General features: G+C 36.1%; 1 protein-coding gene across 3 annotated transcripts; it reads left to right on the forward strand.

Moving 5' to 3' along the window:
- Positions 1-20,894: 20,894 nt before the first annotated feature.
- Positions 20,895-115,359, forward strand: PLOD2 (procollagen-lysine,2-oxoglutarate 5-dioxygenase 2). Of its 3 annotated transcripts, none has more exons than XM_032143726.2 (20): positions 20,896-21,289; positions 58,519-58,610; positions 61,479-61,615; positions 71,268-71,431; positions 75,380-75,492; positions 82,603-82,666; positions 84,075-84,172; positions 93,056-93,157; positions 96,226-96,351; positions 98,088-98,209; positions 99,724-99,828; positions 102,887-103,012; positions 105,498-105,639; positions 106,829-106,891; positions 107,855-107,968; positions 111,451-111,516; positions 112,140-112,244; positions 113,380-113,526; positions 113,636-113,761; positions 113,931-115,359. In XM_032143726.2, exons 1-20 carry the CDS (start codon positions 21,181-21,183, stop codon positions 114,084-114,086), a joined length of 2,277 nt encoding a protein of 758 aa, XP_031999617.1. In that variant the 5' UTR covers positions 20,896-21,180; the 3' UTR covers positions 114,087-115,359. The 3 variants fall into 3 exon arrangements, with proteins under 3 accessions (XP_031999619.1, XP_031999617.1, XP_058289615.1); XM_058433632.1 differs by lacking the exon at positions 20,896-21,289 and adding an exon at positions 59,413-59,473 and having other exon boundaries at positions 58,527-58,610; positions 113,931-115,313; XM_032143728.2 differs by lacking the exon at positions 106,829-106,891 and having other exon boundaries at positions 20,895-21,289.
- Positions 115,360-144,179: the final 28,820 nt, after the last annotated feature.

The following is a 144,179-nucleotide window of genomic DNA, read 5'->3' on the forward strand; positions in this document are numbered from 1 at the left end:
TATGCCATTAAAGTTTTCATGAAGAATTTTTTAAAAGATCAAACATCATATTTAACCTTCCAAGAAAGAAAAGAAAAGCAATGTGAGTAGCCAAGTTATCTAGCTACAGATAACTCATTTGTTTGGTTTTTAAACACACTACATTGTTCGCAAACCTAACTGCCCTTGTGTGTGTGTGTGTGTGTAACAAAATATTCTTTGTCAGGACTTTAGTTGTGGTGAGAGCCTGGTGAGCATAATTTCCTAAGGTCTCTTTTATTAACACAGTTTTGGAAATAATCTTTTAGAAATGACCCCCTATTCTGCAAACTACAAACCTGAATTTGTGTCATAAACTCTACGCTTCAGTTGAAACACTCACCATATTCACTCACTTATGTTAAACCTATCTTTACCAAATTAAATTACTCCCTTCTGAAACCCATCAGTGGCTTTCCATTTACTCACAAAGCTTTGTTTCCCAGAAGGGTCCTAGATCATTCTTATGTCTTAAGGTAGCCTACCCCTTTTCTTCATGTCACCACCTCAGGAAAACATGCCCAGACCCATCCAAGCCCTCACGTCATTCTCTCTTCTTAGCACGTAACACCATCAGAAATATTACTTGTTCTACTTTTAGTTCTGTAAGGAATTGCCAAACTGTTTTCCACAGTGGCTGTACTAGTTCACATTCCCACCAGCAGTAACGTGTTCCCTGTTCGCCGTCTCCACGCCAGTGTCTACTGTTTTTTATTTTTTGGTTCTGGCCATTCTTGCAAGAGTGAGGTAGCATCACATTGTGGTTTGCTTTGCATTTCCCTGATCATTAGTGAGGTTGAGCATTTTTTCATATGTTTGTTGGCCATTTGTATCTCTTATTTTCAGAATTGTCTATTTAGGTCCTTAGCCAACTTTTTGATGGGATTGTTTGTTTCTTTCTTACTGATTTGTTTGATCCAGCAATCCGACTACTGGGTATCTACCCAGAGGAAAATAAGTCATTATTCAAAAAAGATACTTGCACATGCATGTTTATAGCAGCACAATTCACAATTGCAAAATTGTGGAACCAACCCAAATACCCATCAGTCAATGAGTGGATAAAGAAACCATGGTATGTATATACCATGGAATACTACACAGCCATAAAAAGGAATGAATTAACAGCATTCGTGGTGACCTGGGTGAGACTGGAGACTATTATTCTAAGTGATGTAACTCAGGAATGGGAAGCCAAATATCATATATTCTCACTGATATGTGGGAGCTGAGCTATAAGGACACAAAGGCATAAGAATGATACGATGGACTTTAGGGACTTGGGGGGAAGAGTGGGAGGGGAATGAGGGATAAAAGACTACAAATATGGTACACCGTACACTGCTTGGGTGATGGGTGCACCAAAATCTCACAAATCACAGTGTAGTTCTCCTTGAAGAGGTCCTTCACATCCCTTGTAAGTTGGATTCCTAGGTAAGAGCTTCTGCACAGCAAAAGAAACTACCATCAGAGTGAACAGGCAACCTACAAAATGGGAGAAAATTTTTGCAACCTAAATAAATAATTTACTCATGTAACCAAATGCCACCTGTACCCCAATAACTTACGGAAAAAAAGAAATATAATTTGTTTGCTTGTTTTTAAGTTCTGAAAAGGCAGAGATATTGTGTGTTATGTTTACCTTATATCCTCACTGCCTATAACAGTAACTAACAAGAAGTAGGGACTAAATAAATGTTGAATAAATGCCATTGAGTATAAGCAAAATAATATGATGGTCTCTATAAAGATAACTTCAAATGACACATTGAAAAGGGTGTGGATAAGAATAGCATCATTAGAATTATTGTGTTCCCAGTCATGATAGTTACTTTAAAGCAGACACTAGTTATTTGGAAATATCCATTGGCCAAAAGAAAAAAAAAGGCATTTTTGTTTAAAAATGCAACATGTTCTATATTCAGCTTGACTCTCTCTTCTTATGCTCTTCTAAGCCTTTTAGCAAGAGACATTTAACACCTGGCTAAAGTTTTGTCCTCTGATAAAAATCTAGGAATAATTTTTCTCCTCACTAAATTGCTCTGCAGTTCCTGCTTTCAGAAGGGGTTAGGAGGTTAGGGATGGTGCAAGTGTCTCAGAAGTCAACACAGGAAGCTTGGGAGCTGTTAATTGGCCTCGTTTCTATCTCATAACAACTGGTTGCTGGTAAATGGTACCAGTTGAGGGGATGGGAGTCAATTATATTGTTTTAGGCATTTGTTACAAGGAGAAAACCAGCTAAGACCTTAGGTGGCCAAATATGTAACCTGGGGCCTTCTCAATATTTCTGGGAGCGATGAGCAATGGTTGCAGTAGCAGTTTGGTTTGTGTTTGTTTATTTGTTTGTAATCTTTGCTGTTGCTGTTGCTTCTGCACCAGGAATGGTGCATTGGTGCAAGATGGCGGAGTCTGCTTTATAGGGGCAGAAACTTTGTTATTTGATATATTAGAGGCTTTGACCCTTAGGTTTATGGACAGGAGTAATTAATGACTTTGTTCCTTTCTTGGTTGGAAAGTCTTTTTCAAATTGGTAAATACTTAAAACACCAATAACAAGAAAAACTCAGTGGCAAGTTGTTGGCAATGGACAGAGAAACTTAGGCACACAGGAACTCTATCGAGACTAACTTAGCTGATTTAGCAGAAGTGAACAGAAATGAAATGTAAATCTGTTCAGGGTGGGATGCCAATGAGAAGTAAGCCAATTCTTGAGTTGAAAGATGGGATATAAAATTGTTTATATGGTATGATTGCAATGTTGCTTCACATGCATGTTCTTTCTTGCTTACATACACATACACACAACATAGATCATAAATATACATATATTGCAGACACAACACTAAAAGAAACACATCAGAATGTGAAGACCGGTTACTTCTGGGGAGTTGGATTCTGAGTGATTTTGTTTTCTTTATTCTCTGTTCTCCCATTTTCCTTGCCAAGCTTCCGCATTCAGTCTCTTCATATCCAGCTCTACTATCAAAGAAACTCTGAGGCTTCTCCAGCCCAAGCCAGCCAAGACCTGAAGTATCCAAGTTAACCTCTGACTTCCTGGGCTCAGAAATGTTTTGTTGCTTCTGTTTGTTCTCCGTCCCTGGGTCCACGCTCACAGGATTAAATTGTTCTTCACATTAAACTCCAATTAATAGTTTCCTTGTCTAGCACTCAGGTAGTTTTAAAACATGGCCAAAAATTATTTGACACTACTCCTAGCGAGAGATGGGGTCTTTGTCCCCTACCGTTGAATATGGGTAGTCTTGTGATTGTGAATGTTTCAACCAGGTGAGTGTGGTGGGAATGACACTGTGTGGCTTATGAAGCTGGGACATGAGGGGAAGTGCAGTTTCGAGCTTGTTTCTGGAACACTCACTCTTGGAGGTCTAAGCTACCATATAAAGTCTGACTACCTTGAAGCTGTCTGCTGTGAATTAGCTCAGGCTCCCTGGAGAGACTATGCATAGGCACTGAGCCCAACAGTGAGTGAATGCGCCTTCAGATGATTCCAGCTCTTTCAGTTTTCTCTCAGCCTTTGAATCTTCCTGGCTGACACCACAGACAAGGAGAAGCAGGGTGAAGCTGTTTTTCCTGTGCATTTTCTGAATTTCTGAGGCCAGAATCTGTGAGCTTAATAAAATGGTGATTGTAAGTGGCACTGCCAGATTTTGGGGTGATTTGTTACACAGCAATTGTAACCAGAACAGGAAATTTGAATCCAACTTGAGCCAGACTTCTTACAAAGGACTGAAGTCAGCTATTTTCTTTCTATGGCCCAGGAGCTAAATGCAACTATTCTCCCAGGCTAACATCATGCTCTTCCCAAATGTTCCATTAACTCAAGCAGCCTGAAAGAGAAACTCTGCTTCCTATCACGGATATGTTCAAGGACCCCCTATACATAGTTTGAGATTTCTCTTAATAAGTCATATCCTTCCCTTAGTAAGTCATATCCTTCACCTGTGAAACTTCTGGGTCCTGGGATTAAAGGACTCAATTTGCTTTGCTTTCGACGTTCTAGAATTGTCTCACTTCCTAAAAAGCATGAACGAAGTTGTCTCCTGGTCCAATTTGGATTTAGCTGAAGATTCTAACCTGAACGTTTTCTTCAGTCAGGACCTAAGGACACATTTACCCTGAATGTCAGATCCCAGAAGAGAAGACAAAATAAAGGTAGAGAGAACATGAATATAAATTGAAAGCACAGGGGAAAATCAGAACTAAAAGGACATTTTAAAAAACAAAGCAAACCTGTCATTCTTGGTCATTTACTGTGTGCCATTATGTTACATGTATTATGTCCTCTCAACATAACAACAGTTCTAATGATGTAGATATTTTATTATACCCATGATAAATGGAGGCATGTATCTTTCCTAAGGTGGGCAGAGCTTATAGTTGTATATATTAGTCTGACACCAGATCCTGCTCTCTTAATCACTAGGCCCTACAGTCTAGAAAGAATCAATATTATTTTTATACTAATATTGAAGTGTTATTTGCCTTTTTTCACTTTCATTATCTCATGAGTATGTGGGGGAATTTTCCAATGTATATTTGGAAGCTCTGTATAACTAAGTGAGCCAATATATTGGAAACATTTGATGCACAAAGTTACAAAATCATACATGGGTAAAAGATCCATTCAAATAGCAAGATACATGAATTCATTTTAATTTTTTTTTTTTTTGAGACGGAGTCTTGCTCTGTCGCCCAGGCTGGAGTGCAGTGGCGCGATCTCGGCTCACTGCAAGCTCCGCCTCCCGGGTTCACGCCATTCTCCTGCCTCAGCCTCTCCGAGTAGCTGGGACTACAGGCGCCCGCCACCACGCCCGGCTAATTTTTTGTATTTTTAGTAGAGACGGGGTTTCACCGTGGTCTCGATCTCCTGACCTCGTGATCCGCCCGCCTCGGCCTCCCAAAGTGCTGGGATTACAAGCGTGAGCCACCGCGCCCGGCGATTTTAATTTTTAATATAACAGAATACCAAACAAAGATTTCACATCACAACCAACCTTTCAGAAATTGCCATTTTTCAAATTTGGTAAGTCATCAAAGAAGACTATCCACACTTATCTGAAAAGACTGTTAAGATAATCTTGTCTTTCTTTTTCTTTTACTACATATTTGTATGAGGCTAGATTTCTTCATGTACTTCGAAAACCCCATGAGGAATTAAATGCAGAAGATATGAGTATAGCTGTGTCCTCTTAACCGAAATATTAAAGAAATTTGCCATTCTTTTAACTAAATGTTTTGTTATAAAATAGTTATTTTTGATGTTATTGATGTTATCTAGTTAACATTGTTATTTTAAAATGAGTAAATATTATTTAAATATCTGTTTTAACTTTGAATACAGCACTTTGAATACAGTAACTTTGAATACAGTAAATATCAACGAATATAACCCTTACAAATAAAAGGTGTTTGGGGCCTTTAATAATTTTTAGGGATGGAAAGTATTTCTGAGACCAAAATGTTGGAGAATCTCTGGCCTAGAAATTTGGTAGATGAATATGTAGGGCCAAAGAAATGAGCCTTTTGCTTTTATTATCATAGAGTCTGTATTGTATTTAAGTGCTTCTAAGTGTAAAGAGAGAGAGGTGAGTGTGTAGGAGAGAGGGCCACTGATAAGGTGCAGTGTGTGAGGAAGTTGCAAGTGAGTGGATCCAGAGCAAAATCGGAGAGACTTTCCTGGGAAAGTCAGTGATGACAATAAATGCAAGTCCGTCTGTGGTTGGAGCAACAGAAGTAGGAGGGGAAGTTCAAAACCTTTATACTGATGGCTTCTGCTTTTTCTGTAAAGTAAACAGTAAGAATTATTTTAAGAATGACACTGTGGGTTGGATGTTGAGGAAAGAGGTAGATAGTTGTACAAGCCATTCAATTAACAGAGAAAGCTTCCAAGGATCAGATAGCCCTACGTTGGCAAATGATCGAAAATGAATTCTTGCATTCCTGAAATGTCTCATGGAAAAAGTTAATGTTTTTTTGTTGTTATTTAATATTGTTTATTCAGATGGTACTTAGCTCTTGCAAACAGCAAAAAAATGAGAAAAAGGTTATCTTATACAAAAGATAATAATAACAACTTGGAGTTAGGCATCTTAGGTAAATCTCATTAAATTGAACAGCAAATAAAACAGTTTTTAAAAATTTATTTTAGGAAAGGTGGTTATATTCTTCTTTATGCCCACTACAGAGTAAAAACAATGTGACTATTTCTAATGTAGTATATGGATTTCAAGTACAGAGCAAGAGTTATTTCATTTGTGCCGTTGGAAACTAACACTTGATCAAAAATCATTTGTCAAACTAACTTCCAAAGTTCCCTAAAACAGAATCGCATTGATGTAACTTTAAAAATAAATATTGGGCTTTACCCTGTTTCTGATTCAACCAAAGAAGACATAAGCCTCTCAAGCAATTCGATGAAAATATCAAACAATGCTATATCAACTTAATTCATAATTCAGATTGATAAGAAATGTTTTCCTGGGTGTTCACACTGTGAGGTAGGTAGAAAGCCTTGGTGTACCTCTGGGCCTGCTATCTGTCAGGGGCCCAGGAGGTAAGAGAAGGCACTTTCTGATGAGAACTCATTGGAGAAGCAGAAGATCTCCATGCATAGTGACCTTACACAACATCTTCCTTTTTACAATTACTACATTCCTTTAAGAGAGGCTAAATGTTTTATCTCTGAAATGCACACAGTGATTATTGGCACCGTGAATGATGCCAAATTGTATTAGCAGATCCTTGTGGCAACTCAGGGAAATGTAAAACCTATGCCTCACGTTCTATAGCTACCTCTTCACACTGTCATGAGACCAAGACCAAACTTTCTTCAAATGATGCACTAAAAAAAGTCAATAAAATTCCTTTTGTAGGTGGGCATACGAAAGCCTCAGCAACATTTGATATGAAGGGAACGATATCGATTTAGATTGTCTTGATGGTGACCTTAGTATCTATGAGTACTTGATTCTCAGAGTTATGTTACTCTAGTACTGCAGATCATCCACAGATTTATTTTATAATTTGAATACAATTGGTTTCTTAGGTACATTGAAAAGTGAACTTTGTTCAATTTTTGAATATGTTTTCTCAAATTACTGCAAAGAACAAATTAATGCAAAATAAAATAGCAGATGTTTTGTGGACCTTCTCTCTTGCATTAGTGCTTAAAATCATCACAGGAAAAACACTGGATTGAGTTTAGAAAAATGAAAAACTAATTTGTCTTGGTTGTAAAGATTATATGTTTTGAGAGTTTTTATTAAAACTGATATTGGATTTGAACTACTTTGATAGTTTTACCTTTCATTTAAATTTTTTTGACTTAATGCTAAACTGAATTTATATTTAAAATAATTTAAATATACTACAAAGGTTTCAGAATATACAAATGCAGTTACAAATCATGTGCTGTCTAGAAAGCTTGCTAGGCATATTGTTTTACATGTTTACATATTGTTCATGTTTTACATGAACAATTGGAGGTTCCAGTTTGTTTATGGAAGTTTTTGAAAGGATTTAAATTATTTCATAATCAAGCTTTTAAATTTTACTTTATGCAAAATGTTACTAAAAGCAATCTTTACAGGGCTATAGTTCAATTTAAAATCTTTCTAGTTTTTATGTGTATAATACTTAATTATTTCTTTTTTGTTTTGTTTTTTTGAGACAGAGTATGGCTTTGTCAACCAGGCTAGAGTGAAGTGGCACGATCTCGGCTCACTGCAACCTCCGCCTTCTGGATTCAGGTGATTCTGCTGTCTCAGCCTCCCGAGTAGCTGGGATTACAGGTGCCTGCAATCACGCCCAGCTAATTTTTGTATTTTTAGTAGAGACAGGGTTTTGCCATGTTGGCCAGGCTGGTCTCGAACTCCTGACCTCAGGTGTTATTTTAATTCTATTCACTTTATGGAAAAAAAAAGGATGAAATTGAGCTGTCTTTGGACCATATCCAAAAGGTAGAGTCGCCTCCAATCCATTGTTTACACGGCAGTTGGAAAGATATTTTTCAACAGCAAATCTGATTATATTTCCCTTGCATTTCAAACTCTTCAACGACTTCCAATTGACATTTCCATAAAAGCCAACTCTCTTCCACCAAATGTCCTTCCAACTCCACCCTGCCTCTTTAGTTCCACCTCCTCTCACACACCTTGCTCACTACTGGTGAGCAGTTTGTGTTTGTCTTCATGCTTTATGATTTTCAAATCCCTGGAATACTCTCTCCCTAACTCCTCCTTCATCTAGTGAGTCTTACAATTTCAGTCTTCATTTAAACATTTTCTTATGAAACCCTTCCCTGACTATGTTAACCCTCCATACCAGCCCACATCCACACACTTTGTACTTCTTCCTTTCATCACATTTACAGCACTTTTAATTTTTTTTTTAATCAACTTCCACTATGATAGATTGCAGGTTCCCAAAGGACTGGAAATGCTTCTGTTCCCAACACACTCTATTCTCAGTACACATGATGTACACAGTGCCCAAAGTTCTACAGATGAGTCAATACATTTTTTATTTAATAAAGCATCAAAATATTTTCATCCAGTCCCTGAGAGCTGCATCTATTGATTTAAAGCACCCTTAGCACATTTTATTTCTTCAAACAGAAGCATGAATAAAGCAGAGTAGTTTAGTTGGAATCACAAGTATGTCCTTATCAGCAGATAAAACAAACACAGACTTTTTTTTTTTCATTTTAAAAAATTTTTTTATTATACTTTAACTTCTAGGGTACATGTGCACAACGTGCAGGATTGTTACATATGTATACATGTGCCATGTTGGTGTGCTGCACCCACTAACTCATCATTTGTATTAGGTATATCTCCTAATGCTATCCCTTCCCCCTACCCCCACCCCACGACAGGCCCAAGTGTGTGATGTTCCCCACCCTGTGTCCAAGTGTTCTCGTTGTTCAATTCCTACCTATGAGTGAGAACATGTGGTGTTTGGTTTTCTGTCCTTGCGATAGTTTGCTCAGAATCATGGTTTCCAGCTTCATCCATGTCTCTACAAAGGACATGAACTCATCCTTGTTTATGGCTGCATAGTATTCCATGGTGTATATGTGCCACATTTTCTTTTTTTTTTTATCTTTTATTATTATTATTATTATACTTTAAGTTTTAGGGTACATGTGCACAACGTGCAGGTTTGTTACATATGTATACACATGCCATGTTGGTATGCTGCACCCATTAACTCGTCATTTAGCATTAGGTATATCACCAATGCTATCCCTCCCCCCTTCCCCCACCCCCCAACAGTCCCCGGTGTGTGATGTTCTCCTTCCTGAAAACAAACACAGACTTTCTACGAGGAACCCTTAAAACATTTTCCTCCAGATCACCTCATTCCCACAGGTCAAGTTCAAATTTTATTGAGGTGCAATTATATAGATAAAGTAAAATAAATATATGTTATGGAATGTTGACACCATCAAGCTCACTCTTTAGTGACTAAGTTCATTTTGATGATACCGTTTTTAAAGAATATATGTTTAATATGTTGATCGTTCAGACTTTATATACAAGTTTCAAGAAGCTGAAATTTGTATGCCTGCAGGTGAAAATTTCAGTAAGAAACAAAGCAGTTCTTGCTAGAAAAAGACTCGTAATTTGGAGCTAGTATGTATGTTGGAATGTGAAGTTATGTGATAGGGCCACATGTCAAATATAAAGTCTTTATAGGAAGTCTCTGAGCCTCAGATCTTCTGTCTCTCCTGGCATAGACAGAAAACTATTCCTCCTTTGACTCCAACTCTTCAGTGAAATGGGAAATTATTTTCTGCAGTATGTAGAATAGAGAGAATTGACTAAGGAACTCACCTAAGATGAATATAACATAAAGTAACACACTAAAAATATGGCAGCTAAATGAATCTCTACATTCTGAGTAGTAAGACCCACATGATTATTTTAGCCCACATTATTCAAGAACTAGAATATAACAGCCAAACTTAAAGGCCATACCTCCCCTACATTCAGGAGATCGAAGTTTTCTTCTATAGAGAAGTTGCATCAAGGCCTGGCGCAGTGGCTCATGCCTGTAATCCCAGCACTTTGGGAGGCCAAGGTGGGCAGATCACCTGAGGTCAGGAGTTCAAGACCAGCCTGGCCAACATGGTGTAACCCCCTTCTACTAAAAATGCAAAAATTAGCTGGGTGTGGTGGTGCATGCTTGTAGTCCCAGCTACTAAGGAGGTTGAGACAGCAGGATTGCTTGAACCCAGGAAGCAGAGGTTGCAGTGAGCTGAGATCACGCCACTGCACTCCAGCCTGAGTGACAGAGAGAGACTCTGACTCAGAAAAAAAAAAAAAGTAGCATCAAAAGAAAAGACAGATACTGACATTGGGAGCCTTCCTCAAACAAAATGTTTAGATGTTCTCTTCTCTCATCACCTTACAAAATGTATGCCAGTTGACAAATCCTGTCTTCGCACATAGAGCTGTCATCTTTTAAACACCTTTTCTGACTAGAAAGTCAAGGATAAGCGGACCATATGAGGCAAGCTTTCACATAAATATAGTGGCCAAAACAAAGGAACTGAAGAAAACAGAGCACAGGCATGAAATTGAAGGAAACTATAAAAAACCACTCTATTATATTTGGAGAATTAAAAGACAGTGTATTCATAAAACAATAATGGACTGACATTTAAAGATGAACATTCAGAAAATAAGAAACGGCTTCTAAAATTTAAATTATGAAATAAAAATTTGAAAGTGGCAGATACATTGAAATAATATTCTAAATAGAATAAAAAGGCAAATAAATGAAAAATCAGAGAAGGTAAGGAAATTAGAGGATCAATATAGGAGAGAGAATAGAGAAAAATGGAGTGGAAAATTTTTCAAAAAATGGTTCACTGAATACACAAAACAATGAATGACAGAAGATTTACCCCAAAATGCATCATTATGTCACTGTGAATTTTAGAACACTGTGAATACAAAAGATTATAGAGGGAGGGAGGGAGACAGAGAGAGAGAGAAGAGATATAGGTTGTAAACACAAGCTTGATCAGAAGTCATTGTAACAATGAAACAATCTGAAATACTGAAGGAAAGTGAAAACCAATCTAAAGTTCTATATTCACTGAAACTAGCATTTAACTTCTAAGAGTGGAATGAGTAGATTTTTAGGCATGAAAAGTTTCAAAACATTTACACTTCATGAACGTTTTCTCAGAAAGTTACTGGAGGATGTGTTCCACCAAAACAATGGAATGAATCACAGGAATGAGGATCTAATAAAGGAGAGAGGCTAAGGGATTCCAATGATTACAATGATAAGAAATCCCATGGGAATTTCAGCTCCATCAGTCCAGGTAGGAGAAGGATGAAGGTTTCCTCTAGGAGAGTCATCTCTAAGAAAAAAGAAAAAGAAATTGCTTGATGTGATTGACCACATTGGTTGAAGTTTTACAGCTTATCCCAAAGAATTAAAATGTAGTGATGGCACATAGAAAACTAAGCAACTGAATAAAGAATTTAATGATAGTTTATTACACAGTAAATAAATTTAAAAGGCAATTACTAATTCCAAGAAAAGCAGAAAACATACAAGAAAGGAAACTGAATTATGGTAAATTACTTAGCTTAACAATAAATATTATTTATATAACCACAATTATGCAACCGCTAAATATTAATCTAACTAAAATTGTGACACACATGCAGAGGATTGGCGATGGTATGTGTGTGAGTGTGAATGTGTGTATGTATGTGTGTGTGTGGGCGTGGGGGGGAGGGAGAGACAGAGAGAGAGAGATAGAGAAACAGAAAGAGACAGAGAGAGAAGAGAGACTTCTACCAATCTACCATCTTCCTTGGTAGGCAGTCAACTAATAGGTAATGGACTATATTGGTTACCCAACCATTCATATTTCTTGCTCATGGGTCCTAAATTTTGTTTAAGTTTCCAAATCAAGCTGTCTCCCATGTGATTCAGAGAAAGCTGACATCATCTACAGCTCTAGGGATAGATATGAAGCTAAACATGAATGGCAATCATTTTCCTCTGGCATGATTCGTTTAAAAATGGCCACATGACCTAATTCTGGCCAGTGACACAAGGGCATGTCTTCTGGGCAGTTTCTGGGTAAAGACAGAAATAAAAGCACTTCTTTTTCTTTTTCTGGGTAACTTCCTGTCAACATAATGCCCAGGACTTCTGCAAACATGTTGCTACCAGTACAAGAACCATAGGAGGGCAGGCCAATAACATCAGAGAGAAAGAGAGGCAGAGACCTAATAGACTGTGCCTGGGGACTTCCCTGTCTGTGGACAACTTCATTTGTGCAATAATAAGTTTTATTTAATTTCAGCCAAATCAAGAGGCTAAGAAACAGCCCAGGGTTTCATAGATAATAAGTGGCAAAATCAGGATTGGAACCCAGACTGGCCTGAGTCAAAGACCTGAGGTAAACATAATTTCATACTGTCATTGTTGAGCAGTCTTTAAAGTATCCTCTTAAAAATGGAAATCAAATTTGTGATAGAGAAAGAAATTAGTGCATGTGAAAGTGAGGGGATGTGCCCTATTGTCAACAATAAAGACTACAAATAAACTCTAATAACTTACCTTCTATTGATTTATTCTCACAATAAAAGTGGCATTTTTGGTTTCAGGTGGCTGCAGTATCAAAATTGATTATTTTCTTGACTATGAAATAATTACGGAACTTTAATTACTTAATTATAGACCATTGTCAGATACACCTTAGCAATATCAACAACAAATAACAAAAAACTATTACCTTAAAAAGATAATTCCAATTATTATTTTATCTGGGACACTGTAATATATTCAAAATAATCCAGTTTCCCAAATTCAGAAAATTTATTTTTTCTTTAATATGTTTTAATTTTGATATATTACAGACTAAATCAAGCTATAACAATTTAATTTATTATTTAGCAGAGTGATTTGCTTTTGTATGTAGGTATTCACAGAGAAAGCAGGATCTAATTCATTTTGAAAGCCGAAAGACAAAGAGCAGTGTCTGGAATGTGGTCCCTGCACTAAAACTATTTGTTGAATGAAAAACTGTGCCTCTACTTTAAGAAAATCATGAGTGGAATAAAGATAAAAAGAGGTTTTTGACTTTTGGGGTTGATTTTGGCCAAATTTGCTGTGTGGATACTAGTTGTATCATTTATTTATTTTGATTTAGGCAATAAATTATAATTATTGAAAAACTGAAGAATTCAAAGAAGGCATTAAAGTAGTTGATTTGATAATATTTCTCATTTCTTGAAATTTAAAATGTTTAAGGAAAAAATTTTTGTTTAATAACTTGTTCAAATAAGTATTTGTCTTTTATTATAGCTAAAACCTTTTTTTGGTAAATACTGATAATCCTTTGCACTTAAATAATGTTTTTAGGATAAAATTGGTGTCAATAGTCTCTGAATTCCAATTTTTTAAGAACCATATTAACAGCTGCAAAACAAAAAAGAGGGCCCATAGACATTAACAAAGTAACACTGCAGCAGTAATTAAGAAAAATACTGTGGTTGAAGTAAAAGATAAATTAGAGGGCAGCAACCAAATGATTACCTTTCAGTATCAGAGTGGCGTGATATAATGTTAGAGAACTTTGCAAAATAAGATGTCTGCAGGGAGTTCACCGACCATTTCACATGCATTCAGCAAATGGGCTGCATGATCATTATAGTGATCTTCAAAAAGGATGAAGTGGCTCTGTGCATTGTGATCTGTGCCTATAATACAGAAAATTATACCTGATGTAAACCATCCCTTTTAGAAACCTGTAATGAAAAAATACTCTAAAGAAGACAACACTTATAATTCTAAGGTGCTGCAGTGAGACTGGGCATGGTGTGGCACCCTGGCCAATGCTGTGCTTTTCTCTATTGGTGTATGCTTTAAAGTAAATTCTCCTTACTTTCAGTTCTATTGCAAAAATGTTTCCTATTTTGGAAAAAAAAAAAAAGCTACATAATGCATTACCCAGATTTTAAGAATAGCAGATTAAGAATACCATTTGTACTTTTATGCCATATTTCTGAAGGATACCCACTTCCCTAAGACCAAAGTTTTATAATTTCTATGATTTTATCCTTTCTGTTCTTTATATAACATCTAATATTAGAGTTATTTACGTCTTTAACAAAATAACATCTAATATTAGAGTTTTACAACTGTTTCTATTACATAATAGATCTCAATATTTTCTTAGGTAGACTATACTTCATTTCAAGATAGCATCCTTAGAGATCTCACCAAGTAGAATTATAATACAATTGTTTAACTGAAAGTTTCTGGTTGAATCAAACACTTGTAATCAATGTATGTTAATCTCATGTCTGTCATAAAAAGCTCTGCCAGAATAGGGATGATCAGAACCAGCAGACTAAGAGCCATGGGAAAGACAGGTAAAGAAATACCTAATAGCAGATGGTAAGACAATGCAGGCAGGAGGCCTTGAGGAGGTTCAGAGATTCAATTAAGTGACAGAACTTCATTTTCTGGAAAACTTAGAAGATCAGGAAAGATCTCAGTCTGAGATGAATTAGGCAATCAGACAGGGATCCAAAATAGTGACTAAAATACTTGAACCAAGGTATATAAGGGCATGCTTAATCATAGAGGAATAAAGTTAACAATATCATTATTGGAAATTGAGCATAGCATACAATCAGAACTGACTTAGAAAGATTCAATTGCATGCTGAGCCCAAGAATTATTGATCATAGACTCCTTGCATTCTCAATACTTACGGAAAGGATTGGTTTTAGATTCTAGGGGTAGGACGAGAAGCCAGTCAAAATTTATAGGGGTCTAAAGCATTAGAGATCTTTTTTAAAAAGATTATATGAGTTACAAGTATAAAATAAAATAAAGAAGTGAGTACTTATTTAGAATAAGAAAAGAAAGCCCAATAATTTAGAGAATCCTTGGAGCTCAGGCCCCTTTTTTCTAAGATTTCCGCAGGCAGTTTCTGAGAAGTGTTTTCTTAGTGATTGTTCCTGATTACAACCTGGCTTCCCTTCCTGCCTAGCATATTGTACAACTCCCAGACACTCCTAACACTTACAGCGGCCTTTGCAAGTGAGGGGCATTGACATTTAAGCATTAATAGTTTCAGGGTAAATCTGCCTCTGGGTAGAGCAGATGTCAGAGAATGGAGTTAAATGGTCCCGAGAAGCAGGAGAAGAGAGATTATAAGGGCAGAGAGTCAGTAAAAAAAAAAAAAAAAAAAATCATTAGAAACTACTGTTGAACAAGAAAATGTTGACTATACATGGTGGTTAATCATAATTAATGCTAATGTGGTGTTACCTATGCCAACAAGTATGTCATTGTGTGGAACTTTGGTCAAACATATTTGGAAGACTGAATGTGAATGCCACAATGATTGCTGACCCTGAAGGATGACTCATGGCCAAGACAGTTCTGCCCAATCATTTTGACTAGTCACAAACATCTGCTAGAATCATCCTCAAAATACTTGTGTTTGCTGGCATTCTTTCCTATCCTGGCATGCTCTTCTTACTTTGAACTTGGCTGAGTTTAGTTTTACATCTGACATCATTTTGCTAGGTACAAGGGTTTCACAACTCATATCCACATAAAGAAGATTCCACATAAGCACACTAAGATGGCTAAAACATAGAATTAGTATTATTTAAAAAATATACTTTAAAGTGTCCTTATCTTCTCTTGAAGACAAATAAGAAATGAAAGAAATAAAACACCTCAGAAAATAAACCATGCTCATGTTCCCTGTGATAAATTACTGTTTTTGTCGCACAAGGAAACCTGTTTTACTTATGTGTTAAGCAGGTCATTGTAGTAAGTCTAGCTCCTAGGAAATTCTTCCCTTTACTATTTTTGTTTGGTTCTTTTTATTTTTAACTTCTTAAAATGTAGTTGGTCTCATATAGGCTTTGTTTGAAAGGACGTTCAGCCTTGAAAAAGTCACCTGGTAAATCATTCCTGTCAAATTACAGCTTAAAGAATTAAAAGGGAAAACTGCTGGGGCCCATGGACTATACTGCAAACCTCTCATATATAAAGGGGAGCTTCAGATTTGTGGCAACTTGATCATCCGAAAATTAGAGAGGTCATCCCCTGCCATCTGCAGCAGAGACCTGATTTAGAATGAAGAGTCATAGCACAAAAGTTCTGCTTCGTGGTGTTCTCTAAGCCCTCATCTCCAGTTTCTATCTTATATTCACTGTGGTTTCTACTCCCATCTAAGTTCTGATCTTAAACGTGTGTTTCCCAATGCTATAATCAATTACCTCTCTGAGGCTTCCTCCTATTCCCCAGTCTCTCTTCTGTAACACTTTTCCTATTTATCTGACTTTAACAGTCTCCTTTGCTGATTTCTTTTTTCCCCTTTCCTCAAAAGGGTCCGCCTTCTCTGCGTTTCAGCTCTTGGATGTCTGGTGGTTTTTCTTCGTCCTCTAATTCATTTAACATCCCCCTTCCTCTGTACCTCCAGGGTTATTACACGAATTCCCAAAGCTTTACTTCTTACTCACTCCACAAATATTCATGGAATAAATATTCATTGACTCCTTTTGCTCTCTTACGCCCACATTCAGACATCAAATTTTGTTGACTCTCCATTCAAATCTATCTGGAAATTGACCTTCATTTACTGCTACTGACTTGCTTAAAGCCTCCGTCATCTCGCTCCTGGACCACTGCGTTAGTTTTCAGGTTGGTCTACAGGTCTACGGACTTTGTTTTATTTCTCCACTCACTCTCCCTTATCTTCCTCTAATGTGGCAGCTGTGGACTCTGTGATCCTTTTTAAATCCTACTTCAGATCATGTCACTGCTCTGCTTAGAACCATCCAAATGGCTTTTCAATTCATCCAGGGTAAAGGACAAAGCTGTTACTAGGTTCTAACCTTATCACACTATCTGTTTATCTGCTTGCCTCCGCCCTGCTTTTTACCTCTCAGGCTTCATCTCCTACTGTTCCTATGCACAGTCACTGAACACTCAGTTGCCCTCTTGCCTCCTCACAACACCCCAGGTATTTCTGGTCTCACAGTACTTGCACTTCCTGTTTCTTCTGCCTGGAACACAGATCCCCTGTACATCCTGGCCCCCTCTTTTTCTCACCACTTTCAGATCTTTGCTCAAGAATCGTCTTCTCAGTGGGGCTTTCCCAGGATTCCTTACTAAGGTTTCGGTATACCTCCCCTCCTTATTGGTCCTTCCCAGTTACCTTTCCTGATTTACTTTCTCTCTACCACTTATTACCTTATATGTTTATCTCTGTTTCACCTGAAACTAAAGCACAGTAGATTTTTGTTTTTTCTGTCACTAATAAATTTGTTTTTACCCACATCTATCTAGAACAATGCCTGAGATATAGTAGTCATGGAATATTTTTTGAATGAATCAATGAATAAACAAATATGCTACTATGGTACTTACTCTTCAATGATGAAAAATAATTGAATCCTGACCTTAACAGACACACTGTCTAATAATAATTCTAAGAAAAGACCCTGTCACAAATGAGAGAGGTTTGCTTCAGAAGTTAGAAATCATGGAACAGGGACATCTAAACCCATCCTGAGGTAGGGTAAGGTACCCCAGCTGGGCTTCCTGTAGGAGGTGGCACTTGAGCTTGACAGACATTAGCCCAATGAAGGAAGGAGGACAGGTTTTGTCATCCTTTTTTTTTTTTTTTTTTTTTAGATATAGGGATAACATGAACAGAGGTATGGTTGCTGAGCAAATGCTGCTTCTCTCATTTCTCCTCAAATTTCCTTACCATTTCTGAGCATGTCACCCTTACTTCTTATGATCAAGAGTTACATCATCGGAGTGGCCGCTACCATAGCAGATTGGGAATGCCTGGGAATTAATGAGTGTCCCTCAGCCCTTAAATCAATGACTGATGGGTGTTGGGAATATATATCCCAGTTCTCTGACCCATTGACCAGGATATTTTTGAGTACATCAATTTTGTGGGATTAAGCTCCCATTACCCACTGTGGTTGATTTAATTGGATATTTTCCCTTTCCTGTGTCATTTTAGCCTCACCTATCTTGTTTTCTCAAGACTCTCCACAAATCGCTAGTCACTGAATTTGGGCTCATGCTTGGGCTTTGGAGGAACCCAAATGATTCCTACCTAAACTTTAGAGAATTAAAGTGACAAAGTATTTGGTCTGCTTTAGGAGATAATAAAGCAAACTACGTTGGTTGGGTTTAGTTTGGCATGAAGGAATCTGAATACTAGGTTAGGGAATGTGGATTGTTTCCAAATCTGTTGAAATCTGTTTGAGGATGAAGCAATCAAAAGGATATCTGAGTATGATTATCTAGTTGTGGTATATAGTGGTATTACACTGATGGTAGGGAAAGTCTACAGGAAATGGCATAGCATACACTCAAGAGTGCATTAGTTAGTGGGTAGTAGTGAGAATGGAAAGGAATAGACGAAGAGAAAACATGAAGGGAAAAAATGACAAGATTTGGAGTCCAGCTCTGTGAGTTGGCGGGCAGGGGGATGGGAAGAGAGAAGTAAAAATGTCTGAGGCCATATGAGTTAGAGAGCAGTAGTATCAACAGAGATGAGGGAGCTGAGTGGGATCTGGATTTGATGAGTTAAAAGACATATCGGGCCGGGCTTGGTGGCTCACGCCTGTAATCCCAACACTTTGGGAGGCCGAAGCGAGCGGATCACGAGGTCAGGAGATCGAGACCATCCTGGCTAACACGGTGAAACCCCATTTCTACTAAAAATACAACAACAACAAAAAAATTAGCCGGGCCTGGTGGCGAGCGCCTGTAGTCCCAGCTACTCGGGAGGCTGAGGCAGGAGAATGGCGTGAACCCGGGAGGTGGAGGGAGCTTGCAGTGAGGGGATATCGCACCACTGCACTCCAGCCTGGGCCACAGAGCGAGACTGTCTCACAAAAAAAAAAAAAAAAGACATATCGAGTTTGTGCCAATGGAACATCCAAGTAGAAATGTTCAGCAGATGGCTGGAAATAGAAGAAAGCAGGAAGGATTTGGTTTCAGAGTTGGGGCTCTTTCAGACTGTGTTAGAAATGTCTAGGTATTTGAAACTCCCAAAGAAACACTTGCTTTATACGAGTCTCACAGCACAGACGTTGTGACTCTTAACAGAGAAGGAAGAATGTCAAAACAACCTGAAATTATTAGTGGACTTTTGGAGTTTAAACACACACACACACACACACACACACACACACACACACACACACACGCACACACACACACCTGTGATGCACAGAAGCCGTTAAGCATTCATGAGGGGAACGGGGGCTTGAGAGGGCAGGAAGCCAGGCTGTAGCTCTGCAAGTTCTTAAAGATACTGGAGAACCAAGGAAGCAAGAAGTCAAGTTCAAGGAGTTTGGCAATTGCAGGTTTGGCTTTCTGGAGACAGATCTGGCCAAAACACCAGCCATTCCTAGCAGAGTCCTTGGACTTAGAGGACTGATGCTGTTTGCTTTGTGCCTAGTTTTATGAAGCTGTACTTGCCACACATGAAAGGCTGTTATTAAGGAATCCATCTTTTTTAGCTCTTTTTTCCCCTTCAGACTAAATAAACCTATTTCATTCTTCTCACAGGTCATAGTTTCCATTTCTTTAATTATTTGTTACTCTTCTCAGAACTTTCTCCAGTTTTCCTCTTCTTTTAAAAAACTGAGACCAAACCTTCAAAACAGAGTAATAACTGGCTTAGTTCTGGGCACAGGAAATGATTCTTTTCTAAAATGTCACATCCCAGGCAACATTTCTTTGCAGGGTTTTCCACCTGTTTTTAATGCTATCAAGATACGATGAAAGCATTAAGTTCATGTTATCTTGATATGTTAATTTTAGACAAAACGTGATCATAATGGAACACATTTTTCCATAATTTTCTGTCTTAATTTCAAAGGCCCAGAGTTATAACGGGTGTTGTCTCGATTTTTTTTTTTTTTTCCTAATTTCACGAAAATTTAGGCAGGAGATTCCAGAATGGGAGCAGTTTGGTTCTCCTTCTCCTGTAAGATAGCTTAAGTCATTAAATGTATGAGGCAAAACTGTCAAGCTTTTTTCTTAATTGTGCTTTTGCTCCCACTCATTCCAACAAATTAAAGCCTTGGCTAGTTAAAATGTGAGAACAGAAAAAAGGGAATTTTCCTAGACATCAGTCAAAAGTGGAAGCAGTGGGGGCCAAGGCTCAGAGATCTCGACCTCTCCGACCACGTCTTTGGGAGTAATTTTCCATGCGGACTGGAGGAAGATCTTGTAAGCACAGCCCCAGCATTACACACGCTGGGCTCCGATTCCGCAGGATTTACAAACCTCATTACTGGAAAGAGTCTAAGGCTCTCTTGGCACAAGCGGCGGAGCAAGAAATGTTCACTGGACAATAAAACTTTCGGTTTACGGTGTAAAATAAAAGCACGGGCTTCCTTTTACAGGGTGCTGAACCTGCCCCTGAATTAATGAGGGGCGATCCATTTCCATGGCTTAAGAGTCTGGCGAGGTCCCAGTCAGCCAAGATTGCTGCAGATTTGCAGTCACTTCAGACTGGGTGGAGTATCCAGGTCCATAGAAGAGCAAATTCTCACCCTTCGAGGCTGCTGTGGAAGCTACCGGGGCTGGGACAGCAGAGAGGAACCCAGACGGGAACACCGCCCTCCCGCCGGACTCCCGGCGGCTCCTCCTCCCTCTCCCAAACCCACTCCCAAAGCTAAGTGCAGGCCTCCCCGTTCCAGCCAGAAGCGCTGCGTGAGCCTCCACACGTAGCCGCAGGCGGCTCCTTAAATAGCGTCCGCGCCGAGCAAACAGTCCAGACGTGGGGCCCAGGAGGGCGAGCCGAGGCGACCGCACCGGGCGCGCAGCGGCGGCGGGTCAGCGGGCGGCCAATAGCCAGGGCGCGGCCCGCCCCGTCGCCTCCCCTCGGGGAGCCTATAAGGCCCCCGCAGCGCCCCGGGCGCCTGCTGCTCCGCGCGCCTCCGCCGACGACCTCACTCTGCTGCGTTACGCGCCGCTCCGCCCGCTCCCGCCCGCAATCGCCGGCCCAGGGAGGACCCGGGTCTCTGCGTTCTCGCGAGAAGCGCGGCGCTGCGGGGCCGTGGGCGCCTGAGCCCGCGCGGCCCTCGAGGGCCGAATATGGGGAGGCGCACGGTAAAGCCTCAGCTGCTGTTCCTGGCGCTCGTCCTCCACCCCTGGAATCCCTGTCTGGGTGCGGACTCGGAGAAGCCCTCGAGCATCCCCACAGGTGAGCACCCCGCGGTCCGCTGCTGTCCCGCGAGGCCCGGCCGGCGGGGCGGGGGCCGGGGGGGTGCAGTTCATTCATCCACCAGCCCTTTGGCGGGGCTGGCCAGGTGAGTCGTGGGGGCCTGTCCCTCCTCTCCAGGACCGCCGGGGTCTTCCCCAGAATTGCGGTCGGGCTGCGCTGGTCCCAGGGGAAGTGTAGGGGCACCCGCCCTCGTTGACTCCTTGGAGTTCTCGGTGAACTCAGCGTGCCCGAATTTCCCTGCAGAACAAGTTGGAGTTTCCTTTTGGACTTGCAGGTCACGGGCACCAACACCTTTCCTGCAGCTCTCCTTTCCCCTCCTTTCCGAGAGCTGGCATGGATTTATCCGTGATGGACGAGGCAGTACTCCTTCTGTGACCTAAACACCGGGCTTAGTGTACTTTCTAATTGATGGTGACACATTCCTTCCAGCACTCCAGGAAGCAGCCGATAACACCTCCCTCTTGCCAAAAACAACGCTCGCTCGAAAACCTTAGTTGTTTTCGGTAAGGCTGCCTGGCTACCCAGTACCTCCAGGCGGCAGCTTTCCTCCTTTGGGATCTGAAGGGGAAGCTGTGGACACACAGCTGCTCCCCTTACCTACCCTTTTCTTGAGCCCCGTGCCGTTTCTTGTTTTCAGAAGCTGTGTAACTTTTTGCATTTAGCCAGATTAAAGAGAGTTTCACCACGTCTGTCTAAACATGCTTTGCTGCCTTTTGTGGCACATGAAAAATCCTTGGGAGTTTTCCACATTTGTGCTCTTTGTGCTCAACTCTCTGAAATTAGATCTTGCATTTAAATGACCTTCTAATGTCCTTTTTGTTTTGTTTTGTTTTTTGTTAAGTCATTTTGGCACCATTTTTTCCCCCAAGTTTATAATAGAGTGCTTTTCTACTTGAACTTTTCTTAAGCCTAAGGACAGAAATTTCTATTTCAGAGTTACATTCAGAAAGTGACATTTGGTTTGCAGTCCAGCTAATCCATGTAGCAATAGTTTTGTCTTCATCTTTAAGTGTTTCAGAAAGCGTCAGCAGGCTGACCTGCCTATCTTTCTACAAAACAGTGCTTGCTTTGTTAGCTTGAGAAACTTCAGCATTCAGATGGATTTCTATCAGTTACAGGATGCTTTTCTTTCTGTTAGGTATATGTGACCATTTAAAAATGGATTTCTGAACCCGTGTGATTTCTCTAAATTTGAACTAAACTTTTGCATAATTTAAAAATATTTCTTTTAACATAATATCTAGAAAGCAGAAAGTAAATACTTTCAGCAAATTTGGAAGTAGAGAAATTTAAAAAGGAAAAACAGAACAAAAAGACTTCCCCAGAAAAATGTCTTTCTTTGTTGAAACACCCAAGGAAATTTTAATTGGGAAATAAAATAACCTCTAAGGACTTTTTAATATTTAGAGAGGCCTCTTTGACCTTTGTGTATTTTATTCCACTTCATTGCCAACACCCCTAACTTTTTAATAGAGGACATCCCTTTGTATCTGCCTTTATATTTATAGTCAAAATCAAATTCCCTTCTCACTCTGGATTTTAAATTTCATGGAACTGGACAGTAAACTTTTAATGGATTGTAATATCAGAGAAAGAGAATTTTAGATATGAAAGTTTCCTCAGGAAAAGACCACATGAAACCCACTGTTTAAATCTGAGGACTGGTCACTTGGTAAGCAGGCATGGGGAATTCGGTTGGGGTCGAAATGTGGGAAAATACTAATTTGTGATAGGTGAAGCCAGCAGTAGTCAGTTTGATTACAAATTTCGGTGTAGGTAGGTGTTCTCATAGGTTATGTGATAAACTAATAAATGTAGAGGTAAACTGCTTGATAAGGTGGGCAGAATCATGGACTGTGGTCTATTCTTTACATATTTCTTTTTTTTTTTTTTTGAGACGGAGTCTTGCTCTGTCGCCCAGGCTGGAGTGCAGTGGCGCAGTCTCGGCTCACTGCAAGCTCCGCCTCCCGGGTTCACGCCATTCTCCTGCCTCAGCCTCTCCGAGTAGCTGGGACTACAGGCGCCCGCCACCACGCCCGGCTAATTTTTTTGTATTTTTAGTAGAGACGGGGTTTCACCGTGGTCTCGATCTCCTGACCTCGTGATCCGCCCGCCTCGGCCTCCCAAAGTGTTGGGATTACAAGCGTGAGCCACCGCGCCCGGCCTATTCTTTACATATTTCAACTGAAAATTACTAAATAGAAACTTATTCGCTGACATAAATATCAAGATCTTCTATAGGACCCTAAATTGTCTAGCTTAATAGTTCTTTAAGAAGAGTGCTTATCATCTCTAACCCTGTATATTTGTCAACGTGCCCTAGCTAACTAATTAAGAAATGGTTTAGATCACAATTTCTTGGCCCTATTGACATTTTGAGCCAGACACTTCTTTGCTTTAGGGGATTATCCTGTGCATTGATGTTTAGCAGTATCCTTAACCTCTGTGCACTGGATGCCAGTAGTATTCCATTTCTAATCTGAGCACCAAAAAAAAAAAAAAAAAAAAAAAAAAAAAGTCCAAATGTCCCCAGAGGGACAAAATTGCCCAGGCTTAAGAATCACTGGATTAGACTAATCTATTTATATTTGAGGCAATATGGCATTATAGCATTACTGGAATGATAACAGCAAATCATTTTTGAAAACAAATATTTATAGTGATTTTCAGTTTACCCACTGTAGTTGGGAATGTGATACACATTCATCAATTTTTGGAGTATAATTTTTCCTAGCTCTGGTGCTTTGTTGACCAGAGTTGAGAACATAGCTTTTTGTTAAATTTTTGAGAGTTCTGTGTGCTGTGTTGATTCCTTTTGGTTGCCACTTTATTCTTAGCATGGAAAGACTAAATAAGATTTTGGCTAAAATAATCATTTTCTCTGAAAATAATGGATAGGAATTGTTACTTGAAAATTATATCCTTATAGGAGCTTTCAGAGGCAGAACCTTCCTAATCAGTGCCAGTAAATCAGGTTCATACCCTGATTTATCTTTCCTGCCCTTTCTGCCTTCTAGATGGGATAAGGAGAAGGTGGATGTATTCCTGCCAAGTCTTTGCCGTCAGGTCTGCAGACCTGGATCAAATTTGTGTGTGTTTTCTGAGGCACCTTACTATTCTATGATCCAAATTGGGCAGAAACCAAGTTTTGGGCAAAAATAAAGGAAATGGTTTCAAATGTTTCTGTCAAGACCAGTATTTTTCTACCACATTCATTCATTTATAAACTCTCTAATTTACTGTGGTACATTCAAGGAAAAAAGGAAAGGTTTGTCCCTATCTACTGATGCAAACCGGCAATTTACGGGGCGGAGAGGGAAAGAGCAAGGGCCTGGAGAAACCTCTGGAAGAGAGAGGGTCCTGTCCTCTGTACTTTCTGTATTCTGTGCTTCAGCCACACAGAATGACATATCATCCGTAAACAGACTGTGCCTTTTATTTCACATGACAACAGACATATAAAACAACTGTAGAGAATGTGAAGACAAGAAATGAAAATTAAATTGAGCTACCCTTTTCTATCCATCACATGGGACAAAGCATCTTAAAATAAACTCTGATTGTACCAAATGTCAGGATGGGAATTGACCGTTGATGGAAGCACGGTGTCTTTGGAAAACAATTTAATAATATCTACTGGAATTGAGAATCCACATGTCCTGTAATCCTAGATATGTACATGAATAGCACTCTCAAATTTCTGTTCCTTCCTTTTTAGTTTTTTGAAATCCTGTTTATTGTTTAAGTCTAGCTCCTAGGAAATTCTTCCCCTGGCTATTTTTGTTTGGTTTTTATTTTTAACTTCCTAATGTGGTTGGTTTAAACAAATCATATTTACTTTGTACCATAGGTCCTTATGTTTAATAAATTATAAACTCTTTAAAGTGAAGGGCTGAGTTTCATTCATTTTTATGCTCTTCAGCGTCCACACTGTTCTTTTGCCACAGACATTCTCAGGTTTTGTTTACTGAGTTTCTGGCCTGTTCTGAGAATTCTGAAAAGTAGCATGCAGTCAATGAGGTTGCTAGTTTCTTCTTCCCCCAGAACTTTATCTGAATTCACTGAGCTTCCTTTCTCTGCTTGGGAACCCATATGCTACATGATTTAACAGCTTAGAAGTGAAATATCTGCTGCTTTGTTTCTGAACCGTGTTTGGCAACCCTTCTCCACAGGTTGTATTTCCCCCTTTACCTGCTTTACTCAATACAAAGTGGCACCTTCACTATTACTTTCAGGTAGTTGGGTGCCATAATTTTTTTTATTGGTGGTGAAATGGAGATTTGGAATGGTTACATACCTTGCACAAGCTCACATAGCTGGAAAGCAGTAGAAGAGGGGCCTGTGCCCCTTCTTCAGGCTGTGCTTGTCTTTCCTGACCTCATAATTGTTGTCTTGGACTTTTGGGACCTATGGGAAAGAAACAGAAACTCGCCATCAGTGACTTAGAGAAACAAAAGGAAAGCTTTGCTAAAAGGGAAAAGACATAATTTGCAGGTTATGTAAAAGGAGGAGAAAGGAGTAGGCACAGGCCGAAGGAAAACTGGGCCCTAGGCCAGAGTGGTAAATTATGGCCCATAGGCCAAATCTAGCAGACCCCAAACAGCTACCTGTGTTTGTGTGGTCTGTGAACTAACACAGATGTTTACGTTTTTAAATGGTTGAAAAATATCAAAAGGAGAATAATGTATTATGAAACATGAAAATTATATGAAATTAAAGTTTTATTGGCTCTCAGCCACATTCATTCGTTTACATATTGTCTGGCTGCTTTGGTGCTACGAGGCAGAGCTGAGTAGTAGTTACAGAGGGTATGAGGCCTGCAAAGTCTGAAATATTTACTAGCTGGTCCTGTACAGAAAAACTTTGCCGAACCTTGCCTTAGGAGATGACATTCCCACTTAAGTTGTGGCTCATGCCGATCTGCTGCTCTGTGGGAAGGAGCTGGCTTCTGGACAGTAGCAGCTGGCTCTGGGCATTTCAGAGACCTGTTTTTCATTTTAGAATTTGCCGGTGATTCCTATGGTGTTTTGCATTCAAACACAGAGCTTCTCTGTTACATCTTTTTAAACACAGCACTTGAAGCTAACAAGACATGTTCTTTGGTGTAAATAGTGTTCTCATGATCAAAAATGAATAAAACACTGATGGCTAGTTGGAAAGGAGATGCATATTTCTTCTTCAGAGCTTGAGTATATTCCATAAATTTGTTCTAGAAACCTGGTTATGAATTTGTGGCTGAGCTCCTGGGAGGAAATAATTAGCACATTTATCAATGAGTATTTTTATTTTTCTTTAATCATTGCTATAAATTAGGCTAAACTGAGAATTTGGTGGCTTTTAAAATGACATATTCTTTTTAATTTACATCTCACTCATTTGCATTTGCTGTAGAATGCTTGCCTCGCCAAACTAAACTGAACACAACTAATTTTCTTTTTTTTTTTTTTTTTTGAGACGGAGTCTCGCTCTGTCGCCCAGGTTGGAGTGCAGTGGCATGATCTCGGCTCACTGCAGCCTCTGCCTCCTGGGTTCAAGCAATTGTCTGCCTCAGTCTCCTGAGAACCTGGGATTATAGGCGCCTGCCACCATGCCCGGCTAATTTTTGTATTTTTTTTTTTTAGTAGAGATGGGGTTTCACCATCTTGGCTAGGCTGGTCTTGAACTCCTGACCTCGTGATCCAACCCCCTTGGCCTCCCAAAGTGCTGGGATTACAGGCGTGAGCCACCGTGCCTGGCCAACAAAACTAATTTTAAAAGCTGTTGAGATTGCAGTTAAAAACAGTTATCTAGAATAGTAGCATTATAGAGACTGTGTTATTTTATTTATTTATTTATAGACAGGGTCTCACTCTGTGGGTCAGGCTAGAATGCAATGATGCTATCATAGTTCACTGCAGCCTGAAACTCCTGGGCTCAGGTGATCCTGCTTATCAAACCTCAGCCTCCCAAGTAGCTGGGACTACAACTCTGTTGTTATTTGTTATCTTTATTCTGCTTACCACCTTAAAGCCTACATGTTGCCACCCGTATTTGGTAATTACACTACTAAAGATGGTGTAGCAGTACAGAATTGATTACTGTCCGACTGTGTCACAAAGATACCTCTTCAAACAATACTGTTTATAATTTAAAAATATAGTAACTTCAAATAAGTTTTTGTTTTCAGAGTAACTTTACAAGCAATTCAAAGAGCAAAGATACATTGTTTTTACCCACAGAAGGAAGATTTTCATTACAGATTTTTTTTGTGTATCAAAAGAGGGAAATGTACTTTTGTTAATTTTAATTTGGTTTTCTTCAAAATGATACAATCAGGTTTATGCATTTACATACTTAGTTACTGACTCATGCATTTTTTTCAGGCCTTGATTGTTTTAGTAGCATATTGTGGCAGATTTAGGAAAATAATAATCATTTAAAAATTTCTATTAAAATATGTATATACTCCCCCTTTCTTGAATTTATTTCTTAAAGGAGATGTGATTCAGTGAGAAAATGTGTAATTTGTTAGTGTGGAAATATGCTTCATGTTTACAATTTTCTGCTATAAGAAATTAGGTTTAAAGTTAGGTTCGTAATTAAATTTTAACCAGGGAAAAATCTATAAACAGCAACTGGATAACCTTTGCTCTTCATTTCAAGAGCAATTAACACTATTTTTTTTTTTTTTTTGCTGTTCTTTTTTATTATGAATCTTCTCACAAGAGACTATCAGTTTCTTTGCAAGTTCATGAGTGATGGGGATACTCCCCAGGCATTATCAATACAGAAGTGACAAGGTATACTACATTGGAGTGTCCTTTCCTTTTTTGGCTGAAGAACTACTGTATTTATAATAAAAATCTACACCAGAAGTTTAAAGAAAAAACCATATTTCAAGTTTGAATACAATAAAGAACATGATTATTACTGTAAATATACTCAATAGACTTTTAATACAAATAAAAGTCTTGGTGAACATATGGCTAAAATTAGGGGCTACTTGAGGCAGGGGAGTGGTCAGGAAAAGTGTTTCATATAAACATTGGTGAATTTTCAAAAATGGGCCAGAGTTGAAATTAAATATCATTTGTTATACTGATAGTTTATTGATTTTAATATTGCTTTTATTGTGTGCCTAAGACATTCTGGTACATTAACTAATCATCTGCTCGTTTAATTTGGGGTTATATTCTCAAATTTTTACAAAGAACTTTCTCATTTGCTTTCTAGTTACTGCTAACCTATTTTAGGGTTCCTTCCAAAGGGTAGGTGAGAGATAGGACTTTTCCTCTGATTTAAATGCTGTTTTTCTTTTTTTCTTCTTCTTCTTTTTTTTTTTTTGCTGTGGACAGGTAAAAATTCTTTATGGGATAAAGGAATTTTCAAGTACACATAATTTTTATTGTTCTTGACAGTACTCCTGGTCAGTTTCGGACACTCAAGTGCTGTAAGGAGATATTGAATATGCATCATGCTCCACAGCTTGACCCTCCCACAGGCACAGCAACAAGTGAAATAGAAAAGTGGATTTTGGCAACCTTGGCTTTCTGATGCTAGGGCATCGACCTGGCCTGAGAGAAGAAAAGCTCTGGAAGCTACACTTTATTCCAGAGCCCCAGCACACAGTGTCTCATAGGCAAGGCTGGTCTGTCATTGACTCTTCTGTTTTAAATGGTTTGAAGCCACAACTTCTGTGGGCTTTCAGGTGCGAAATATTTACAGGTGCTGCACACAGGGCTAAGAAGGGGGCCAGTAACATTTAGGTCTTTTTAAATGCATTCTCTCTAACAGGTTCTTTAAACATTTAAATCTTTCCTTCCTGTTTCTAGCAATGTACTAAACACCAACAGCTATTTCATCTTTAAAAATTCTGCAAATGCAGAATTTAAATTATTTCTTTTTGTAAAAAAGGCACCAGCTAACAGTTTGCTGGTAGACTAAAATGATCTCCTTAACGTGATCACCTGGGGAGGTCTTAGAGCACTGTTGTTAGGAAGAGGGCAGATGGGTTGTTTGATGGGATTTTTCCAGTCTCGCCCAAGCCAGCTCTGAGGCACCTTGTCTTCAGAGGCCTCTTCTCCTGCTCTGGCTATGCTGGTTCTTTCCTGGTCTCCAGCTGGCCCCACAGTGGTGACCAGAATGCCCTGCTGGTCCAGGGCCTCTGGAATTCCTGCCGGCCACGTCTAGAGAAGGACAATCCTCCTTTTCTTCTTAGTTTAGTTTAGACAAGGTTGGAATTTTTCAAACAGTGACTTTACTAGGTAACCAAGGGCAAAACAAAACAAAACCCCACACTGGAAAATCACCGAAGCAAAGAAATGAACAGACTTACAATGTAGAGATTCAGAGTTCTTATTCTCCTCTGACTTTGGTATAGTTCTGTATTGAGATTCTAAGATTCGTGCAGGGAAAATAATGTATATATAAAACTGAGCAAATCAAAGAAGCACTTACGGGTAAGCAACCTGGATACCTGCACACCCGGCAGATTTTTGAGGGTTCATGAGTTCTGTGTCCTTGCCCAGCGTTTCTTTCTCCCCTCTTCACTCTCATTCCCCACTTCTTCCTACCACTTTCTTTTGCACAGACAACTCTTCTCCATGGTTGGAGTCCGTGAGATCCATGGGTAGACAAGTGCTAATAGATGGTCTAGGTATATTTGTCATTTCTTAGGGATGTATTACATTACATATTAGCATAACTCTAGCCATTGGGCACTTAATTGTCTTCAATAGGTGGAATTTTTTTTTTTTTTCTTTGAGACGGAGTCTTGCTCTGTCATCCAGACTGGAGTGGAGTGGTACGATCTCGGCTCACTACAACCTCTGCCTCCCAGGTTCAAGCGATGCTCCCGCCTCAGCCTCCTGAGTAGCTGGGATTACAGGCGTGTGCCACCACGCCCAGGTAATTTTTGTATTTTTAGTAGAAACGGGTTTCACCATATTGTTCAGGCTGGTCTCGAACTCCTGACCTCAGATGATCCACCAGCCTCGGCCTCCCAAAGTGCTGGGATTACAGGCATGAGCCACTGCACCCAGCCAATAGATACAAAATTTTTGTGCCGTTGCCTATAACTATTTTTGTATTGCTTTAATTCTTGATTTTAGTAGTAATCTGTGTATGCTTTTATAAACTTACATAATTTAGTAAATCTACATTAGTTTATTTAGCTAAGCTTTACAAATTCTCTCATAATACAATTTTTTTAGAGGTAACTAACAGCATTGTAAATTTTTAGATGCAAATGTATGCCAACAATAATTCCCATTGTGTAATACTGTGAAATTTTGGTAATTAATATTTTAAAATATAATTGGACTATTTATTGACTGGCTAGTCTGTGTTCTGTTGCTTTGTGTGAAGGAAAAACAGAAAAACAAACCAGAATGGACAAACAAAAACCACACAAGGCTCAGTTCCTGTTCTGTATTGAGATTCTAAGATTCTTACAGGGAAAATAATGTATATATAAAACTGAGCAAATCAAAAAAGCACTTATGGGTAAGCAACCTGGGCTGCAGGGAAGAACACACACTTCTGGCATCAGGAAACCTACATCTAAGTTCTCATCCTTCCACTCACAAACCTTGAGCCGATTCTTGAGCCTCTTCAGATTTTACTTGTAATTTGTGATCTTTATAGTGCTATGATTTGATGTCTCTTGACCTTTTTTTTTGGAAACGGAGTTTCATTCTTGTCCAGGCTGGAGTGCAATGGCGCCATCTTGGCTCACTGCAACCTCTGCCTGTCGGGTTCAAGTGATTCTCCTGCCTCAGCCTCCTGAGTAGCTGGGATTACAGGCATGTGCTACCATGCCCAGCTAATTTTGTATTTTTAGAAGAGATCGGGTTTCTCCATGTTTGTCAGGCTGGTCTTGAACTCCCAACCGCAGGTGATCCGCCCACCCCAGCCTCTCAAAGTGCTGGGATTACAGGCGTGAGCCACTGTGCTTGGCCAGTGTCTCTTGACTTTTAAGTGTCAGAATGGTGGTAGAGACAGAGTGCTGCAGGAATCAGAAAAGAGGTCTCAAGAAAACTTATTATTTGTTAGGCCAAAGAAGGCATAGATATAAGGTTGTTTTGTGTTTTAAATTCTACTTTTTCTACTAGTTGTTGTGTCAAGATCTGGACTTGGCCAGGACTTGGTGTTTCTTCTCTAATTAGCTTTTGATTTAGATGCAGGACAGTAGGCCAAGAATAACTAGAATACATTTACATTTAAAAATATTCCAAGTGTTTTTATATGAGAAGAGAAAACAGTCTGGTGTTTTTATGAAGCTGTTTTCTGTTTTCAGAGAGGACCCATATCCTCTTCAGTACATTTAAATATTGTACGCTGTTAAAAAAAATAAACTTATATTCATCTGTTTCAGTCCTGACCTTTAAGTCAAATAAATTAATAACAATTATGCTGGTAACTTTTTTTGAACTTTTATTTTGGGTTCAGGGGTACATGTGAAGGTTTGTTACACAGGTGAACTCATATAACGGGAGTTTGTTGTACAGATTATTTCATCACCCAGGTATTAAGCCCAGTACCCAGTAGTTATCTTCTCTGCTCCTCTCTCTCCTCCCACCATCACCCTTAAGTTGAGCCCAGTGTCTGTTGTTCCTTTCTTTGTGTTCATGAGTTCTCATCATTTAGCTTCCACATCTAAGTGAGAATATTCGGTATTTGGATTTCTGTTCCTGTGTTAGTTTGCTAAGGATAATAGCCTCCAGCTCCATCCATATTCTCGCAAAAAACATGATCTCATTTTTTTAATGGCTACGTAGAAGTTAAAGCAAAATTTTATGATATGTGCTGCTTAAAATTGGGGACCCTTTTCTAACTTGTTACATAAATAGTCATCAGAATACCTAGATTCAACTTTTAGATTCATTAATTATCTTTAAAATATGATTGCATTTAGTGAACTGAAAACACGGTAAATAAAAACGAGATAAGTTTGTGGGAGCAAAGTATTTATGTGCATATGTATATGTACACATTTGTGTTTACTAGCCATGGAGGTTATTGTTGAGCCTTAAGAAAGGAATAGAAAATATGAGTACCTTTTAATCTGGACTTTTCTTCTTTGATGTATTGCTAGGTCATTGTCACAGCAGCATTTGTTCTACATGTGTTTGCATCTTTAGAATGGAGCATATCTAGTGAGTGGTACACTCTGCAACTTAATCCTTGGAGAAGATGGTAGTGGGCAGTGCTTTTTTTTTTCTAGCTATTTTTCCTACTGTTTCCAGGTGGATTTTATGTAAATCGAAGGAAGCAGTTCAAACAAAACAATTGGAAGGTAAAGAGGGTGACTTAATTTTAAAAACATATATAGTTACTTATACAGTTGTTTTTTAAGTGTAAGATTAGCAAATATTAACAGAAGTATTTAGCCTGGGTGTTGGTTTTGGAAATTAACTGTTATTTATTGAATAAGCAAGTAAATATCAGTAGCTGTTTCTTTTGTACAGTATATTAGGTTGAAGAAAAATTTGGTTTATTAAAATGATAAACTAACTTTTATCTTATTTAATATCACTTGATATTTTATGTTCCTCAAGCATAAACATTTTTTTTTTAAATGAAGTATTGCATTTTAAACAGCTAGCATGATATCCTAAAAAACCAAGCTCCTCCTCACTGAATGGCTCTGTTACACCAGTACCATCAACTCCATAGGTTATGGCAGAGTGGATAAGTGAGATTTTTTTTTTTCATGTTGAGATAAAAGGTAAACTAAGAAGTCTACTTTTGAACCATAGACACAAACTTAAAAAATAACTATAATTGATAATTATATCTCATTTTCTATAACCAGATTTAAATTCTTTATTGATGCAAGGTATGAATTTTTCTTAATAATTCTCAGAATATCCCACACTTAAATTAGTTTAAAAACATATTTGGTTTGTAGAAAATTCTTTCGAAAAAGAGTCCTATTCAGTTTGAAGAAGGTGATGGGAGTGAGAGGGTAAGTGAAATAGAGGAAGGGAAGCTGCTTTTAAGTGTGGTACAAAATTACAAAATACGTGACTTGAATGAGTTCACAATTAATTCAGAAAAATCTGAACTAGAAGCCACTGCTGAGTGCTGGCAAGGGAAATTTTGCTTATGTAAAATGTGACACTGAATTCTTCCCTGAACAGAAATATGGTTTGGGTAGTTTCATCCATGGGATTTATTTATCTGGATTATGCTTATTGTGGTTGTAGCATTTCATATTAACCATAACAAATGGAATATCCCAGCCATTCTTTGCATGCTATGACTCTCAGCCTATGGTCCAGTGTGCATGGACCCTCTTGCAACATATACACTGAGACAGTGTATAGTGCTGAATTTGTTTTTTATTTGGTTTCAGGAAGTCAGCTGGTTATTTGAGTAATCAGCAGAGATTCAGAAATATAGATGCTATAATATTATGATGCAACCATGGATGTGTTTCATATCACTTGGTATTTCTGATAAATTGAGGTACAAGTCTGTTGTGCTTTGAATTATTGGAGAGTTGTGTTATTTCCTCTTTTATTATGATTAAGCGTATTACAAGAATTTGAGGATGATGTTTTTAAAATATTAGGGTAAATGCAGAAACAGTACAGAGTGTTTGCTTTCTTGATATAGCCAGAGGGCCCTCACTATACAAGGAGACTAGAGACCTCTAACTTTGAACTTCAAAACTTTGAAGTCATTTTTTCTCATTCCTCTGATTTATTCTTGGTATTCAGGTACAGCGCTTTGCTCATTATTTTGTCTCTGTCTTTTTTTGTTTGTTTCCTCTGTAGTGAAAATGTGTGTGTGTGTGTGCGCGCGTGCCTACTGCATGTATGAATAGATATCTATTAGATATTTGAAACAGGTAAAGATTACCTTTAACATGATCTTAATATTGTTATTGCATTCAACAGTGATTCCTTAATGTTATTTAATACCCATCCAGATTCACCTTTGCCCCTTTTTCTCAAATATGTCTTTTTATAGTTGGTTTGTTTGATCCGGATCCATAAGGTTATCTTCCTAAACACCTTCCAAGCTGTCACTACCTTAGTCTACACTGCAGGACTCTGGTAGCTTCAGGGTCAAATCTAGCCTGCATATTGTTTCTCAAAAGTCTCAAATTAAGTTCTGTGTTTCAGGAAACTTTACTTAAAAATCAGAATTTTTCTTGTTTTGGAGGAAAAAAAAGGAAAAGAAGGCCTGGAAACCCTGGGTTTTCCTTCCCATATGGCAACAACAGCTGGCTGACTCTGAGGAGTCCTCTCCTTGGATGGGGTGCTTGTGCACTCCAGTCACCATAGCAGGTGCCTGGCCTCTTCACTGATGTGTTTGCAGCCCCCTCTCAGTATACATCACTGAATTAGATAATTATCATTGTTTCTGAAATTATTTTTCTTGTCTCATCTTTCTTGAGTCCAGTGACTCTTAATCATGGGTGGTTTTGTCCCCCCTGGAATATTTGGTAACGTCTAGAGACATTTTGTTTTGAGCAGTGGGTGCTACTGGTATCCTGTGGGTTGAGTCCAGGGACACTGCTAAAGCGTCCTGCATTACACAGCATGACCCCATCACTCTCTCCCACCCCCACCCCAAGAAAGAATTATCTGGCCCCAAATGTCAATAGTGCTGAAGTTGGGAAACTCTGCTACAGTCTGATGGCACACTTCTAATTTCACTGCCCTGCTTCTAGTGTCTTCTCTGTTTCCAAATGTATTGATTATCATTTCCCAATTTACACTCTCTATTCATACTGGATTCCTCACTATCCAGTCAAGAGATCATGCTTTTACCCATCTTTTGGAGGAGAGGGGATTATATTTCCAGGTTCCTTGGCTGTCAAAATACTGTTTGTCATTTTTTAAGGCCTCTATCTAGCTCATTTAGCTAGCTGTGTTCTCAAAAAATCATTTTGTTATAATTGGAAAATTCCTCGAAAATCTATTTGAACTCTTTCCCTCATTACAGTCTCTGCTTCTCCAGTCTAAGAAACTGAACATAGATATATTAAGTCTTATATTCTAGTTTTTTTCTAGTTATTTTTTGTAGGTTTTTATTGTCCCTTCAATGTTGAAGTCCTACAGTATTCTCTGCAAATATATAATCTGTGATTTAAATTAGTATTTAGTATGTTATTCTCAGTCTTTTCATATGAACTAACTTTACATTCTTAGTTGGATTTTAACCTGCAAGAGGATAGAGATCATATCTCTTGAATTGCTGTGCCTTAGAACTCCCAACCTCGGAAGCTTCTTTGCCTATAGGCCTTACAGAGGGATAGTCCATTAACCCATGGCTTGCCCTAGTCACAACTAACAAGATAAGTGGGCACCCTATGTTGGTCAGGGTTCTATTCAAATGAAGAACCCATTTTAGATATCTTGAGCAAAAGCAGATTTAACAAAAGCAATTACAAGCTTATACAATTATTGGAAAGCCTGGAAGAATAGGCTTTAGCAAAGCTTTCAGCGGTGACTTCTAGAATAGCAGAAATAGCTGACCAAACTAGGAGGCTACTACCTCTGTCCCAGCGGGGAATCAGGAGCCCACCATTGGAAGTATTGAATTCAGAAATAGGCTTCCATAAATGTAACCCAGGGATGGAGAAGCTGTCTCCATTGATTCCTTATGCCCATGAGGCTGGTGACTATAGCAACAATGCAGAATTCAGCCGCAGCCTTTGCTGCTGTCAATATGTCTGTTTGTCTCTCTGCCTCTCTCTCTCTCTCTTTCTCTCGCTCCACCCACCCTCCTCCCCAGTTCCCACAAAGTGTGAGACTGACCCTAGAACACTGGTGAATGGTAAACCGTATCCTTCTGACCATGCTGACCAATGGAAGTGGCCAAAAGTGACAGGGATAGGACCATCTGTTTTTCAAATCTCACAGGAATACATCTTAGAGGAGGGGTATGATTTACATCCAAATGTTTATCTCCAAAGAACTTGGAGAAATGCACCTTTCATATTTGATTTTATCATGACTTTCTTCAGTAATTGTTCTTCTTGAAGCTTGGCAAAGCATTAAATTATTTTAAATTTTTATGGATGTTTTTGACAATAGGGACCCAAGTAAGGGCTTAGCATTACATGAAATACATGCTTTTTAATGTGGAGCTCTATTATAAAGTTCTAAGCATGTTGAATACTTTCTCAGCTTTTAAGAAGAGCAATTTCTATGAAAGTCATGGGAAAAAAAGAAACTTATGAAATAGAGGCAACTAAGTAATAGAAATTTATGTCCCCTCACCATCCTTATTGTTTTAAGGCCAGTGGATCGTAACTTTTATGGAAGAGACAGCATGGTACAACTTAATCCTAGTTACAATTTTATGATATTTGTTTGACTTATAGTTATTCATTCATTTCTTATTTACTAGTGCTTTTATTTTATACAGCACCCTATAACTTACAGTAAATTCTTAGCTGACTAATGTCACTTTTCTGAGATAAAACCAGTGGAGCTTACTCACAGCTTCTGGATTTTGAGAATGTCAGTAATAAAATTCTGGCTCATTAAGGAAGGAGGGATTTAATTTGACTCAGCCTTTTAAAAATTCATGATAACAAAAGTACAAAGCAAAACTTTGTGGACTACCATAACTGTACTTTCTAATTGTAAATTTATGTTTCACAATTTTTATTTGAAAGTTTGGTTTTTATGTAATCGTGTTTTACTTTTGTAGTTTCTCTGCTCGTAACAGTAACTATAGTTAAGCTTATGGCTGAAACTCCTGCTGAACAAATCTACAGAGGAGTATCTTGCATTCAAATTAGAATGTTGATCTTCCTCACATTATTTGGAGTTGGGACACCCCAACTACACATGGTATTTATTTATTTTAAAATTTCATTTGTTTTGCTCATTGTGATAATTTCAGGTGGTAGGTGGATGTACCTTAGTGTTCAAATTAACACATAGACAAAACTAGATTGGGAGTGGCTGGATTAGATTAATACATGCCTATCTAGGTTTATTATGCCACCATGGCAGTTTTAGTTTTTGGTTTTGTATGTGTGTGTTTAAAATGATACAGCTAAAAACATTTGCTTTTATTTTGATGAAGACAAAAATATTTGGGGAATCTGGATTTATTTTGATGATATGCCTAGGATGTAGTCAGTTTAGCCCTTTAAATGATGTTTGTCATCTAAATTATTCTGAAAGCTCTAGTAAGAAATGACAGAGCTCCTATAAGAAATGTTGAAGTACCAGTAGAAATCAGTAAGAACTAGGATATAGTAGATCTAATGAAGATGGCATAACTTCGTTTAAGAGTTGTATTTTCGGTTACAATGACAATAAATGCTTGTAATTGAAAACAGAGATAGTTAAGAATAAATTTAAATTTGTCCATGAACACACTATCAATTAGTAAACAATGTGAAACACTGTGATAGTATTCATTTTTTTCTGTTTGTATGTCTTCATATATTTTCTTTATAAAATCAGGATATACATACATATTGATAAGCATAAAGACACAGTTTTGTATTTGTCTTATTTACAAAATAGTATATTTTAAGCATTTCCCATGGCACTGAATACTCTTCAAGCCATGATTTTTAAGTAACATTTTTATATCTGTCACGGGAGTATACCATAAGTTTTATAACCATTACCTTATTATTCGATATATAGCTTGTTTGCCATTTGACACTAACAAAAATAATATTGTAAGGGTATTATTGAAAATAAGTTTTGGTTTCCATTTTTACCTATTTTTATAGGAAAAGTTCAAGAAACAAAATATTTAAATAAAAAGATACGTACCCTTTCTGTCTCTTGTTACATATTGTGGAGTTGATTTCCAGAAGGTTTTATGGATTTTCACTTCCACGAGCAGTGTACAAAACGGTATGGAAATCTTGGCAAGCATTACTTTTCAAAATACTTTCTTCAAGGTTTTAGGGGAAAATAGTGTCTGATTCTCTTTATCCTCCTTTTTTATTTCTTAAATTTATAGTGATTTATTTACTTGCTAAAATATTTTTTGCCACTTCTGTTTCTTATGTGAGTTGCATATTCATATCAGTGGTGTGTATATTCTAGTGGAGTTAGAAAGGACAGTAAACAAATGTATTGGGAAGGTGTAAGTCTTAAAAAGAAAAAATGAGATTAGAATGATTAGGTTGAAGAATACCATTATAGGTACTGTTTTCAGGAGATGCTTTTTATCTTTGGTTACATTAGAGCCTAGAAGGGTGGAGGCTTTCTGAGAGAGGAGGATTACAGGCAGCAGGGACCACAGTATAAACGCTCTTAGCTGAGGATGTGTTTGATGTGTCTGCAGAGCAGCCAGGGGAACAGTGTGCCTGCAGTAGGGATAAGGAGGGGATAGTGATGGAAGAGATCAGATTGACAGTCAAGACTAGATCTCTTAGGTGCTTGGAGTGTGGACTAGGGTAAGGAGTTTGGATTTTATTGAGTACAAGAGGTAAACCCTTAAAAAATTTTGGAGAGAAACGCAAGATATGTGTGTGAATTAGAATAGGATATCTTATCTGGACTTTTGGTTGGTGAATGTAGTACAGGCTGATTTCAGCCCCATTTTCCCCTTTAGCCTCTCTAAAGGGTGGCTCTATTATATAGTACAGTTGCTGAACTATATACATTGTGGCCCTGAATTGATAGAGTTACAGCTGTATCATTCTGGCCAGTAGAAAGAAGAGACTGACAATGGCCAGGGTAGATACAGGGAAGTTCTTTAAGAGATGATTAGTCTAGGGAGAAGAGGATGGTGCCTAGGTTTAGGCTAGTCACAGAAAAGATGGTTAGGAGAGGCTGGATCCTGTAATGCTGATAGAATTTGTGGTCAACTTAGATGGGGAATGTGAGAGAAAAACAGGAGTTAAGGATGACTCCAAATTTTATTCTTAAAATTTTGCATCTTAGAAGTTTTAATTTGTTTAAGTCTTACACCAATTGAGTATATACTCTACATGCTGTTTTTTTATATTCTCACTCATGTTTACATAGATTGAAACAACTTTGAGGGACTCTGGTGACTGCTTTACTTTTAATAATTGCTATTAAAACTTATAGTCTTATTTGTGTCTATAATGTTATCTAAATGTTTATTCAGTAGAATGCTAGTGGTAGAAAACAGGACCCTAAAAATATTTTTACAAGGGCGGTCGGAGTGTTTAACTCTAGGAAGTAGGCCAAAATAGCTGCTGTGATTCACTGAGCCGTGAGTTTGGGAAAAAGCATTCTGCAAAATGTTAGCCGATAGCGTTGAAAAATAGCAGAGCTGCTCGAAGCAGATTTTTCAGTTTACAGACATTGTGTTATAACCAAAGCATGGAAGATGGGAACAAATGGCAGGGGAAATCTGGCTACATGACTCTAAGATCAGTGCTGCTGCAGAGAGTCCCTGAGTCAGCTTTGGTTTGTGCCAAGGCATCAAGTGTGTTTGGTTTGACAAGAGATTGGAATGTGCTGACAATGCCCCTTTCTTATAATCTTAGGCAGTATATTACAAAGCTTTATTTTGAATGTAGCTTTTATTGTTTGTTATTTATTGTACTTAAATTATGTTTAAAGGCAAGCACTGGGATATTTGTGTGCTTAAACTTTGTTTAAGGGCAAGAACTGGAGATTTATGTGCCTGGAACAGACCCTACTCTGCCTCCACTTTCCATTTAGGTCAGTGGGCAATTAATCTTGTAATATGAAAGGTTTCAGGTTTGTAGTGTTTTTATTGACCAACCTTTACATAAAAGTACACCTACCATGTAGCTGGAAAAAGATCCCTGATGACTTTTCTGTGTACCACCCTTAGTTTTCAGAAACAGGTAAAGGAAGAAAAACTGACAGACTGAGAATGAATAGGCAGAGAGATGGAAAAAACAGTAGAGAGAAGCACCAGGAGGGGTAGATTCATACAGCTGGATGGTGTATTTGGCACTGATTTGTTTTACTAACTTAAAACTTGTTGGATCTACATAAATTTCTATTAAAAAAGAAAACACTGCATTCATATTAATTTAGGCATTATTTTTCTTGATGACAAAAATCTGAATAAAAAAATTAGTTCCTTTTAATAAAGGACATTAAATATCAGTAGATAATAGCTTTACTTGTAGTTTATTTAGAGATACTTTCAAGGGATAAATACTTTCCTCATCTTTTTGAAAGTTATAATTTGGCAGTTGTTTTCTGACAGGAACATTTGGTTAATGATACAGTAAATGACGTTTTTACCAATTTTCTAACTCTCTGGGAACAGAAATGGAGAATGCTGAATCCCATTCCCCTGTTACACACATTTCTTCACCTGGTGAACTCATTTGTCCTCAGTTTTAGTGCAAATTCCTCACAATTTTTTTTTCATAAACTTCCAATTTAAAATAACTTTCTCCTCTTCATGTTGTTGAACTTATTCTTAGTATTTACTGCAGTTTCCATTTTAAATTGTTTGTGGAATTATTTGCCACTGTCTCCCATCACAACTGTATTGTAAGACCCATGAAGACAGGGATTGATTTTTCCAAAAATGTTTATTGAGTGACTTCCTTCCTTCCAAAAATATTTATTGAGTGCCTACTATGTATCAACTAGGATTTGGGGATATATTAGGTTTACATTCTCTTCAATTTCAGCATTTACTTTGTTTACCATTATGTCTCCAACATGTAGCACAGTGCCTGATAAACAGTGAATGTCAATACCTGTTGAAAGAATAAAGACGAAAGCCCATTGAGGAGTATTTGCAGGGCTCAAATGTGGTGTGGAGTCGGGTTAAATCTGTAGCTGACGAACACGAACTTCTCCCAAGGTTGGGGATTTCTTTCCCCATCTCAATCTGAAATTTCCAACTGTCCCTGTTCTAACTTTTCTTTCAATAAAAGTGAGAACTTCCATAGTGTTAGATCTATTTTCTAAACTGCGTCTGGGGAATGTATGCAGTTTAAGTAAACTGCAAGATAAATCACAGAAGAGTTAATGCAGTAGTGATCATTTTATTAGTGGTCCACATTAATAGAATACAGCAATTTAAATTTTAATGTAGTTAACTTTGTCCTTTTTTTGGGCTGTAATTAATCTAAACATCCAGCTATTTATGTTACTTATAATTAAAGGTAGGAAAGCCATTAGATAACTCATTTGTTCATACTGTGTATTAAATTATCTGATTTATTATTTAGTTTATTATGTACTGAGAGTACATAATAAAACTTAATAAAACCTCATAATAAAACTTATTAGGGGACAGTAAATGAAGAAACATGTTGTGTTTTTGACAGAGCAGGTACATGGACACTCAGACATTAAAATGGAGACCAAGAAATTAAAGGTCAGAAGCAGCATGTGGAAAACATTCTGTCTGGGGCCACTTATTATAGGAATAAACAGCTCTGTAGATTTAGATGTTCTGGGGAAGTACCCTATCATTGGAAAATATGGTAAGTGATCATGAGTCCTTGAGAAGAGGTTATATTTGTTTGGTATTCTTTGCTTAATTATCACATTTTACAGAATGATTTGCATTATTGACGTTATTAATAGAAAGTGTTTAGAGAAAGTTGAAAGGCACCATGGTTTAATTGACTGGAATACTTTATGACTAAAAATGCAGAGAGTAGTTTGTGAATTTTCCGAAACTGATCCTATCTTTATTAAAGCGTATTGTGTATTTCTGAAAAAGCACACATAGTATAGTTTAATTCAGACTCTTTGAGCTGTATATACTTCTAATTATATACTAGTTTATGAAATTATTGAGTTCCTTCTCCTTTGAGAAATTCTGGAATTAAGAATGAGTGAGGATTGTTGAGGAGAGGGCGTTGAAGCTGACAAAACACTGAATGCTTACATTTGTTTCTAGGTCACAGTGAAATCAGACTTCATTGGGGAGCAGTTTTCTGATGAGGAATGTCATGAATCCTTTCAGAAATGGGAATGTCTCTGTGTTTGTCTCTGTGATGTAGAGGCATCTTGAGAGGCTGGACTTTTGACGAATTGTCATAAGAACTGGCCCCATATAGCACTGGCTCAGCTTTCTAACAAGGGGATTCTTATTTCCTGCTACACAAATTCCCCAAATGAACCATTGACTCTTTCAGGTACAACCTGACCCAGTGCACTGTGTCATACTGGAGCGTCCTGACCCTGTATGGATTTATACTGCTGAGAAAATTTAAATTCCATTCAAAAGAGAGCTATTTTATGAACATCTACTTTAAATATGCATCTTGCTTATGACTAATTAATGCCTTGCTATGTTTTTGTGGAGCAGTCTTGAAGAACCAGGTGGTGAACCATTCATTTGTAATGTGTTATAGCTAGGAATTAGTTGAATTTGAATGTATACGAGATGGGGAAAGAGAAAGGGAGGAAGGCAGGGAAGGACCAGCTTTTACACAGTGACATTCTTCAACAATATTTTTTTCCAGCAGCTGATATTTCTTCCCTAGTGCTGTTTCAATGTATATATTCTAAGCCTTGTAATAAATTTCTTGCTAATGACTTAAAGTGATGGCATTTGTACAGGAATGTGTAACTGTTGGCTTGATTTTATTTTACAAACTGGTTTGAAAAAGAGAGAAAATCCTCTGAATATTCATTTCTGCTTAAGACCAGTGGAAATCTCAGTAAAATACTGGATGTGCAGAAAAGCTTTACACTTTAGGATGAGCTGCATTATTGTCTTTTTCCTGCATCATAATAAAACCCTTAATCCAACATTTAGGTTGTTTGATAGTTGGCGTTTATAACGCTACCGGGATGAGCATTTATCAAGATTAATTGTAGAGATTTGTGTTCCTTCAGGATAGGGAATGTGGCATTTAGAATTCTTACTGTTCAGAAAGTCACAGAAGATACTTTAAACATTTTCTTAAAATTTTGTTTATGTAACAGACTCATCTTTTCAGGTTAGTTTTATGAGATAATTTGGAGTCCTTCACTACTTTAAACATTTTCTTAAAATTTTATTGATGCAGGAGACTCATCTTTTACGATTAGTCTTGTGAAATAATTTGGAATCCTTCTTCACTGCTCTTTTTCACAAACCCCATTTAATCTGTCCATCAATGTTGTTTAGTCTGCCTTAGAAACACATTCAAACAGATGACTTTTTACCTCCTTTACTACCATTCCTTGTCTGTATCACCATGGGCTCTAACCTAGAACACTGTTCAAAACACTCTTCAACAGACTTCCTAATTTTGTCCTTGGCCTCTTTCTGTGATAGCAACCAGAGTAATCCTGTTAAACTTGAGTCAGATTGTGAGATGCAGTATTGCATAGCAGTTAAGAGCACAGCCTCTGGAGCTAGTCTTTCTCGGTTCAAAATGAGCTCTGCCACTCACCATATATTTAAAGTTGGGCAACACAGTTAAATGTAATATTGGAAGAGCAGTAGTACTTGGATTAAATGAGTTCATAGTATCTATATGGTAGACATTGTTATTATTGTATTGTTATTACTATTATTTTAGTAGCTATTATATCATCTCTTTACTCAGAATCCTCTACTAGCTTGCTATTACATTTGAAGTAAAAACCAGAATCCTTACAATGACCTCCTAGACCCTGCACAATCTATTCATTCTGACTTCCGAACTCATCTCATTTTCCCTTGCGTAGTCTCTTCTGGCCATTCTGGATGCCTGCTGTCCTCCCTTTTCTTCCACTGCCAATATATGAGTCCTGAACCCAGCTCAGTCAGATTCTCTGTATTTGTTGTTTCCTTTTACTGGAAAGATGTCCCTCAAATATCTGCATAGCTCACTTCCTTTGCTTCAGGTCATCCTCTCAGTGAAACTTGGTTATGTTATCCAAGATAGCAACCCATTCAAGACTCCCTATGACACTCTATGACACTGCATTCTTTATGTTTAGTCCTGAAAGTTAAGTGCAAATTTTTTTTTTTTTTGTCTCCCTGTATTGGAATATAAACTCCATGATGGCAGAGGCTTATGTTTGGTCTCTTGTCCTGTCTTGAATGCTGAGTCTCTAGAACAGTGGCACATAGTAGGCACACAGTAGCATTGAAGGAATTAGTGAACTTATGGCACCTGGTTAATTCTCTGCTCAAAACCTCATGTGGTATCATCTTTCCCATGCATACCCAGTATTCTCTTAGCTGTGCCCTCTGTGGTCTGTGATCTGCTCCATCTTGGCTTCCAGCTGTCCGCTCTTAATTCTAAATGGTAATTTGCAATTCTGTCTTTTGAATAATGAAAACACGAATCCCTCTCCATTTCTGACTAGCAAAATATTCTCATGTCTTTGAGACCCACTTAACTGTTTCTTCCCCCTGTGGTATTACCTCAACTTGTCTTGATTTCTTCCTCCTCTGATTTATTGTTGCCTTTCATTGTTTAACCTCCTCATTGGGCTGTTATCTAGAATCAGAAATACCAATTTTTTATTATTTGGCGTACCTAGGATGGTATTTTTTTCAGTGTGATCCCTGTTGAGCGTCGTCTGCATCTCTTCATGATGATGCCTGGTACTCGGTATTTATTCCCCTGGAGCTCCCCATACAAACTGAATCAGAAACTCTTGGGGTGTGACCCAACAATCTCTTGTTTTTACAAGGCTTTGGAGTTGTTCTAGTGCATGCTAATGCTTGAAAAGCACTGAGCAAGGACATTGGCATGATAGGCCAGTTTCCAGACTGGGAGTGTCTGAGATTAAGGGTCCAGTTGGGGCCAGCGCTGTGGCTCATGTCTATAATCCCAGCACTTTGGGAGCCCAAGGCAGGCAGATCGCTTGAGACCAGGAGTTATAGACCAGCCTGACCAACATAGTAAAACCCTGTGTCTACCAGAAATACAAATTTATTAGCGGGGTTTGGTGGTGAGCACTTGTAGTCCCAGCTACTCAGGAGGCTGAGGTGGGAGTATCACACTTAAACAGCGGGAGCTAATTGAATCAGAGGTCATTACATCTTAGGAGAGTTTTTGTGAATGTGGCAGATAGAGCTTCTTACTGAATCAAAATGGTGCTATAAAGCCAATTATTTAGAAACAACATTATGGAGCTGTATTCCTGTTATTTTCAGAATTTTTATGCTTTGATATATAGAAAATACCTTTTAGTCAATTCCATCTTTTTTAAAAACTCACAGGTCATCTGGAATCATAGTTGGAATAAATAGTATTTCTCATTAAAGCATTAACATGTCAGTTCATCATAAGTTTGGTAATTCAGAATGGAACCAAAGAACTTCATTGTTTGGAATACAGGTTGGATATCCCTTATGCAAAATGCTTGGGACCAGAAGTGTTTCAGATTTCCAGTTTTTACAGATTTTGGAATACAATCATCTCTTGCATAACGACAAAGATATCTTCTGAGAATTGAGTCATTAGGCAATTTCGTCATTGTAAAAACATCATAGAGTGTACCTATATAAACCTAAATGGTGTAGCTTACCACACCTAGACAATATAGTTTACACTACTGTTTCTACACTACAAACCTGTAAAGAATGTTACTGTACCGAATATTTAGGTAGTTGTCACACAATGGTATTTGCGTATCTAAATATATCTAAACATAAAAAAGGCAACCCATTGTGCTATGACTGCTGCTATATCATTAGATGACAGGAATTTTTCAGCTCCATTGTAATATTATGGGACCAGTGTTGTATATGTGGCTCATCATTGATGGGAACATCATGTGGCACATTACTGTATTTATATACACATAATGAGATATCTTGGGGATGGGACCCAAGTCTCAACATGAAATTTGTGTATGTTTCATATATACCTTTTACATATAAGGCAGTATTATATAATGTTTTAAATAATTTTATGCAAGAAGCAAAGTTTTCATTGTCCACCTCACATTAGATCAGGTGTGGAATTTTACCCTTGTCTTTCAGCACTCAAAAAGTTTTAGTTTGAATTTTGGATTTCTGGGCTAGGAATGCTCAACGTGTAATATGAATTGGTAAACTCTCATCAGGTTCAGTATTTCATTTATTCAGCACTATGCATATGACAAGATATCAGTGTAAAAAATGAAACTATAAAAGTACTGGAAGAAAATATGAATAATTATTTTATAATTGCAACATGTAGAAGGCATTTCTGAAGTGTGAGAAACAAAACCCAGAAGATGTAAGAATTAATGGCTGATTTTAAAAAGTCATAGAAAAATAAAAATTCTATCTGGAAAAAAAATCATACAGTCAAAACAAAGTTGCAAGATAAATGGTAAGTGGGAAGAAAATGTTCAACCCACAAGGTTTACTTGGAATTTATTGTAGAGATACAATCTTACATGTAAGAAATTACTTGTGAACATCTTTATCAATTGCAGCTTTTTAATATTTAATTTTTATTTTTTTAGCACAGCAGTGGAATGGAAACAGCTTAAATTTTTACCAGCATGCTGGTTAAATGATGGTTCATTCACACATTGGAATATTATATGTCTGTACTCTATTTGGAAATACCTCAAATACAAAATTTTTAAAAAGATGCAGAGTGGAATAGAGAGTACACACATGTATGAGAAGTATTTACTTGTGCATGCATTAAAATATCTCTTAAAGCATACATCAGAACCAGTATTATTGAGATTTTCTGAAGGGAAGTCAGTTAAATGTCTGGTAAAGATTATCACTTTCTACTTTACCTAGTCCAAAAGTTAAATTACAAATAAGGAAAGATCAGTCACATATATAAATACATTTTTTAGATCTCCAACTTGGCACAGTGGATGCTAGAATGTTTCTGGTATTTTCTGGGATATACTCCAAAAAAAGATATCTTCTTACATAAAGACGAGAATTTATGACAGTTTTCAACACAGAGTGAATAATAAACTTTTTTGGAGTCTTGTGGTAATTCCATAGAAGATGATATTTGTAGTTGTCTTCATCAAATCATCATTTAATTTTATGTACTGAAAATACATAATATACAGATTCAATTTTCTAGTAATATATAGCAACTTCAACTCGTGGAACAATGTGGAGAACTTCAGCAACTTGTTGGGGGAGGATTCTGAGCTGCCAAAACTGATGTCATAAAACTTTCAAGACAGTATGAGGATGGGCTGCTCCTCAATTTAAATGTATTCATTTTATGCAAGGTAGATACAGTGGAAGATATCTCCTTATAAAAATCCTATTATAATGTGTTCATGGCAATGTGGAGTAAAGTAAGCAAATATTTCACTGTAATTGAAGATGGTAAATAAAAGTTATGACTTCTCTCCATTTTTGTTCCTGTTTCAGTCATACCACACTTTATCAGGTCTGCTTTTAATTTTGTGTAACTGATTCATTTATTTTCATTGCTTTAATTTCGGCAGACTTGTACATAAAGGCTGTTTTTTTTTTCCGTTTTGAAGAATAAAATGTTATCTTGATTCAGGCACCTCATCCTTACAACTTTCTCTTAGAGCATGGCTTGCCTAAGCATAAGCCTAACTCAAGCTTTCTGCTCCAGGGCAACTCTCCTTATTCATATGCGAATTGGCAGGAATGTATTACCTCAGCCTGTGCTGGTTTGTCCTGGTTCCTAACTTTACTATTGATCGCCTTTTCGTATAAGCATTGGAAATATTTTTAGTGTCTGTGTAGAATATGAAATAAACAGTAACAGATCATATGTGTTTCAGCAAGCTACATAACCTTGGTACCAGATTTCTGGCAGGCAGTTCATATTCTCTAATAAAGCATTTGGCCAGCAGATGGGTTACCCCATCCCACTCAAAGAAGGTTTCTCATTCATTTGTGGAGGTTGCTGAAACCTTTGAACCCTTGGAATTCAACAGATTAAAGTCTGCTTCATTTGCGAAGGGGCAGATCCATTTTCCTTTGACATTAAAATTATATCTAGTATATATATTTTTATAACATTTGAAGGGATCAAATGTGTTTTCCAAGTCATAAATTCTGGAAAATGGTCCTATACTCTTTGTTTTAATTTTTATAAAGATAGGAAACATACTGCTTTTCCAAGATAATCTTTTCATTTTGGATATTGTTTATTGTACTTTGTATTGATATGTAATCCGCACTCCTCATTAATTCCCTTCTCTATTTCCACCCCAGCCAGTTCTTTCTGCTAAAATCATATAGAGAAAATCTGGTATTGTTTTCTCTTCAAATATAATGAGTTGGTGGGGAGGTAGTGAATCTTTCTTCTTTTTTTCATGTAGAAAAATTCTCAATCCCTCAACTATTCAGTAATGATGTGATTGCAAGACCCCTGAACCTACTGGTTAAACTCCTTATTTGTCAAAATTCTCCTTAATTTAGCATCCCAAGTTCTTATAATTTTCCACAGATGGGCTATACAGATTACAGTGTAATCATCACTTCTCTTGTTAAGATAGCTTTTATTTTTGTTTGTTTGGTTTGGTCAGCCATCTCACATTTTGGCTCATTTTTGAGTTTGTATTCAAGTAAGGCCCATAACACACTTTTTTCCCCAACTTTTTAAAGTCAAGTTTGACTCTGATTGAACCTCCTCCCCGCCATATGTGATCATTCTTTGCTGTTTGAATTTTACTTTTCCCTTCTGAACTCTGGAAAGAATTTGCTGAAACTCAGTGTATAGTCCTTGGCTGCAATCCAGCCCTTTCATTTCATCTCTGTGTTTCTGGGAAGGGACTGGCATACATGTGGAGGAGCAGCTCCCCCCCTTTTTAATTGCTTATCATGTTTAGGTTGAATTCTTAACATTTAGGTCATGGACAATTGTTGAGATGCAGAAGTAGAGAGGTATAGGGGTGATGAGGGCCTGTGGGATTTACTGAAGGGAGTTATTGCAAGCAGTTCTAAGTAAAGTGGTTTTTTGTACAGATTGGAAAAATTATATGGTTCATATGTGTATATTAATGACTTTCTAAAGTATATGGATACTGTTGAGATTGTGAGAATGTAAATGTATTTAAATGTCACTGTATTTATTTCAAGGTTTTCTCATAATTTTCTTGATCAGTTGTTGCTATAACATGGTTATAGAGCAGCCCACAATATTTTATATTAAAAATTACACTTCATACTAGGAAAATGGAGCCTTTTATTTTATTTTTATTTTTTTGAGACAGAGTCTCACTCTGTCGCCCAGGCCAGAGTGCAGTGGCGTGATCTCCGCTCACTGCAAGCTCCGCCTCCTGGGTTCACGCCATTCTCCTGCCTCAGCTTCCCAAGTAGCTGGGACTACAGGTGCCAGCCACCACACCTGGCTAATTTTTTTGCATTTTTAGTAGAGACCGGGTTTCACCATAGCCAGGATGGTCTCGATCTCCTGACCTTGTGATCCGCCCGCCTTGACCTCCCAAAGTGTTGGGATTACAGGCGTGAGCCACTGGATCCAGCCAGGCTTTTATTTTAAAATTCAAATCTTTGTCTAATATTTATTCAAGTTTTATTGACCATAAATATACAAATTTTTATTTTTTTTGCAGTGTAATCTGTATGTTTTAAAAAATGTCTTGAAGCTTTCATAGCATTTTGAAAGTAACTAGCTACTAGAAATTCTTGATCATAATATTCCTTTGAGTTCTGTCTTTAAATTTGTCGAACATTCACTATTAGGTTAGCTAACAGACAAAAGCACACATGTGGGTATATCACTGGAAAAAATGAGTATCCAAAGGGATGATCAGGAAACCTAAAAAAAAAAGTTCTTAATGTTGGCATGTATAAAATTTTTATTTGAAAAAAATGATAAAGATATATCATGGTTTGGTTTGAAGTATTTATAAAGGATGGGGATGGTCAAGATGCACCTTGGTCTTTCACATATCTGTTATCTCTGGAAGTCTTGATCTATCCTTCTTCATTTGGCATCTAGTTAGTATTGGACCTTATGGTTCTAGAAGAGTTTATTTTTAACTTCATGACTCTTATCCAGGACAATTTGTCTTACAGCCTTTCTGTAAATAACTGGCGATACTTGCCCTCTCCATCCCACTGCACATCCTGCAATGGTGACCAACTCATTCCAGTTTGCCTAGGACTTTTCCAGTTTTAAAACTGAAAGCCGTGTATTTCTGGAATCTCCTCAGCCCTGGGCATACTGGGATGGTGAGTCATTCTGCATACTACCCTCCACTTTTCAGCACTTCTCTTAATTTGTGGTTTGTCTGTTCATTGTCCAGAGTGGGCTGTGGAAGCCCAGGCATCCATCTGAAAGCTAATGTGTGTGAAAATGCCCTGTATATAGCATTAGAGGTTGGAAGTGACTTTTTTCTTTAAGCATTCCATTGCCCCTCTTTTTCTACAAAAATGGTAGGAAATCATTGGATCTCTCTTGACACATCCTTTTTAGGTTTTTTTTTTTCTTGTTGAAATTGTGACGTGAATTACTCTTGAAGAATTTTTGTCTTGAATTTTTTTCAGCAGTTCTGCAAAATAAAATGAATTCTCTTCAGCAATTCCACAAAATAAAATTAGACTGCATGGCTTCAGTTTGTTGTAGTTTTTGGTGACTCAGTACTTGACAAAGCAACAAAATTGTGCAATGAAACCTAGGAAAACCAAGTTTTTTAGTAATTGTGAATCCCGAGTTGTCTTAGATCGGTTACCACTTAACTGCAGGATCCTGGACAAGTCTTGTTTTCTCTTTAGATTATGGTTTCCTCCTTCATGAAAGAAGTGGGCTTTGCTAGACTGACCCTGAGGTCATAATTCACATTAAAGGAAATGACTTTCAGTCAGTGGAAGAGCAGGGTATGATTACTTTATGTACCAAATGCTTATTTTCTGGAATCTATTTGGAGTCATTTTTGTATCTCTCTAGCTTTGCCTATGAGTACAGAACACAGCATAAGGCACTATCCCCATAGTACCTCTTTCAGATAAGACTTTCTGACCATAGCTAGGATAATATGCCAGACATCCCCAAGACCACCTGCGGGTTCAGTGATTCACCAGGAGGACCTACAGGCTTCAGCATATGGTTGTACTCATGTCTATGACTTATTATTGTGAAAGGATACAAAGCAAATTCAGCAATGAGAAAAAGCACATGGGTGAGGTCCAGGGAAACCAGGAATAAGCTTCTAACAGTTCTTTTCCAGTGAAGTCACGCAAGATGTGCTTAAGTAATTCTCCAAGCAACTAACTACTTGTGACAACATGTGTGAAATGTTTACCTACCATGGAAGCTCATTAGAGATTCAGTGCCCATAGCTTTTCTGGAGAATGGTCACATAGGCAGCCTCTGTACCAAAATTTCAAGCACCCAGAAGGAAGGCAGGTGTTCAGCATAAACCTCATTGTTCGTATAATTTAGCCACAGTGAGCCGTCTTATCTAGGAATGATGGGAACCCTTCCCATTGGAAAACCATCTGGAAGCCATATGGAATCCAACTTTTCAGATGCCTGCCAAGGACCAACCTTACAAGCAGATCTTTATAAGGATAGAAGTATTAAGTTGCTATCTCTTTTCTGAACATAATAAAACTTACCTGTTGTCAGCAAGGGAGGCCACATGACATTGAGGAATAACTCTGAAGTTCTACTTCTGGCTCTACTAGTAATTTGTTAGGTGACTTTGGCTAAGTCGATTAGTTTACTGGAGCTTAACCTTCTTCACCCGTGAATTTGAGATGATGATGCTAACTACATAGGGATTTTGTTAAATTATTTTATGCACACGTACATGCAAGACATATGATATTACTTGCCCCTGAGTCCACTCATTCTGAAATGTTTTTTAAGAACCTACTGTGTGCTTAATAGTGTGATAAGCTCTGGAGGTCTAATTGTGAGCAAAATAATCTTCTCTGCCTTTCTGTAACTTACAGTCTCATTGGAGAGAGAGACTTTAATCTCACATAATTTGGGATTATTCATAATTTGAGATTATGCAAATGAATATGTAATTACAATTTGTGGTGAGTGCCCTGAAAGAGAGGTAGAAAGTGCAGTGAAAACATTGTATGGGTACTGGCCTATTCTAGTTAGGTCAGAGAGGGTCTCTCTAAGGAAATAGCATATGTGTAAGAATCTCAAGTTTATCTAGGCAGTGACCACATCAAGATGTCAGGGAGGAATATTAGATAATGGTCTTGAAAAGGCTCTTCTCTTTGAATGGGAGCGTGCAGGAATTATTAGAAAATAAAAAACGGGCCAGTATGGTTGGAGAAGAGAGAACAAAGGGGAGAGAGAAAGTGGATGAGATTGGAGAGGAGAGAAGTAACCTAGGACCACATCGTGGTAATGGAGTTTCTCTACTATCCTAAGAGGGTATTTACCAATGAAGTGACATGGTCAGATATCTAACTGTTTTGAAATGATCACTCTGGCTGCTTTGTAAACAGAGGTTTAGAGTGTACAAAGTTGGCCTAAGAGGCGATTGCAGAAGCCTGAGCTAGTGCTGATTATAACTTGAGGTAGAGTTATTATAGCTTGCTGGGAGATGGAGAGGAATGTAAAGATTTGAGAAGGTGTATCTAGAGTTACTTGCTAAGCTGTTTGAATAAACAGCTTCACGACTGTTTTTCCATAATTTTTAAAAACAATCTGGATAGTATCTCTGGTAGAGAAAGGGATGGGAGTTATAACCGCTGAGTTTTGCACATCAGCTGTAATCTATCTTGCCCATGCATCCTTTGAATATATACATAAGATACTGCCTAACACATATGTAGGAGTTTGTGCCGACTGCTTTATATATACTAACTCATTTTATTCTCATGGAAATACTGTCAGGTAGATGCTATTATTACAGACATATTACAGTTGAGACAGAGTTTAAGTAACTGACCAAGTCAAAACCAAGAAGAAATAGTAGAGCTGGGATTTAAGCTTAACTAGTTTGCCTTCAGATCCATATGACCAACTATATGAATAAGTAGCAAACTTACGACCCTTAGGCCAATTCTGGCCCTTGGCTGTTTTTGCACAGCCAGCCAGACAACTACAAACGTTTTTTACCTTTTTAAAAGGTTGTAAAAAAAACAAGGAAAAAATAAAATTGTATCAGAGAGTGTATGTGGCCCATAAGGCCTGAAATATTTACTATTTGACCTTTTACAGAAGAAGTTTCTCAACATCTCTATTATGCTATCTTTTACTACGAAAACATTTTTCTTTAGTAGAAAGTTGAGAAACAGTAGTCTTTACAGATAAAAGACATGTCCAGTCATAAAATCAGTTAGTTGTAGAATAAGAACAGTGTATTCACAGTTACTTCTGTGGCACAATAATTTTTTTCTTATTGTTGCCAGTTTAAAATTAAGAACTGTGTTTAAAGTTACCTGAGCTGGGCTAGTGCTGAGTTACTTAACTGTGATGCCCTCATTAAGAAAATTGATTTCAGTGCCACTGAGATTCTGTCTCAAAAAAAAAAAAAATGGATTTCAGATGGACTTTATAAGCTGCTTTAGCATTTGGTGACAGGATATATTAGCAAAAACATTTTCTGTCTTAAAACCACGGTTTGTTTTTGAATACAAAAATTGTGTCACCACTGAATATTGGTAAATTGTGTTCAGATATCAACAGCTATTTGGAGAAAAAAATGACTCCAACAATGCATTTTTTTTTTCTTCCAGAGCTCTGAGGACATAGCATGTTTTGGCCTTTCTAAACAAATTGACTTCTTGATTTTTGGAGAAATTATGAAATTCATCTGAATTTTCAGACAGAGCAAAATATTCAGCCATTTAACAAATATTTATTAAATCTTACTGCAGTGATAGGCATTTCGGAGGATTATGTAAAGATGATTACATAGTCTGCTACTGATTTTAATTTGGTAAGTGGTTGTTCAAATCTACCACACTGTATAGATGCATCACCTGTTTCTTATTCATGGAAACTGTATTGATCTCTTGTCTAATAGAGTCTGAAGGTGGCAATAGAGGTTACATTTGGCTACTGATGAGCTTCCATTTGCTTGTTTTTTAACATCATGGTGCCAGGTATCTTGCTGAAATGAAGAAAATGAGATAGCTGTTGCTGTTATAGATTGGTGGTAGCAGTGGTTGGCAGGTGCCTGTTATTGAAGCACCATTCTTTAGTCATCTCACTTTATCATTCATTTGGCTTGTGGAGGGTGGATTGGAAAAGGTATTAATTATAGTTATTTAAATTATAATATTGTTTGGTTAAATAAATATTTTATCTTTCCTTATCCTTAGATGATTCAGTCTGCTAAAAGATTTACATTGCATAATTTTCTATCTTTTTTTTTGATTGGAAGTTTAGAGATTTTGCATAAAGTTGTACTCTGTCTTTATAGGAATTCTATATTTTTAGTTATTTGATAACTTTCCATACTATTTTCCATAGAGGTTGAACTAATTTACATTCCCACAAGCAATGTGTAAGTGTTCCCTTTTCTTTGCATCCATGCCAACATCTGTTGTTTTTTGACCTGTTAACAATAGCCATTCTGACTGGTGTGAAATGGTATCTCATTGTGGTTTTGATTTTCACTTCTCTGATGATTAGTGATGTTGAGCATTTGTTCATATATTTCTTGACCACTTGTATTTCTTCTTTTGAGAAATATCTCTTCAGCCATCTCAGTACTGGGTATCTACTGAAAGGGAAAGAAGTCATTATATAAAAAAGACACCTATACTCATAAGTTTATTGCAGCACTATTCACAACAACAAAGTCATGGAACCAACCTAAAAGTCCATCAGTGGTTGACTGGATAAAGAAAATGTGATATATATATATATACCATGGGATATGACACAGCTATAAACAAGAATGAAATTATGTTCTTTGCAGCAGGATGAATGGAGCTGGAGGCCATTATCCTATGTGAGCTAACTTGGAAAACCAAATACCACATGTTCTCACTTATAAGTGGGAGCTAAACAATTTGTACACATGGACATAAAGATGGAAAAAATAGACACTGGAGACTCCAAAAAGCGGAAGGTTGGGAGAGGGTTGAAAAGGGTTGAAAAGTTACCTGTTGGGTACAGTGTTCAGTATGTGGGTAATGGATATACTAGAAGCCAAATCCCCACCAATATGCAATATACCTATGTAACAAACACGCACCCGTATCCTCTGAATCTAAAATGAAATTTAAATAAATAATAAAAACAAGAACTATTCAGCTGAGCTCATATTGCAGAACCATATGAAAATAAAGTTTTATGTTTTTTAACACTGAATTTTGTGTTTGTATGCAACAATGAGTAACTGAACGAGGGACTTGGAAAATACGTGTTGACTCAATAAGTGAACGAATAGATGGAAAAATAATAATTATAGGGATTTTTAAACATACAAAAAATGCAGTTTCAGTATTTATCACATATGGCCTGTCTTGTTTTAATCTATCTATGCCAATTAACTTTAAAACAGATTGCAGGCATGATATCATTTGATTGGGTATTACTTCAGTATGTGTCTCTAAATTATAAGGACTCTTTTTTAAAAAAACGTAAATGAAATTAGCATGCTAAAAAATTAACTAATTTCTCAACATCACCAAATATCTAATTAGTGTTCAAATTTCTCTAATTTTCTCACAAATGCTTTTTTATAGCTTTTACAAATCAGGTCCCAACTCAGGTCCATGACTAACATTTGTTTGAAATGTCTCTTATATTAATATTCTATATATTTCCCTTCACTTTTGTGCCTTTTGCCATCGGTTACATAAATCATTTGTCCTATAGAATTTCTCATGTTCTGAATTTTCTTGCTGACATCTCTTTCCTGTCACCATATCTTTGTCTCTTTATTTCTGGTAAATTTGTAGCGTAAATGGTAGTGAAATCCGAAAAGTACGTATCCAGTTTAGGTTACATTTTCTAACAGTAATACTTCATAAATGGTGAGATGGTTGAATTCTTGAATTGGTTAAAAAAAAGCATGTGGGTGATACATGTCAACAATATTTTTTTTTTCTCCAACTAAGATTTGTTTCTTATCATAGTCATGATACTGAATAGCAACTTAGAGGAAACAGCTGTTCATGTGTAATATTACTAACCAGACCTTTCTTTAACAAAATTACCTATTTGTGATTTGGTTGAGGTTGTTTATAAAGAGCAACAGTACTGAAACAGTAGGAGTTCTTATTTGGCATAGGATTGCTAGACATGGTCAGACTACACATGATTAAGCTTTGCCTTCTGAGTCATTGGATTTGGTAACATTTTTGTCTACTCAAGGGTCTGGCCAACTTTTCCTATTAAGGATGATGAAATCCTTGCTGTTAACTTTATACTGGAATTATAAGTGTGAAAATCCATCCAGTAAAAACTGAAACTTATAGTTAATTCTTATGATTTATATAGAAAAATTTAAGTAAGAAATGTAACTTTAAATAGAGTAATTTTATTACAGATAGACTTTAAAAAGCTCTTTGTTCTTAGAAAATAAAATGTGGTATTCCCTATTTTTAAATTTACTCTTAATAATGTTAAATTTTCATAATCAGTTAAGCTCTGTTTGAAACTTTATAAATTAAAATTTTTTTAAATAGTTAATTTTTAAAAGTATTCTTAAAATACATTTACTAGGGCCTCAACACCTAGGCTGGAGTGCAGCCATGTGATCTTGGCTCACTACCATCTCCGCCTCCCGAGTTCAAACGTTTCTCCTGTCTCAGCCTCTTGAGTAGCTGGGATTACAAGCGTGTGCCACCATACCCGACTAATTTTTGTATTTTTAGTAGAGATGAGGTTTCACCATGTTGGCCAGGCTAGTCTCAAACTGCTGCTCTCCAGTGATCTGCTCACCTCGGCCTCCCAAAGTGCTGGAATTACAGGCATGAGCTACCGTGCCTGGCCAAGAAATACCTTTTTCTTAGAAAAAAATCTAAGAATGTTGATGTTTATCTTCATGGAAATTTTTTTTTGTTTGACTAATAAATGTTTGAATTTAGTATTTCTTTGTATATTGTACTTATTTATATTTTATTGTAGTTATTTTCAGAATTTGACGGATAAATACATTGGTTCATCTATAATTTTTAACTGAATCCTATAATGCATTATTGCCATGTTTGGTGATTGTTGCTTATGGGATACTCAAAACCTGAATTCTTTCCTTATAAATAGAGGGCAAGTGAGAGACAAATGATGTTACTCAGAGAATGTTGAAAAGATGTTAGTTTTGCTTTCTTAGTGTATGGGTCCTTCTACATCTTCAGTTAAAAAAAAAAGTGTTCCAGCTCTTTTGGCATTTGTTGATGCACTTGTTTCTTTTGTGCATTTTCCAACATGTATTTTCCTATTAAAATTAGTCATTATCTGTAGTAGCTTGTGTAGGTGTTTTGAGACAATTCCTTAAATCTATCTAATTCTACTAAAAAGAAGTGTTATGTTGGATTGAAAATAATAATTCATTATAAAATGGTAGCTAACAGTTGTATATTTACTAGGGTAGTGGTTATTTTGATTCCATTTATTCTTTAAAGAGAAACCAAAACACAATAAATAATGTTGTTTCTTATAAGAATTTTCATAAAAAACCAATCCCGGATAGGAAAAATAATTAAGATTTTGTTTTTAAATATTTGCTCCCAGTTGTCACAATTTATTTTAGAAAATTAGGATCAGATTTAATGATTGTATCTGTTTTTTGTATATGTCATTATTTTGATAAATGTAATTTGCTGATCTCCTCACTGATGATGTCATAAATCAGGTATGATTTATAGATGATGGTGAAGTTTGTTGATTAGATAATGTCAGAGAATCTTAATCATGGATTATAAAAAATGTTAATTTTATGGAAGTTTTTCTCAATGTTGAAATACTCTATTGATGGCACGATTTTTCTTTTTTTTTTTTGAGACGGAGTCTCGCTCTGTCGCCCAGGCTGGAGTGCAGTGGCGTGATCTCGGCTCACTGCAAGCTCCGCCTCCCGGGTTCACGCCATTCTCCTGTCTCAGCCTCTCCGAGTAGCTGGGACTACAGGCGCCCGCCACCACGCCCGGCTAATTTTTTTGTATTTTTAGTAGAGACGGGGTTTCACCGTGGTCTCGATCTCCTGACCTTGTGATCCGCCCGCCTCGGCCTCCCAAAGTGCTGGGATTACAAGCGTGAGCCACCGCGCCCGGCCCGATGGCACGATTTTTCTTAATCATCAATGTACTTTTCTGCATTGAAATAATTATCATTTGAAGGTTCATCATTTGGTAGTAATACAACCAATTTGAGTCATCTGTTTTTTCAGCAGCTCTTTGTTTAGTCTTGTGTAGATCAGTAAACCAGAATATTCCCATGGGTTTAGTGAGGTCTCTAATTACTGTAGTGAGTTGTAAAATGTGAGCATTTGATCTCTTGGTAAACCTTCTTTTGTTTCCTTTTGTCTTTGCAGATAAATTATTAGTCATAACTGTAGCAACAAAAGAAAGTGATGGATTCCATCGATTTATGCAGTCAGCCAAATATTTCAATTATACTGTGAAGGTATGGTATATCCTTTAACCTATAAAGACCCTATAATATGTGCCTAAAGTACGTTTTTCATAATAACATCACTACAATCTGTAATCCTCACAAGGAAGTAGCATTTGGTTACGTAATTGCTGTTAGTTCATGTAGTTTTTGGCTTTATTAATATTTCCTAACACAAAGAAATGGTGGTAAATGCTTGAGGTGAGGGGATAGCCAAAGTATTCTGATTTGGTCATTACGCATTATATGCCTGTATCAAAATATCACACGTACCCCATAAATATGCAACTATTATGCACCTGTAATAATTAAAATAATGCTGTGCCACTCAAACAATAATTTCTTAATTTTTGCCAATGCTTTGTATAAATATGTTCTATAAAACAGCAAAAAAAGTTAATATGTATTTGCATATATATATAATTTCTTTCTGGCAGGTTATGTACAAATACAATGTAAATAAGATTTGGCAGGGATTTTTTTCACTGACTGAATAATTTTTTCTGTAATGGGTTTTGCTATCATAGGATGATTCTTTGTTTACAGGGAATTAGAAACATAAATGTGAACAGGGTGCCTTTCCTGTCTATTATTGAGAATTGCTTTTGTTTTTGCTTTTTTGTTTGTTTGTTTTCATTTAGAGGAATTTGGGAGCATTGTTAATGTATTTTTAACGAAAGCATTTTAGAAAACTTATCCCCGGTGAACATCTCATTGACAAGTGATCAGAGGAAACTTGGGGAAATTGATAGAACTATTAAACTTAGTTATGAGAGGCCTGCCATTTTATTTACTTACTTGTTTTTTTTAATAGAAAGAAGGATCTGTCAGCCAAGTCTTTTCTACAAATAAGAGGAGAACAAGGAGATACCTAGGTAGGAACACAAAAAGCAAAAAACTTTTTTTAAAAAAAGAAGAAAGATTACTTTTTGGAGAAAAACTGATCCATTTGAGTATGTAATGTATTAAAAAGGTAGTTTTTATTAAATAACCACTGGAATACTAGGTATAGATGTAAATATAGAACAGCTAAATGTTAATATGGAACAGCTAATAAACAGCTAAACTTTGCTGAAAAAGAGATATAGTGGTAACAACTAGATGTTTAATATAGGATAAATGAAAAACATGTTAGAAATATGTTACTATGATAGATGGAAAATGTAGTAGTATGCACTGATAGGAGACACTGTGGAAATAAAATTAGGATAAAATAATGCTGAAATCTAGTTGGGGAATCATTAGGGTTCAGACTGGAGAGAGAGTGGGATGTTTCTTCTGTGCAAGGCGCCTTGTAAGGAACTTTATATATGATATGCTGTTAAGTCACTATATGAACCATGTAAGGTAGATACTACTTTATTTCTGGATGAGGAAAACTTGTCCCAAGGCAAATAACTATGAAGTATAATATCAGATCTTGGACCCCATCCCCACTTAACTTACTGGAGTTTATGATCCTTTTGCTCTCTCCTCACGTAATGCAGTGGTTCCCAAAGTGTGGACCCCAGACCACCAACATCTGCATTGCCTAGCTACTGATTAGAAAGAAAAAATAATCAGGCTCCACCTCAGACTGACTGAATTACAAATCCTGGGAGTGATACCCTGAAGTCTGTGTTTGAACAAGGCTTCCATGAGATTCAGAGGCACACTGAAATTTGACAACCACTAGTGTAGTGGAAAGAACATAGAGGGTGGTGCTTAACTGGTGTATTGCACAGAATAGACTCTCAGATGTCGTTGGTCAATGTTGCTTCAGGATTAGGGATTCCAGACGGGTTGTGGAACAAATCTCAGGGCCAGAGGAGGCCAGTTTTTAGAGCAAGTACTGTTAATGCTTCTAGATTAGCCTAGTTTGAATCCAGATCCAAAACAGCTTGAGTTTTCTTGGGCTGTGTTTTTCCCTCAACCTGCCACGTAGGAAGTGATAAGTTATAACAAGACGTTTGAGGTTGGGAGCCCCACAGGCTTTGCCGGCAAGATTTATCTCTGGCTCGGTATTAAGTAAAGTTAGAACTAGTGGTATTTACTATTAAATTTTACTTTATCCTTTTCTTGTGTGTTTATTTTTAATTTCATTCTCCATTAATTTCCTGATCTCTTAGTAGATCATTATAATGGCAATTTCAGACTTTGTTTTGATGAAACAAAGAGAAAAGGTGTGTGTTGTGTGGGGGAAGGGATGTGTATTGTACTTTCTGTTCCCTTAGAGTCAGTGTGTCATCATGCATTTCCAATTCAGGGCGCAGCTGCTAAGGCTCAAGCAAATAGTGAAGAGAAAGGGTACAGGGTAATTAAAATTAAATTTAAATTAATCATACTTAGGCAATAACTTGCATTGAAAAATCCTTATTAAGCTTTAGACAATTACATAAGTTTAGGATGTATACGGTAAAGAAGGTGATTTTTATCTTGTTGCCCTCTGCAATTCCCTGAAAAACCCATTTTAGTTCAGTAGGAAAATCACTTAAAGGCCTCTCATCAAGGAGTCACTGAGCTTCAATGTTGATCATAAAGATTTCCTGCCAGATTGAAAAAAAAGTGATATGGGAAATTTATTCATTTTTCTTCTTTATGGTCTAAACAAGTAGGAATAAAATGATACAATGTGAGAAATACTTTCTCGGTCTACTTCCTTGGATTAGACTCACAACTTTTGAGATGGTAAAGTTGAGAAGGGCATTTTGGGGATGATAACATTGAAGAATTATGATCTGATTTAGGCATCTAGATTTTTTTCTAGAATCATGATTTCATGAAACACTAGAAGAGTGGTTATGGTACAGTACTGTTCAAGTTGATGATGTCCTTAAGTTTTTCATAGTACTTTCATAATTTGAGTTTTGCTCAGGAATGAAATGTTGATTTTGTTTATAGGTCCTTGGTCAAGGAGAAGAATGGAGAGGTGGTGATGGAATTAATAGTATTGGAGGGGGCCAGAAAGTGAGATTAATGAAAGAAGTCATGGAACACTATGCTGATCAAGATGATCTCGTTGTCATGTTTACTGAATGGTAAGAGATTAACACCCTGTGGATTTTAAAATCTATATTAAATTACTTTTTAAAGAGCTGAGATTTATATTTGTAGATGATGTATTAAAATATGGTTGGGCACAGTGGCTCATGCCTGTAATCCTAGCACTTTGGGAGGCCTAGGCAGGTGGATCACAAGGTCAGGAGTTTAAGACCAGCCTGGCCAAGATGGTGAAACCCCATCTCTACTAAAAATACAAAAAATTAGCCTGGTGTGGTGCGGGTGCCTGTAATCCCAGCTACTTGGGAGGCTGAGGCAGAGAATTGCTTGAACCCGAGAGGCGAGGTTGCAGTAAGCTGAGATTGCACCACTGCACTCCATCCTGGTGACAGAGTGAGACTCCATTTCAAAAACAAATTATTGAAAAGGAATCATTGTTTTAAAAAGTAGATATTCCTAGTTATGAAACTATTGTATTAATCGGTTCTTGTGCTGCTGTAAATTCCTGAGACTGCATAATTTATAAAGGAAAGAGGTTTAATTGGCTCACAGTTTCGCAGGCCATACAGGAAACATGATGCTGGCCAGCTGCTTGGCTTCTGGAGAGGCCTCAGGGGAAACTTAGGATCATGGCAGAAGGCAATGGAGGAATGAAGGTCTCACATGATTGGAGCAGGAGGAAGTGAGGGGAGGTGCTACATACTTTTAAACAATCAGATCTCATGAGAACTCTATAATGAGAACATCACTAGGGGGAGGGTGCTAAACCATTAGAAACTGCCCTCATGATCAGATCACCTCCCACCCAGCCACACCTCCAGCACTGAGAGTTACATTTCAACATGAGAATTGGGTGGGGACATAGATTCAAATTATATCAGCTGTGGTCTGACATGATGTAATGCCATCAAAGATGATGAATTACCATAAACACTAATGAGACAACATGGCAAAAGCTAACATTTTTGTGAAATTCATACTTCAGTCTTGAGTTAAGAATAAAGATCATAGTGAGCTTTACTATTGAGATGGGTAACTTAATGGATTCTGGTTAAACAGAAGAAAAACCACGCAAAGTTATAAATACAAGTGAGACATAAGAAAGCCTGTGTTACTAAGAAAGAAGAACCTTCTTAATGTAAATGTATTTTGTGTAATATTTCCCTCTCCTAATTAAAATATCCACTGTCTTTTTTTGCCATCTTCTTATAATTTTATAATAACATCAAATTGTCATGAGTTACTAGTTACTACTTCTTTTCTTTTATTTTCTGTATCTTATTTGCTTTTGTTATTGATTGCTCATTTTAAGTCCCCATGAATTTTCCGCTCTAACTTAGGAAAGTCTTACATATTTTTTTCAATTTGAAAATGTAAAGACACAAATTATTTGCAGATGAAAATAAGAGTAACATTTTTATGCATTAGTATAAATAAGAAAGTTGTAAATTATGAAATGAAAATAGATATTAATGTAATGAAGTCCCAGTGCCATACACACTTAAAAATTTTCAAAAGATATGTAACACTTGCATCTGTAAAATTTTCCTATTATATTTTACACAAAAAATTAAGTTCTGCTTGTGGTTACCTATTTTGCAAGATGAAGTATGGTAAGGCAAGTGTTAGCCATAGTGTACTGGGAATTTTTCTACAGCATTTGTTTTTTTTTTTTTTTTACACTTAGAAAAAGAATACCAAGTTCATTAAAATAGCTCTGTAGAATAAATACTGAGTATGTTTTGGTTTAAAATTACCATGGATTTCAAACAACCATATTAGTCAGCTTCAACTTGCCACATGTACATTTTCACTTTGGCTCTGAGGCAGATTCTCCTTGTAAGAGTTACTACATATGAGTCAGAAATGATTTTAGATCCCCAAGCTTCCTTTTGGGTGTTAGGAAGAACTTTTCTCCACCATCACTCTCGCATCACCATCCCCTACCTCTGACCCGCTATCTAACATTTATCCTTGCGGACAACTGGTATAGTGCGGGACCTATTTTTTTTCATGAGAAGAAGGACACTGTGAGATACCTAAAGCCTGCTTGAGGTTGAGTTTGTTGATTTAGATGATACTTTAGGACCCAGCTTGACAGAAAAGATAATAAAATTTTGATGGAAGACACAGTGTCTTCCAGGCACTGTTAGTGTTTGGGATATATCACGGAAACAAACAGATAAAATTTCTGACAACTCCTGTGAGAACAGCCAGCTAACTGAAAACATGGGTGCCCACTCAGCCAAGTCATTGTCTAAGAGGAGTCATTAACACTTTCTCCATCATTACCTACCATGACTATCCTGTGGAGAAAACCTAGGGGTCATGAGAAAGTAACCAGGAGGGTAAAGAGGAATGAGCAATGGAAGCCACATAAGAAATTGTTTTTACCCCTCTTATTTTTTAAAAACAACACCCTTTTTAAAAAGTATATACAGAGTGATGAATCTAGTTGAGAATTGTAATCTAGGGCCTGGGAGAATGCATTAAACTGTTTGTAAATGGTTTGAAATATGAAGCCCATTCTGTAAACACAATTCCTAAACTCTTAATTAAGGTTAGCTCTGGTAAAGGGCCAGAATTCAGGATATATTCATTTTAATAAAGCAAACACATTCTTATTTTTTATGTGGTATTTTAAAGGACAATTCAACTGTTTTATGGAAGCATAGGTCACTATCATATGAAAATATACACAGATTTATATACTTAGTGGTTTAGATGAGCCTTTTAAGAAACACGGCTTTGTTATGGTATAATTTATATAACATGCCATAAACATTTGTAAGTGTAAAATTCAATGAATTTAATTAAATTTACAGAGTCGTGCAGTCATCTCCATTATTCGATTTTAGAACATTTCCAATACCCCATAATTATCCCATATGCCATTTAGACATACTAAAAAGCCTGAATTAATTTAGAAACAATTTTGTCGCATTCCTCCCATGGAATATGTATTCTAAACTTACTTTTGGATGCACATTTAAAATTAGAAACTGGCTCTTTATAATCTGTAGGGTAAGATTTATTATATTTAATTTAGATAAAAATAAATATTTGGCAAGGGTTTAGGTTATTCTCAGAACAAAAGGAAAATTGAAGATACCCGTATATGAGTGACACCATCTGATACTGTCTTTTTGTGCATGGCTTATATCATTAACCTAATAACCTCTAGTTCTAACCATTTTGTTACTGTAAATAACAAGATTTCCTTCTTTTTTATGGGTGAATAATATTCCATTATGTATGTACTCCATATTTCCTTTATCCATTCATCTGTTGATATATACTTAGATTTGTTCCATATATTTGCTATTATAAGTAGTGTTGCAGTAAACATGAAAGTATAGGTATCCCGTTGATACACTTATTTTCTTTCCAACAGCACAACAAAATTACCCCATGATCAAGTGGGATTTATCCCAGGAATGCCAGGATGGTTCAATATTTAGCTGTTAAAATAGTATTCATTTTATGCCAACTAACTCCCTTTCCCTCCCTCCAAAATTTATAAAATAATTTTAGTCATTTCATTGTGATTTTATCATAATCTGTTGTGCAAGGTCAACTGGGTAAGTGGGTGTTTTTAACTGTGTGTGTGTGCGTGTCTGTCTGTGTCTGTGTGTTTTGAGGGTGAGTGGTTAGGAGTGGATCCATAGTATTGGTTTGTGATGTTAATTACCTCTGGAAATATGGACATGTTTCAGGTGAAGATATGATGAAAGAATTATCAGGTGTGAAGCTACTTCTGTGCTGCTAATAGTTTGGGTGATTATAATTTTTTGCTGAAGTTTATGCCAATAATGATAAAGGATTGGGGCTAAATGACAAGGTTAGGGAACCCTTCTGTTGCTTTCTTTTTTGGCTATATAGGAGCTTTTGCTTCTTGTTGACACTCAAGATGATGGATTCTGTGGCTTGTACTACTGCCTGTTTTTGTAAAAAGTTTTATTGAAAGGCAGCTGTGCTCATTTGTTTACATATTGTCTATGTGGCTTTTGCAACACAGCGACAGAGTTCAATCACTGTGACAGACAATATGGTCATCAAGACCTAAAATATTTTCTGTAAAAGGCCAGAGAGTAAATATTTACTGACTCCTGCTTTAGGCCATAGTTGAGAACCATTGATACAGTCTGGGAACTGGCACAGAATCATTTTCAAAATAGTTTGTCAGACAGTCTTAATTATGAGTGGGGAAGAGATGGGTAATGTGGAGGTCTCTAGGGTTTTAAAATTAATCTATCCTTGTGCCTTCTAGTGGGAGTGGAGAGGATTTGAATGCAAAATAAATTAAGTAGACGGAATCAATAGGATTAGGGAAAAGATTCCATGACATATGCCATGGAAAGAGAGGAGTGAAGGCTGAATGAAAGATTTTCAACCTAGGTGACTATGTGGTTGATGGTGTCACAGAAGTAGGGAACACAGAAGGACAAAAAGGAAAAACACTTAGGAAAATCTCAATCATCTATTGAGATAGAACACTGACATGTCTGGCAGGGGACTCAGTATGACCACATCAAGTAGAATCTTACGGTTATTGCAGGACCCAGGCATACTTACCACAGTTATATGTGGAAAATTTTATTTTCTGCATATGTAGATGGACTCAATTTCTGTGAGAATATTTTTATGACCTGTGTATCGGGGGAACCATTCCCAATATTTCAACGTAGGTTCTTTCCTGTTTCCCTAAGTGTTGGCTGGTCTGAGAAATAAAGGGAAAGAGTACAAAAGAGAAATTTTAAAGCTGGGTGTCTGGGGGAAACATCACATGTTGGCAGGTTCTGTGATGCCCCCCAAGCTGCAAAACCAGCAAGTTTTTATTAGTGATTTTCAAAGGGGAGGGAGTGTACGAATAGGGCGTGGGTCACAGAGATCACATGCTTCATAAGGCAATAAAATATCACAAGGCAAATGGGGGCAAAGAGAGATCACAGGACCGGGGCGAAATTAAAATTGCTAATGAAATTTCGGGCACACATTGTCATTGATAACGTCTTATTAGGAGACACGGTTTGAGAGCAGACAACTGGTCTGACTAAAATTTACTAGGCAGGAATTTCCTCCTCCTAATAGGCCTGGGAGTGCTGCAGGAGACCGGGGCTTACTTCCTCCCTTATCTGCAACCGTGTAAGACAGACTTTCCTAGAGTGGGCATTCTAGAGACCTCCCCCTAGGAAAGCATTCTCTTTCTCAGGGCTGTTCCTTACTGAGAAAAAGAATTCAGTGGTATTTCTCCTATTCGCTTTTGTAAGAAGAGAAATATGGCTCTCTTTTGCCCGGCTCTCAGGCAGTCAGACCTGATGGTTATCTCCCTTGTTCCCTGAACACCGCTGTTATCCTGTTCTTTTTACAAGGTGCCCAGATTTCATATTGTTTAAACACACATGCTTTACTAACGATTTGTGCAGTTAATGCAATCATCACAGGGTCCTACGGCTACATACATCCTCAGCTTATGAAGATGACGGGATTAAGAGATTAAAGTAAAGACAGGCATAGGAAATCACAAGAGTATTGATTAGGGAAGTGATAAATGTCCAGGAAATCTTCACAATTTATGTTCAGAGATTGCAGTAAAGACAGGCATAAGAAACTATAAAAGTATTAATTTGGGGAACTAATAAATGTCCATGAAATCTTCACAGTTTATGTTCTTCTGCCATGGCTTCAGCCACTGCCTCTGTTCGAGGTCCCTGACTTCCCACAACACCCGTGTGCATTTTTTAAAATTTGGCAATTTGACTTTTTGCAGCCAAAATAATTTTAAGTAGGAAACTTTCCTTGCCCTTTGAGAAGTTTTAAATAAGTTCAAATAACTTTTCTAAAGTATTTAAACACAGAAATAGCAGTGCTACTAGAATGAGATAGGAAAGGTTTCAGCAGTGTGAAATTTTTCTTCAAAGGCAATTATGTGATAACTTTTGTCTTGACTTTTTGCCTTAAAATAATTGTGTTTTGTTATAAAGATAATCCAGGCTTATAAAACGCTAAATTATAAAAGTTGCCATAACTCCATTTCAAACAATTGACATTTATTAATAGTTTGAGCTATACTATTTATATAATCTGTATCCATCATTAGGGTTTCAAAGACAAAAAATATTCACTCACATTCCAAAAGTGCATTTATAACTTTTTTAAATTTTAAAATTTTATTTTTATTTTACTTTAAGTTCTGGGATATATGTGCAGAGCGTGCAGGTTTGTTACATAGGTATACATGTGCCATGGTGGTTTGCTGCACCTATTACCCCATCATCTAGGGTTTTTTTTTTTTTTTTTTGAGACCAAGTCTCACTCTGTCACCAGGCTAGAGTGCAGTGACGTGATCTCAGCTCACTGCAACCTCCACCTCCCGGGTTCAAGCAATTCTCCTGCCTTAGCCTCCCAAGTAGCTGGGATTACAGGTGCACATCACCACGCCCAGCTAATTTTTGTAGTTTTAGTAGAGATGGGTTTTCACTATGTTGGCCAGGATGGTCTTGATCTCTTGACCTCATGATCTGCCCGCCTTGGCCTCCCAAAGTGCTGGGATTGCAGGCGTGAGCCACTGTGCCCGGCCTCATCTAGGTTTTAAGCCCCGCATGAATTAGGTATTTGTCCTAATGCTCTCCCTCTCCTTGCCCCCCGCCTGACTGACAAACTCCACTATGTGATGTTCCCCTCTCTGTGTCCATGTATTCTCATTGTTCAACTCCCACTTATGAGTGAGAACATGCGGTGTTTGGTTTTCTGTTTCTGTGTTAGTTTGCTGAGGATTACGGGATTCCACCTTCATCCATGTCCCTGCAAAGGACATGAACTCATTCTTTTTATGGCTGAATAGTATTCCATGTTGTATATGTGTCACACTTTCTTTTTCCAGTTTATCATTGATGGGCATTTGGGTTGGTTCCAAGTCTTTGCTATTATAAATAATGCTGCAATAAACATATGTGTGCGTGTAACTTTATAGAAGAATGATTTGTAATTGTTTGGGTATATTCCCAGCAATGGGATTGCTGGGTCAAATGGCATTTCTGATTCTAGATCCTTGAGGAATTGCCACACTGTATGCATGCTGCTACCTGCAAAATTTCAGACTCAGTTTAGTCGGAGTCTCCAATCATAAGATGCTCTGACATCACAAGCTGTTTTTCCCCATCTCCAGGCAATGCACAAAGGGTCTGTTTATCACTTGCACGGTAGTCTCTGTTTCAGAGACTTCGGTTTATTTGCCTCACTTCTCATGGCCCAATTACCCATAAAACTGGTCTTATTTCCCAGTCTTCATTATTAAAAAAAAAAATCATCAACAACTTACAGTCTTGAGGAAAATACTACCATTAAATCGGGTTGAGGAAATCAGTTGTACTTAGCAGAAAAAGTACAGTGTTATGTTTTGTAATGTCAGATTAATCAGTTTTTTTTTAAATAAACAGGGCAAAGTTTGAGGTTTCAGTCAGAAAAATTTTATTGTAACTTAAAGTTCAGTTTCAAAAGTACAAGTATTTGGCTAAAAATAAAATTATTTTAACCTACAGATTTGTAAAAACTTTGAAGTGAGTTTTCCTCTATCTCTCCCTTCACTCTAGTCCCTTTCATGTTAATCTTTAACTTTGTTCAGTGTTTACAGTGTGCCAGGAGTTATTTTTAATTTTTTTAAATTATAACTTGAGGATATAGATACTACTTTTCCCTCCATTTTATACTTTACACTTAAGTGTAAAGAGGTTAAGTAACTTGTCCTAAGGTTATTCTCATATCAAGTGGCAGAGGTGGGATTAGAAACCCACTTGGCAGACTTCAAATTGTATGCTATGAGTGGCTTTACAATTATGCTGTTAGCTATCTGGGATGGTAAGTCATTAATTTATCATCATTGGAAACGTTTGGTCTTAAGGTGCACTGATGTAAAAAAATGTAAAATTGCCTGCCTGCCTGCCCGCCCGCCCCCCTCCCTCCCCCCCTCCCTCCCTCCCCCCCCACTACTGCCCCTCCTTCCTTCCTTCCTTCCTTCCTTCCTTCCTTCCTTCCTTCCTTCCTTCCTTCCTTCCTTCCCTCTCTCTGTGGCCCAGGCTGGAGTAACCTCGGCTTGCTGCTGGGACTGCAGATGGAGGCTCGCTCATTCGGTGCTCGGTGTTGCCCGGGCTGGAGTGCGGTGGCGTGGTCTTGGCTCGCTGCAGCCTCCACCTCCCAGCCGCCTGCCTTGGCCTCCCAGGGTGCTGGGATTGCAGCCTCTGCCTGGCTGCTGCCCCATCTGGGAGGTGGGAAGCGTCTCTGCCTGGCTGCCCATCGTCTGGGTTATGAGGAGCGCCTCTGCCCGGCCGCCCCGTCTGGGAAGTGAGGAGCGTCTCTGCCTGGCCGCCCATCGTCTGGGATGTGAGGAGCGCCTCTGCCCGGCCGCCCCGTCTGGGATGTGGGGAGCGCCTCTGCCCGGCTGCCCCGTCTGGGAGGTCTACCACAGAGGCCAGAAGCAATGTGGGGGCTGGATGTGGTGGCTCACGCCTGTAGTCCCAGTACTCTGGGAGGCCGAGGCGGGTTGATCACTTTAGGCTAGGAGCTCGAGACCAGCCTGGCCAACATGGCAAAACATATGAGAAATACAACTGTCAAACCAACCAACGAACCACGCGACAACAAAGCAGGTCTACCCTGGAGTCATATTCTAATTTTTTCTATTTTCCTCCCTTTCTGATCCTTTATCCCACTTTCTTTTTCTTCCTCTTCCTTCTCCTTCTTCTTTGTCAAATGGAGGATTGAGTTATTATCATTGATCCATACAAAGTCCCTCTCTCATTTATTTTCTTTAATTGCCACCCCCCATTTCTATTCCCCGTCTTCCCATGTGCAACCTTCCTAATATGTTTGATATGCATCTTTTTGTTCATATGTACTTTTAGAAAATGTTTATTGTTTTGTGTGCAAAATAAAATAAAATAAAAATGTAAAATAATTTGTGATTGTAATGAATAAAGAACTTATTGCAGAGTAGAAAAATTTTAGATAGTGGCTTTTATACTTCACATTTTGTTAAGTCATTGTGATTCTGTGAATGAACCATGAGGAAGAAAGTCATCAGAAAAATCAATGAAATTATAGATATTAAATTATAGTGTCAGTTTTTACAAAAATTTTCCCCCAAGTGTATTGAGCTTTAAAAACCTGCAGTTGTCTGAATGCACTTATTTTAAGATTCCATGCTAAACAGTCATTCAAATATTAAACATACATTGATGACATTTAGCAGTTAAACACATTTTGTCAAAAATAATTCTTCAGAAACTGTAATGGACTGGTACAAATTTACTTGAAATATTAGGCAGTTATGGCAACTTCTGTAAATGACTTTATATCATTAAGTTATACAACAAGTAACTGCATTTCTAACATTTCAATACTGTTTTAGAATTTCAATTTGGGAATAAGTGATTATTGAAAAAAAATTAAGGCTAACACTAGAAAAGCTGACTTTTATTTGGACTTCATTTGCTAATGTAATGTAAACTAATAATTCAATACAGTTCATATAATTTGAGAGAAATTTTGTTTGGTGTTCTGTGTAAATAGTTGGCACAGGTATTAATCTTGCACTGTATTCTAGATTCTGACTTTTGTTAGAGAACTCTTCATGGTTTATGTGCCTAGATTCTGACAAGTGTATTTTAAACACATTTTTTCCTCATTGAACAGCTTTGATGTCATATTTGCTGGTGGTCCAGAAGAAGTTCTAAAAAAATTCCAAAAGGCAAACCACAAAGTGGTCTTTGCAGCAGATGGAATTCTGTGGCCAGATAAAAGACTAGCAGACAAGTATCCTGTTGTGCACATTGGGAAACGCTATCTGAATTCAGGAGGTGAGTTAGATACTGGAAGAAAAGTTTAATGCAAATTATAAAGACTAATGAAACAACCGTTTTTGTAGATGTAGTAACTTTAGATATGAAGTTTTAAGTAACCCTTATCTTAGTATATTGACAAAACATTTTCCCGTGTATTATGTGAGTTGGTGTTCCTAAAAACACTAGGTAATATAAATGTTATAATTTCCACATTATAAGTGAGGAAACTCATGTTTTTCAAATTTAAGTGACTTCTAGAGATATTCCGTTGTTAAAGGAAGAAAAGTATGGATCCAGTTCCTTTAATTATGACACATTGAGAATTTTCTTGCTCTAGGATAATAAGTTTAGTAAGCTTCCTTAATTGAAAAGAAATTATTCTCAGTCCACAATCAAGTAGCTTTTAAGAACAGGTATTACTTAATATTATCTGATTTTAAACATTATGGGATTAAATAAATGATTTGTCTTGAACCCAGTAGTGAAAAATATCTAACATTGAGTGTCTGGGTGTACTTAAAATATTGCATTAGCTGTGCTACCGTGGATTAAAGGAATGAATTACCACATTCCTCAGTCCAGCCTTTAGAAAATTAAATAAAATTTGACTTTGGACATTATGATGGCTACAGATTTATTTTTACTAGTTTGAGATTAATGTAAACATAGGGACCAAAGACATAACCAAATAGGATGAAGGACATGTTAGAGAAACAAATTGGGTACAAATTGCAAACCACACTGGAAAAATGGATTTTGGGGATGATCTACGTGTATATAACCAGTACTATCCAGGCTAGTTAAAATAAGTGCTGCTTCAGGTAGCAGCATATCTGGGTTCTAGGCTTTGCTTAGCCACTAGGAAGTGATTTAGTTTCTTGGTAATGCCTCAATTTCAGCTCTTTGCACCTGCACTTTATTTTATCAACCTATTCCCACAGTTGTACCTTGGAACTTTGATAGCTCATATAGATTTTGTACTTTTGAAACCTTAAATTCCAATTTGCACTGCCTGGCTTGAAATCTCTTTTCCTCTTCGTCTCAATATTTCTACAGATAATGCTTTCTGGGATCTCTTGACCATTTTCTTTTCTCCAAATCTATCTAGTACCTTTTAACTTCCATATTCAAGTGAGAACCCAAGGTTTATCATATTGGTTACTCTGTGCTTCTTGCCTTAGCAGTCTTTCTCTGTTGGATTTCCAGTTCGTGAACCGTCAAAGCCTTTCTCTAATACGGCTACCCACCTTCACTTCTCTGCTTGAGCATTCGGCTCATGGATGGGTGCTGCTTCCACATCATGGCCTCCATACTGTCAAGACCTCAGTAACATATGGCTAATCTTGCAACTTATTCTAAGTCCTCCATTGTTTAAAACCAATTTTTTAAAGGAAATATGTAGCTATGGGACTCTGAGACATGTTTTATTTTATACTTGTTGAAATTTTTCTGAAGACGACTTGCATAGTGAAATCTCATGTAAATTTATTTCAGATAGTGATGTATGTACTCAGGTGGTTAGGTTTCAGACAGACTCACAGTGCTTTGGAAACAGCAAGAAATTAGCAAGCAAGTGCAGTTGTAAGTCAGTTTAATTAAGGAAAAGGTGTTTGTAAGTGGGAAAGTAATCATAAAAGGACATCAAAGCATCATCCTTATGCTTTCTGTAGTCAGAATAATTAGAGAATGGCAGAAAATATAAATGTTTAATAAAAATTTGAATAATTTCATGGATCACATATTTACAGTTATTTAAGGGACATGAGTTGTTTGTGGGCATACTATTTAGTTTTTAAAAATAGTTTTTGGCCAGGCACGGTGTCTCAAACCTGTAATCTCAGCACTTTGGGAGGCCTAGACAGGAAGATGACTTGAGCCCAGGAGTTCAGGCCAGCCTGTGCAACGTAGGGAAATCCCATCTCTACTAAAAAAAATTTTTTTTTAAAAATTATCTGAGGCCGGGCGCGGTGGCTCACGCTTGTAATCCCAGCACTTTGGGAGGCCGAGGCGGGTGGATCCCGAGGTCAGGAGATCGAGACCACGGTGAAACCCCGTCTCTACTAAAAATACAAAAAATTAGCCGGGCGTGGTGGCGGGCGCCTGTAGTCCCAGCTACTCGGAGAGGCTGAGGCAGGAGAATGGCGTGAACTCGGGAGGCGGAGCTTGCAGTGAGCCGAGATTGCGCCACTGCACTCCAGCCTGAGTGACAGAGCGAGACTCCGTCTCAAAAAAAAAAAAAAAAAAAAAAAAAAAAAAAAAAAAAAAAAAAAAAAATTATCTGAACATGGTGGCACATGGCTGTGGTCCTAGCTACTTCAGAGACTGAGGTGAGGAGATTGAGCCCAGGAGGTCGAGGCTGCAGTGAGCCATGAGTGCACCATTGCACTCTAGCCTGGGTGGCAGAGTGAGAGCCCCATCTCCAAAAACAACAACAAAAAAAGTTTTTAATAGAAAAATATAAATCACATAAAATATGTAATGTGAAAATAGATGTATTTTTTTCATTTATTGAGGACATTTGGGGTCTGTAAAATAAGGAAACAATTTTTGAAGAACAGTAATATAAACCATTGGAAAATGTTGAGTGTCTCTGTGTGGTACATTTTTCATCATAGAAGATTGGTCATGGGATTTAAAAAATGTATTATCTTCTCCGCAGAATTTTTTTATTTGATGCCGGGCACGGTGGCTCACGCCTGTAATTTCAGCACTTTGGGAGGCTGAGGCAGGCAGATCACCTTAGGTCAGGAGTTCGAGACCAGTCTGACCAACATGACGAAACCCCATCTCTACTAAAAATACAAAAATTAGCCGGGCATGGTGGTGGGTGCCTGTAATCCCAACTACTTGAGAGGTTGAGGCAGGAGGCGGAAGGCGGAGGGGAACTCGGGAGGCAGAGGTTGCAGTGAGCCAAGATTGTGCCTTTGCACTCCAGCCTGGGCGACAGAGCGAGACTCTGTCTCCAAAAAAAAAAAAAAAAATTTATATGGCAAGAACCAAAAAATGAGCAACCATTGATTGGTTTTGGTCATGTTTTCATTTTGTCTTTTTTCTCCAGTAGCAGTAATTTCCCTGGACCTATTTTTTAAATTCTTTTAAGAGAATTTTAATTTTGCCAATTAAAAAAATAGATTTTTCTTCAACTCACGGGAGTAACATTGGTTCCTTTTTAAAAGTATTGAATGTCAATGAAACATAGCAGCTTGGCTGCATTTCCATAATTCAGAGGAAGATTCAGACAGGAAAAATGATTCTGTTTGTGTCTTTAATAGACAAATGTTATTGGCGGTCTTAATGCTTATGCTGTAAGGCCAAGGAGAACAATCCAATTTTAGACTTCCTTTTTCCAGACTATGACACAAAAAACCTAGCCAGAAAATGGTTTAGCAGGCAGGCACAATAATGACTGGCCAAAGTAATGGAAACATTTCCAAAATGTCTTAGATACAAAATTTCTTTGGGATGTTTGCAGTTAGTGACAAATCCAGCATTCCTTTGATTGCATTAGCATCTCTGGCACTGACAGTAAAACCACTGTAGTAGAGATTTTATTCTGCAAGAAAGAGTGAGTTCTCCGCAGAGAATCCAAGAAGAGCTTTTTAGAAGGTCAGAGAAAAAATTCTTGTCTCAGTCTATTCTTTTCCTAGTAAATCTGTTTCCCTTAGGAGCCTTGGAAAACATTAGTTCTCCCTCTTTTGTCAATTAATTTGGAGACACATTTATTTAAAAAGAGTTCGATTATTTTCTGTTTTGCAGTTGGTAGCAAACACTCTATTGGAGTTTATATATAAAACAAGGGACACTCAATAATTCATATTTCTTTCATGGTGAGCTGTGAAATTCCAACCTAAGAATTAGGCTTCATGACTTCACAACTCTGTTCAACTGGTCAGTGAAATTAACATGACACCAGTTTTGGTCTTTGAATCCTAAATTATCTACTTTCTCTCTGCTGTGTTGCAGGATTTATTGGCTATGCTCCATATGTCAACCGTATAGTTCAACAATGGAATCTCCAGGATAATGATGATGATCAGCTCTTTTACACTAAAATTTACATTGATTCACTGAAAAGGGTGTGTAACAGCTGCAATTTTTTTGTTTTATTGATTTGGTTGTTTTGTGTGTTATATTGTGTTAATGTGGAGTGGTCAGAAACAAAGGTTTTATGATAGTATGGCAACTGGTAAACTGAATTTCAAAATGTTCTTGTTGATAACATATTTTTAATAGGTGAGATTGGTTTATGTCACCTGGCTGGATATCAGCACTAGCTTAGTGTGTCTTTATGGCTTCTCTTTTGTGGCCAAGTTGGCAAACTTGCCAAACTTGGTTGGATCAGGCAGAAGGAAAGAAGAACTATGTAATGCAGTGCTGTATGTATTGAAACACATACTGAAATGACTTGATAATAAAATGAAATGGCAGCCCTCACACCATTGTCATGGCCCTACCTCCACTGCATACTCACTTAGGCTGCCTTAAAATAACAGAATATGTTACATTTTTTTTTAGTTATTATTATACTTTAAATTTTAGGGTACATGTGCCCAATGTGCAGGTTTGTTACATATGTATCCATGTGCCATGTTGGTGTGCTGCACCCATTAACTCGTCATTTAGCATTAGGTATATCTCCTAATGCTGTCCCACCCCCCTTCCCCCACCCCACAACAGTCCCCAGAGTGTGATGTTCCCCTTCCTGTGTCCATGTGTTGTCACTGTTCAGTTCCCACCTATGAGTGAGAACATGTGGGGTTTAGTTTTTTGTCCTTGCGATAGTTTACTGAGAATGATGGTTTCCAGTTTCATCCATGTCCCTACAAAGGACATGAACTCATCATTTCTTATGGCTGCATAGTATTCCAGGGTGTATATGTGCCACATTTTCTTAATCCAGTCTATCGTTGTTGGACATTTGGGTTGGTTCCAACTCTTTGCTATTGTGAATAGTGCCGCAATAAACATACATGTGCATGTGTCTTTATAGCAGCATGATTTATAGTCCTTTGGGTATATACCCAGTAATGGGATGGCTGGGTCAAATGGTATTTCTAGTTCTAGACCCCTGAGGAATCGCCACACTGACTTCCACAATGGTTGAACTAGTTTACAGTCCCACCAACAGTGTAAAAGTGTTCCTGTTTCTCTGCATCCTCTCCAGCACCTGTTGTTTCCTGACTTTTTAATGATGGCCATTCTAACTGGTGTGAGATGGTATCTCATTGTGGTTTTGATTTGCATTTCTCTGATGGCCAGTGATGATGAGCATTTTTTCATGTGTTTTGTGGCTGCATAAATGTCTTCTTTTGAGGAGTGTCTGTTCATATCCTTTGCCCACTTTTTGATGGGGTTGTTTGTTTTTTTCTTGTAAATATGTTTGAGTTCATTGTAGATTCTGGATATTAGCCCTTTGTCAGATAAGTAGGTTGTGAAAATTTTCTGCCATTCTGTAGGTTGCCTGTTCATTCTGATGGTAGTTTCTTTTGCTGTGCAGAAGCTCTTTAGTTTAATGAGATCCCATTTGTCAATTTTGGCTTTTGTTGCCATTGCTTTTCGTGTTTTAGAGATGAAGTCCTTGCCCATGCCTATGTCCTGAATGGTATTGCCTAGATTTTCTTCTAGGGTTTTTATGGTTTTAGGTTTAACATGTAAGTCTTTAATCCATCTTGAATTAATTTTTGTATAAGGTGTAAGGAAGGGATCTAGTTTCAGCTTTCTCCATATGACTAGCCAGTTTTCCCAGCACCATTTATTAAATAGGGAATCCTTTTCCCATTGCTTGTTTTTGTCAGGTTTGTCAAAGATCAGATAGTTATAGATATGTGGCATTATTTCTGAGGGCTCTGTTCTGTTCCATTGATCTGTGTCTCTGTTTTGGTACCAGTACCATGCTGTTTTGGTTACTGTAGCCTTGTAGTATAGTTTGAAATCAGGTAGCGTGATGCCTCCAGCTTTGTTCTTTTGGCTTAGGATTGACTTGGCGATGCAGGCTCTTTTTTGGTTCCATATGAACTTTAAAGTAGTTTTTTCCAATTCTGTGAAGAAAGTCATTTGTAGCTTGATGGGGATGGCATTGAATCTATAAATTACCTTGGGCAGTATGGCCATTTTCACGATATTGATTCTTCCAACCCATGAGCATGGAATGTTCTTCCATTTGTTTGTATCCTCTTTTATTTCATTGAGCAGTGGTTTGTGGTTCTCCTTGAAGAGGTCCTTCACATCCCTTGTAAGTTGGATTCCTAGGTATTTTATTCTCTTTGCAGCAATTGTGAATGGGAGTTCACTCATGATTTGGCTCTCTGTTTGTCTGTTATTGGTGTACAAGAATGCTTGTGATTTTTGTACATTGATTTTGTATCTTGAGACTTTGCTGAAGTTGCTTATCAGCTTAAGGAGATTTTGGGCTGAGACAATGGGGTTTTCTAGATATACAATCATGTAATCTGCAAACAGAGACAATTTGACTTCCTCTTTTCCTAATTGAATACCCTTTATTTCCTTCTCCTGCCTGATTGCCCTGGCCAGAACTTCCAACACTATGTTGAATAGGAGTGGTGAGAGAGGGCATCATCCCTGTCTTGTGCCAGTTTTCAAAGGGAATGCTTCCAGTTTTTGCCCATTCAGTATGATATTGGCTGTGGGTTTGTCATAGATAGCTCTTATTATTTTGAGATACATCCCGTCGATACCTAATTTATTGAGAGTTTTTAGCATGAAGCATTATTGAATTTTGTCAAAAGCCTTTTCTGCATCTATTGGGATAATCATGTGGTTTTTGTTTTTGGTTCTGTTTATATGCTGGATTACATTTATTGATTTGCATATGTTGAACCAGCCTTGCATCCCAGGGATGAAGCTCACTTGATCATGGTGGATAAGTTTTTGATGTGCTGCTGGATTTGGTTTGCCAGTATTTTATTGAGGATTTTTGCATCAATGTTCATCAAGGATATTGGTCTGAAATTCTCTTTTTTGGTTATGTCTCTGCCAGGCTTTGGTATCAGGATGATGCTGGCCTCATAAAATGTGTTAGGGAGGATTCCCTCTTTTTCTATTGATTGGAATAGTTTCAGAAGGAATGGTACCAGTTCCTCCTTGTAGCTCTGGTAGAATTCGGCTGTGAATTCATCAGGTCCTGGACTCTTTTTGTTTGGTAAGCTATTGATCATTGCCACAATTTCAGAGCCTGTTATTGGTCTATTCAGAGATTCAACTTCTTCCTGGTTTAGTCTTGGGAGGATGTATGTGTCAAGGAATTTATCCATTTCTTGTAGATTTTCTAGTTTATTTGTGTAAAGGTGTTTGTAGTATTCTCTGATGGTAGATTGTATTTCTGTGGGATTGGTGGTGATATCCCCTTTTTCATTTTTTATTGCATCTGTTTGATTCTTCTCTCTTTTCTTCTTTATTAGTCTTTCTGGTGGTCTATCAATTTCGTTGATCTTTTCAAAAAACCAGCTCCTGGATTCATTAATTTTTTGAAGGGTTTTTTGTGTCTCTATTTCCTTTGGTTCTGCTCTGGTTTTAGTTATTTCTTGCCTTCTGCTAGCTTTTGAATGTGTTTGCTCTTGCTTTTCTAGTTCTTTTAATTGTGATGTTAGGGTGTCAATTTAGGATCTTTCCTGCTTTCTCTTGTGGGCATTTAGTGCTATAAATTTCCCTCTACACACTGCTTTGAATGTGTCCCAGAGATTCTGGTATGTTGTGTCTTTGTTCTCGTTGGTTTCAAAGAACATCTTTATTTCTGCCTTCATTTCGTTATGTACCCAGTAGTCATTCAGGAGCAGGTTGTTCAGTTTCCATGTAGTTGAGCGGTTTTGAGTGAGTTTCTTAATCCTGAGTTCTAGTTTGATTGCACTGTGGTCTGAGAGACAGTTTGTTATAATTTCTGTTCTTTTACGTTTGCTGAGGAGAGCTTTACTTCCAACTATGTGGTCAATTTTGGAATAGGTGTGGTGTGGTGCTGAAAAAAGTGTATATTCTGTTGATTTATGGTGGAGAGTTCTGTAGATGTCCATTAGGTCCGCTTGGTGCAGAGCTGAGTTCAATTCCTGGGTATCCTTGTTAACTTTCTGTCTCGTTGATCTGTCTAATGTTGACAGTGGGGTGTTAAAATCTCCCATTATTATTGTGTGGGAGTCTAAGTCTCTTTGTAGGTCACTCAGGACTTGCTTTATGAATCTGGGTGCTCCCTTATTGGGTGCATATATATTTAGGATAGTTGGCTCTTCTTGTTGAATTGATCCCTTTACCATTATGTGATGGCCTTCTTTGTCTCTTTTGATCTTTGTTTGTTTAAAGTCTATTTTATCAGAGACTAGGATTGCAACCCCTGCCTTTTTTTGTTTTCCATTTGCTTGGTAGATCTTCCTCCATCCCTTTATTTTGAGTCTATGTGTGTCTCTGCACGTGAGATGGGTTTCCTGAATACAGCACACTGATGGGTCTTGACTCCTTATCCAGTTTGCCAGTCTGTGTCTTTTAATTGGAGCATTTAGCCCATTTACATTTAAAGTTAATATTGTTATATGTGAATTTGATCCTGTCATTATGATGTTAGCTGGTTATTTTGCTCGTTAGTTGATGCAGTTTCTTCCTAGCCTCGATGGTCTTTACAGTTTGGCATGTTTTTGCAGTGGCTGGTACCGGTTGTTCCTTTCCATGTTTATTGCTTCCTTCAGGAGCTCTTTTAGGGCAGGCCTGGTGGTGACAAAATCTCTGAGCATTTGCTTGTCTGTAAAGTATTATTAGACGAATGTATAACTAAAATAACCATTGCAGAGAAGTGCTTGAAGGAGCTGATGGAGCTGAAAGCCAAGTTTCGAGAACTACGTGAAGAATGCAGAAGCCTCAGTAGCCGTTGCGATCAACTGGAAGAAAGGGTATCAGTGATGGAAGATGAAATGAATGAAATGAAGCGAGAAGGGAAGTTTAGAGAAAAAAGAATAAAAAGAAACGAACAAAGCCTCCAAGAAATATGGGACTATGTGAAAAGACCAAACCTACGTCTGATTGGTGTACCTGAAAGTGACGGGGAGAATGGAACCCAGTTGGAAAACACTCTGCAAGCCATTATCCAGGAGAACTTCCCCAATCTAGCAAGGCAGGCCAACATTGAGATTCAGGAAATACAGAGAACGCCACAAAGATACTCCTCGAGAAGAGCAACTCCAAGCCACATAATTGTCAGATTCACCAAAGTTGAAATGAAGGAAAAAATGTTAAGGGCAGCCAGAGAGAAAGGTCGGGTTACCCACAAAGGGAAGCCCATCAGACTAACAGCTGATCTCTCAGCAGAAACTTTACAAGCCAGAAGAGAGTGGGGGCCAATATTCAACATTCTTAAAGAAAAGAATTTTCAACCCAGAATTTCATATCCAGCCAAACTAAGATTCATAAGTGAAGCAGAATATGTTACATTATCAAAACTTCTGAGCTTGGAGATTTAAAGGGACAATAATGAAATCCTAAAGATTCTAGAGAATGTCTTCTTTCATATTCTTGAATAAATAGCTGTCATTTATTAATATAGAGCATTAGAAATGTGTATTCTTGTATTCACTCCATCTTGCCGCTATAATTTTTTTCTCAAAAGCTACACCAAAGCCATTTGATAACAGTGAACTTTTGCAGTTTAAAAAAATGCAGTGTATTCTCATTTGTAGTCTTTAGCCTTGCAAAGCCCTTTGTACTTGTCTGAGCTTCTTTGATCCTAGATAGGCTAGAGGCTAGACTCTGTGTCCACACTTTATCAGTAGAGAAACTGAGACCACACAGTCAGTGACATTGTAGGGACTGGATCCTTGGTTACCTGAAAACCAAAATCTGGACTTTTTTTCTGTTTCATATGATAATAACATAGACTTTATGTGTTTAATTGGCTACAATTGTCAAAGAACACCTTTTCTGGTATTTTGAAATGACATGTGAATAAAGCCACTCAAAAGACAGTTTTTAATTTGAAAACCACCTGTGATACCCTTGAGGACAGCGACCTTCCTCTGAGATTTGGAGCCTGGAGATTATGCGTGTTGAGAAAACATTGAAGCCAAAAGCCCTGGTCATTGTTCAAGTGTTTGGTGGCCCAGAGTGGATAGAGCCTGTAAGGATTGGTGTGATCCTTTTTAGGAGACTTTATAGCCAATTTGTGGATTTCAAATATTTGAGAATATGGAGCCTGAAGATTTAAAGAGATGATAATGAAATCCCTAAGAGGCTAGAGCCTGAGGATCCACGGGACTGTGTTATAGACACAGGCTTTGCCTTTTATTCATCAGAATACTTAAACTGTAATAAATAAAGCAACTCAAAATAGCAGTGGTCTAAATAAGAAAGATGTTTTATTTTTTTTTCCTTCTGTCGCATTAAAAGTAATTAAGAGGTAGGGGGCACAAGGCTGTTAGGGAGGCTTTATGCTGTCAAGAGGGATAGCTCTTTTGTGGCTCTACCATTAGCCCATAGCTCCCAGTTTTAATCTTACTTCCTTGTCTAAAATTGCTACTTGAGTTTCAGTCATTGCATTCATAGTCTGGGCAGCTAGGAGAGGCACACTAATAAAAACAGGCTGTCTCAGTTTCATCACTCTCTTTAAGTAGCCTTTCTAGAAGTCTTACCGAATAGTTTCTTGTACTTTGATCAGAACATATGTATGTGCCCACTCATAATACCCAAAGGAAAATCTGTTTTTTTATTTTAAGCAGATGTATGCTACTGAAATCTGAGTTCCCTTATTGGGGAGTTGAGGGAATGTTGGGTACAATAAGCAGTCTTCCATAGGCCCTAGAGAGAATATTCCTGAAATTGATGTGAGTGAAACTTTGGAGTACAGTAAAGCATGATTTTCTAATTTGAGAATACTTTTATTATATTTACCAATATAAGTTGATATTTAATAAATTTACTATATATATTGGATACAGATATAAAAGTTACTTGTGTGTTTGTAGTTGCTGTCATTAGGAAACAAGATTTTCTTTAAGTGTGTTTTGCAATGAGTTGCAACTATCGCAGTTTCTACGTTTTAGCTAAATACTTTAGTCATCTAAATATTTTGATTAGACACTTAAGATATAAGAATATTAAACTTTAAATCCCCTCAAAGAACAAACTATATTAATATGATAGGAATGTTTGCTGTTTTTGTTGTCATTTTCAATATCATTTCTATTCTTATGTTTTAGGAAGCTATTAACATCACATTGGATCACAAATGCAAAATTTTCCAGACCTTAAATGGAGCTGTAGGTATGCTTCCTAAATACCAGATTGCTTAAGTATACGAACAAACACCTGTGTTTTCAACTATCTTTCCTTTGTTATGTCCATTTGGGGGCTGTGACTAAGGTCGACAGTGTAAATATTGTAATTATTGTAATTTAACAAAAATACTAAACTTGAACTTAACGTCAGTACATTAAATTAAAATCATTTCCTATGACTAGTGTAAAAAAGATAAGCTTCTGGCTTTAGGTAACTTAAAATTTAGTGTCTCACCATTTGGGAACTTTAGATAAGTTTATGAATTAATTACACTTTATTGTTACACATTTTCTAGTGAAATTCTTTGTATCATGAATTACCCAGAGTATTAGAGTAGATCCTTTTGACCTATCTGAAAGATAACTGGTGACAACTAGACAGGTAGACTGGGGAAGAGTGTGTGTCTGTGTGTGTGTGTGTACATGCTCATATGTGGATATGCATATGTGCCTGTGTATTATAGATACATATATCTTGATAAAATACATTAAAACCAATCAATACAGTAAAATTTAAAATATAATTTATTCACACATACTTTAAAATATACGTATAAAAATTGAGAGTATATTGCAATTCAATCAATACTTCAAGTCAGTTCATTTAGTAAAAAGATTCTTAAAATCTAGTCAGGCATGGTGGTGCGTGCCTATAATCCCAGCTATATGAGAGGCTGAGGATTGCTTGATCCGGGGAGTTCGAGGCTGCAATGACCGGTGATCGTGTCCTTGCACTCCAGCCTGGGCCAGAAAGTGAGACCCAGTCTCTAAAAAAAAAAAAAAGGAGATTCCCACAATGCAAAATGTTTAGTTTGGAGTGCTCAGGAAAGTTTAAGAAGATGGTTCTGCTCCCCTCTGACTTGAGTTTTATCTTGATTAATGTGCTAAGTCTGATTTTTAAGAACTGGAAATATTATCATTGGTAGCCAGTTGTAGAACCCTTGCTTATGCCAGACAATATTCTACTCACCATGCATATATTGTTATTATCTTCATAATAACCCTAAAAGACAGGCATGGATACCATTTGATAGATGACTAAACTGAGTTACTAATTTAACTTGGCAAGAATAACATTACTATGAAGGGGCAAAGGCAGGATTGCAGGATGAATTATTCTGACAGACAGCTCACTGGCTTAGCACCTCAATCACTTTACTGGTGCCAGGTTGGAGTGAGTTTGGTATCTATCTGTTGTCACTGTCATCCTTCATTTTGGGTATATGCTGACTTGGAGTAGATGAAGTTACTAGAAGTGTTGTAGCACTTGGAATATTACATCCATGAGAAATTTTGTAATGATGATACACACACATGCACACACAGACACACGAATACAGACACACACACACATATTTTAAATTACTAAAGCCTATTTTCTCTTTTTAACCCAGATGAAGTTGTTTTAAAATTTGAAAATGGCAAAGCCAGAGCTAAGAATACATTTTATGAAACATTACCAGTAGCAATTAATGGAAATGGACCCACCAAGGTAAGTAACAGTTACTTTTATTTGGCTATTTCTTGGAGATAGATTATGGATTGATATGTGGAATGTCATCTATTTCATTTTTAAAAATTTCTTTCAAAGACTTTATTTTGGTGCTAAAGTAAAGACTTCATCTTTTACACAGTATATCATCTGGTTTTATACTAATTAATTAATCAAACTGATTTTTCCTCAGCAGAGTGACAGCCTTTTATTCTATTTATAGCACATTTGGTGTTTTATTAAATAACAACAACTAACTTGGGAGTGAGCCACATTTCTCTCATAGTGGGTATCCTTTCTCATTAGGAATTGCTCAGGACATTAAGAGATCATTTGTTTCACCTGACTTGCCGTTTTCTAAGTTAACAACACTGTTAAGATTGGGATATTACAATATGGCCAGAAAGCTTCCTCTTTCTCTTATTTCATTAACTACAGTTAATGAAAGTGACATAATTTGACCAGTAAAATTTTGGATGCCTTTCTGTTTCAAATGTGTATAATTGAGCTTGCTAAAAATGTTATTGACTGCAAAATTTATAGATGAAAAGTTTGTTTTGCCTGGGTCCAATCAAGCTGGAACATAAATTGCATTTAAAAAATATAGTAATACTGTGCTTAAAACAACCTTCTGACATGCTGAAATGCCTGGTTTAAGTACCTAGAAAAGGGATTAACAGATTTTTGTTGTGGGAAGAAAATGCTGGGGGCTGTGGGCTGCTGTTCCAGAGGAGTGAGTGATCTGAATTCCAGGAAAAGCTATGTGAATGGAAAGAAATGCAAGGAAAACCCATGCTGGCAAATTCTGCTCCATCAAACGGAAAGAAGTAGATTCCCGTCTCTTCTAGTTAATCTTTCCCCTTTGGTTTTCATCCCATTCCAGCCTTCCTACAAAGCAATCTCTTATCTTGTGCCCTCCTTCAGTCTCTATCTTATAATCAGTTTCCCCGGCTCTGTCATCTCCTCATTAGCATTTTAAAGACCCGTTAGTCTCCTCCATCTTACAAACCAAACCAAACCCAACCAAACCCAACCAAGCCAAACCCAACCAAGCCAACACAAGGTAGAACATCCTCTTCAATCCACACTGCCTTCCAGGCAGCACCTGGCTTTTCTCCTCCCCTTCACAGCCAAACTTTCTTAAAATATAGATACCTCGCTGTCACTACTCCACCTCTTCCCATCACACTAAGAAATGCTCCTGTTAAGGTCTGTTGTGAAATCTTTGTTGAGTAGTGGACATTGTTCAGCCCTTATTTTTATTTCACCTAAAGACAGCATTTGACAATTTGTTGATCTCATTCGGTCCTACTTGAATGCTCCTTCCCTTTGCTTCCATGATTAAATTGTCTATTAATTTCTGGACTTTCCTCTTCAATCTCTATTGTTCTTCAAAATATTTATTTTTAATATTTTACGACTCAGTTTGTGTGCATGTAGTGACCTTCATCCTTACTGTGTTAGTAAATGTTCACAGGGGCCTGAGGCCTCTTCCTTTTCTTTTCCATATACTTCGTTGGGTAATTTGAGTCATTTCCTCATTAGTGAATTCTCTCAGTGCTGGTGGTTTTCAAATCCTTGCTGTAACTCATGTGTCTTTCCTAAGCTCTAGGTCAGAATACTCAAGTGGTAGATCTCTGTGTTACATATACCCGGAGATTAAGACTTGCAGCATTACCTCATTACCTCCCCTTATAACCCAGTGGTTAACCAGAACCTGGGTTTTGTTTTGGCTCTAGGCACTTCCCACTCCAAAAGCCCTGTGTTCTAACTCCTGTGCATGCTGGTTTTATCTAATTTTCTCAGTGGCCATAGCAACTTTCTTAGTTCAGGCCACCTGCAACCTCCCTCTAGTAGCAATCACACCCCCAGCAGCCTGGAACTAGAGTATTCTGCCAAAGCAGAAACCCTGTCACTCTACTCACCTATATAATGATTTTCTGTGAACTTAGGTATGAAGTTGAAAATCCTCAACTTGTCTTACAAGGCTCTTTATTTTGCTCCTGACTTAGTGGCCTCCAATCTACCACCCCATTCACTCTCCCACTCCCAACACTACACATTCACACCCTCTTCACATTCAATTTCTTCTCCTTTCTCCTTCTCCGCTCAGCAATACTACATTACTTTCAACTTTGCAGAAGTTTCATGTTGCTGTGTCTGCAAGTCTTCTGTACATGCTTTTTATATATCCGGGAATCCTCTCCCCCTAATTCCCACCTGCTGCATCTCTGCCTGCTAAGTCCTCCTCATCTTTTAGGTGTCAGTGTAGTCTTTACTTTACGGGTCTCTTGTATGTTTTTGTAATATCTGCAAGTACTTCTGTTACAGTACATATCACACACTGGACAGGAATGGTATTTGCCTGTTTTCTGGTCTCTGTCACTAGGCCTTTGGTCTAGGAATTACAGAATCTTATCTGTCTTGTTTACTTTTGTTTCCCCAGGGTCCAGCACATGTGTAGCAAATACTACGCTTTCAACAAATCTTAATTGAATGTTAGAGTCAATACTATAATGACCTAGTATTATTCTTGGGAGTAGTAAGGCAGATTATTTTCTGGCAGGGCAAAAGCGTTATCAAATTACTATTGGTCGGCGGGGCACGGTGGCTCACACCTGTAATCCCAGCACTTTGCAAGGCTTAGGTGGGTGGATCACTTGAGGGCAGGAGTTCAAGACCAGCCTGACCAACATGGTGAAACCCCCGTCTCTAATAAAAATACAAAATTAGCCGGGGGTGGTGGCACATGCATTTAATCCCAGCTACTTTAGAGGGCTGAGGCAGAATTGCTTCAACTTGGGAGACGGAGGTTGCAGTGAGCCAGATCACGCTGTTATCCTCCAGCCTGGGCAACAAGAGCAAAACTCTGTCTCAAAAAAAAAAAAATTACTCTTGGTCACTGTAACTTTCCCTAGGCAAATTTGATAGATGAATCCCTTTACTATGTGTGTGTACTCACTGTTTTAGCTGTCTGTGATACTGTCAGTGCCAGTTAGTCAAGAGCTGGTAGAACCCCACTTTTCCCATAACTACATAGTGTTCTGTTCCTCCTTGGTAATATAATATTTTAATCAAATTTAGGCCAGTGCGGTGGTTCACGCCTCTTGTCACTTTAGGAGGCTGAGGCGGGCAGATCACTTGAGGCCAGGAGTTCGAGACTGGCCAGCATGGCGAAACCCTGTCTCTACTAAAAATACAAGAAAAAAAGAAAAATTAGGCAGGTGCTTGTAATCTCAGCTACTTGGCAGGCTGAGGCATGAGAATCGCTTAAACCTGGGAGGCAGAGGTTGCAGTCAGCCAAGATCGGGCCACTGCACTCCAGCCTGGGCGACAAAGCAAGATTGTGTCTCAAAAATTTAAATGTCTTTGATGAGTGATTTTGGTCCTGAGAATTTAGTGATTATGGATAAGGCCTTATGTTCAGTGATTTCAACGTGATCACCAATTCCTTCCAAATTTCCAGGATGATGCTGACTGGAGCTTTAAAAAGTGACTAAAGGACATATCACAAGAAAAGGAGCACTAATCCTTAATCATTTAGAAAGACCTAGGTGTACTAAGAAATATTAAGTCTTCTTGGAAACATTTTCAGTTTGCGTTATCACTGTTTCTGGCATTTCAAGCTATGTGATGCTCCTATTATGTTTTCTCTGATATGATCGTATCTAGTTCATTTTGTTATTCTATTAGACAATAAAATATGAAGTTTTGTTATAAATATTATATTTGGTATAATACAAAAGCTTGAGAAAATTTGAATATGTAAACATTTAACTAACACTAATACTTTATAATATTAGGTTAAAGTTAAATAAATTCAAATGAGTATGTCACATATTCTTCTTATCCAGGCTGATGGGGAAAGAAAGCTGATTATTACAAATATTTTTTAACCTTTATAAAAGGTGGAAGGATTTTTTGGTATGACTTTTTTGTAAGTTAGTTTTACTTATTATTTTGTTTAGTAATGGATGTTGATAATGACAGTGGTTTTGAGTCATAATATTGAACTAAACATTTAAGCAATTTTTTCATTAAAAATATTTATAATCTATAAGTGGTGAAGTGATTATAGTATGTTGATAATACTAAAATATATAAAATGAGCTTATTTCCTACTTTCTCCAAATTTTATGCCATTAGAAAAATAATTTTAACAATTTTAAATAATTTTAAAAATCATTTATACTGCCCTCCCGTATGGTTTTAATTCATAGCTACTTTCAGTTTTTATGTCTCCTCAGTATATATCTACGAACATTTATATTTTCATTTGTTTTCATAGTAGTATGTAAACAATTTTGTGTTTCTTAACATTTTATTTAAAACATGTTTAGGTATTTCAAATAATTATTTTCATACTTGGTATGTATAAATCTAATATGAATCAATTTTTAGATAGAAACTGGTTTCTAATTTGAAGCTTTACTTTTTATTCTTGAAACCCATTTATTGTTAGTAATGTATAAGTTGTGTATTTTAATGTTCAGCCTTTTCTTTTAAATATCAAACAATATACATCTTAATTATGAATTTGGTAGCTTTTTAAAATTTTACTTTAAGTTCTTGGATACATGTACTGAATATGCAGGTTTGTTGTACATAGGTATGCATGTGCTGTGGTGGTTTGCTGCACCTGTCAATCCGTCATCTAGGTTTTTAACTCTGCATGCATTACGTATTTGTCCTAATGCTCTCCCTCCCTTTTCCCGCCACCCCCCAACAGGCCCCAATGTGTGATGTTCCCCTCCCTGTGTCCATGAGTTCTCATTGTTCAGCTCCCACTTAGGAGTGAGAACATGCAGTGTTTGTTTTCCTGTTTCTGTGTTAGTTTGGTGAGGATGATGGTTTCCAGCTTCATCCTTGTCCCTGCAAAGGACATGAACTCATTCTTTTCCATGGCTGCATAGTATTTCATGGTGTATATATGCCACATTTTCTTTATCCAGTCTATCATTGATGGGCATTTGGGTTGGTTCCAAGTCTTTGCTATTGTAAATAGTGCTGCAATAAACATACACATGCATATGTCTTTATAGTAGAATGACTTATAGTCCTTTGGATATATACCCTGTAATGAGATTACTGGGTCAGATGGTATTTCTGGTTCTAGATCCTTGAGGAATCACTACACTGTCTTCCACAATGGTTGAAATAATTTACACCCCCACAAGCAGTGTAAAAGCATTCCTATTTCTCCGTATCCTCACCCGCATCCGTTATTTCCAGACTTTAGTGATTGCCATTCTAACTGGCATGAGATGGTATCTCATTGTGGTTTTGATTTGCATTTCTCTGATGACCAGTGATGATGAGCTTTTTTTCATATGTTTGTTGGGCACATAAATGTCTTCTTTTGAGAAGTATCTGTTGATATCCTTTGCCCACTTTTTGATGGAGTGGTTTTTTTTTTTTCTTGTAAATTTGTTTAAGTTCCTTGTAGATTCTGGATATTAGATGGATAGATTGCAAAAATTTTTTCCCATTCTGTAGGTTGCCTGTTCACTCTGATGATAGTTTCTTTTGCAGAGCAGAAGTACTGTGGTTTAATTAGATCCCATTTGTCAATTTTGGCGTTTGTTGCAATTGCTTCTGGTGTTTTAGTCATGAAGTCTTTGCCCATGCCTATGTCCTGAATGGTATTGCCTAGGTTTTATTTTAGGGTTTTTATAGTTGTAGGTTTTAGGTTTGCCTTTAATCCATCTTGAGTTGATTTTTTGTAAGGTGTAAGGAAGAGGTCCAGTTTCTGTTTTCTGCATATGGCTAGCCAGTTTTCCCAGCACTATTTATTAAATAGGGAATCCTTTCCCCATTGCTTGTTTTTGTCAGGTTTGTCGAAGATCAGATGGTTGTAGATGTGTGGTGTTATTTCTGAGGCCTCTTTTCTGTTCCATTGGTCTAGATATCTGTTTTGGTAGCAGTACCATGCTGTTTTGGTTACTCTAGCCTTGTAGTATAGTTTGAAGTCAGGTAGCGTGATGCCTCCAGCTTTGTTCTTTTTGCTTAGGATTGTCTTGGCTATACAGGCTCTTTTTTGGTTCCATATGAAATTTAAAGTAGTTTTTTTCTAGTTCTGCAAATAAAGTCAATGGTAGCTTGATGGGAATAGCATTGAATCTGTAAATTACTTTGGACAGTTTGGCCATTTTCTCGATATTATGAGCATGGAATGTTTTTCCATTCATTTGTGTTCTCTCTTATTTCCTTGAGCAGTGGTTTGTAATTCTCCTTGAAGAGGTCCTTCACGTCCCTTGTATGTTGTATTCCTAGGTATTTTATTTTCTTTGTAGCAGTTGTGAATGGGAGTTCACTCATAATTTGGCTCTCTGTCTATTATTGGTGTATAGGAATGCTTGCAATTTTTGCACATTGATTACAAAAGATAAACAGGGGAAGAGCTAATCACCTGATCTACACATGAACATAACTCATTTCTGAAACTAATTTGATTTGTAATAAAAATAGAGATGTTAATTTTGTGCATAAAAACTGTAGTGCTTGGGTCACTGTGACCTGGAATAATTGGATATGATTTTTAAAAGGAAGAAAGAGAAAGGATTTGGGTGGAAAAGTTTCTCTGTCAATGAAAATGACATCATACTTGGAAACATTTTGATATTGTGAAAGAAGAATCAGGAAAATACTATCACCTAGTAGCCCAAGAGTGCCCAGAGCAGCCTAACTGCATAAACAGCCTTCTGCACCGTCTAAAGCTGCCAGCAAAAATGTCTCCAGTTTTCATGAGGAAAACAGATGTAAATGGGGGGTGGTGATGGTGGAAAACCTCTGCTGTGTGGTGAGAGGTCCAAAAGAGGGAAGTTTCTAGTCAAAAGTAATGTTTCTAAAATATCTTAGTTATCTAGGAAACAAATTGAGATAAAAAGCAGAAGGTAGGAAAGTGACAGGTTTAATTCTGAAAACTAAAACTGCTGTCTTTTATGCTCTAACATTTTAAAACTAGTGATCATTTTAATATTCATATAGGGATTCTAGTAGACTGATCAGTAACTCATGAAATAAATTTTACATTTTTAATAAGATTTCTGAGATGGTGGAAATACCAGTCTTTATGTATAGTGGAGATTTTAGATATGGCCAAATATTTGGGAAATTTTTTCTGTCTTTTAAAAGAACTTTTTCTCAGGATATTTTAAACAAAACTATGCTTTTCACCCTTGCATATTCTTTATCTTTTAAAGAAATAATGCTAAATAGGGGATACATTTCCACATAGATATTTTTCCTTCAAAACCATATTTTGTAGAACACAAATGATTAATGTTTGCCTTTGTCATTTGACAACAGTAAAATATTTATTTCTGTTTTTATTATCAAGACACATTAAAATGACCACATTGACTCTTGAAATGTAATTAATATTATGACTACATCTTTCCTGCCTTGTAATTTGTTTCCTGAATTATCCTGTAGTCCAGAAATGTGAATGGCTTACTTGTCCATGTCTTCTAATTTTGCTGTAGAGTTTAAATGTAGCTATATCTATAATATCTGTACAACACAAAGTTTTTCCCATTTTAAAGTTCTTGTTTCAGCAGTATTTGTTTCAGTGTTTCAGTACGATAAGAATATTTCAACAGGATCCCAAATATTTGAGAGGAATCTAGCAAAATGGTACCCAACTACTTCATGTATTCCACACTTTAACATCCCCTTCAGGACTTTAAGAAGCTAGAAGACTCTAGTTGACACTTTTTTACATTTTTTGATCCCCATGTTTAACATGGATTTTTTTTCTTTTGATTTCATTTTACCTTTCCAATGAAAAATTATTGATCATATAATCATAATAGGGATTTTAGGTGCTTTTTAATAGCATGAGGCAAAATTATAGTTTGTGGAAAGAAAATTTAAAAAACCTATTAATATAAATGCTCATGCCACTACTGGGTATTAAAATTGCAGAAGATATAGTAATTTCACTTACTATTTACTCAGCAGGATTTTCCCCAACATGTTCAAATTCTAAGGATATTAAAAATTTTGTTTGAGGGTTCAGAGCAAATCTTAGGTGTGTCTCCTCCGTCACCTGTCTTCCTTCCCTCACACCACCCCTCCCCAAAACACACAGAAGAGCACAGATTTTTTTTTTTTTTTTTTTTTACAGTTAAAATGAATGCCAATATCTGTTTAAGGACAGATACCTCACAAAGGGGATCCTCGGAGAGATCTGAAAGAAGATGGGTAGAGAAATAATATTGTACTTTAGCTTACTGTCACTAGGATTTGTCAGGTGACTGTTATTAGGGGTTGCCCTAGATCTGTTTTGATCTGCAAGCTGTCTTTTCCTGAATCAGTACCCCTGAATCACTGCCCAGAAGCTTAGCTTATAATAGCATAGTTTCCTGGAAGAGCTTAGTGTCTTTTGGTGACAAAGCTTACTTAGTATTTATTTTGTGTGGCGTTGTGTTAGTTAGAGGTCACATTACTACTGCCCTATTTACTGTAGATGTCTGTGCTCAGCCTTTAAACAGGTTTATCTTATTACTAAATTACTATTCATGTGACTCCTATTTGTGTTTTTCCTAATAAGTCTCACTAGCCCATTTAAAACTCCATTTCATTGTTTGCTTTTTCTTTTTTGATCATCCTTTCCAGTATTATATCTAATATAATAAGAAATAAAATGACCTTTATGATTTATAAGACTTTTCTTGACATTTCTAGACATACTTTGTCCTGCTTTACAATTCGTATTCTGGAGAAGACTATTCAGTGTGCACCTACAGATGATATATTAGTAGAATTACTAAAGGAATATACCTGCTGCAGAAAACATGCTTTTAAATTAGATGATTATAGAATGAAACCACATTGATGAGAGGCCTGCTTTCATTAATAACCTTTTCCTTCATTTACAAGATTCTCCTGAATTATTTTGGAAACTATGTACCCAATTCATGGACACAGGATAATGGCTGCACTCTTTGTGAATTCGATACAGTCGACTTGTCTGCAGTAGATGTAAGTGGAATTGATTATGTGTGAAATGTAGTAATAGAAAGTACATTGTCATGAAATACTGTGATTTATAGGAAAAAAGGCAAATGATTTTATAGTTTTGATTTTATGATAGATAACGGGGATATAGTGTTAAAACATGGTGTTTCAGCCGTTTGCTAGATTTGCTAGATTCGAAAGAAAAACAAGCTAATAATTGAACCCAATGAAAGAGTCCTGTGGTTAATATTTAATAGCTTACTACGATCGGATGCTCTTGTGTTTAGTCTGTTAGCTTAGTCAAAGCATTGAGAAAAAGTCATTACAAGGCTTCAGCATTTTTATTGACTAATTTTATCTGTGCTGGATTTTCAAAATTGATATGTAACAATTAATACTACCTGATTATATAACAAATGACTGTTCTAACTACTTTACATATAATAACTCGTTTAAACTTCACAAAACTCCTAAAGCAGGTAGTACAATTGACTCAGTTTTACAGACGAGAAAACTGAGGTGCATAAATTTAAGTAACGTGTTTAAGGGTGCACAATTTTAAGTGTTGGGGTTGGGATTTGAATATAGAGAGTCTGGCTCCAGACTACTCTATGTTCTTGAGACTGTGCATTTTTACCTGTGTGATGTGTATATTCTAGGCATGGTGCTACTTGTATGTATTTCATAGATAGTTATAGTTAATATTTTATCATTCATGTTTTGAGAGTGAACAAAGAGTTGAAAATATTCATCATTAATCTATAAAACATTTTTATGTATCTTTGTTCTAACATCAGCCAGAGCTGATACCTACTATAACATTTTTCCTCCAAAAAATTGCTCACATAACTTGGAAGATTATATGTATGAAGCGTTGATTCTAGGGAGTTATTTTGCCATTAAGACTGATTTTTTCCTTCATTCACCGTAAGTTCATTGAGTACCTACAGCAGCCAGAAACGTAGAAGCAATATAGGCAAAAATAAAGCTCTTAGGAATATAGTACTACTAACTCCTGAACCCATGCAAATGCAAAACACTTTTACTGTAATATTAAAATTAAATAGTTTCTATTCTTATCATTGTCTGAAAGGAGTATAAAGAGTAACTTGTGTACATGTAGGAGCTTATGAATAGAGTCCTATTTTACTTGAAAGTAAGGTTTTTGGCCAGTCTTTTAGATAGCAAACTGTTTCCTATCTGGAAAGAATGCCAGAATATTTCTGAATGAAGCTGCATCATGAAGATGTTTAAAAATTTATTCTGATCTTTTTTTGCTGAAAGTAGTGCTGTCTTCTGGAGGGCGAGCTAATACTTTTTATCTGTTTTGTTTCCTTTTATATAAACTTTCTGGTGCAAAGATAGAAAAATATTTATACTGACATTTTTTCTTTTTGCATGTAGGAGTATGTAATTTAATACTTAAGCTATTTTGTCTTACAGCTTGTTAAAATTTGATAGAAAGGAAAACTATTCATTCCATTATGCACAATAAAATTACATGCTATATACAGCTATTTTTCAATAGGAATATAAAAATTAAAATTGTGTAGGTAATTAAATCCCAAGCCTATCATAATGTTAGATGTGGGCCATAGGCAAGTTTCTTTATATGTAAAGTCATAGTGACTATCTAAGAGTGTTGGTAGGAATGTTAAATGAAATTTTGCACACACATATATATATGAATATATATAACAAATATATAAATGATATTTGTATAAATTTAATATACATATACGAAGTGGTCAGTCTTCAATAAATGTTAACTGTTACACTGTTGTTGTTACATAAACATGAACTTAGGTTAATAATGGTGATGTAGTGGATTGAAACCCAGCACTTTACCCTCAAATATATGTGTTCTGGGTTACTTAAATTTCTCTAAATCTCATTTTCCTCATGTGCATATTTGGGAAAATAACCTCTAAGGCTTTTATGAAAATTAAATGAAATGCATCATCTCATTTGATAACGGAGAGTTATGACCTACTTTTAAAATTATTTTTCCTATTAAATCGAGAACTACTAGAGAGTAGATATGTTGTGTTCTTTGTATTTGTTTATTCATTTAATAATAAATATTTGGGCAAGTGAATGAATAGATGAAGAAATATGATAAGTGTACAAGGTGTACTTTTATGCGAGCATATGTTATTATACAGATAATGGAGGAATGTGTGAGGTACCATGTGTGAAAAAATGGAAGAAGGTTGCTAATTCAGCACTTAATGTATAAGGTATTTAAAAATATTTGTAATTCTTTTGTTCAGACTTTAAGACATGGCTTTAGTAAGACATTATAAACAAGTCTTCCATAGATTTCTGGTCATGACACAGTTACATGGGTGTTTACTTATGTTTCTGTCTTCCCCATATACTTGTAAGTCTTTCAAGCCAGAAACTTTCATTCATTTTGCTAAATATTGCCCATCATGTGCATTGGAATGTATAATGGCTGTTTCAGAATTGTTTGTGCAATTAATGAAGGATAAACTCCACACCAAAACATATCTAAAGAGAACTTAAGAAAATAAAATATATACATTAAGATAAGATATATTAATATTAATGAAAGAAAATAGCTCTCCTTATACATAATATAATAATGAAAGGAAATAAAAGGATAAAGTCTCAGGTCTCCCATGATTGCTTTTTTTGTGCTCAAAATTAAGCCCTGAACTTTAAGCCGTGGAAACAAAAAGAGAAACACAATTAGTATTTGGTTTCTTAGAGGAAGCTTTCAAAATAGCTTTCAGATGTGAAGAAGTTTCTGCAAGGGCTATTTTAAAGGAAGCGTTGACTAGTAGTATAGGCAGTACCATGAATTACATTCATGTAATAAATATGGTAATTTCATCTTTAAACCTAACTTATAACCAAGATGGGATTCAGTAAAATCACTTTGATGGGGGGCCCACAAAAATTTGTTTCAAGTGTTAGAGAACTGCCATGGGGCGATTCAAATTTAGCAGATTATGTTGAATTGGTATTCTAGTATTTTTCATGTCATGCTGATTAAGATTTGAACACAATTTAAAGTAAAACCATACTAATGATAATTTTATTTTTATGTTTGCTGTAAAACAAAGGTCCATCCAAACGTAACAATAGGTGTTTTTATTGAGCAACCAACCCCTTTCCTACCTCGGTTTCTGGACATATTGTTGGCACTGGATTACCCAAAAGAAGCACTTAAACTTTTTATTCATAACAAAGTAAGTATTTGAGAAATGAATATTTTACGTCAAAACTATTTTTGGTCTTTTTTGGAACTGTTATTTATGTCTAATAAAATTCATTGGGTTAAGTTCAGTGGAGGATTTTTGGAGTAATTACAGCCCTGCCTTTTTAGGACCTAAGGATTTTAGAGTCTGGAGACTAGCACCACAATATTGATATGAGCCACATGAAACTGCCAGTTTCTGTAGATCAAAAATGGCTGAATATTAGCCATCATCATATAGCTTAAATTAATATATAATCAAGGAGATTCAAAGGGCCTTAAATCCCTTTGCCTTTGGGTTAGTGCTGGTACTTTCTTCTATAGAATTGGTCATTAAATTGTTTGTGATTTAAGACAATAACATATCATAAGAACTTGAAACAGTTTTCAGATAACAGCACATTGTGCACATGTACCCTAAAACCTAAAGTATAATAATTAAAAAAAAAAAAAAGAGTACTGCTTTGATTAATCACACAAGGGCATGCCATTCCCCAAAGGATTTTGATACTGTCATTTTCTCCAAAAATATTCAGAGCCTCCTACATACCTCCCACATATTATCTAAACTTGAAGATATTTTTCCTCAGTATTTTTACAGTTATTTCTTGTCTACTAAAACCATTGGTATTTAACATTGTCTAGAAAAACTCAATAGCTGTGAAGTGTGGGATTTTCTCTCTTCTGTCCTAATACTGTTTGTTTACCATTGTTCTTTTTCCCTAATGTAAATGTCAGCTAACCATTCACATTGTCCAGAGAATATTTTAACTGCAGAAAACTAGCTTAAATGGATTTAAAATGGTGAAAAATTGAGCATTTGCTTTGTAAAATATGTTGTAATATATATACTTTCACTGAAGTATTTTGTTTTTATGTATTGCCTTTTATTTATATTTTCCCTGCTTTCATGGGGCCTTAAAATCCTTGATGGCAGAAGTTTTTGTGTTATCTTCAGTTATTTAGTATTAACTCTATGTTGCTTTTATGTGATAAGTTGTTTTAAAAATCTGCAAAAAGCAACAGCTTTTCAGAAAACTTAGAGACTTGACAAATAAAAATCTCTGAAATGCTCTAATGATGGAGACAGATAATTTTATCCGAATTTTAGCACAGCCGAATCACACTAAAATTGGTAACTTTTATGTTGATGGTTTTCCCATCAATCTGTCCATAGAATTTTGTTAAATTTTTCCTTTTTTTGGTAAATAAAAAATTTTATTATATATGACCATTTATTTTACTCTCTGGTTTCAAAGAGTATTTTGTAAAATGTGATTATTTGAATTTATAACTCAGATTGATGGCTATTATGCTTAGTAGACATTTTTTCTAGATATTTTACAACATACATCTAAGATTTCCAGGCTACAGGCCATGTTTTTCTTCTCTAATTGGAAACATTTTATATTACTAAGGATTTAAGTATTTATGCAAATACCTAGTAAAGATTTAAGTATTTATACAAAGACTTGTCTAGCAGTAGAGATTGACAGAATTTTGAAGCATCTTCTCTTTAAGAATATTGATATATATGTATTTAAGATTCTTTGTGTGACATTTAAGTGATATTTAAATATACCATGTTTAATATGGTTATTATTTTATACATAATTGAATATCTGAATTGTAGAATTCATGACCTTGAATGTGAAGCACTCTCTACATCTGAATACTTCAGTCATCTTGTCTTATTCTCTAATTTTTGATTTTTAAAATATGTTACAGGAAGTTTATCATGAAAAGGACATCAAGGTATTTTTTGATAAAGCTAAGCATGAAATCAAAACTATAAAAATAGTAGGACCAGAAGAAAATCTAAGTCAAGCGGAAGCCAGAAACATGGGAATGTATGTTTTAATAAATTAAATTTAAATTAAATTATTTTACTAAGGAAACTTTAAGAAAAAATAAACTTTTAAATTAAAATTGTTATGCCAAATTTGGGTGTCTTAAACTATTTGTGTATGCAGTAGCCAACTTAGACTGTGTCTATGTTTGTACGTATTTATACGTAAAGGGCTGTAGAAGTTACTTATGTTTTTCTTTTAATGGCTGTGAGTCAACATATTTAATCAAATGATGAATCAAAGTAAGATCAATATTTTTTTAAATGCAGATAAATGAATAGTATGACTTTCATAGCAGTGACTTAAATTTAAATGTACACTCTGAAGGTTGTGTGTAGTAAAAGTGTGTTTTTAGACTGTGGGGGAAACAGGTGCTGTTACTCTCCAGTGACTCACTGAGCTAGATAATACTGTAATCCCAAGAAGGGGTATTGTAGGCCTTTTGTTTAGCCCTATTAATACTTCATTCTACTAATAAAACTCTAGTAATAGTAAAAAAAAAAAAAATCATGTATTCAATGAATGTTAATTGAATATGCCAGGAACTGTGTTAAGAGTAGCTGATAAAAAGGTGAAGACATGATCCATTCTCATCAGGAAATAATCTTATCTACTACGAACCCTCATGCCTGTGCTGCAGAAGCTGAGGTCCCAGAGGGATGGATTCTGACTAGGTTAGGGGTGTAGGGATAGACAGAAAAGAGGCCTCTGAAAAACCAAACTGATGTTATTACTAATGATTCCGTAGTTTATTCACCGGAGAATCCTCTGGGTCCACATTCGGAACATATTTTCTTTAATATTTTTCATGATTGTACCAAGTGCTCCTGTCTGGTATTTTGTTTGATAGTTGCTTGGAACAAATATGGTGTGGAGACACACACTGACAATAGCAAAAAGTGCTGACTGGGACCGACAATGAGGGAGGGGAGCCCAGAGGTAGGAAGTTGATAACCCAAATAAATGTCATCTGGTATCTGCAGTTGTTCATTCCTTGATATTCCTGATGATAGTGTTACAAACTGTACCAGGGAAAGCAAACATAGTCACTGCCCTTGGTAAGAAGGCAGGGGAATAACTATCTTAGAAAACTCGATGCAAATCAAGTTTGTAAAATATTAATACCTCAAAAGTCATATACTTATATCTCCAACATTCATTTAAAACTGAGTTGTGGGGTATAAGTTGCATTTGTGTGCATGTGTATGTATGTATGTATGCAGAAACATTTTGATTTATGGATGTTTTACGCCTTAAAATATTTACTGGCTTGAAAATATATTTTAACTGGCCTAAAATTTTAGAGGTGATCTCCCTGTGAATATCTGTGTTAAACTGACCATTTTGAAATTTAAGACAATCTATATATCTTTTCAGATATTGTTTCGCTATTTTGATCTGAAAAGTATGCTAGAGAACCATACTTTACATGTAAGAATATTTATGTTAACATTTCTCAGTCAGCAGATATTTATTTTATCTCACGCCCATTTCATTTTCTTTCTCAATGTTAGGGACTTTTGCCGTCAGGATGAAAAGTGTGATTATTACTTCAGTGTGGATGCAGATGTTGTTTTGACAAATCCAAGGACTTTAAAAATTTTGATAGAACAAAACAGGTACTTTCTAAAATTCGGTATCAATTTCTTGTTAAAATGGTTATTTTTCATATGGATGTGAACATACTGTAGTTATTGTGTGTTTAGTAAGTTGAGGGAACTTAGTTATGTTCTACAGCTAATAAACTTTCAATTCAAGCTAATTATTTTTCATTTAAAGGAGTCATAGAAAACAACCCGAATACATCTGGAATTATTTAATATTAGTTATAATCACAAATACAATTACTTGGCCCATTTTTCTGTTTAAAGCTAGGTGAAATTATGATACATCTGATACTAAAATTTAGAGTTGTTTTATTCTCTATAGATATTTTAAAGTAGAATTTCACAAAACTTCTGACCAAAATAGTTATTGCATACAGAGTTGTAGTCCTTAGTATCAGAAAGGAATTTCAGAGGTACAAATCATCCCACAGTCATATGTGTAGCTTTATTTACTATTGAACTAGTTATCACTTAACAGTGTCTGTTTGCTCATTTAACTCAATTGAAATGGGAAAAAGACACCATGTATATCAGCTTACAATGATATTAATGTTTGTTTGTCAATACTACTGCTAATACTAATAATACCATTTTTAGTACTCCTACTAAGAACTCACCTTTAACAAGTGCTTATTAAGTGCCAGGTATTGTTGTAAGTACATGTATTAACACAATTATTTCTCACAATAAATAGAATGTTTAGCAGATGAAATGTTAGAATGATTGTTTTTATTTTATTAAATAAGATACATGGGAAATCTAGTATGCTTTATTAACCCACCCTATATATAATATCTATCTATCTATCTATGTATCTATATATATCACTAGAATTTGTAAATTTGAGAATTTAGTTTTTACTTCAAAAATCTAAGACCTCTCTGTAGCAACCTGTATATACAGCCCAACTGTATAGCTGTGTTATAGATGCTCAGTATCTAAGTTAACTATCTATATACATTGTAGGTAATTTTCCAAAGCGTATGAATCAGGTTTTGATCATTTGGCAAGGAAAAGCAGTTGTGATACCCTAGAGATATGAAATGGTATATGATTTGTAACTCTTGAAACCTAGTTTAATTCAGTACTATTTTCTTGAATTTGTATTGTTTTCTCTTAATTTGATTGAAATGCTATAGTGTGTAATGCACATATGCTTTTAAATAATATTTAGATATTTTCATTTTATGACTATAATTTAGATATTTATTAATTATTCTCTTAGTGAACTATTTAATGAATTTACGCTATGTATTTGACATATATCCCTCTTAATATTAAACATTTTAAACCTTCTAAAAGAAGAAAAATTCCTGGCCGGGTATGGTGGCTCACGCCTGTAATCCCAGCACTTTGGGAGGCTGAGGCGGGCGGATCACGAGGTGATTCGCTCCCTTGCTCTAAATTTTGCTCCTTAAATTGTATAATAATATGAATCATTCCTCAGCTGCCATCCTTACGTTTTCATTCACAAGAACATTGAGGTATGCAGCAGATGAATTTTGGTTTCCCAAATTTGTTGGTTTAAACCTTTTCAGGAGGCAGCTGGGATTATAAATTACAAGTTCTTTTTAAATTAAATATTTGATAGTTATTCATATTGAATTATTTCCCAAATTAATGTATGTAGATTCTAATTCATGTTATTTCCAATATTGTAGGTATTTAAATCTGATTAATAGTTTTGTAGGAATTTGGAAGAATAAACCAAAATTTATTATTTTGCATGATGTGTGTTTATTTTTATTTATTTTTTTGAGACGGAGTCTTGCTCTGTCGCCCAGGCTGGAGTGCAGTGGCATGATCTTGGCTCACTGCAACATCTGCCTCCCGGGTTCAAGCGATTCTCCTGTGTCAGCCTCTTGATTAGCTGGGATTATAGGTGCTCGCCACCATGCCTGGCTAACTTTTTTTGGTATTTTTAGTAGAGATGGGATTTCACCATGTTGGTCAGGCTGGTCTCAAACTCCTGACCTTGTGGTCTGCCTGCCGTGGCTTCCCAAAGTGCTGGGATTACAGGCATGAGCCACCGTGCCTGGCCCGATGTGTGTTTATTTATTTCACTTTTGTGCATGTAATAGAAAGGGCCTGGCTGGTCTTCACAAGATAGAGGTGAAATACGTTTTCTTTTTTCTTATAAAGAATAGTTGTCCCATAAATTTGCTTTCTAAAATAGTTAAAGGAAAGTTCAGTGTTGCCAGGACTAGCTTACTGTAATCACGTCATTTTTTAAAGTCATGGAAAACTGGAAACATACGTAAGTAATTTGAGACTTAATTACAGGAAAACTTTGCCTATTTACAAACGTCTCAGTTCATCTTCATTCATTTTTTACAAATTCAACAAATATTAATTGAATATCTTTTTTTTTTTTTTTTTTTGAGACAGAGTCTCGCTTTTTCACCCAGGCTGGAGTGCAGTGGCTCAATCTTGGCTCACTGCAAGCTCCGCCTCCCGGGTTCATGCCATTCTCCTGCCACAGCCTCTCCGAGTAGCTGGGACTACAGGTGCCCGCCACCACGCCCGGCTAATTTTTTGTATTTTTAGTAGAGACAGGGTTTCACCGTGGTCTCGATCTCCTGACCTTGTGATCCGCCCGCCTCGGCCTCCCAAAGTGCTGGGATTACAAGCATGAGCCACAGCTCCCGGACAACTGCATATCTTAAATGCACCAGGGGCTGTTGTTCACCCAGTGACAATGAAAATATTTGGTTTCATTTAGTATAGGTTCTGAAATACTTTAATTAAACTTAAATATAATTAAATAACTAAGGTAGTTTCCCTCTGTTGGATGTAATTTTATGTATTCATTAGCATTTTCAATTACTTTTTCCTTCTTTGTTACTCTTTTTAAGAAATATGATTGAAAATTAGCAATATACGTATTTAAGAAAAGATGTTGGGAAAGAAGATCCTTATTTTATTTTTATTAACTACAGGTTTGTTAAATGAGCTTTATTGTGTTATATGTCATGCTAAGCCCAAAATACATAATTCTGTGGTAATTTAAAAATAAATAATTATATAGGTCTCTCTCTCTCTCTCACACACACTCTCTGTCTGTCTTTAGAAAGATCATTGCTCCTCTTGTAACTCGTCATGGAAAGCTATGGTCCAATTTTTGGGGAGCATTGAGTCCTGATGGATACTATGCACGATCTGAAGATTATGTGGATATTGTTCAAGGGAATAGAGTGTAAGTTACTTGGTTTAATATTTTAATGTGAAATACCATAATCTAAAGATGTAGTCTTGTTAGTATTACTTGAAATTTCTTTTGCATTCATCTCTTTTCTTTATAGTTAATGGGAATTTGAGAACCCAAGACCACTTGGAATCCTGAAATACCAGTATAAACTAATATTTAAAAAAAATGTTTTTAAAGTCCCAAATCTTCAAAGGAACAAGCTCATTGCTGTGGGGAATACTAAGAGATAATATATGTTTACCATACTCACATTATGGTTGATAGAAGAGTAATACTCTTTATTTAAAAGTTTGGAAAGGGGATTTAGTTTACTAACTTTTTAATGGTTATAATTAAGCATTGTTTTGATAGGTTTTAAAATTTATAATTAAGCCAACAATAACACTAACAGCCAGAACATTCCAGTATTCCTGATTGCATGAGTTTTTTTTGTGTGAAATAGCTATTATTCTGCTTTAAATACAAGTTTTTTCACCAGTATTAGATTTTAACTTCTAGAGATTGAAAAGAATATATTTGCTGAAATGTGTGTGCATGATTTATATTTATTTCAGAGACAATGGTTGATTACTAAAGATAATCACAATTGAAGTAGTTTTGCTAAGGTAATATTGGGGAAGAATGTCATTCTTTTTTTCATACATATGATGGACCAGAGTGACTAAGACATTACATGCTTTGCCTTAGTTCTCAAACATGTCAGCCTGATTAAAAAGGGGCAGTACACCCTCAGGACTAAAAGGATGTGTCCTTAAATTTAGAAAAAAAAAAAAAAAGGCACATGTTTCTGTTCAAACAGTTGAGTGGTAAAAAGATGTGTTGCTTGTGGAGATAGTAATTGGTGTGGAAAGCTTCAATCTGAATGATGTGAATACAATAAAGGTTTTTGTTAGCTGCAATTAAAATGCACAATGGAGGAGAAAAGACTATTAAGATCGTATTCTGTTGTTTCTATGCAGTTGTATTGACTCTGGGTGAGTTGTATAGACAGTATACCTGATTGTATCTTTGGGCACATCAGAAATGAGGGTTTGTGAAAGTAGAATGGAAAATTTGTTTCAAGTTGCTTTAGGCGTTGGTGATTTTCTGTCCAGCCTCCTGTCATTGTTGTCTAAAGTATAAGGAAAAAAATATGGCAGAGGCTTTTGATCTGGAATACACTTCATGTCCAAAAGCTACATGAAGGAACAACTGTGTGTGTGTGTGTGTGTGTGTGTGTAAGTTGAAACACTGAATAATTCCCCAGAGATTAATTTCTGAATTTAGCTGACACGTTGTATACAGTAATTCCCCCTTATCTATGGTTTTGCTTTCCATGGTTTCAAGTCCACTGTGGATTGAAAATACGAAGATATGTTGAGATAGAGAAAGTGTAAACATTCATGTAACTTTTATTACAGCATATTGTTATAGTTGTTCTATTATTGTTGTTAGTCTTACTGTACTTTATGTATAAATTAAACTTTATTATAAGTATATATATGTAGGAAAAAACATAGTAGTGCATGTGTAGGGTTTGTTACTATCTGCTTTCAAGCATCCACTGGGGTCCATGGAATGTATCACCCTCACATAAGGCGGGGACTGCTGTACTCCTTAAGGCATTTTTCTTTGAGGCTAGTCTAGTAAGACACAATATCATATATCCTTTAATATCTAACTGCATTTCTTGGTCAAGATCTTGCCTTGATGTTCTCTAAAAGAAAGGCACACAGTCTTGGGGGCAAAACTTGTTTTGCAGTTTTTATGAAATGAGTCATGTTCAGAGTGAGAATATAGATGTGGGAAAGGATGCAACGTTCATGTGCTCCCAGCTGTATTTCTTCATGTTTTCCTTTTTCTATAAAATATTTAAGATGGCTTAATGAATGGTAAGAGAATATAATTTTGGAGAATTTTAGGCTATATTCAGTGGTATGCTGGTAAATGTGTAACAACTGGCTTTTGGAGGTGGAGGATTCCCTGATTTAAAGTGCTTGCCCATTTGTTTGGTGTAAATACTTCTACCATGGCTGATTTCAAGTTTCCAATGTGAAATTACTGAACATGGACTTGGCAGAAAAAGTTAACTTTGGGGAGCCAGTATGAGCTGGGTCTAGGGCACCGCTGGTTGTATGTTATGATTCATGCTATCAAATTCTTTAATTTTAAATAGAAACACCTTCTATAAAATAGATTATAATAGTCTAATTGTAACAACTGATTGAGATATGATAGCTATAATACAAATGCCAAACAGATACCAACCCCAAATTGAAATGTATCCAAAGGGACAGTGGTTTATCTCCTAAATCTCATTAAATATAGTGTATACAATGTAATCATATATATATCATTGAATATATTTGTATATTGATTCAATAATTTATGTATACAAAATCTAAACACAAAGCATTTATTTTAAAAAGGTAAAAATGAAACTTAAAATTGTTTGTATTTGTGGTATATAAGAATGTCTTCTCGTTACTTTCAGAGGAGTATGGAATGTCCCATACATGGCTAATGTGTACTTAATTAAAGGAAAGACACTCCGATCAGAGATGAATGAAAGGAACTATTTTGTTCGTGATAAATTGGATCCTGATATGGCTCTTTGCCGAAATGCTAGAGAAATGGTAAGATATGCAGTGATGGCTTGCTTGAATGTTCTTATAAGATGGCGTGCTTTACCAGTTCGTGTGTCACTGTGTTTTGATGCCCTTTGTCTTGCTAATTTGTAAGTACTAGCCAATTTTTTTGGTTCTGTGTTAAAAATTTGGGAGCAATTTTGGAGATAATTTAACATTTACTTATAGAAATGGTATGAAAAATGTTAGTTTTGGTGCTCAGGCTAATTCATAGGCAACAGAGTTGGATTTCAGTAATAAAGATGTATTTGTTACAAATCAGCTTTGCTGTTTTAAGAATACATCTTTAATTTGAAATTCTATAGTGAAAACTTGACCTAATTAAAATTAATTAGATAAGCTTCGATGAAACAATATTTCCAGATTTAAGAATATTTTTGTTCTAAAATTAATGTCCACATTTTCTCTAACTAGGTAAAATTTTAAAATTATTATTAACTTCACATTCTTAAAAAGCAGGATTATTACCACCAAACTAGTAGAAGGGTTGAGATACATAGTGTATTTACTCTAAGTAAAATACTAATGATACTTTGCTGCACTACAGATATACTTTTATTATAAAACTTAAAATGACTAGAAAATAATTTTTCAAAATGCATAAATATGGTTTAGAATATATTGATATGATTTTTGGTTTTAGAAATGATGGGGCTATTTTATTTCCAATTTCCAAATTTATATAAGCAATTGTGATTCGATGAAAAATCAGAAAAGTTGGCAAGTATTTCTTCTTAGTTTAACAAAGCATGTATTGTTTGAATATGTTTGTTTTCTCTACAAACCTATGTGCATTATTATTGAATATCCTCAGTACTTGTGATTGTATTTTGTGCTCATGTTTGGCTAATTTGACTCAACAGCGCATCATGGAATGGCCTCTCTTACTCATTTTTTCCATTGTCTTATGTGTCTAATGAAAGTTCTGCTAAGGAATGAGCTTAGACTTATGTTTGACCCCACCACACCTCCCAAAAAGAAAAGAAAAGAAGGGCTGAAAGAGCTGGAGATGTTTCTTTGTGTGCGCTATAAGCTTTGCTTGTTCTGCATGTTGTCTATGAAGAACATTTCAGAATGTTAGCTTTTGATCAACAGCTGCTATTATTTTTATTTACCAAAGAATACCTGAGAGAGCGGGTGTACAGATCAACTTACCCAATGCTTCTCTTCATTTTAGACTTTACAAAGGGAAAAAGACTCCCCTACTCCGGAAACATTCCAAATGCTCAGCCCCCCAAAGGTGTTATTTTTACTTATTTTATTTATTTTTGTTTATTTAATATTTGATATAGTATATTGCCTAGTAGTAAAGTTTCTTTAAGGGCCTTATTTGCATTTAGCTTGGTAAAATGTTGATATTCATCAGTCATCTGTGTACGTGTGTGCATGTTTTGTGTGACTTGGGCATGGGTCTTGTGCGATAGTCAACTCTTGGTTCTTTGAGCTGATTTATATTTTATGGTTGACAGGTGAGAAAGTTAAACCTAAGCCCCTTTCATTCTTTTTTTAGGTTTTTATTTCTTTTTAAAGGGAGAGAAGAGGATAGAAGTAGGTATAAAATAGAATTTGATTACAGTAAGGTTTAGGTGCACCTTACTGAGTTATTAATCACTAACTCTTTTACTATTAAAACAGGTCCAAAAAGAAACAACATTACCTCGTGGTGTTTTCCACGTTTGTCTGGTTTGGGGCAAGAATATGAGACTGGTTTTATCTGCCTTTATAATGTATGACTCATTTGCATGTTAGCCTTTAAACATTAGAAAAAGGAATGAAACAGACTGGTGAAATATGACTGGCAGTGAATTCTTGATTAAAAATGTGGTGCTTTCTTTGAAAGAGAAAGAAGCCAAAAGAGGTATAATTCATTGCACTGTGTCTCAAAAATATTTCTGCTTTCAAACAGGAATTTTTTCCCCGATGTCTACATCTAGGATCAATGAGAAAGGGACAAAAACAGTCCATTCTTCTTTTTTTCAGTTGAGTGTCAGTGCTATCTACTAGTTTTGTGTGGTGTCTGAATTCATAATCAAAATTTGAGTTTTTTATTTTAAACTATGCACATTTTATATGAACACTAAAAATGCATGTTCATAAATGAAATATAAAAATTGAAATTAATATCTTCTATATATTTTTCCTATGATAAAATTTACTTTTGTACCTACCTCTAAGATTAATACTGTTATTTTCTGGCATATAGGGTGTATTTATGTACATTTCTAATAGACATGAATTTGGAAGGCTATTATCCACTGCTAATTACAATACTTCTCATTATAACAATGACCTCTGGCAGATTTTTGAAAATCCTGTGGTATGTATTTCATACTCAACTTCATTATTTTTCTATAACTGTAAGTGGTTATAAATCAGTTGGTTAATAATATGAAATGTGGTTAGAGGCTTTTAAAAATGACATAAGGTGAAATGCACATCAAAACCACAATGAGATACTGTCTCACACCAGTCAGAGTGGCTATTATTAAAAAGTCAAAAACAACAGATATGGGTGAGGCTATGGAGAAAAGGAAATGCTTATACATTGTTGGTCAGAATGTAAATTAGTTTAGCAATTTGGAAAGCAGTTTGAAGATTTCTCAAAGATCTTGAAACAGAGCTACCATTTGACCCAGCAATTCCATTACTGGGTTTATAGCCAAAAGAAAGTAAGTCATTTGACCAAAAAGACATATGAACCTGTATCTGTTCATTGCAGCACTATTCACAGTAGCAAAGACATGGACTCAAACTAGGTGTTCATTAATGGTGGATTGGATAAAGAAAATGTGTTACATACACACCATAGAATACTGTACAGCCATAAAAAAGAACAATATTATGTCATTTTCAGCAACATGGAGAGAGCTGGAGGCCATTACCCTAAGTGAATTAATGGAACAGAAAACCAAATACTGCATGTTCTCACTTATGAGTGGGAGCCAAACATTGGGTACTTGTGAACATAAATATAGGAACAATAGACCCTGGGGATCACTATAGAGGAGTGAGGGAGTAGGGAAGGGGACAAGGGTTGAAAAACCAACTAATGGGTACTGTGCTCACTACCTTGGTGATGAGATCAGTCATACCCTAAACCTTAGCATCATGCATTATACACTTATAACAAACCTGCCAGTATACTCCCTGAATCCAAAAGCTGAAATTGTTTTTAAAAAGTAAATAAAAAGAAAAAAATAAAAATGACATAATTAATTGTATTTCATGATCTATAGAGTAGATCTAAACTTGACCAATAACTTTTTTTTATTAAGACACTTATTAGGTTTGGGGAAGGGAATTATCAATTTGTTCTCTTCCAATATTCTAATATTTTTGTTTTGCAAATTCAAAAGCACCATCCAGTTTTAATCATAATTTTAGAAACATGTTTACAAATAGCTCACATATTATAATAGTTTGATTTTTTAGAAGAAAATTTAAGAATTTTGTTTAGGAAAATACTTTTTTTTAAATTATTTTTTGACAGTTTTGTGAATGTACATCAAAGATAGCCAGAGAGAATTACAGAGAAAGCTGATTCAGCATATGAAGAGTCTTAACTTGAAGAAACAATTTCCTTTTAAAATCTGTTTTCTTCTTCTTCTTCTTTTTTTTTAACATTTGAATGGTACAGTAATTAGCTCCTTTTGTGTTTTACAGGGACATCTTTTTTTTAGGCAAGTGGCACACTTATTCAAGGGAAAATGCTCTCTTCAACAATCAAACCTGTAACCCTGCTGTAATGATTTTCCTCTTGCCAATAGTAAAAGTTTTAAATTGCAGACTCAATCCACCTGATGAGAACTGTCCTTTATTTTGTAGGAATAGTTGAGATATGGGGATAGTAAATGTAGTAGTCTCTGAATATTCTAAATAGGAAAATAATATCTTTTGACATTTTGTTATTTTAAAAGTACTTTTGTTCCATTTTAGCCACATACCTTCCTCTTTCACAGAAGTAAAGTTGAAAAGAGGTGTTTTCTAGTCGTGAGGGTAGAATTCCATATTTCACTTCACCATTGAATCTCTTGGTGTCTTGAGGGATAGAATTATTTGATTTCTTGGGTGACATTAGGTTCCTGGTAAGATATCCTGAATTATATCCTGAATTGTAGATATTTCTGTAAGAATTCAAGTCTTTGGAAAGTAAGCAATGAAAATATAAGAACTGAGTAGGAACAACTTTTCTTTCCATGGCTTGCTTTCTTCTCTGTTAAATCAGCCTGATTAATATGCCTCGTGAGGGATACCCCATAGCAAAATGCTTATTGATTATCCCATTATCAGAATTTCTAAGAAATTAATAAAGTCACAGTTTACTCAATAATTTGAAAGGTGATCTAAAATGAAATGTTAATACTAATGCCCTAAAATGAAATCTTAGGGGATTTTTTTTTTACTTGAAGAAAAATCAGTATTGATGCACAGGAAAAATGCTATAGGTAAAAATTCTTAAATCTTATAGATGATTATTGAATTTCTTCCCATAGTTTAGAATCAGAAAGCTAATTAATATTAGAGGGAATAATGAGATAATATAGAAATCTGATCCATATATACTATATAAACATGAAATTTATTAAAATTTTGAAGATACCTTTGTCTCCTCCACATAAAAAATGTTTGAGTTACATATAAACAGATATGCAAAACCAGTGACATAAATTATGATATGAATATTCAGCCCCTAAAATCTAGCCTCAAAAGATGTATTTAAGGCAAATATCTTTTGAAACATCTTTTGACTGGAATTATTTTGAGTCTGTGTCTCACTTCTTCCCTGCTGGCTCTCTGTATTTGCACTTTGTAAAGAGAAAATCAATGATTTCTAGAAATATTCTAAATTTCAGAAGAGATCTTTTTGGATATTTATATCACTCCATATATTAATATTTATATCACTCCATATATTAATAGATTAATATTTTAATAAATATCCATATTTGAATAAAGAACTTGACCCAATAAAATAATTCTTTAGCTTTTGTTGAAAAAAGTTTAGGTATCTTTGTGTGTGGATTTTATGCCAGAGATTGGTCAAAAAGAATCAAATTCATGGATTAGAATAAAGAGAAACCATTTTTCAATATAGAGCCCTAACCCTTAATTTTAGTAACTGAAAGAAGTGAAAGTGCTAGTAAACTCATGATTATTCCTAATAACTGAAGTGAAGGCAGGAATTTTAAAAATTCATTTAAAAAATTTAGAATAATTCTAAATTATTATTTAAATCAAATTTAGAATAATTTACTATAGACATATAAGACAGACCCTAGTTAATTAATTCACTAATTCATTTTTACAAATATTTGTTGGTAGAATTTTGCTCCTTGTCTTTTACCTTTAAGCACATATTTATTTACCTACTCTGTGTATATATTAAAATACTGATGGTCCCCAACTTATGGTGGCTTTACTTAGGAATTTTCAACTTTGTGATGGATTTATCAGGGTACTGTGTGTTTTTAACCTCCCATGGGTTTATTGGGACATAACCCCACGTGAGTCAAAGAGCATCTGTAAAATGTGTACATCTGTTCACCGTAAGATTACTTAAGTTTTAAAATCCTGACGTACAATATTTCATAAATAAAAATTTTGTATTTCATAGAATGACATAAGCATATTCAGAACCAGGCAAAGATTAAGCTATATACTGTGGTTTCTGAAAATTACTATTTTGTCCACTATGCATAATCATTTATAAGTTGAATAATTTCTAAAATGCATATGCTTTATACTTTTCAGTGAAGTATTTATAAAGATACTTGTTTTAATATGTACTTCTTTTTATAGGACTGGAAGGAAAAGTATATAAACCGTGATTATTCAAAGATTTTCACTGAAAATATAGTTGAACAGGTTTGTATTAATGATTACAAAGTATAGACAATTTTGCTGTTATTTTCCAGAAGAAATATTATTAATACAATACTACTTTCACAGAAGATGTGAAAGTGGAGAAACTACCTTTTAGGTAAAATTTATATGACTCAATTACTGATTAAATAGCCTTAAGGAACATACAGTTGTAAAATGTAGAACATAGAAATTAACATTTTAAAAGCATGCCTTTTTAAAAAGTGTACTCCTATGTGTCATAGCTTTCTGAAACCACTAAAAATAGGAACTGTTGACAGATCTCTGATGTAGAACTCTTGGAGTGAAAGCTTATCTTTGGAAGAAACTGGGCTCTCTTTCTGAAAGAGTCTTTTCTCAGAGACATCTTCGAAACATGAATTCTCTTTTAGCTTAGTGTTCAAAACTATTGTTAATACCTAATTTTTGAGAATGTAAGATGTCATCAATTCTGAGGTGCACCATTATTTATGTACCATGAGAAAAAAAATACTGTCAATAAACCATGACAGAAAACTATGTTTCCTAGTCATACAGGATTTTTTATTTTACACATATTAAAATAACTATTTTAGACTATTAAGACACAGAAGTTATTTTGTCTAACGATGATGCCTATTTTATAGCCCTGTCCAGATGTCTTTTGGTTCCCCATATTTTCTGAAAAAGCCTGTGATGAATTGGTAGAAGAAATGGAACATTACGGCAAATGGTCTGGGGGAAAACATCACGTAAGTTGTAATTTCACACTAGGAACTAAAATGTATGTGGGGGCTAAGTAGATACTCAGAGAGTTCGGAGGGGTTATATACTTTTTCTCACATGTCTCTGAGTTCTAGACTTAGATAAATTGGCTAGCCAAGGCTCTGATTTCAGTCTACTTCTCCCACCAACCAATTTTTTAACACTTAAGTAATTTCATCAGTTTGGGCGGGTTTCTCATTTATGCATGTAATTACACTGGATGTTCCCTAAGGGTCTATGTCCTCAGGCCAGAGTTTGTTAGGTAACACATGTCTTTACAGAGTGATATCACTCTTTTCCAAGGCCACTTTTTATTCCTTGCATTTTCAGTGAGCTGTGGTGAAAATTCTAAGGCAAATGTTATCTGGCTGTCAAAACTGTGTTATTGTGTGTAAAGATAGGAAGGAGGGATCTGAGTTCCTTAGGTGTAATTCAGTTTTGCATTTGCATTCAGTGTCAAAGACTTGGCAGGAAATACTACTGCCAGTGGTTAGATCTGTTTCTTTTCCTTTGGGAACAGACATGCCATTTTAGCAGAATACTCTAGAATATTACTGCCTCTGCACAGTTTTGTCCCCTAGGTAATGAGCTGATAAGGGAGAGGGAAGCTTAAAGTATAAGGAAGAACTTCAGTCAGTAGGTGGTGAAATAATGAAAAGCAATCGTTCAAAAACTTTTGAGTGTTACAAATAGAAGTGAGGAAGGGCGGGGAAAGCTTGTTTTCGGTGTTTGGTAATACAGAAAGCAGATATGTCAAGTGTATGCTCATCAAGCAGCTAAGACTGCCTAAAGGGTCACTGTAAAAAAAGACTCATTTTTAAGAGGGGATGTGAGGGCTTAGGAAGTCAATTTTGTTTACTTTATAGTTAAACTTCCCATATACATTTAAGAAGTAGGAAAGGAGACTACTGACCTTACATTACTTTGTTTCGTCATTGTATCATTGACAAAGCTGTTACTTAAGTTATTTTGATAATTTTACAGTTAAAGCAGATGATATACCACATTGGAACAACTGTTATTTTTATTGTCTATTATGATCTGTGGTTGAAAAAAATACTATAATATAAATGGGAATTGCACGTGGAGTACAGCTTATTATGTCATTAATGTTGTTTCTAGGATAGCCGTATATCTGGTGGTTATGAAAATGTCCCAACTGATGATATCCACATGAAGCAAGTTGATCTGGAGAATGTATGGCTTCATTTTATCCGGGAGTTCATTGCACCAGTTACACTGAAGGTCTTTGCAGGCTATTATACGAAGGTAGTTATCCTCCCACCCCTCCAGCCTATTTCTTACCCATTTTTACACAAGTGTTCTTTTTAATGTTTTTATTAATAAGCAAATCCACTGGCTTACTTTGCTTTTTCAGGGATTTGCGCTACTGAATTTTGTAGTAAAATACTCCCCTGAAAGACAGCGTTCTCTTCGTCCTCATCATGATGCTTCTACATTTACCATAAACATTGCACTTAATAACGTGGGAGAAGACTTTCAGGTAATTATGACTCTTGTGTTTTTAGATTTTTCAAAAGAAATATATCATTATGAAAAGGACTTTGCCTTAGGCTTTAGTTTCTTTTTTAAATGTTGCTCAAATGACATAATTTGAATTTTGCTACTGGTTAAATATAATCTGATGTATTTCTTCATTTTAACTTTTTTAGGGAGGTGGTTGCAAATTTCTAAGGTACAATTGCTCTATTGAGTCACCACGAAAAGGCTGGAGCTTCATGCATCCTGGGAGACTCACACACTTGCATGAAGGACTTCCTGTTAAAAATGGAACAAGATACATTGCAGTGTCATTTATAGATCCCTAAGTTATTTACTTTTCATTGAATTGAAATTTATTTTGGATGAATGACTGGCATGAACACGTCTTTGAAGTTGTGGCTGAGAAGATGAGAGGAATATTTAAATAACGTCAACAGAACAACTTCACTTTGGGCCAAACATTTGAAAAACTTTTTATGAAAAATTGTTTGATGTTTCTTAATGTCTGCTCTGAGCCTTAAAACACAGATTGAAGAAGAAAAGAAAGAAAAAACTTAATATTTATTTCTATGCTTTGTTGCCTCTGAGAATAATGACAGTTTATGAATTTGTGTTTCAAATTGATAAAATATTTAGGTACAAATAGCAAGACTAATAATATTTTCTTATTTAAAAAAAGCATGGGAAGATTTTTATTTATCAAAATATAGAGGAAATGTAGACAAAATGGATATAAATTACCATGTTTTAAAACCTTAAAAATCAGATTCTAACTGGATTTGTATGCAACTAAGTATTTTTCTGAACACCTATGCAGGTCTTATTTACGGTAGTTACAAAGGGAACACACAAAAAAATTACACAATGTTTTCCTCAAGAAAATTAGTACAAAACACAACCGAGGAGCATATACAGTTGAAAACATTTTTGTTTTGATTGTAAGGCAGATTATTTTATATTTGTATTAAAAATCAAACCCTATGTTTCTTTCAGATGAATCTTCCAAAGTGGATTATATTAAGCAGGTATTAGATTTAGGAAAACCTTTCCATTTCTGAAAGTATTATCAAGTGTCAAGATCAGCAAGTGTCCTTAAGTCAAACAGATTTTTTTTGTTTTTTGCTTTGTTTCCTTTTTTAGAAAGTTCTAGAAAATAGTGAGGAAAACGAAAAATTTCATTGAGATGAGTAGTGCATTTAATTATTTTTTAAAAAAACTTTTTAAGTACTTGAATTTTATATCAGGAAAAGAAAGTTGTTGAGCCTTGCTTCTTCCCTTTTGCCCTTTGTCTCTCTCCTTATTCTTTTTTTGGGGGGGAGGATTACTTGCTTTTTTATCTTCCTAGCATAATTTCCATTTTATTCTTCTGAGTGTCTATGTTAACTTCCCTCTATCCCACTTATAAAAAAATTCTCCAACAAAAATATTTGTTGACTTGATGTTTTATCATTTCTCTAAGTAAGGTTGAAATATCCTTATTGTAGCTACTGTTTTTAATGTAAAGGTTAAACTTGAAAAGAAATTCTTAATCACGGGGCCAAAATTCATTTTCTAACACCATGTGTTAGGAAATTAGAAAAAATAAAATGATTTTAGAAAGTTTTGTTGTTCTCTTTATTATTGGTGTTTATCTTCCGAAGTGAATACATGATGTAATTGTCTGAAAGAATGAAGCCTATGATTTTTCATTTTGCTTAGTAGATTTAATGATATATGAAACTATTGAATTATAAATGAAATTAGAAAATCTTCAATTTTATGATGACTAGGGATTTGATCTAACTCGTTTTACAAGTGAGAAAATAGAAGCCAAACGTTATTCAATATAGGTTTATTTGTTTATTAATATCTTCTGGGTCTCTGTTATGGGCCAGGCGCTGTTCCAGGCACCAAGGATATGTTGATGAAGAAGACATTATAGTCACTGGGAGATGGACTTAAAAAGATAAGGAAGTTGAGTTCTACTCCTGTTCTCTTCTTTGGCGACACTTAATAACCAAAGAAAATTTCTACTATCCATCAACTAGGATGAGGAGACATTTTAGTAATGATTTGTGAATTACGTTACTGTACATCAGGAATGGTTTTCAAAATATGTAACACCTGGTATGATGTAGATGCCAGCTCATCAGAACAGACTCTGGTTATAAAAGCAGATCTGTTCGTACCAGTGCAAAGCCAGCTTAGTATCTCCTGTGGTACACTTCAAAGACATCTCCCAGGTACTAGTTATTTTCCATTTTGGTGTCCATGGGTGGTTACCTAGCATAACTATTTCAGTCTCATGCCATGTTTTCAGAAATGGGATCCAGTTAGTCTATTGAGCACATTTTTTTTGTCTTTCCTCCTATCCTACATTCCATGAAATAATATAAAATGTAGCTTTAAAAAGATGATTCATAATTAGTGAGAGAAAATTAGAAAAATTCCCATAAGTAGATTTAAAAAATTGAAAAACAGAAAACAAGTAGAATTGGAAGGATGGAGAAAAATACAGCTTGAAACGCACAGAGTAGAAGATACAGACAGTACATCTATTGTTTGATTCATTTTATGCAATATAGCAAAGGCTTTTAAAAGAAAAAAATACACATACCCATATATATAAACAATTATCCCCTGAATAACGTGGGTGTTAGAGGCACTGATTGTAGCAGTCAAAAATCCACATGTACCTTTTGACGGCCTCAAAATTTATCAACTAATAACCTACTGTTGACTGGAAGCCTTACTGATCAACAGCTGATTAACATTTATTTTATATGTTATATGCATTATACACTGTATTGTTACACTGAGCTAGAGAAAAAGTTACTTAAAAATTATAAAGGAAGATAAAATATACTTACTATTCATTAAGTGGAAGTGGATCATCATAAAGGTTTTCATCCTTGTCTTCGCGCTGAGTAGGCTGAGAAGGAAGGGGAAGAGGAAGGGTATCTCGGGTGGCAGAGACAGAAAAAACCCCCATATACATGAGCCTGCATAGTTCAAACACATGTAGTCCAAGGGCTTATTGTGTATCTCCAACAATCAGATATCTCTGACAGATGAACCTGATAAAGTCACACTATTTAGAGTATGATACCATTTATGTTAAAAACAAACTGTATGTGTGTGCATAAACCTACAGAAAATTTCCTAGAGAGGAACAACTCTGGAGAGTGGTATGAGGTCATGGAGGAGGAAATGGGATTTATGCCTTTTAGCTTTTACACTTGTGTTTTTGAAATATTATAGAAATATATTTGTGTATTGATTGTTTAAAGAAAAAAAGACTAGAAGGAACAGCAGACATTCACGTAACTAATTTGAATAAATGGAAGCATATGGATGTCAATAGTACCGTGTGTGTGTGTGTGCATGTGTGTGTACAAGTGTGCATGTGTGTGTATGTGTATACATACATTACCAAGGTGCTTTAAATGCTCACCGTTGTGGAATTTTTTCTAATTCTTAATGTGCATAGGAATCAATATGAATATTTTCCTTAATATAAATACTTCAATAGTAGTCCAGTGCGTTAATCTTCATTCTGCTTCATCTTTGAAAACACTAGTAATTTATCTGTATTGGTAACAACTAAGAGGTCAAATATCCTTCTATGGAATAGAAAAGTGGAAAACAATGAACATATGAGTTGAGTGGTCCATCCTCGTCACAGAATCTCTTTATATACTCACTTCTGTTTTCCTGTCTGACTTATGTATGTCTCGATTTATTTGCTTTTTATGCCCTAAAGCCCATTTTACATGACATGCTGGTAACTTGTCATTCATTCGGAATTTGGAATGGTTATTCAACAGATGTCTTAAAGTTGCAGAAGAGCCCAGTAGAATTTTTAGTCATAATTGAGTCTGTGTAAATAATTCCCTCTGACTAGATGTTAACTGTTGTGGAATATTGAAGTCTTCAAGACTTCATGAAAGCAGTGTATCAAACAGAACTGTTTGTTTTGTGGTCTTTTAGAGTAGCAAGCCACAGCATTATTTAAGAATAATTATTAAGAAAAAACCATTGGGAAGAAAAATAGGGAAATGTATAAAACTTTTTAATGCAACGAGTTTTGGATTAAAATGGAAGAGAAGTACACTAAGAAATAATGAGAAGAGAAAATTGTACATGTAGAAATGCTTTAAAAATGTGAAGTACTGCATAATTGCATTATTTTGATAAAAAATTAGAATGATTGGGAAGGTAAGTAAACAGGCTAGGGATCTGTGAACTTTATAAGTCTTAAATCTTTCCAATAGCATTTAAAAACTTCGCATCACTGTTCATCAGAGAAATGCCAATCAAAACTACAATGAGATATTATCTCACCCTAATTAGAATGTCTTATATTCAAAAGACAGGCGATAACAAAGGCTTGAGAGGATGCGGAGAAAAGGGACCCCGCACACACTGCTGTTGAGAATGTGATTAATTACAACCACTATGGAGTACAGTTTGGAGGTTCCTCAAAAAGACTAAAAATGGAGCTGCCATGTGATACAGCAATTCCAGTGCTTGGTATATACCAAGAAGGAAAAGAAATCAGTTTACCGAAGCAATATCTGCACTCCTGTGTTTATCGCAGCACTGTTCACAATAGGTAAGATTTGGAGACAGCCTAAATGTCCGTCAACAGATGTATGGATATATTTTTGTTTTATTCTTAATATATTAAAATAGGTTAGGAAACATTCATTTGGAAAATTGGTTTCATTCCTGACATATTATTGAAGTGGTGGTAATGTTTGTTTATTTAATAAATCAAGAGACAATTGATGAGTTTAGCATGCTATTCTATCTTCACTGAAATTTGGTTGACTCAAAATCTGAATACTCTCTTTTGAAAATTAGAAATTTCTGCCTGTTTAAAAATATGAAACACAAATAATCAACTGAATTATTTTAGAAGATCTAATGGGTGATCCTGAAGTCAGTATTAGATAACAAAATAAGGGATGGGGAAGGAGAAAAAAAATGTACATTTTGTAATGATTAATGAATTAGTCTGATTAATTACAAGATAATTTTGAAAGACATTATTTTAACACTGGTTTAAAGTCACTAAATCTGTTTGGGATCGTGATGTGAAATGACAGAATAATTCTGCATCTACTGAAGACAATTTTATATATGATGAAGCTCAATAACTGCTAAGTGAGAACTGGACAAATTAAATGATAGTTTACTTCTGATAATTAATGTTTGGATAATTGATTAATTTTAAATAGTGCATATTTGCAAGATGAGATTATCCTATTTGTTTTATTAAATTATTTTCGTCTGTATTTACAGTTTTTGTAGCTTACAAATCTTGCCAAATTGTGACATCACAGCTCCACCTTGTGGTCAAAATAGTTAGCTAACAGAACCTAAATTTGAAGCAAATGCAAGAGCTTTATAAAATCATGCTATCAACTTTTTTCCCAAAGGCTATTACTAATAAAATGATAAATATTGGATGCTTTTATTCAGGAATTATTTATATATTTTTTTAAGTATTATACAATACAACATTTTAAAAGGAAGAATTGTGACGCCTTATTCTGAAATAAGGGATAGCTAGCATATTTCCAGTTAATACTGCTGAAGTGATTTGTTTTCTATTTTTATCTAATTTGTAAACTGCTAATCTATGTCCAATAGAGAATATTTACTTGGATTAATAATAAAATAAGCTTAAGAGTAGTCAGATTCGACTACAACTGATAAAACAATTTGTTTAGTGTAGATAAAATTACTTAATTTACGTAATATTAAAACAACAGTTCCATAGGGTCGTATTGTAAAAACAAAATTTTAAAAATTGCTGTTTGTTAGGAAAAGGTAAATCGTAATTTTTCTTTATTATCAGTACGGAACTGGTAAGTGCAACAATGAGGACAAGTGTCTTGTGGTAGTAAAATCTGGGTGATTCAGATACTGTGAAAGTTATAATCTTTGTTTTGACTTTTTGAAGATGAACAAATTTTATTCCTGCTGAAGTTATGCACTAAAGTAGTTCTAATTTCCTCCAGCTGTTGCACATTTACTTACCGCACAGCCTCCTTGATCACCCTTTTCTTCCTTTGGGTCACTTAGTGTCTTGGCTGCTGGACGAAATCAAGGGGATCTTCAGCTCATGCTAGAGTAGCATCATTGATTTTCATATTGTCTCAGACAGCTTTCCCATTGACCTATGAGCCAAGAAGAGAGGGAATTTTAAAAATAAGTATTTTTGAAATGATTTTGTGCCTGTGATAGCAAGTCGACAAAGATGGTCCTCAGTGAACCATGCCTCCCAGTACTCATACCATTGTGAACCCAGGTGGGTCCTCTATAACGAATAGAATGCAGTAGAAGTGACTGCCTAATTTCCAAATTGAGTTATGAGAAGCTTTGTGGTTTTGAGCTCTTGGAACGTTTACTGTTAGGGCATTCTCTGTAGAATCCAGGTACCATGCTGTGCCCATGCCACATGGCAAGGCCATGTGCAAGCACTCTGGCCAACAGCTGAAACCAAGCTCCTGCATCACTTCTACCACACGAGTGAATTATTTGGACATCAGTCCCAGACAAATCCCAGTTCAGATGAATATAGCTCCTGTCAAAATCTGCCTGCAACCACATGTGAGACCCCTCAGCCAAGAAACACCCAGCTGAGCTAAGCAAACCCATACAGAACTATAAAAGATGGTAATTTATTGAGTCACTAAGTTTCCACATGGTTTGTTACACAGAAATGGATAACTGAAACAGGATTAATTGCCTATAGTGTATCTCTAATAGGCTTTCCTTCTCAGAGGACTTTGCATACTGGATTGTTTACTTACCTTTCATTCTCAATAAGGCCATGGGCTCCTTGAGGGCAACGACTGGGTCTTATTCCATCTTTTCAGTTTTCGCATGCAGTCTGGCATATAGTAGGTACTTGTGTGTTAACTGGAAGTTGGTCTTATGTCTGAAATTTTATTGTATTTGAATCAAAATGATCCCTGAGGGGGAATAGGTGTTTTGAATTTAAGAGGTAGCCAAAATATAAACCTATGTGTACTGTAGTTGTGTGAAGTAAAGATGTGTGAAATATTGTACAGTTTGTCCCTGAATAAAGGAATATGTAGGTGGCCTCAAGTTGGATACAGTGATGCACTAAGACAGTATAAAAGGAAACTGCTATCACTGTTATCCTCAGCATTCTGGGCTAAAGGACTGAGAGAGGGAGGGTTTAGTTTATGAGTAATTTGCTTAGTATGTGCTTACTATGTGTATTTGTATTAAACATTCAGTAAGTGTTTCAAATTGAATTTGCTTTTATACATCTTAAAGCAGTTTTCTAAAAGGTGCTTTAAAAAGTGTTATTTTATATAGTGACTACAAACTCTATATTTTATCCTCTAACTTTAAACCAGAAAATAGTTATAAAATAGAAATATGTGAAGACAGTGGATTTTCAAATGCCAAGGAAAGTGTAGCTTTGATATGTACTGACTCTGGAACTAGTGTTGTTACCCCAGTTACAGATTAGATTGCCCATTGGGTGTGGCCTCTCTTGGTTTTGACCAAATGTCATTTTAACATCTATCCAGTCTGGTCTTACAAATGTGATAAATAATAGAATGAAAACTTTATAATTTCAGAATTATGGACCTGTAGGACTCTGTTCAAAATATGAACTATTTAGGAAAGTTATAACTGGGATGATATGAGAAAAAATAGAACTTACAACCTCTCTCGAGGTTCTCGTGAAGTCCTATTTTTTAATCAATATAGAGGAGCTGTTTTAAAAATTGGTAAGTGAATTGCCCAATCTGAGATATTTAAAAGGTACCAAAGAGCAAATTTAAGTGCATAAAGTAATAACAATTAAGAGGGAGCAATGAGATTCAGGAGTTATGATTAATTATATTTCAAGTAGGTATGTGGAGAATGAACATAAACACACATCTAACTTGCCATCTAACTTGCCACTGATTAGAGGAGTTTCATCTAATTTGGGACATTTATTTTGACATTAAATTGTCTAATCTATTATTTTTGGACAGAATATCATCTACACTGTATTCTAGACAGTTTCATCCTCCAGTAGATTTTCTTGCAAATTTTTAATCCAATGTTACAGTATTTTTTTAAGTTCTACAATGAAGACAGAACAAGAATTACAGAACATGTACTTGTCTGTATGACATAATTAATTTGTGTCCTCTCTCAGATGCTTGTAGCTCTGAATCTTAATCTTCATTGATGGTTTACTTTTTTGACAGTTACATGTAGAGCTAGCTGAATATACATGGGCTTCCCAGATTTCCTACGCACCAATAGTTACGTGGGATTATGGAACTGCTTTTGGCCAGTGGCCAATGAATGGAAGTTATGTGGATTACTTGCAAAGCCACACATTTATAAGCCCATTTTAGAGACCTTGAAGCATATGTATTGAGATGCCTGGATCTCTGAATCACTATTTGGAAGTAAGTTGTCCTTAGTAGGTGCCAGGACCACAACAGATTTACGCGAGAGAGAAATGAAGTTTCCTATGTTAAGCCACTGAAGTTTCAAGGCTTGCAAGACCGCTTATTTTAATCTGACTAAAACAACAATCACATGTGTGAGAAAAAGATACACACTTTATTAGGAGAAGATGAATTTAGGTTTGTGTTGATTTACAAATAATAAAAATCTAGAGTTATCTTAGGATTTTGTGATTTAATTTGTGTCATCTGACAATAGAATCTGAGGACTGGAAGTAGTGTTAAAAGCGATATAGTCCAAAGTCTGTCCTACCTCTACCCTAAACAAATCATCTTTCAAGCTTTCCTGGTTGTTGATCACCCAGGTTTACTTGAAAACTTCATTTAGTGAATGCTTATGGGTATCTGTTATAAGCCCATCAATGTACCTGAAATTACAAACATGATTTAGATATCAACCCTGCATTACAATCTGGTGACAGGCAGTTTACTGCATTCTAACACAGAAACAGCAAAGCTTTTTTCATAACTGTAATGAAGACTGTCTTTTGTAACTTCTTTGTAAAGTTTGTATGGGTACACTTGGAAATTATATGAAAAACCTACCACCTTTTAATATGGGTTTATACAATATTTAACAGCAGTAATCACAACAGTTGCCTCCCACCTACCACCCCTCTATGCCTCACCTTGTTACCTTTTCCACATTTAAAAATACCAGATTCTTCACTAGTCTTTGTCTGACCACCCTCGCTGCTCCTCCCAGCTGACTGGCTTGCTGATTTTACAAAGTCCTAGTATCAGTATCACTCTCCTCTACGTTTGGAATGGTTTATCAACATAGCTGTGGAAGGGTGGTGGCCAGATCTGAACTTAATATGCTAGGTAGTACTAGGTATAAGTGGTATAGAAGCAAAGAGAAGACTCATTTATATTTTGTATTTTTGTTAATAAAATTAAGTATCAAATTACTTTTGGTGAGGGATGGACAACTGTATTGTACTGCTGATAATTTGCAGTCAGGAACAATTTCGTTTTCCATCTCATAAAAACACTGTTAAGCCATGACTTCAGTTTATAGTACTTACTTTCACATTTTTCTTGGGCCAAGAATAGAATGCTATTAAATTAAATTTTATTGTTTTTAAATTATAGTTTTAGCCTGTTTCAATCTTTGTGAAAGCTAATTCTATCACTCAACATAATTAAGTTATTCTTCTCTTGGGCTCATGCCACCCAAAATGATGAGCTAGCTTTCGACAATTGAGTCTTGGTAATTTACAAAACTGTTCAGAAAGACAAACCAAAATTCGAATGACTTGCTGTGTTCTGTATAAATTTATAATAGAAAGTCTGATCATGGCTACAGGTTTTTTTTTAAACTTGTTCTGTTTTTCAACAAACAATATACTTATTTGCAATTAAATGAAAATAAAGCATTGAATTCTGGAGTTTTAGAGAACGACCTTAGAAATTTTTAGTGGTTGTCAGCCTTAGCCTCCTATTACATTCATCTGGGAACTATTAAAAGCATTTAATGTTGTGACCCTACCTAGACCTATTAAATTCCATTCTCTGGGGTGAAGCCAGGCCATCAGTTATTTTAAAAGTTCTCCAAGTGCTTCTAATGTGCAGCACAGGTTGGGAGAATCTGATCTAGCTTAGCACTTAAAGGTTATAGTGCTACCACTACATAACACTGCTATACTGAGTTTACTGCAGTATATTAATGGAACTATCTTAAGTGGAAAATGTCTGATCAATCATTAAATAGCAATCTAAGTGAAATCTGTAACTAAAATTTCTATTTGTAAAGACAAAAAGAAAAACCAACTTCTCTTTGAGGGTATGCTCTACCCAGAGACTTGGCTAGTGCTAAGGAGGGCGTGGTAGACTTCCCGAGGTCACACAAAGAACAAGCAGCTCATGCTTGGTTCTACCCAATAGTCTGAGTCCCCTCAGTCATTCTGTTTTAGCCTCTAAACCACAAGGACGTGATTTGAGAAATTTCATGAAGCCTCAAGGTGTTCTTTCAGGTTATTTGTACAATGGGGAAGAAAATATCTATAGTTCAACCTCTTTCCCATATTCATGACAGATCACCTGGCCTGTGCTTGAGTATTTTACAGATTGTTCATCTGTGGCTGAAAAGCTCTTATCAAAATGCCCTTACTTTTATTGAGCTGATAAAGTTGCTATCCTAACTTGTATCCATTGATTCTGGCTCTGCCTCCTGTAGGAACACAGACTATGTTGATTGTCTTTTCCCTGTGTTAGCAATGCAGATGGATTGTAATTTTCCTAAATCTGCTCTTCAAGAAAATATTTCAGGTTTTCAAAACCATATCATCATCCTGTCCTCGGTGACACCTGTTTCTCTCCTTTGTCAACATCACCTTTCACAATGTGTCACCTGGATAGCAGATCAAACAACCTGGCTATAATAGTGGTTCTGAAAGCCTCCTTTGATCTCGTCATTATATTCTAGAAATGAAGCCCAAGATTTTATCAATTTTTACCGTGGTCATACCACATTCATTTAAAAGATCAATGATTTTCAAGCCAGGCTGGACATTAAAATCACTTGGGAGAGCTTTGCGAAAATATAGCGATATCCTGTTCTACCCGTGATCAATTAAATCAGAATCTCTGGGGGTAAGGCCCAGGTACACTGATTTTTAAAAGTACTTCAATGACCCTAATATGCATCTAAGTGAGTTCTATCCTTAAATATGGTTTCTCTCAACTTGTAGGTAAATACAATATTTTGTTGTTGTTTGAATGTAAATATCAGGCTTTTGATCTGTTCTAGTTTAATTTTCTGATAATAGTAGTCCCAGAATTTTCAAATGCAATTCTTTAAGATTGCAATAAAGTTAGAACACTTACGTTACTGTTTATGTCCACAAAATGTTTAGAAAAGTTTGAAAAGGATTTTGAAAAAGTAAAGATTAACTTAGTGTTAATATTTCTTATATTGTTGGGTTTATGCATAATATAATTTGGTTAATATGTATCATAAATAAAAGTATTTTAAGATTACATTGTGAACTTGTATCATCACTGATAGCAAATGACATAGCTCACAAGCATGGGATCCAAAATTGGTTTTCCAAATTTAAGGACTTTCCAAGTGAAACAAATTTTCTTTTTTTTTTAATTATACTTTAGGTTTTAGGGTACATGTGCACAATATGCAGGTTTGTTACATATGTATCCATGTGCCGTGTTGGTTTGCTGCACCCATTAACTCGTCATTTAGCATTAGGTATATCTCCTAATGCTGTCCTTCCCCCCTCCCCCCAACCCCCAACAGTCCCAGAAGTGTGATGTTCCCCTTCCTGTGTCCATGAGTTCTCATTGTTCAATTACCACCTATGAGTGAGAACATGCGGTGTTTGGTTTTTCGTCCTTGCGATAGTTTACTGGTAAAACAAATTTTAATGCTATGCTCATTGCTTCTCTTTTTATTAAAAACATTGGGTTTTAAGACATAACCAAAATAAACTACTTTTTATTCCTTTGACTTTAGATATTTTTCAGCTGTTAAAAGGAGTGTTGTTTAATAAAGCCTGGCAGAAAACTTTCAGTCTCTCTCATCTGAAATTAATCACAGTATTGAATAAGCGTTACCTGGAACAACTGCAATGATTTAAATTTGTGACCCTGGATCATTTGGCAAAGGCATTTTTCCCCCAAAGTTTTTAAGATTGCCTGAGTATTTCAGTATAGTGAATAGAATTTTATAAAAATCAGTGTTATTAGCCATTTACATAAAAGGCAAGTAGCAACCTTTATGGTATCCCCCATTATTCTTGAAATATTGCATACATTGTTGGTGAGATCATGATGTACAGTTCTAAAGGCACTGGTTCATAGGCTACAGTATCATACATTGATATTTATACTATCTGTCACACTCAAAATGAATTAGAGGTAGTCCAAAGGAATAATGTAAATACTATTAAAATGAAGACAAGAAAGGTCAGAGAACACTGAGACAAAGCAGTGAGAGTCTGATTGTAACTGCACACACACACACAAAAACTATCATTAAGCTCTTCTGATGCCAGCTCAAAAGAAACACAATGGGTTATGTATTTGAGGCCTCCTTATATCTTCATAAAGGCATTCCTCTTAGTTAACCATCATCTATTCTATGTATACATTAGAACTTCACCAAGAGATTCAGTCTTGCTTTCAACTCTGAGTTCTAATCTTATCTGTGCTTAAGGGCCTCCAGTAGGTCAAGTAACAAGTTAACACTGATGCCTGCCTTGCTTTGACTTTTTCTTTCACATCTGTTAACATCTGTTTTGAGCCAATGGATAAACTATGTACTCCACTTACTAGAACTGGATTTGTTTTGTTCCTTTGGTTGGAACACTTTCCTAGATATCTTGATTCTCATAGCTGTTGGGCTTTAACATGCTGATAATTAATCTTACTGATCTGTGGGTTAGTTAGGTTTAGTTTAGCGGGATTTTCTCCACTACACATCTCTCATCTCCCTCCCAGGGCAAGTGGGCTAACCCCAGCAGTGTTTTCCTCATGACAACCTCAGAGGTAAAAGAGGGCAAATAGAAACATACAAGGCCTCTTAAGGTCTAGGCTTGAAACTGGCACATGATCACTTCTACTTTATTCTTTTGCTAAAACAAGTTATATAGCTGAACCCAAATTGAGTGATGGAGAAATACCCTTGGAAGTTTTACTAGGAGAAACTGTGAAGTCATATGGCAGAAAATATTGAACCTGGGAGTGTTTTTGGATATAAAGTGTTATTTAAATACATTAAAATTTGTGATTTCAATTTAAAAATTAATGTGTTGGCCGGGTGCAGTGGCTCACGCCTGTAATCCCAACATTTTGGGAGGCTGAGTGGGTGGATAATGAGGTCATGAGATCAAGAACATTCTGGCCAACATGGTGAAACCCTGTCTCTACTAAAAATACAAAAATTAGCTGGGCATGGTGGTGTACGCCTGTAGTCCCAGCTACTCAGGAAGCTGAGGCAGGAGATTTGCTAGAACCCAGGAGGCAGAGGTTGCAGTGAGCCGAGATGGTACCACTGTACTCCAGCCTGGCAACAGAGCAAGACTCCATTCCAAAAAAAATAAAAAAATAAAAAATAAAAATTAATGTGTTAATGTATTACCAAATTACCATGGTGACATCTACTAGTAAAATTATTTTTCCTTTATCAATTCATTTCTTTCAAGAAATGCTTGAGGGCTCAGTCAGAAGACTATTTACCTTTTCTTCTGACATAAAATTCACATAATCTTGGGCAATTCAATTAAGATTTTTTTTCTCAACAAAACTTTTTTTTTTGGTGTACAGTTTTAACATAATTTTAACATAAAGGTAGATTTGTGTAACAATCACTATAATCAGAATATAAACAGCCAAATCACACCAAACTTTTTTTTTTGTTGCCCCTTTGTAGTTAAAACTTCCCCTTCCTCATAACACCAACTAAACTGATCTTCTATATTTTTACCTTTTCTAGATTGGCATATAAATGGAATCATACAGTATGTAACCTTTTGAAAATGCTTCTTTCACTCAGTATAATACCTTTGGGAATCAACAGTGCTATTGCACAGATAAATTTTTCCTTGTTATTGCAGAGTAGTAATCCATTACATGGATAAATTACAGATTTAACCCATTTACCTACTAAAGGACATTTGAGTTGTTTCCAGTTTTGACTAACTAGAAACAAAACTTTTAGAAACATTCATGTACATGTTTAGTGTGACTATAGATTTTCATTACTCTAAAATAGATAGCTAAGAATGATATAGTATCCTATGGTAAGTAGCTTCTGTCTTCTGTTTTTAATTCCACTGTTTGTGCCTTTTTTGGATTATTCAAATGTTTTAAGAATTCCATTTTATCTATTAGATTTTTGAATATCTTTTTGTATATCTTCCCAGTGGCTACTCTAGAGATTACTCTCTCTCTCTCTCTCTCTCTCTCTCTATATATATATATATACATATATATATGTATATACTTAACTTTTCACAGTTTACTTAGAATTAATATTCCCCTTCATGTTTTAATTGTAATACTTATTAACTCTGTATATTAAACAACCATCCAAAATGTTATAATTTTTGCTTTTAACAATTATACATCTTTTTAAAACTTGGGCATAAAACAGTCTATAATGTTCATGTGGATGTTACCATTAGTGTCGCTCTTCTTTCAAGTTTCCCTCTGGTACCTTTTCCCTTCCACCTGAAAAAATTATGCATTTCTTTCATAGTAGATTTGCTGGTGATGAATTCTATTAGTTTTCATTCATCCAAAACCACCTTTATTTCATCTTTGTTTTTTATTGTTGCTGTTGTTTTAATTTTTGTGGGTACATAGTAGATGTATATATTTATGAGGTATGTGAGATATTTTTATACAGACATACAATGTATAATAATCACATCAGGATAAATGGAGTATCTATCACCTCAAACATTTATCCTTTACTTGTGCTACAAACAATCCAATTATACTCTTATTTTAAAGTGCACAAATTTGTGTAAATTCTTGTTGACTATAGTCACACTGTTGTGCTATGACACACTGGATCTTATTTATTGTATCTATCTATATTTTTGTTCCCATTGACTAATCTCCTTGAGCCCCCATAACCCTTCCCAGCTTCTGGTAACCGTGATTCTACTCCCTATGTCTATGAATTCAATTGTTTTAATGTTTAGCTCCTACAAAATAAGTGAGAATATGTGAAGTTTGTTTTTTTGTGTCTGGCTTATTTCAGTTAACATAATCACCTACACTTCCATCTATAGTGTTGCTAATGACAGGATCTCTTTCTTTTTTATGGCTGAATATTTTATTGTGTATATGTACCACAGTTTCTTTATCCATTCATCTGCTGATGGACACTTATGTTACTTCCAAATCTTGGCTATTGTGAATAGTGCTGCAATAAATGTGGAAGTGCAGATGTTGCCTCAATATACTAATTTCCTTTCTTTCGAGTATATTTCTAGTAGTGAGCTGGCTGGATCATATGGGTAGCTTTATTTTTAGTTTTTTGAGGAACCTCCAAACTGTTCTCCATAGCGGTTGTACTAATTTACATTTCTACCAATGGTGTACAAATGTTTCCTTTTCTCCACATCCTCACCAGCATTTTGTTATTGCCTGCCTTTTGGATAAAAGTCATTTTAACTGTGGTGAGATGATAGCTCATTGTAGATTTGATTTGCATTTTTCTGATGATCAGTGATGTTGAACACTTTTTCATATTACTTTTTGCTATTTATATGTCTTCTTTTAAGAAATGTCTATTTAGATACTTTGCCCATTTTAAAATCAGATTATTAGATTATTTCTATTGATTTGTTTGAGCTCTTTATATATTCTGGTTATTAATCCCTTTTCAGGTAGATAGTTCGCAAATATTTTCTCCCATTCTGTGTGCTGTTTCTTCACTTTGTTGGTTGTTCTCTTCACTGTGTAGAAGTGTTTTAACTTTACATGATCCCATTTGTCCATTTTTGCTTTGGTTACCTGTGTTTGTGAAATATTACTCAAGAAATCTTTGTCCAGGCCAGTGTCCTGGAGAGTTTCCCCAATGTTTCCTTGTAGTAGTTTCATAGTAGAAGATCTTAGGTTAAAGTATTTCGTTCATTTTGATTTGATTGTCATATATGGCAAGACAAAGGGTCTATTTTCATTCTTCTGCATATGACTATCCAGTTTTCCCAGTACCATTTATAGAATATATTGTTCTTCTTCAACTTATGTCCTTGGCACCTTTGTTGGAACTGAGCTCACTGTAGATGTATGGATTTATTTCTGGGTTCTCTATTCTGTTCTATTGGTCTGTGTACCTGTTTACATGCCATGAACATGCTGTTTTGGTTCCTATAGCTCTGTACAATAACTTGAAGACAAGTGATGTGGTTCCTCCAGTTTTATACTTTTTGCTAAGCATAGCTTTGGCTGTTCTGGATCTTTTGTGGTTCCATATAAATTTTGAGATTCTTTTTTTTTCTGTGAAGAATGCTATTGGTATTTTGTCAGGGATTATGTTGAATCTGTAGATTGCTTTGAGTAGTACAAAAATTTTAACAATACTGATTGTTCCAATCCATGAAAAAGAAAATATTTTCGGTTTTTGGTGTCCTCTTTAATTTCTTTCAATATTTTATAGTTTTCATTGTAAGGATCACTTACTTCTTTAATTAATTTCTTTATCTTATTTTTAGCTATCGTAAATTGGATTTTTTAATTTCTTTTTCAGATTGTTTAATGTTGAGATATAGAGATGCTACTGATTTTTGTATGTTGATTATGTATCCTGCAACTTTACTGAATTTATCAGTTCTAATAGTTTTTGGTAGAGATTTTAGGTTTTTCCAAAAGTAAGATCATATCATCAGCAAACAAGGATAATTTGACTTCTTCCTTTCTTTTTTTTAAAATTATTATTATATTTTAAGTTTTAGGGTACATGTGCACAATGTGCAGGTTTGTTACATACGTATCCATGTGCCATGTTGGTGTGCTGCACCCATTAACTCGTCATTTAGCATTAGGTATATCTCCTAATGCTGTCCCACCCCCCTTCCCCCACCCCACAACAGTCCCCGGAGTGTGATGTTCCCCTTCCTGTGTCCATGTGTTCTCATTGTTCAATTCCCACCTATGAGTGAGAACATGCGGTGTTTGTTTTTTTGTTCTTGCGATAGTTTACTGAGAATGATGTTTTCCAGTTTCATCCATGTCCCTACAAAGGACATGAACTCATCATTTTTTATGGCTGCATAGTATTCCATGGTGTATATGTGCCACATTTCTCTTAATCCAGTCTATCATTGTTGGACATTTGGGTTGGTTCCAAGTGTTTGCTATGGTGAATAGTGCCGCAATAAACATACGTGTGCATGTGTCTTTATAGCAGCATGATTTATTGTCCTTTGGGTATATACCCAGTAATGGGATGGCTGGGTCAAACGGTATTTCTAGTTCTAGATCCCTGAGGAATCGCCACACTGACTTCCACAGTGGTTGAACTAGTTTACAGTCCCACCAACAGTGTAAAAGTGTTCCTATTTCTCCACATCCTCTCCAGCACCTGTTGTTTCCTGACTTTTTAATGATGGCCATTCTAACTGGTGTGAGATGGTATCTCATTGTGGTTTTGATTTGCGTTTCTCCGATGGCCAGTGATGATGAGCATTTTTTCATGTGTTTTTTGGCTGCATAAATGTCTTCTTTTGAGAAGTGTCTGTTCATGTCCTTCGCCCACTTTTTGATGGGGTTGTCTGTTTTTTTCTTGTAAATTTGTTTGAGTTCTTTGTAGATTCTGGATATTAGCCTTTTGTCAGATGAGTAGGTTGTGAAAATTTTCTCCCATTTTGTAGGTTGCCTGTTCACTCTGATGGTAGTTTCTTTTGCTGTGCAGAAGCTCTTTAGTTTAATTAGATCCCATTTGTCAATTTTGGCTTTTGTTGCCATTGCTTTGATGTTTTAGTCATGAAGTCCTTGCCCATGCCTATGTCCTGAATGGTGTTGTCTAGGTTTTTTTCTAGGGTTTTTATGGTTTTAGGTCTAACATGTAAGTCTTTAATTCATCTTGAATTAATTTTTGTATAAGGTGTAAGGAAGGGATCCAGTTTCAGCTTTCTACATATGGCTATCCAGATTTCCCAGTACCATTTATTAAATAGGGACTCCTTTCCCCATTGCTTGTTTTTGTCAGGTTTGTCAAAGATCAGATAGTGTAGATATGTGGCATTATTTCTGAGGGCTCTGTTCTGTTCCATTGGTCTATGTCTCTGTTGTGGTACCAGTACCATGTTGTTTTGGTTACTGTAGCCTTGTAGTATAGTTTGAAGTCAGGTAGCGTGATGCCTCCAGCTTTGTTCTTTTGGCTTAGGATTGACTTGGCGATGCGGGCTCTTTTTTGGTTCCATATGAACTTTAAAGTAGTTTTTTCCAATTCTGTGAAGAAAGTCATTGGTAGCTTGATGGGGATGGCATTGAATCTATAAATTACCTTATGCAGTATGGCCATTTTCACGATATTGATTCTTCCAGCCCGTGAGCATGGAATATTCTTCCATTTGTTTGTATCCTCTTTTATTTCATTGAGCAGTGGTTTGTAGTTCTCCTTGAAGAGATCCTTCACATCCCTTGTAAGTTGGATTCCTAGGTATTTTATTCTCTTTGAAGCAATTGTGAATGGGAGTTCACTCATGATTTGTCTCTCTGTGTGTCTGTTATTGGTGTACAAGAATGCTTGTGATTTTTGTACATTGATTTTATATCCTGAGACTTTGCTGAAGTTGCTTATCAGCTTGAGGAGATTTTGGGCTGTGACAATGGGGTTTTCTAGCATGCAAACAGGGACAATTTGACTCCCTCTTTTCCTAATTGAATACACTTTATTTCCTTCTCCTACCTGATTGCCCTGGCCAGAACTTCCAACACTATGTTGAATAGGAGGGGTGAGAGAGGGCATCCCTGTCTTGTGCCAGTTTTCAAAGGGAATGCTTCCAGTTTTTGCCCATTCAGTATGATATTGGCTGTGGGTTTGTCATAGGTAGCTCTTTTTATTTTGAGATACGTCCCATCAATACCTAATTTATTGAGAGTTTTTAGCATGAAGGGTTGTTGAATTTTGTCAAAGGCCTTTTCTGCATCTATTGAGATAATCATGTGGTTTTTGTCTTTGGTTCTGTTTATATGCTGGATTACATTTATTGATTTGCTTATGTTGAACCAGCCTTGCATCCCAGGGATGAAGCCCACTTGATCATGGTGGATAAGCTTTTTGATGTGCTGCTGGATTCGGTTTGCCAGTATTTTATTGAGGATTTTTGCATCAATGTTCATCAAGGATATTGGTCCGAAATTCTCTTTTTTGGTTGTGTCTCTGCCGGGCTTTGGTATCAGGATGATGCTGGCCTCATAAAATGTGTTAGGGAGGATTCCCTCTTTTTCTATTAATTGGAATAGTTTCAGAAGGAATGGTACCAATTCCTCCTTGTAGCTCTGGTAGAATTCGGCTGTGAATCCATCAGGTCCTGGACTCTTTTTGGTTGGTAAGCTATTGATTATTGCCACAATTTCAGAGCCTGTTATTGGTCTATTCAGAGATTCAACTTCTTCCTGGTTTAGTCTTGGGAGGGTGTATTTGTCGAGGAATTTATCCATTTCTACTAGATTTTCTAGTTTATTTGCGTAGAGGTGTTTGTAGTATTCTCTGATGGTAGATTATATTTCTGTGGATCGGTGGTGACATCCCCTTTATCATTTTTTATTGCATCTATTTGATTCTTCTCTCTTTTCTTCTTTATTATTCTTGCTAGTGGTCTATCAATTTTGTTGATCTTTTCAAAAAACCAGCTCCTGGATTCATTAATTTTTTGAAGGGTTTTTTGTGTCTCTATTTCCTTCAGTTTTGCTCTGATTTTAGTTATTGCTTGCCTTCTGCTAGCTTTTGAATGTGTTTGCTCTTGCTTTTCTAGTTCTTTTAATTGTGATGTTAGGGTGTCAATTTAGGATCTTTCCTGCTTTCTCTTGTGGGCATTTAGTGCTATAAATTTCCCTCTACACAGTGCTTTGAATGTGTCCCAGAGATTCTGGTATGTTGTCTTTGTTCTCGTTGGTTTCAAAGAACATGTTTATTTCTGCCTTCATTTCGTGATGTACCCAGTAGTCATTCAGGAGCAGGTTGTTCAGTTTCCATGTAGTTGAGTGGTTTTGAGTGAGTTTCTTAATCCTGAGTTCTAGTTTGATTGCACTGTGGTCTGAGAGACAGTCTGTTATGATTTCTGTTCTTTTACATTTGCTGAGGAGAGCTTTACTTCCAACTGTGTGGTCAATTTTGGGATAGGTGTGGTGTGGTGCTGAAAAAAATGTATATTCTGTTGATTTGGGATGGAGAGTTCTGTAGATGTCTATTAGGTCCGCTTGGTGCAGAGCTGAGTTCAATTCCTGGGTATCCTTGTTAACTTTCTGTCTCGTTGATCTGTCTGATGTTGACAGTGTGGTGTTAAAATCTCCCATTATTATTGTGTGAGAGTCTAAATCTCTTTGTAGGTCACTCAGGACTTGCTTTATGAATCTGGATGCTCCTGTATTGGGTGCATATATATTTAGGATAGTTAGCTCTTCTTGTTGAATTGATCCCTTTACCATTATGTAATGGCCTTCTTTGTCTCTTTTGATCTTTGTTGGTTTAAAGTCTATTTTATCAGAGACTAGGATTGCAACCCCTGCCTTTTTGTGTTTTCCATTTGCTTGGTAGATCTTCCTCCATCCCTTTATTTTAAATCTATGTGTGTCTCTGCACGTGAGATGGTTTTCCTGAATACAGCACACTGATGGGTCTTGACTCCTTATCCAGTTTGCCAGTCTGTGTCTTTTAATTGGAGCATTTATCCCATTTACATTTAATGTTAATATTGTTATGTGTGAATTTGATCCTGTCATTATGATGTTAGCTGTTTATTTTGCTCGTTAGTTGATTCAGTTTCTTCCTAGCCTCGATGGTCTTTACAATTTGGCATGTTTTTGTAGTGGCTGGTACCAGTTGTTCCTTTCCATGTTTAGTGCTTCCTTCAGGAGCTCTTTTAGGGCAGGCCTGGTGGTTACAAAATCACTCAGCATTTGCTTGTCCATAAAGTATTTTATTTCTCCTTCACTTATGAAGCTTCGTTTGGCTGGATATGAAATTCTGTGTTGAAAATTCTTTTCTTTAAGAATGTTGAATATTGGCCCCCACTCTCTTCTGGCTTGTAGAGTTTCTGCTGAGAGATCTGCTGTTAGTCTGATGGGCTTCCCTTTGTGGGTAACCCAACCTTTCTCTCTGGCCGCCCTTAACATTTTTTCCTTCATTTCAACTTTGGTGAATCTGACAATTATGTGTCTTGGAGTTGCTCTTCTCAAGGACTATCTTTGTGGTGTTCTCTGTATTTCCTGAATCTGAATGTTGGCCTGCCTTGCTAGATTGGGGAAGGTCTCCTGGATAATATCTTGCAGAGTGTTTTCCAACTTGGTTCCATTCTCCCCGTCACTTTCAGGTACACCAATCAGACGTAGCTTTGGTCTTTTCACATAGTCCCATATTTCTTGGAGGCTTTGTTCATTTCTTTTTATTCTTTTTTCTCTAAACTTCCCTTCTCACTTCATTTCATTCATTTCATCTTCCATCACTGATACCTTTTCTTCCAGTTGATTGCATCGGCTACTGAGGCTTCTGCATTCTTCACGTAGTTCTCGAAACTTGGCTTTCCGCTCCATCAGCTCCTTTAAGCACTTCTCTGCATTGGTTATTTTAGTTAAACATTCGTCAAATTTTTTTTCAAAGTTTTTAACTTCTTTGCCATTGGTTTGAGTTTCCTCCTATAGCTTGGAGTAGTTTGATCGTCTGAAGCCTTCTTCTCACAACTAGTCAAAGTCATTCTCCGTCCAGCTTTGTTCCGTTGCTGGTGAGGAACTGCATTCCTTTGGAGGAGGAGAGGCACTCTGCTTTTTAGAGTTTCCAGTTTTTCTGCTGTTTTATCCCCATCTTTGTAGTTTTTTCTACTTTTGGTTTTTGATGATGGTGATGTACAGATGGGTTTTTGGTGTGGGTGTCCTTTCCGTTTGTTAGTTTTTCTTCTAACAGACAGGACCCTCAGCTGCAGGTCTGTTGAAGTTTGCTAGAGGTCCACTCCAGACCCTGTTTGGCTGGGTGTCAGCAGCCATGGCTGTAGAACAGCGGATTTTCGTGAACCACAAATTCAGCTCTCTGATCGTTCCTCTGGAAGTTTTGTCTTAGAGGAATACCTGGCCGAGTGAGGTGTCAGTCTGTCCCTACTGGGGGGTGCCTCCCAGTTAGGCTGCTTGGAGTCAGGGTCCCACTTTAGGAGGCAGTCTGCCCGTTCTCAGATCTCCAGCTGCGTGCTGGGAGAACCACTACTCTCTTCAAAGCTGTCAGACAGGGACATTTAAGTCTGCAGAGGTTACTGCTGACTTTTGGTTTGTCTGTGCCCTGCCCCCAGAGGTGGAGCCTACAGAGGCAGGCAGGCCTCCTTGAGCTGTGGTGGGCTCCACCCAGTTCGAGCTTCCTGGCTGCCTTGTTTACCTAAGCAAGCCTGGGCAATGGTGGGTGCCCCTCCCCCAGTCTCGCTGCCACCTTACAGTTTGATCTCAGACTGCTGTGCTAGCAATCAGCGAGACTCCCTGGGCGTAGGACCCTCCAAGCGAGGTGCGGGACACAATCTCCTGGTGTGCCATTTTCCAAGCCCGTTGGAAAAGCACAGTATTAGGGGTAGGAGTGACCCGATTTTCCAGGTACCGTCTGTCACCCCTTTCTTTGACTAGGCAAGGGAACTCCCTGACCCCTTGTGCTTCCTGAGTGAGGCAATGCCTTGCCCTGCTTCAGCTGGTGCACAGTGCACCGCACCGACTGTCCTGCACCCACTGTTTGGCACTCCCTAGTGAGATGAACCTGGTACCTCAGATGGAAATGCAGAAATCACCTGTCTTCTGTGTCGCTCATGCTAAGAGCTGTAGACCGGAGCTGTTCCTATTCGGCCATCTTGGCTTCACCAACTTCTTCCTTTCTAATTTGAGTACCCTTTATTTTTTATCTTCATTTGTAAATGAAGGTTATTTTTACTGAATAATAATTCTAGGCTGACAGCTCCTTTCTTTCAATACAGTAAAGTTTTCCCTCTACTGTGTTCTTTCTGATGAGAAATGTAGAATAATTGAATAGTTATCCTCCTATATGGAATGTATTATTTTGCTTTGGCTCCTTTAAACATTTTTTCTTTATTTTTGGTTTCCATCAGTTTGATTATAATGTGTATGGGCATGTATTTCTTTGAGTTCATTCTCTTTTGGGTTTGATAAACTTTAATTTGTAGGTTTATGTCTTTACACAAATTTGGGAAGTTTTCCAGCATTATTTCTTCAAAAATTTTTTTCTGTACCACCATCTTCCTCTTATCTTTCTGGAATTCTGATGATACAAATGTTAGACTTTTTGATGTTGTCCTCAAGTTCCCAAGACTGTTCTTTTTTTCAATACTTTTATTCCATTATTGAAATTAAATAGTTTCTATTAATTTATCTTCAAAATTACTTTTCTCTATTGTCTTCCTTCTGCTATTGAACCCATCTACTGATTTTTTTTTAAATTAATGGATTTAAAACAGCATTAGTGGTTTTATTTTTCAGTTGTAAAATTTCCATTTGGTTCTCCTTTATAAGTTCATCTCTCTGATGAGACATTTTTTTCTTTCCAGTTTTTAAAGAATGTTTGTTGTGACTTATTTGAGCATGCTAAAAAAACTTTTTAAACTTTGATAATTCTACATCTGTTTCGTATTGGGTTGGTGTCTCTTGGTTTTATTTTCTCTTGGTAATTTGTCAGACTTTTCTAGTTCTTTTATATGTTGAGTAATTTTGGATTGGATGCTGGACATTTTGAGTATTAAATTATGAGGGACTGGATCTACATTAAATCATATGGATAACATTTCATTGTTCTTAGGTTTGTTTTAGTAGAGAATTGATTCAGTTGGGTGCTGGCTGCAATTTCTTACATGCTTTACGTGTACTGTAGTTCAAATATCAGTATATTTTCAAAGCCTTTTCAATGTTGTTCAGCTCTTCTGCATGTGTGCCACCAGTGGGGCAGGTCTCAGATGTGTGTGGTAGTCTCCCTCACATTTTTTGTTCTCAAAGCAGTTTAGGCATACCGTTTAGGATCAGATCCACCATTCAACTCAGAGGTGAGAGCAAGGGTTCATATAAAATTTTTGGGATTCCTTTCTTGAATCCCCTTATCTCCACAGTCTCCCTGAGACTGCCTCACTCCCAGAGTCCTTCCTTCTTGGTTGCCTGGCTAAGTCTCCTCACCCTGCTTTGTACATTATTTGACTCATTCTGCCTCCAGATCCAAGTGGCAGGAAGACGAGATGAAAAGGGAGGGTTTCTTTTCCACAGCTTTTTTTTTTTTTTTGGTTAGAGAGAAGAACTCTCCTCTCTCAGAGTTTTAGGTACCTGCCTGGTTGCCATGACTACCACCACAAATTTGGAGATTCAGGAGTGAGGGTTGCTGTAGGCAAAGTTGAGGAAACAAGAGAAGGTCAGGGAATTCCCCTAATTTTTTCTGCTTCATAGGGACTCTACTTCCCATGCACAAAACCAAATTAAATAAAATCATAATTTTAAAAAAGTGTATCTTGGAGCTCTTCCTGTCTATGCCTGGTACATTATCTGTTCTGGGATATTATCCTCTAAGGCAAAGAGATATGATTGGGTGAAAAAAGAGGAAAACAAGAAAACTGCCTACTGGATTGCTTGTACTTTGGGTTCTGGATTTCTTGCTCAATTCCCCTGCTATCATTTACTTTTCAGAGTTCTCAAGTAGCTGCTTCATGCATTCTGTGAAGGGCTCTTGATTCCATTCAGTTGAGACAGAATTCACTTACTTTATCTCCGTTGGATCTGAAACTGTCACTTAAGTTGAAGTTTCTTCATCTTCAAGATGAATGTGATTAATACTTGCCCTTTCTAACTGACAACATATTTATGGAAGTAAAATAAAATGGCATATTTGGAAGTATCTCATAAATTGATTGTGTGATAGTGGTAATATATTGACCTTTTAATAAATATACATATAGTTTGAATATATTTTTTCCATTTCAACTTTATCATTCTTGGCAATTTCCCAAGTAGAAACTGCCATGTTATGTAACTTCCATTATGTTGTCTGAAAAGTTGGGAAACCCTAACATAAACAAAGCTAAACAGATTCACTTACTGCAAAACTTCTTGAAGTCTCTGATAGGTTAATGTACATTTTGAATTCCCAAGATATAATTGAACAGATTTCAGAATTTATCTCTCAGCTGTTTTATCTTCTGTTGGTCTCTTAAACAGAAATAAATGCAGAATGATTATTTTGTAAGCATTCTAGAAAATTCTTCATATTTAACATCAATAAGAGTGTTGTAAGCTTTGGCAGAACCTTTACTCCCCCTTTAAGTCACCGTTCAAGCCTTGCTCATAGATAGAAATATGGCTAAAGAAAGAAATTTCGGGGGTAACATAGGGTTTTAAAGAAACACACAGATGCAAAGCAAAATATTATGTATCTGCATATCTTCCTGATGTTTCATTCAAATAAATATGTTCTGTGGCTTCATTTTTCAAACCATGGCCTATTAGTGTGATAGTAGTTAAGAGATATTCTTAAAATTTGGTACTACAATAAAAATCCAGGCCGCACACTTGTACTACAGTATATTTCTTATACTAGAGATAAAACTTATGTCTTTAGAAAAGTTTTATCTAAATCCTGATATATTTGTACTTCCTGCTTCTTTCAGTTAAAAATAGTTTTTAGAATTTAGAAGCATAACACAATACGTTTCATGAATGTAACCTCACTTTCTTTGTTGGACTTCGAATTATTTCCTATCTTTAAGAGTTAAAATGGGAAACATTTAAAATAATTTATCTCTTCTAGACATTTGTGTAAATAAGTTTGTACTAAGAAAAAGTGCAAGTAGAATCTATACTTCATAGACAAGAAAATGAAGACAATATAACTTTAGACAATGAATTTAACATCTTGAAAATTAAGTGTTGACATCTCATAAATCAGTTTAAAATTTCAAATTCACCAAGTAAGACAAATAATTATGGAAAAGAGTCACTGAATTGTCAACATGTTCATCTATATGTATGCTCTAAAAGGTGGTAAGCAAAGAGAGGAATTTACATTCACAAAAGTCCTGGACTTTGACCAAGAATCAACTTAAAAATAATTATTATGAATTTAATCACATTATAATCCATTTCTAATTGTGACCCTTATTTGCAACTACTTCTTCCTGGAGAAACTTATCAGCCCCTAAATGCTTGTGGTCTTATGCCATGCAGACAGTCCTAGGGTTTTCTATTCATGCATTTTTGAGAGTACAGACTACCGTTTCTTGCAAATTTACACATTTTGGTTAAGTAAAGCATAAAGAGTAGTAATTCAAGCTTAACCACAGTAACATGTCACATTTGGGGTCAAGTCTGGATATATCTAGCATCTGACCAACATCTGTCCTGTATTATTGAGAGATCAACTGTACTTTCTGAAGAACAACATTTTATGGACAGTATGTTAAGGCACTGTGCAAACACTCCAGGTTTTTTCCCCTAATTTAAACAGTTTACATTGTTGGTGTTTTTTCTTTTATTGTAAACAGGGGTCAAAACATTTATGAAAGGCTACATTAGAAAAGGCTAATATTCTCCCTATTTGTAAAGAATATTTTTATTTCTAGATAAGTTGTGGCATATTATTTGTCTCCTCATCAAGTCATCTAAATGTCAAAGTTTATGGGCAGATGTAGGCCTCTGGCTGCCTATAAGCCGTTTAAATGTGTAACCTACTTCCACTACTGAGGCTGAAAAGTGAAAATATTCAATTTCCAATCTTCCCTGGACAAGACATCATATCAGCCCTGAATTTAAAGTCTATATTTTTGAAAAATGGAATTTTAAAAGATTGTAGAGATGTCCTAGATGATGTGCTATGGAAAAAGAAGATGATGTTTTTAATTCTCAAGATTAAAGCAACCAAGAAAAAGTTGTATTTTTTAGGTAAAAAATATAACAAAAATTTTTACTATAAAGCCACTTTTATCAGTTTTTAAAATCGAATTCAGTTTTAGTTTGAAACTGTTGTTCAAAGGTAATCATCTGTGATAAGAGACACACGCTGTTTCAGAAAGTGGCTGCATCAGAAAGCAGGCTGTTAAGAGTTGCAGGTTGTTAAATTCACTCTGCAGGGCGGTAGATAAAAAGTGTTGTTGCATTTCTGCTTTAGTTTATTTCAGAAGCTTCCTAAGAAATCAGATCTGAGGCTATGGTAGCCTAGGCACTAAAAACAACAACAGCAACAGCAACAACAAACAACAAACAAACAAACAAAAAACAAGAAATCAGACAAAAAATACACAGTAAACACCTGGGGGAAGTTTACTTTGTTGGCTTTTTATACAGAGGGCCACTGAGTGATCCTAATCTGTTCTGTCATTTTATGCCAGTTGGGAAGAAAGGGTATGGGAGTTGAGAACTGGAAATACTAATGAAGAATTTCTGATGTTTAGCAGAAGTATGTGATATCTCTTGCATCTTGGGGCTTCTTTGAAGCCTGGTATTGCTGGCTTATATACCTGGACCTGTCAGAGTTTGATTTTCTCACACAGCTAAAATGTACAAGTATCAGCTCATTAAAACAACATAATGGCTTAATGAAAATTTGCTGAGGTTTATTAAAATAAATTGCTAACCAAGGCAATGAGAAAAAGTGAAAAAAAAACTGCATTATTTTCTTTAAAAGTTTTCTAACTGGGATTCGTGTTTTATTTAGTGCGTGGCAAAGGTAATTAATTGCATTTAGCGATTTTAATAACATTTTTGGCAATAAAAAATATTTTAATAGAGGAATAACTAATATGCAGTGAAATGCATACATTTTAAATGCAAAATTTGTAGAGTTTGAATATTTGCATACATCCAAATAATCCATAATCTATCAAGATATAAAACATTCTCAGCATCCTAGAAATTCTTCTTAGGTTAATCCTTGTCACTGCCTTTAACTCAAGCAACCACTCATGATTTATTTCTCCATTGCTTAGTTATCTTGCTCTAGAACTTTATATAAGTAAAATCATACAAGATATACTCATTTGTGCCTGTTTTCTTTTGCAGCATAATATTTTTAAAATTCTTCCATGCTGTTACTGTGTATGCACAGGTTTTTTATTTGTCTGTTTACTACTAATACTATTTCATTGTATAAAACACAATTTATCCATTCATGGTTGATGAACATTTGATTAATTTTAGTTTTTGGCTACTATGAATAAAGTGACTATGAACATTCTTGCGTACTTTTTTGTTAACATATATTTTTCATTTCTCTTTAGCAAATAACTAGGGATGAATTTTGTGGGTTATAAAGTCAGCACATCTTGAATTTTATAAAACATTTCGAAACCAATTTTCAAACTAACTTTACCAATTTATATATCAGTAATGTGTGAGATTTCCATTTGTTCCACATTCTTGCCAACATTTGGTGTTGTCAGTTTTTTTTATTTTTTAATTTTAGCCATGCTAATGGGTATGTAATGGCATTTCATTGTGACTTTAATTGGCATTTACCAGGAAACAAATGGTATTGAACATCTTTAATGTGTTCATTAGTCATTTGTATTTCTTCCTCAGTGAAGTGCCTATGTAAGTCTTTTGCCAATTTTTAAATTAGGTGTTTTTTCTTATTATTGAGTTGTTGAAATTGCTTATATATACAGTCGTCTCTGAGTATCCATGGACGAATAGATCCAGGACTTCCACAGAGACCAAAATCCACAAATGCTCAAGTCCTTCAAATAAAATGGCACAGTATTTGCATATAACCTATGTACATATTCATGTATACTTTAAATCATCTCAGGATTACTTACAATATCTAATAGAGATTAAATGCTGTGAAATAGTTGTTATACTGTATTTTATAGGGAATAATGATAAGAAAAAATTCTGTACATGTTTAGTAAACATACAATTAAAAAATTCTTTTGGCTTGTGGTTGGTTGATTCCATGAATGTAGAACCCATGAATAAAGAGGTCTGACTGTAGTGTAAATGTTTTCTTCTACTCTATGGCTTTCCCATTCAATCTCTCAGTAGTACCTTTTAATGAGCAGAAATGTGAACCGTGATGACATCAATTGTATCAATTATTTTAATGCTTAATAGTCAATAGTTCAAAATGTTAATTTTTAATAGTTTAGGATAATTAATTCTAGATCTTGTCTTAGAAATCTTTGCCTACCCAAAGTTTATCAAGACATTCTGTTATACTTTCTACTAGCAACTCTATAGTCTTAATTTTTTTTTACATTTAAATCTATAATCTATCCCAAATTAATTTTTCTGTATGGTGTGAGGGATGGGTGGAGGCAAGTTTGTTTCCTCATATAATTTTTTTAAATTACTGATTTTTTTAACTACTGAAGGAATTTCTTGGTTATCTGCAATCTTTGCCTAACATAATACTAATTAGATTACTTAACAATGGTGGCAGGAGAGTGCACAGTTACCCTAAGGTCACAGTAGCCCTTCAGTGTCAGCTAATTGGGGCCTTGCCTGAAGGCTGGTGCAGTGTTGCTTAATGTTATATTTTTTTATTATTTTTTAAAGAAGCAGAAATTCAAATACAAGTAAAATTATTTCGTTATTTGATGACAGTTACTTTTCTTTCTTCAGGCCAACACTGAAGAAACTCAGATTTATATTATGAGGGCAATTTTCAAATTTCTGCTTAGACTATTGACTCAAGGCAATTGTCACTATTTCTTTATGGTTACAAAGAAGAAATGATTAGGCCATCATAAGGTGGACTCTAGAAACAAAGCCTATTAAGTATGTCTTGGATATAAGGTTATAGACACCCACATCTTAGCTGGACACAAAATTTGTTTAACTAAACAGTTATCCAAATGGTTTTCCCAGTAGAAAATAATTGTTTTTGGTTTGTTGTTGTTTTAGAGATAACTTGGCCAGAGTCAACATTTCCTCATATTCCCTATTCGCATTGATTTGTGTTTGAAAATTTAAATTATAGAGTCATTGGTGGTAATTCAGAAATCATCAGAAATACCCAAGGCCCTGTTCAAACCATGAAACTAGAAATTAATTTGTATATTCATTCACCAAATATCAATTATTGAATACCTTCTCTGTGTCAGAGCACATGCTAGGCATAGACATTTAACAGTTAAGCAAAACCAAAACAAAAAACAGGATCAGTGATCACACAGATTGATTTTTAAGTTGTGATTAAGAGATGATATTGTTTGGCTCTATGTCCTCACCCAAATCTCATGTCAAATTGTAATTCCCATGTGTTGGAGGAGGGGT

Source organism: Hylobates moloch, unplaced genomic scaffold, assembly GCF_009828535.3.
Source record: "Hylobates moloch isolate HMO894 unplaced genomic scaffold, HMol_V3 SCAFFOLD_22, whole genome shotgun sequence".
Classification (NCBI taxonomy): Eukaryota; Metazoa; Chordata; class Mammalia; order Primates; family Hylobatidae; genus Hylobates; species Hylobates moloch.

Coding starts and splice junctions, on each gene's coding strand:
- PLOD2 (XM_032143726.2), top strand. CDS start 21,181: ATGGGGAGGCGCACGGTAAAGCCTCAGCTGCTGTTCCTGGCGCTCGTC. Junction 61,616..71,267: donor GTTGTCATGTTTACTGAATG/GTAAGAGATTAA, acceptor CTCATTGAACAG/CTTTGATGTCATATTTGCTG. Junction 105,640..106,828: donor GCCGAAATGCTAGAGAAATG/GTAAGATATGCA, acceptor TCTTCATTTTAG/ACTTTACAAAGGGAAAAAGA.